At 38.6% G+C, this 142,957-nt stretch overlaps 4 protein-coding genes across 4 annotated transcripts; 2 read left to right on the forward strand and 2 right to left on the reverse strand.

The window, feature by feature from the left end:
• Window positions 1-26,591: 26,591 nt before the first annotated feature.
• On the forward strand, window positions 26,592-64,799 carry LOC139739633 (cleavage stimulation factor subunit 3-like). The gene is made up of 19 exons (XM_071650243.1): window positions 26,592-26,731; window positions 38,265-38,366; window positions 40,163-40,258; window positions 44,804-44,836; window positions 45,731-45,930; window positions 47,032-47,158; window positions 47,861-47,938; window positions 48,404-48,566; window positions 48,989-49,098; window positions 53,764-53,880; window positions 55,792-55,866; window positions 56,327-56,470; window positions 57,142-57,244; window positions 58,034-58,103; window positions 59,233-59,329; window positions 60,599-60,697; window positions 61,290-61,458; window positions 62,001-62,156; window positions 64,079-64,799. Exons 1-19 carry the CDS (start codon window positions 26,699-26,701, stop codon window positions 64,273-64,275), a joined length of 2,169 nt encoding a protein of 722 aa, XP_071506344.1. The 5' UTR covers window positions 26,592-26,698; the 3' UTR covers window positions 64,276-64,799.
• A 9,690-nt stretch (window positions 64,800-74,489) lies between these two features.
• LOC139739609 (uncharacterized) lies at window positions 74,490-84,339 on the reverse strand. The gene is made up of 11 exons (XM_071650211.1): window positions 84,072-84,339; window positions 83,279-83,491; window positions 82,602-82,771; window positions 81,723-81,989; window positions 80,516-80,772; window positions 78,920-79,793; window positions 78,404-78,581; window positions 77,605-77,742; window positions 76,880-77,105; window positions 75,840-76,321; window positions 74,490-74,933 (listed from the first exon to the last, which is right to left on the reverse strand). The coding sequence occupies exons 1-11, from the start codon at window positions 84,324-84,326 to the stop codon at window positions 74,490-74,492; spliced, it is 3,504 nt and encodes a 1,167-aa protein (XP_071506312.1). The 5' UTR covers window positions 84,327-84,339.
• Window positions 84,340-88,039: 3,700 nt separating this feature from the next.
• Window positions 88,040-91,620, forward strand: LOC139739610 (uncharacterized). Its single transcript, XM_071650212.1, has 2 exons — window positions 88,040-89,045; window positions 90,250-91,620. Exons 1-2 carry the CDS (start codon window positions 88,040-88,042, stop codon window positions 91,509-91,511), a joined length of 2,268 nt encoding a protein of 755 aa, XP_071506313.1. The 3' UTR covers window positions 91,512-91,620.
• Window positions 91,621-101,135: 9,515 nt separating this feature from the next.
• LOC139739634 (sulfotransferase 4A1-like) lies at window positions 101,136-109,458 on the reverse strand. Its single transcript, XM_071650244.1, has 6 exons — window positions 109,281-109,458; window positions 104,813-105,027; window positions 103,986-104,112; window positions 103,233-103,327; window positions 102,076-102,190; window positions 101,136-101,310 (listed from the first exon to the last, which is right to left on the reverse strand). Exons 1-6 carry the CDS (start codon window positions 109,456-109,458, stop codon window positions 101,195-101,197), a joined length of 846 nt encoding a protein of 281 aa, XP_071506345.1. The 3' UTR covers window positions 101,136-101,194.
• Window positions 109,459-142,957: the final 33,499 nt, after the last annotated feature.

Genomic DNA, 142,957 nt, shown 5'->3' on the forward strand with positions numbered 1-142,957 from the left:
TGATTGCTTTATCGTATACCTGTATTTGTCTTGCTTTGCTTCTTTCTCCAGTTTCTCCTTTTCTTTTCCAAGTACTAGTATATCACCTTTGACTTTTCGTGGACTTTGGAAAACATTTTTCTGCATCGTTCACGTAAATTCAGCCCCTTGCTGGTAACATCGCGCGTTCGTATTTGCGTGGTATTTTTTTTCCCTTCGTTCTTTGTTTCTTTACCGCATAATTGCTTCCGCATTAAGAAACTGGAAAGCAAAGCGTTGAATTTGTATTTAATTTTTTTTCTCTTAATTTCTTGCAACCAGTTTGGATTTAGCGTGCCTAACCTGACTTTTCCGGATCACGTATTACATCCACGTGGTCAGTCCGGCGCCTTTCTAATAAGAGGCTGCCAGACATCGGGATAGCGGGTAAATGTGCTGCCGAACTGATGCATTTTTTGTTAGTGTTTGTTCGCTATTAGGCGGATGTGTATATTTGGTCACTGGATCAAAATACGTAATTGCGTTTCAAACATAATTATATAATACGTTTATTATTATTACTTTGTCGTAATATATTGTGATTTTCCGCGATTTGTGGTGCGTCCTCGCAGTTTTATAGGCGGCCAATTGGGCAAGCAGATAGGAACTGCAGCCCTAAGTGAACTGTTTGATTTTGTTGTTGTTGTTGTTGTTTACTATTTGGCGCATAGGTGATCGGTATATACTAGGGTCACTTGACCTATATATATATTACCGGCCTCTTATTTTGGTGGCAAATAGATATATTTGCTGTCAGAATATTCGATACCGTGCATAGATTTTTTTTCCTTTTTCCTTATGTTAGTAATTGTTGGTAATTAAGGTGGTATACCGGGCGATTATTGCCGTTATTCTACCGCTCTGATCAAGAGTATACGGCATAGTTGCGCTTCATTTGACCGGTATTCACTGAGTATTATACTCAGTTGTTATTTATTGGGTACTGTCGACTGTTTGGATATCGGGATATTGCATTTTTTCTCTTTTTTTATTTTCTGCACTATAGGATAAGTACACAGTGTAATAATGTCGAAGATTCGCATTAATTTTTGCACGGAAGATGAATTGACGCTGGTGCCAGGGATTGGAAATGCTTTGGCCCAGCGTATTTTGGACTTGAGAGAGGCACAGGGGGACCTTTCCCCCACTTTGCTCTCCTCTATGTCCTATTTGAGGAATATTCCAAATTTGATGGATTATTTTGATTTCTCTCCATCCAGTCCCAGCAAGCGGGACCTTAGGTCACCAAAGCATGCTGCGGCCGATGGGTGCGATCAGAATAATCCAATGCCCTATCCCTTTGATTATTTTCCACCACGTACAACCCAAAGTGAGACCCAACTCAGAGCCCCTGCAGAGAGGCGATCTCCCACTAGGGAGAACCCTGAGTCGGTAAGCCGGGGATGCGGCACCTCTCCGCCCAGATCGTTAGGGAGGGATGGGTGTGCGGCACCTCCCGGCGTGGCAGGGAAGCAAGGTGAGTACCATGCAGCTCAAATGTATGGGAAAGGAAGCCATGGTACTCAAACCATGGATTACAATTTTGATCATAGGGTGCAAGATGATCACAGACGTGACCGGTACCCGTCCCCTGGACTAACCCAGAGGACGCGTTACCGGGATTGGGAGGCTATGGAAAGGCGCGAGCCTCAGTCTGTGAACCCCAGGGAGGAATATGGGAGGGCAGCTCCTCCTTATGAACCTCCCTCGTACAGAGATAGGTATGCCCCCAGACACTACTACCATGAGCGAGAGCCGAGAAGTACCGAATTTGTGGCACCTCCACCGGTTGCCAGGGTTCGGTCTTCTCCTGCCTTTCCATCCCGAGACTATCGGGAGTATGAGAGGTCACCAAGAGCAAGATATCCAGATGACTTTGGTAGGTCCACAGCTCCTACGCGGCCGTTGATTCCGAAGTCCATCACATTCGACGGCAAGGGAAGTTGGCAAGCTTTTATGGCAAAGTTCAATACCTTCGCCGATGACTGTGGATGGAATAGCTGGCAGAGGCAGCGTCAACTATGCTGGTCCTTGGAGGGAGGGGCTAGTGAATTCTATGCCCTCCTCATCGAAAGGGAACCGGACATAAGCTACTGGGACCTGACCAAACGTCTGGAAAAGAGGTTTGCCCGTAGAGATCTGCCAGAAGTGTCACAAATGCACTTCACTTACGCCAGACAAAACCCAGAGGAAACTTCTGTGGAATGGGCTGATCGCTTGATGACTCTCGCGACTTATGCCTTCCCAGACTTGCCTGAAAGCCACATTCAGAAGCAAGTAGTCCTCAGATTTTGTCAGGGCTCGCTGGACCGGGAGGCCGGTCAGTACGCAATGAACTCCAGGCCTAGGTCTTTGGATGAGGCACTTGACTTTGTGAGGTGGTACAAGCACACTCACTGTGCAATATATGGTAGGCCGTCTAAGGAAGTAAAGCAGCTTTCAATGACGGAAGGGCCTGGCCGGGACTTTGAAATCCGGCAGGTTTCACCAGCAACCACCAGTCAGCGTCCTCAACCTTCAGACCATGTGGAAAGGCTGGAGAAACGGGTAAGTACCCTGGAAGGAAAGGTAGACTCCATCTATGAGGCAGTCAACCTAATCCAAGGTGCCGTCCAGGGAATTCAATTATCCCTCAAAGATCTCACGAGGGCAACTTCAGCCTATCCTCGTCAGTCCCCTAACCGACTCGCTTCGCCCGGTAGGACCATTCAGTGCTACAACTGTGGCAAAACTGGGCACTTCAAGCGAGACTGTCTAGAAAAAAAGACAGAAAAGTCAGTTTCGTTTGTGGACGAGGATCAGGGAAACGGTCGCGGATCGGTGGATCAGACCCAGACCCGGTCCGAGTAAATCTGGGTCAAGGGTTGCCGGAAGTCGAATCCGGCACCAATGTCAAACCTCTGGAGGAACCTTCGAGTTTGCAGACACAACTTGAAGAGTCCAGAGAAGATGAGACAGCCTTCACTCCTTCATTTCTGGCGTCTGTGGTGAGTGAAAGATCAGCTGGGGAGAGTGGTGGCGCCATGAAGGACACGGTAGGCGAGGACACACCCCTGCCTCCGTCGAAAGCATGGCTGCTACCACCATGGCCATCAGCTGGGGACAGTGGTGGCGCCACGAAGGACACGGCAGGCGCGGACGCACCCCAGCCTCCGTCGAAACCATGGCTGCTACCACCATGGCCATCAGCTGGGGGGAGTGGTGGCGCCACGAAGGGCACGGCAGGCGAGGATGCACCTCTGCCTCCGTCAAAACCATGGCTGCAACCACCATGGCCATCAGCTGGAGGGAGTGGTGGCGCCACAAAGGACACGGTAGGCGAGGACGCACCTCTGCCTTCGTCAAAACCGTGGCTGCAACCACCATGGCCATCAGCTGGAGGGAGTGGTGGCGCCACGAAGGACACGGTAGGCGAGGACGCACCTCTGCCTTCGTCGAAATCATGGCGGCTACCACCGTGGCCCCCTCCTACTGACAAGGTAGAGCTAGACCCAGACTGCCAGAAGAGGGACATGTCACCCGCTGACGAGGTAATTGTCTGCCGACTGAAATCCAACTCAATGCTGGGCGTGGATGTGAAGGTCGGTGACAGAGCACTGAGAGCAGTTGTGGACACAGCTGCAGAGGTAACTATCATGTCAGATAGGGTGTACGACACATTGTCCCCCAAACCAGCAGTGCTGAGGTATGTAACCCTCAGCACTGCGGGAAGGAACATGAAAATGACGGGTATGATAGTCGGACCGGTAGAGTTGTCATTGGGCAATGTCAATTTCAGTGAAGTTGTATACATTGCACCAATTGACGACGATATGTTACTGGGGGTAGACATCCTCAGAAAACATAAAGCTAACATCAACATACCGGAATCCATACTGTCTATCCAAGGCGAAGACATCCCTATAGACTCGGGGCAACCCACAGTATCAACGACCACGGTTCTTGTATCAGAAACTGTGGTAATCCCCCCAAGATCCATTAAGAGGGTGAAGTGCCGAATGAGTCACCCCCTCAATCAGTTCCTGGTACAGCCAAGCAGGGATTTAGTTGGGTTCATCCCCCGATCACTCCACGAAACTGAGGCAGACATGGAAATCTTTGCCCTAAACCCGACAGGTAATAATATCCGCTGGAAACGGGACAAGATCATAGGGGAGGCAATGGAAGTCTCCATTGTCCATCCTGTGGAAGCGGATACCTCTCGGGAGGGCAAGAAAGTACAATTAGTTGATTTCCCCACTAGTAATCAACTGCCTGCCCAGTTAATGGACCTATGGGCAGAGTCAAGCGAACATCTAAACCCAGAACAGCAAGAAATGCTGCGGGAGTTGCTCATAGAATTTGAGGGAGTCTTCGCAAAGGACGAATTCGATCTAGGCGATTTCAAAGAAATAACGCATCAGATCGATACTGGGGAGGGGAAGCCAATCAAACAAAAGATGAGGCGAACCCCCCAGAACTTTGTGCAGGAAGAAAAAGCACATTTGAACAAAATGCTCTCAGCCGGGGTGATTCAACCTTCGATGTCAGAGTGGGCTTCAGCTCCGGTGCTGGTGAGGAAGAGAGACGGGGGTGTTCGGTGGTGTATTGACTACCGTCGTCTTAACACTGTGACAAAGAAAGATGTCTACCCTCTGCCATGCATCGAAGAGTGCCTTGATACGCTTGCGGGCAACACATGGTTCTCGAAGCTGGATGCCAACTCGGCATACTACCAGGTCAAGATCAAGAAAGAAGACCGGGAAAAAACAGCTTTTACCACAAGGTATGGTCTGTTTGAGTTTGTTCGCATGGGCTTTGGTCTGTGCAACGCCCCGGCAACTTTCTCGAGGGTGATGAACCTCGTTCTCAGAGGACTAAATTGGGACATCGCCCTCGCCTTCCTTGATGACGTGGTAGTGCTGGGAACTTCGTTCAATGACCACATGAGCAACCTGAGGAAAGTGCTTGAACGCTTCCGGGATTACAAACTAAAGCTGAAACCCAAGAAGTGTGCACTATTCCAAAAACGAGTGGAATTCCTTGGCAGGGAAGTAGACAGCTCAGGTCTACACTTGAAAGAAGACCACACTCAAGCAGTGGTAAACTGGCCAGTACCGACCAACACAAAAGAAATTGAACAATTTCTCGGTCTGGTCAACTACCACAGAGTCTTCCTCAAGGACTATGCTAAGACGGTGGGTCCCCTGTATGAATTGACAGGTAAGCACGATTTCCACTGGGAGGCGAAGCACCAAGCAGCGTTTGACAATGTTAAACAGCTGATGACTTCTGCCCCAGTCTTAGCACTACCCAATGACAAGGACCACTTTGTGCTCGATACTGATGCGTCTGCCACAGCAATCGGGGCTGAACTACTGCAGCTCCAAGAGGGACAAGAGAGGGTTATCGCATATGCCAGCCTGTCTCTGTCACCAGAGCAGCGTAGATACTGCGTCACTCGACGCGAGCTTCTAGCAGTGGTCAGGTTTACACGCCAGTATCGACACTATCTTCTCGGCAAGCCATTCACGGTGAGAACCGACCATGGAAGCCTGATATGGTTGCTCAATTTCAAAGACCCACAAGGCCAGTTGGCAAGATGGCTGGAGGAGTTGGCCCAGTACGACATGAAAATCCAGCATCGGCCGGGGAAAAAACACCAGAATGCAGACGCACTCTCGCGAATCCCAACAAGTGAGAGTATGTGCGAAGAATACCACCTCTGTATGCATCCTGATGACCTCCCGTGCCGAGGCTGCTCTTATTGTCGTAAGGCCCATCAAAACTGGTCAAGCATTGCCAACGAAGTGGATGATGTAATTCCACTAGCCTACAAATCAAAACAGGTCTCAGATGTCACGGTCTCCAGTGTAGCACCTGCCAAACTCCATGTAACACACATGGATATCACTGCCAACAGTGGGGACATTGCTACCCCCATAAATGGCGTGACACAAGGATGCAAGCCTGTGAGTACCGAGCCTGCACCGGTTCCTGAAGACACTCTTGCCTTGAGTGGGGTAACCTCCTCCGGCAGGGTGATGAACAGGAGACCGATGCAGAACTAAAGAGAAATCCAAGTAACAGCCAGCCGGGAAGCGTAGCATGAGAGGGTTTCCCTGCCATTCCCTAGCTCGCCATGGCTGATGTATCCCATTTCTGCAGATCCCGGCTGCAGATTCCGTATGAATGTCTGTCCTGGCTCTCTGTTTCCCTCCATTGGATTCCCGTCCGGCCGCAAAGTCTATGTGTCTGTTTAAAGAGTGATGTAGTTTTGCTGGAATGGCCGATAATCGGTATTCTGCCAGGATTGCCGCTAATCGGCATTCCGGCAAATTGCAGCTCCACAGGCAGACAATATTGAGGAAAATTGTTTTTCTATCAAGATTGTCACCATGCAGGTGACAATCTATAGGACCGGGGGGAGTGTAGTAAGACAGGTTGAACTCCGTGCTTGGCGCTCGGTTTGGTTGTATGGATGGCGATTATATCTGCCACCGGAAGTATATGATATATAAGGTTGGCGATAATATATCTGCCACCAGGAATATATGTTGTATACGGTCGGCGATAATATATCTGCCACCGGGAATATACAAGCCAATACCGGTGCCGCGGTACATGTTTACTGGTGCGTAGCCCCGTCCGTCGCCGCGCATACACTGTAGTAATGCATGGCCATACTGCCGCGTACTCCGGTAATCGGCGTATGTGCCAACACAGGCTGACGGACAGCACAACCCCCAACAAACGTGCACGCACGCACCAGCCGCACGCACGGAAAGTTCACCTGGAGGGCAAAATAAAGACCAACAGACAGACGGACCCAGGACAGGACAGAGAACGGCTCAGGACCTCCCTTGACCTCAACTGTCCCTCGTCCCCGTCCACTGACATTACTGCAAGTATTGACTACCTTGTACCTGCGCTTGGCAATTGGAGCAGCTGCTCAGAAACGGTAAGTTATAGACGCTGAGCATATTTGCCATTATTGTAGCATTAATTAGGGCGTAATAGTACTTATTCTGATAGCGTTTGTTCCCTAACACCCTCGCCACCATCAAATAGGGAAAAACGCTACACTTGGGACTCGTCCTCAAACTGAGTGATGAATCTAACACGTAACATTCTATAACTTGATTTTGTACCAACGTCGAACGAATGTCATCTAAAAATGAGATAAAACCACATTAAAACTAAAAATCTTACCTCTTCTCCTAAATTGTGATGACTGCTGTGGCGAAAATGGAATTGACAGTGACACGTTTCCAGTCCACTTTGTCAAAAGTAATGTCTAACGTTACCGGGTGCCGTTCGTTATGGGTGTGATGTGTCTCACTGTACTGTTACAGCCGTCTGCCGCTGCATATTGCATTGGCACTCTGCCGCTATGTGGTGGTAGGTTTGCATAGGCGCGCGCAGGCAGGCAGCACAGGGCTACATATAGCCGCGGCGCGTGCTGCCGCGGTTACATAGTCCTACAGTGCAGTACTACTAGTAGTATGTGTACGTTTACGCGTACGCATATTTGATCGAGCGCTAAAATTGGATGGTGGCAGCTGTCAGTTGGCACCACTAAAGTTCTGTGGTTGGCACGCAGCCAAGAGAAGTCATTAGTCTACGATAAAAACAATACGTACTTTTTATTATCACAGCAGTAAAAACACATACAATATTTTTGTACCAATACCACAGTTTTGGTGATTCTTACATCTGACATTCGAATATACAGCAAGGGGAAAAATGAAAGTGGACCCAAAGATATTGTTTGACCTGCAGGAGTACCACAAATAACACTCGGGGACTGGGTCGCATACTAGCAAATGGTGACGAACGGAACCATTTCGATTGGGAACCATTTATAGGTGCTCATCGGAACCATTTTGCGAGAACCATCTGATGAGAACCATTTTGGAGCCGACGAGAACCATTTGAGAACCTTTTTTTTCTTAGAGTGTAGAGTATGGGTTGCTCTATACCCATGTGCCATTCATGATGGTGATTGCATCATAATAAATATTGTAATAAAGAAGTTATAGAAGGGCATAATGTGCCCCCCCCCTCCCCTTGGGCCTGGAAGGGGTCAAAATAGCTTGGACTTTATTAAATCACTATAACTTGTCTGTGCAGTTATAATATCTAGTGCGATTATTTTCACCAACTAACTTGATGGCATGGAGATAACCGAATGTCTTAGTGTGTAACGTAATGGATTTTCATGAACGTTTACACAAGTAGGCCTATAGTGTACACAGGAACAACCTTTTACAAACTTGTACCATCAGGCTATGAAACGAGGTTGACAATTTGTTATTCCGAAGGTTCGTTGTATAATCCGAAAACGAAATAAGGTTCTCTATCTCGAAGTTTCACTGATCTGAAATTGAAAGAATCGTTATTCTGAGAAGGTTCGGTAAGTCGAAAGTGAAAACAAAAATGTTCGTTAATCACAGAAGGATATTTACTCCAAAAACGAAATATAAGGTTCGTGATTTCAAAAGTGTCCTATTTTTCAGAGCTAAGCACCTTCTTTTAATTTCTGGATTATAACAAACCATTTTTAATTTTTGGATAAACGTTCGGAAGAACGAACCTTATTTAATTTTAGATAATAGGCCTTACTTCTTTCTCCTTCGGGATAACACCACAGTTGGTTGTATTAACGAGCCCTATTTCAACCCTCCAACCTAACGAACCTTGTTTTATTTTCGGATTAACGAACCTTCGAAATAATGAACATCACCCCTCAGAAACTTATAGGAGACATAATTATAGTCTATGCACACAGACAAACATCAGAGGTAGGCGTGTAGTCAGGCGGACGGGCTTCAGACAGACAGACACATAGGCCTACATACACAAACACACACACACACACACACAAATAAAGACATATAGGCTATTGGGGTTAAAGAAATTATACAGAAAACCATGACCTTAGCATATTATTTCCTATGTATTTCTTTATATTTTGGTAAAGAGCGCCCTCAGTAGGAGACCTTGAAAAATTCCAGTATTGGGTCATGTGTTGCTCTACCCTTGTACCAAGATGACGGTAATACATCAAATAATAAAGAAGTAGGGGCAAAATGTAAATCCCCCCCCCCCCCCACCTTGGGCCTGTGAAGGGGTCAAACTATAGCTTGGGCTTTGTAGGGTTAAATGTGTCGTTCAGTTGCGACTCCCTACTGGGACAGAATAGATAGACAATCAGGCTAAAATCACTGTGAATGCATTATCATAGATTCTAGTGTTAATATGGATTGATGATGTCTTTTACAAGGGTGATTTTCAGACACTGTGGCAACAAACTCAAATTGTCTGTTTATTATGCGTTCAATATTATTTATTGAAAACTCGAGATGAATAAAGATAAGCGGCTCGATCTTCAATACAACATGAAATCCCTTTTTCATACACTAGAACCGTGTATAAGCAGTTCATATGAATAAATAATAATCTCTACCTTTGTTTGCTCGGTTTGATGCGTCGTGTGTGATGTCTTGACAAAGATTGAACAGTAACTGCATAAGTTTATTGATCATCAGTGATATGCAATATCGGGCATGAATACATTAGTAGTTTTAAGAGTCATTGATTGCTTTTCCTATTGTATACTAAGAATTTGCACCCAATGGGTGTTGTATACAGTTAAGATAGCACCCAATCATTGCATTTCGATGATTAAAGGGATCGTATAATTTTGGTTGAGACAAAACTTCACGTTTCCAACATTATTTGGTGAGATAATGAGAAACATGTTATGAAATATGAAAAAGCATGTAATTCCAAAAGGAATTCATTGTTTATTTCACGACAATTGGTTTTGAAATGGCTAAGATATCCAAAACAGAACAATCCTAATAAAAGGTGGGACCCATCTTTTATTACGATCACTTTGTGTTACTTTGTTTTTGGATGTCTCAGCCATTCCAAAACTGATTTTCATGAAATAAACTATGATATGTGTACTATTTCATAAGTTGTCTCTTGGTATCTTGCAAAAAGTTAAAAGCCAAATTCTCATCTCCACCAATACTTTACCATCCCTTTAACAAAAATAATAAATTGTACAACAGACCATATCAAGTCAAATGCATGTATGCAAAAAAAAAAATGCTCAAATTTGTGTTCCCTCATCCGCTTCATATGAAATGCATTTATTATTCTTGCATACCATCGAACATTTTCGAGGTCACGAAAAGAACTGATCTCTTATTCATGTTATTACGTTAGGGTGAATACCTGTAATCTTATATCTGCACATTTCAGTCTTAAACTAACTCAAATGTAGCTAAAAAACAAGAATATTGAAGGAAGTTCGCAGGCTTTTGATTTTGTAGTTATGAGTTACATGTATTGCCGCGATGATGAGGCCTAAATAGTTTTTACTGTAACAGAATTTCGAAGAAATTAAAGATTAAAATTCTCAACTTAAATGGTAGTATAGATATCATTATTCTTCTCTGAAACTGAAATCAATCCATAATGATCCATACATTATGCCACTTAAAATGTTAGCACACTTGACTGTTAAAAAGATACAAAAACATCATACGTTGTATAAATATTAATTCTTATGTAATACAGCCCGTCTAACGATGTCATGAAACAATTTTCCCCTTTCTCTCTTCCGGTCACCAAAGTTGTTGGTATAAATGCAGCTGATTTTAATACTAAAAAATCATGACGTAAGAGGTAATAAAGATCAGAAGGCAAGACTATTGCAGTATTTTAATACGTATGCTAGCAAATGACATGCATATTTGCGGCGAGAGCTGATGTTGAACAAAATGATCACGTTAATCTTCTTTTATCATCACCTGCAAATAACACATCCTGACGATGTTCCTGAAGCGTCGACAATAAAGACAATCTCCATGGATAAAGTGCATAACGGGTCTGGTTCTTTTTCATACTGCGTGATCACGGTTAACGTACTTTTTTCCCCTTTAATCATACTCTACTTTCAATACCTTAGCATAAACCATGCACCATTCCACCCGGATTCATTCTCGATCCTGGCTCTCGAGATTTTAATGGTTGGTATCACCAATTTTGCTTAAACTCTTTTATCGCCTTCATTGCCTTCATGAGCTTGCATCCCTTTACCGCCATCTGTCGCATCACTATGGCTACCAATCTCAGATGATGAACCATCACTACAGTCATCTCTGTAATCATTCTTATTTTTGTCCAGACAATTACTGTCGTGAACTTCGCGAGACTTCGCGATGTCGACATCGCGATTGTCTTCCTTGTCGCTGAGGGCGTTTGACTCATCGCTAGCGTTCGAAGGAAGGAACACGTCGATTTGAGTCCTTCGAATGACGCGCCCGCCGAAGTCTAACACTTTCGAGGCGTCGACAGTTCTTGTGATGACCGTTTGGCCGTCGTGGTCTGGAGAAGATATTCGCGTTATTCGAGAGTAGGAGGAATCGTTCCAGTTTTCCTTCACCCCGCTTGCGTCGAAGCCGTCGTCACTGTCTTCGTCAGAATTTGGCGGCGCGTGAGGAGTGGAGAGGTACCGTGACCGCACGTTCCTGACTTTAGGAGGGAGATCTACGAGAAAGAAGGCGTTCTTGCGCGCATCGCGATATTCTCGGAGCGCATCAGATGCCTCACCGTTTCCTTCCTCGATGGTAACCCCACGACAGAGATCGCTCGCCATATCGTTGATCTCACTTTCCCTGTTTGGCTCACGCGGTGTCTTCTTATTGTTTTCTGCCTTCTTAGATTTCAACTTCTTGTCAATGGGAGGAAGAACTTTGCGCCGTTTCTGCATTTCCCCTACATGTACTTTGCCAGTCACAAATGTATTAGTTACACTTTGTTGGGAAGTCGATAGTCTCTGTCCAGGGTAGCCAGTAGCTAATCCCGTTATGTACTCCTTTGGTTTGTAGGGACGGCGTGGCGGTCTGGCATGGAGACCTAACTCTTTTCTCCATATTTGTCTAATTTGGCTTTCGGGTTCGAGTTCATTCCCACTGTGATCTTCATTTTTATATTGGGAAGATCTGGAGGGGCCGAGTCTGTTCTCTGAATGCGGACGTGAAGGAGATCGGCTACTTTCCCTTCTTTGGTTGCTCCCTGCAGTCATCTGTTTCTGTGCATCGGGTGCTGATACACACCGGTAGTTGTTTAAAGAATCAGGTGCAGTTGTATCAAATCTTATTGCGTTGCCTGCTGTTTCTCTGCGAGGACTAGAGGGAGTGGCACGGTGCATTTTAACACTCCTGGCTGTCATCACCCCTCTAATGTCACCAGCTTTAGCTTCCCGTTTCTTTGAAGAGCGTGCCCCTAGAGCGCTGGCTGGCCAGAGGGTCTGCTGGAGAGCCATCCAGTCAGCTGCTGCCTCGTCACCTCTCATAGTACCAGTGATCCCTGTCTTACCTAGGTCTCTCTCTGACGTCACACTTTTCAAACTGTCCTGATCACAAGTCTCTTTGTCAGGTGATGATATCGTGTGATTTGTGTCAGTGGGAATCACACGGTCCTTCGCAGGCTTCGTGTCCACTTTGTACACTTTGAATATTTGACAAATTTCTGGCTCTCGCCTCATTGTGATCAGCATTTGTAGTGACTTAAGTGTTCAAAATAAATACATATCAACGAAGAAAAACTTATATCACACACGATTGCAAATGATCCTGAGTCGCGTATGCTTTGTTCCACGTTATAAAGTTTTCAGTTGAGAAATTCATTAAACAACACTTTTCTCTCTATTGTGTTCTCATATAAAACAAAGTGCGACACAGATCAGGGAGGTGATTCGTCTTACCTCCCTGCACAGATCCTTGTTCACAGAGCATCAGGTATTTATATCTTTCTCGAGTCAGGCACAATTTCAAAAAGATCAGCGGATCGCTATGTATCAAGACACTGCGATGGGTGTCGCGTTGTCAAGTATACCGCCCAGTACAGAGGGGATTAATTACATTGAACAGTCGACGATCCTCGATCACGGGTCAATATCTGGGGCTGTTAGTTAATACAAAGTAGCATTCGTAGGCTCGATATGATGTAAATTGATTAACAGTCACATCTCGCCGTTAAACCACGTCATAATGAAAGAATCCAACCTGTACACATTTCTTTGACTAGAATCGAATTAAAGCGGCAGCCTCTGTTTACTTTTGTCATCCGATTAACGAAGATAAGCAACCTTCGAGTAAGTTTACAGCCTGACAATTAATGATCAAGAACACACAAAGTGCCATACCTGCGCTGCTGTGGCAACGAAAACACGAAGAATGAAGTCCGTCGCCTACATGGCGATGTTCAACAGCTTGCTGGGGTGTGAATATTTTTGTCAGAACGCAACCTGATCATATCAAATCTTATCAAATCCCTCATCAGTTGTCACAAAATATGCACGTTTGTGACACAATGCCACAGTGAATACATCATTCGTACTTGTGCGTAGGCCTATGATGAAGAAACACGGTATTTAATGAGACGGAGAAATTATTGACCGCGTTCGTCACCCTTTGACAAGAACTGTATAACGGGAAAAACGCTAACAATTGGCATATATCGTTGATATCAATCAAACTTTCCATACGATGATCTAACGTTAGGCGACAACAGCATAAACGCGGTTAGTACAGGCCCAGTTGATGCATGCTGATGTTCATTGTTTCTATTCTAGTGTGAATATAATATTCTCATGACTGTTGCGATGAATGAATTCCATGGTGGAGTGGTGAGAGAAAGGGAGCAATGATTGATAGGACTGATTATTTAGTTTTCTTTTCTCATTGTTCACTTCTGTATATGCGCTGAGACAAAAGGGCAAAAACAGATGGCTTCCAGCACGGAAAAGTTTGCCCCAGAGAAAGCGCTATATAATAAATTATCACACAACAAGCAATCCCATGATTGTTTCAGGGATTGTGTTGTTCAAAATACCATCTGAATGAAATATGGAGAAAAATTGAGTCATCGAGAGCTCAACGTCAGCAGTGGTGTATATGCTCCGGGAAAAAGCAAAGATTATCCCTACATTTTGCTTTTCGATCGCAGCATGATATCATACTCCCAATGATTTCTCACGGACGGGGTTGTATGATGAATAGTCCATTGAAAGAGGTGAGTTGAATCACATAGTCTAGCAGTTTGGCAACTTTCCCCAAAGAATGCGGCTAACTTAAAATGATTGTCATGATGGATCGACTTCAGATTTCTCCTGAAACAGAATGATCGATCATTGAATATTTTGATTCTGAGCAGCATATAGTTAGTCCAGTTAGAATGCCCGATGTCATCCAGCTTGCGCCTTCCTGGTCACGGAGCTTCAGCCTGCTAGTTCAGTTCATGAAAGGAACCTTCCCCAGCATCCTCCATTAATTTTGATTTGTTGAGACCATGTATAGCGAGACGCTCTTCAAGGCACGACATCTGGAAAGATATGAATAAAGATAACATACTGTTATTACAATCAAATGACCTTGCACTCAGGGTAGTATTAGCTGTCATTTCCTCAAGTTATGCAGAATATGGTATGCTTATAACACCACCCCACCCCTGCAAATGGGCAAATGGGGTCATCCCACTAGACCGACACTTACGAGTCATACAGCCCACGAGTTCGACATTGAAAACAGGTCCATGAGTCATACAGCTCACGAGTCATATAGGCCTACAGCCCATGAGTTCGACACTAGGCAAATAAAGCCCATGAGTTCGACACTAGGCAAAAACAGCCCACGAGTTCGACAGATACAACACGGCGCTTAAATGTGTCGGTCTCGTGGGCCTTGTTGGCTTAGTGTCGAACTCATGGGCTGTATATGACTCGTGAGCTGTATAACTGATGGGCTGTATGACTTGTGAGCTGTATGACTCGTGGGCTGTATGATTCGTGGGTGTCGGTCTCGTGACGTGCACCCCTGCATTTTGGTGATTTCATTTACGGTTCTATTGTATAGTGTGTGACATCGCATAATGGCCCGTAAATAGTCACAAGTCATGAATTCAAACACATTTTTCAAATTGACAAGTCATGAACAACATTACTGATTGACTCCAACAATATGATCATCGAAAACGATTTGCATACTCTGAACATATAAAAAGAATAACGATTGAAAATCAGTAGACACGGTTTTGACTCATACAGGTATCCTCATTGTGGTTGTCAAGGCCATCACCATGACGAACTCGCATCGGAATATGAGTTATTCAACAGAGTAATTCGGCATAATGTGACACACGTCGCACCGTCATTCGAATAGTAAACTGTGTAAAAGTCAGGTGACAACATTCCCAAATTATCAGGAGGGAAATGATAATTATGATGAAATGGGTTCGTTACGAAAGCTATTTGTCAGAAATATCATAAAATTCAGCTTGTGATTCAGTTATTACCCTATTGTCTGCGGCTAGTCGAAATATCAGCCAACGACTGGATGGTCATGATCTCGTTGATGAATGGAACATTTTCTTATGCTCACCAACATGGCAGAATAATTAAATAGGAGAACACGACAAATTGGCAAACGGCAGGAATGGAACCATGGTATTTTAGGGCAATCAATGAATATAATTTTCGTGTTGTCGATGCACCGCATGAAAAACACTCACACACACACAGAACGTTTGCTGACGGTTTGCAACGCATGCAGAATGTGATTCAAGGAATGCATCCTCAAAATACCTTGACTAACATACTGGTATAATTGCGATAGACTGATGATTCAAGTTGTCGGATATCTTTACAGAATATGCTTCTGGTTAAAATGTTATTTCTGGGAAGTTCTAAGTCATTCAACTTCGTCTCGGACTTAAAATTCTCCCTGTGGCAGCGCAAATTATACAGGACTGGTGTAAGGAGTATTCTGTAATACTCCTTCCTCCGCCTACATCGAGCACTCCGAGAATATACTAAAACGAGAAGTTAGGGACCGCCTTTTATTCTTCCTTCCCAATAAAATGGTATACCTTGATGTAAAGTTCAGACAAGAGCATTTATACATAGAATGACGAAATGACGGAGATACGAACCATTATCATATTCTCTCTTTCTCTCTTGTGTGTCTTTTACTCAGGATATACTCACGAAAAAGTCTCCTTTTGACAACTTCAAGCGCAGCAGATTCCAAAGGTGCATCAAGATTACGCCATTACGCTTTATAGGATGTACATGTTTACTATAGTATGATATGCACAGCATGTCAAGTTGCACATTCGTGTCCGTGTATTACTGCCAACTCCGTTAGCTCCAATAATGTTTGCAGTTGAAGGTGTTTCACTTTATGGAAGAACGGATAGCTATCCATCTGTTACAATGTATATTGACAAAGTGAATGAACGAGCACTGGAGCAAGGCGATTTATTCGTTGCTAAGCAAAGTCAGTCACTCTTTGTCTTATGGGAATGTATCAGGCAGTTTATTGCAGGTTTGATAGGGCGTAAAGAGGCGTCTTGTTTGTCTTAAAGGGGTCGATTTGTTCTTCCTTGGCCCGCTGTCTCGATTATACACCGTGCACTATTTAAGGGAAATGAAAGCCAACTCTAAATGTGCATGGATTGAGTGAATGCACACATCAGTAAATTTCGAGGAAATCGGAAAATCTGCCTCAATGGCTATATGAATTCTTAAAGTCTCTGTACAGCCATATAGCTGGATAAGACTACAGCAATTCGTGATGTCACAAATGGACAGCCATATCTTTACAAAGAATATTCAAAGAAAATTCCAGACATTTCAATATTTCAGCATAATGAAAGAACACTTGGCTTACCTCTTTCATGTAGGTCAGGGGAGTAATGTTATCCTCACCATTATAAGTATACAAGTGGAAAAAATGGGTGCGTTAATTCTCTAAAACATGTAAAATACGAAATTCATTTACTCTTTTTTTTAATGTAAATATAAAGTAGTTACCCTGCAGTGACATAATCAAGTGATTACGGTTCGGAAACTTTACAACCTCATAACTTTTGAACGGATAGTCGGATTTTCCTCGTACTTCACTGATGTGTTAATTCTACTAATTTTGCTGAAATCACTCAATCCACATATTGGGTTTCACCCCTTTTAAGAAACAACGGTTTATGGCTTTATTTCGAACGCTAAAGTTCTGTTCACTGATTATGTTTCCTTGATCACTCATTATGTGTTCCAACATAGACTTCAAGTGGTTACAGGACTCTCTCTGATCATGATAAAAGTGAGATCCTATCATGCATTAATTGTGTCACGGATACAAACGTTAGATAAAATACTGGCTATGTACAGCTATGCAGCATGGAGTTCATACTTCTCGTCAATTTCCAGAATCAATTTTGAAGAAGTTGGAGAAAAGAATAAACAAAAATCAAACCTTTGAAAATATAGCTTGTATAATAAAGAGTTGATCTCATTAAAACAATATGGTTAATGATATAATCGCAGGACTATAGAGATAATATTCTTCTTGAGCCCTTGTACCTTCTTTACCTGTGACTCTGATAACCAAGCACATTCAGATCTTCCGTGATTGTGGTTAGTTTTGTCCGTTTATTTTGGCCAATGTTTTGGTATTCCATATACGAATATATATATATATATATATATATATATGTACATATATATATTCGCAAGACATGGAGTAATTCATTAATTATGGACACTAAGTAATTTTCATTCGGTAATGAAATTGCATTGACTGATTTATTCACATTCTTTTTGGGCACTGGAGTAGTTTGTGCCAAAGTACCAACAATGCGTCGCTGATGCAGAAAAAATAGTGGATTCTTCTTCTTGTTATTATCTATCATTATCATAATTTATCATTACAGTTCTGTATTATCATATCATCACCATGATCATTCTTTGATCACCAGAACAGCTCGTCATCACCCAGATCGGTTTACGTTTTTGTTTGTTTTTTGTAACATGCATTCTCAGCAAAATGTTTAATAACATCCATAAAAATAGGTTATACGCCTTATATTATTGTACCCTGACCATTTTCTAATGACTTATAGAAAACGCTCGTCCGGTGGCTTAAAAGTTGTGATGCGCCGTTGAATGGTGAATGGAGACATGCATGATGGGCATTCACTTCAATTACGACTGACTGAATAACAGGGGTATAAGCAGCCATCCATCATTCACAACAAATTTTAATAAGCTTGTCACGGTATGAGAGACCATGACTCTAATCTAATTGCATTTCTCTCGTTCTACCCCCCCCCCCCATCTCTCTCCCCTTCTATCATTATCACTTTTCACCTCTTTTTTTTTCTTGTTCGGAGCAAGTGTTTTGATGATGAATGTTTTATGCAGTTTCTCGTATGTCATTTCCTAGCTAAAGAGGACTCGTTCGTTTGTTTTCCAAGTTCTAGGATCTTTAAGCATGTCAAGCTCATTCTCAAGTTAGCTTCAGCCTTTCTTCGTCTGTACTGTATTATCAGTTATAAGCGAAACTTTTGTATTGATGTACATTTTTTTAATGCAAACTGCGATGATGTTCTAAATCTTAGCGATTTAAAATATTATGACGCCCCCACCCCCCTCTCCCCAAAAGAGAGGAACAAATCAAATTTACCAAATGACTCAAGTCATTATAAAGACCTGATTATACAGACAACGAGCACATCGTGTGTGCCTTGAACTTCACATGTTTCAATACGCCGTCTGTTTGATAGCCAAGGAAAAATACAGGGGCCGTATTCTGAGAGCTTATTAAGTGTCTGATTAGCACTTAATTACTGAATTGGTATTCTGAGAGCATGATTAAGTAGGGGGTATATTAACTACCATAGCAACAAGCGTTTTGGCGGGAAGGACCTACGCGTTTGCGCGCATCAATGCGCGTGCACCTCTGAGAGGACTTAATCACAGAGGCCCGTATTCTGCTAAAAACTTAGACCCGAGTTTAAACCCACGCCTGGGTCTAAAGTGGGTTTTGGGGGTTTAAACCTGAGTTTAAACCACCAGTTTAGACCCAGGTTTAAACCCAGGTTTAATTTGTATTCTACTAAGTCCAGCTGTGGTCTAAATTGGGTTTAAATTAAACCTACCCTGGAGGAGGTTTATTTCGAGTTTAAATCGAGTCTAACGATGACTGGTAAGGGTACCAGCACACAGATCAATGCCAATGGCACAAAACGAGTGGCTGGCTGGATACAGCAGCTAGCTTGCCGGCCACACGCGAGTACACACGAGATACGCCTACGTACTAGATCTATAGTAGGCCCTACTTGTAGCAAATTGTACACTTAGAGGAGACTCGAGATCTAAATGGTAGCAATACTACTACCTAGTACTACCTGTACTAATACGTTAGTCTAGATAAGCTTTACGATGAAAATAACCTGAAGACTAGACCAAGAACTCAATGTAGGACTAATAGAGGGTAGAGCCCGAGGTCGATTTGGCATAGGCCTAGATAGACTAACTGTTAGATCGAGAACCTAGATCGATCGTAGGACTAACGTTAGGACTAGTTAGTAGGAGTAGGGTCCTACTAACGTTAGTAGAACCTATTCGAATATCGAGTAGCTAGAGTACATTATTGTAACGTTAGGACTAACGTTAGATCTATTAAAAGTTAGGTTAGTGTGGTACGGTAGGTAAAATCTAACGTTACTTCTAATATCGAGACAGGGTTGATAGTAGATCTAGATCTATTTCTAAATTTTAGAATGGTTTCCATTTTTATTAACTGACAATAAAAGAAAGTGGTTTAAGTGTACAGCCCCTTAAGAGAAAAGCTTTTATGCAATTTCCTACCTCAAAGTCCTGGTTTGATCAATTGCCAGTCCATTCCGAATTCACGATTCAATCGACATAAAAAGCCATGTCCCATCCAGCGCACACAGCAACCGTGCCGCCGGCCGGCGCGGCGCGATGGATCTGCTGTACTGAGCATTCAAAGCTAGCTAGCCAAGAATATAATAGCGCTACGCTATACGCTTACCATGTATCCTGTGATGTGCGTCGCACACGTACACAAACTGTACAGTATATGCACAGTGCTTCACGAGTCGTCGCAAGCAAAAATACAGCATGCCCTTATTCGACATAAATACCCGTAAAAACTATTCAAAATCCAAGAAAGTCACGCTCATGTGGCAGATACACTGCCAATAATAAATTTAAGTGGATTTGTGGAGAGAAAAGTACTCAGAGAGGGAGAATTTCTTCTTCCATAGAGGGCACCATGGTGGCTTGACCCAAGACTATTTCGGGTTTAATTTAAACCCGAAATAGACTTGGGTTTAACTAAACCTCGCTAGCAGAATACAAAATTAAACCTCGGGTCTAGCTAAACCATAGGTGAGTCTAAAATGGGTTTAAACCTTGGTCTACAGTAGAATACGGGCCAGAGTTAATTACGAATCGGTATTCTGAGGGTGTAATTAAGTATGAAAGTTAATGGAAAACTTAATGATACCAAAGAGTGTCATTAACTACTCCGATATCACGCAATACATCGTGTTTTCTCTGCCACAACGATGCTTACCGTCTTCGGTAACCGAGGAGCGGTTACCGAATACGAATATTACGGATACCATTATCATGGTATCCGTAGAATTCAGAGAAAAAAAGAAATATAGCCGATCTTCGAGGAATTTTGTCATTTTATGTGAGCAAAGAGGTTGACATCTTCGCGTGCGTAGGTGAGGGGTTGTAATCAAATACCGGAGTGTGCGCACGGAGCTCTTGGGTTGTAATTAGGGGGCGTGGAGGAGCGCGCATTGAGGGCATATTTGCGCGTGTAATCATCATTTTGGCTTCTAACAACGCGTCTGATTGGATGGAATAACAATTAGATGGGAGGGACCTAAGATAATTACAGGGGACTTAATCATGCCTTAATTACGTCCTCAGAATACCGATTTTGCCCATGATTAAGGGCCTATTAACTTCACGACTTAATTACGAAGTTAATTACAGACTTAATTACGACCTCAGAATACCACCCCAGTATTTTTCACTTGGATTGCAACCTATAATGCAAATGATATTGTCAGTTTGGAGCAGATAAAGAATTAGTCAAACTGTTTGTAATGCGGAGCTCATCAATAATTCTTTATTTCCAGAACACTAACTTGTGATATCTAATGCCGCGATGTGCCCCCAGTGCTCGGTTATAGCCATAGAGCTGCAATTAGCTCCATGGTCCTTGTGTGTTATGCATCGATAGCTCGCGTGTAATTCATTCCCGAAAGTCCACCGGCGTAACGATTTGGCGTCCGTTACCATAGATACGCCCTTTTTTTTAGCCATGGTCTTTTCTGTAGGCACTGTGCAATAATGGAAAGCGATATGGTTATTGATATTGGAATGAACTTCATTCTCGAGGTGTACGTGACTTTATGGCCATTAGAGAAAGTGAAAAAAAGAAAGAAAAAGATACTGCTTCCAATCGCGCTCCCCGTATTATGCTTTGTCTCAATCCAATGAGTAATTAGAAATGACTAGACAATAATAAACATGATCTTGAATTCTATTCACTACACATAGGTATATCAGTCCCTCGATTGAAGACAAATGTCCCTGATTTGATCTTCACGATGGGTTTTATTTTTCAGCGTGGAAGTACGTTCCTCATCCATACTTATTATAGTATTGTGCAAACCTTTATTATTTTACAATTTCACATATAATTATTTCAGGCGACGAAAACAATAAGGCATAAGCCAAACAATGTCTGGCAAGAAACATGTGCAACAGTAAGGAGAATTTTGTGCAATAATGCACGCATTGCGTTCTTGCATTATTTAAAAATTCTCTTCCATTCGTATGAATGATTATGCCAAATTTATGTTCTAATTTTTGAAAAGAAAATCACGTAACTAGCTTCATGGTAGCTATTGGACTTGTGAATATCATGAGACAATAAAATCCGCTCTTGTCAGAAAAGTAAGAGTCTCAGAAAAGAAATAAAACACTCTTCACAGTGCATCATTCATTCATTCCTCTCACGTAGGAGATTTAGGAGCATGTGAGTTGCACACTTTGATAGAATTTGGAGCCACGAAGCTCTTAAGTGTTTGTTTTTATTATCATTATTTTCGTTAGAGATGTGTAGAATACAATAGGCAAGGGGCTGACGTCAGTAAGAATCCATACATAGAGTTATGGACGTGTTGCCTACCTGGTACTTATATTTATTTCCTCTGCCCCGTGTTCTGAATGTATTGCGGGTTTAATGAGTCTAGATATTCGTTTGAATCTCAGCATGTATACAGTATCATGTGGTATATAGGAAAATTTGACTGGAAGGTAACAGTATAGCTATAGAGGACCATTAATGCACTGTTTCACAAGTTGTATTCTCTGTACTTATACTTGCACAAGAACTCTGGAATAAAGAGTGCTCAGATATTACGTTTGAACATTTTCAATAAGGCTCTAAATGATACTTGCACAATAAGAATGCTATTCGTCACTTTAGGATTGGAAAAGCAATGTCCCTCACTTTCTGCGTATCTTATGTTTGAGAGAAACGAATAAACGTTTAGAAAGACTTCACATCAGTTCCAACAAAATAATGGTTCTTCTCTCCGGCGTCTTGATGGTTATGGTTATCGTCTTTACTCCTGTTAATGCATGCATGTTGTTTTCATATTTCAAACACACATCAATGATTGGAGAGAAACGAAGAAACAACCCAAATGTTGTATCATAATAGCATACACTTCTTCGTACTCTGAGGAGGCTGTAATGTTGTTGACAATGGCATGTTTCATACTAAACTACCATAAATCAATCTATCGATGCATCATTGAAATCAAGCAGTATCTGCCGATGGATGCTTTGGACGGTGAATTGCCAATGTTTCACCGCATTGCCGTGATCTAAAGCCTATAATGCGATATATTGGTATTTGAGATTATAATTGTAAGAACACGGTACACAAATCTATTTTTATATTGACATTTGTTTTCCGCTGGCACAATAACAAAATTCCTGCATATTGAATAATAACTCTTACCAGAGACATCGTAAACATCTAAATTACATCTGCATCCTCGTTGCGTCCATTTTGCACCGCTCCGATCAAATTCCAGCGTCCCTTCCACAGTCAATGTTGCCATCGGCGTCGATGTTATAACCCAATTAAATTGCTTTGCAGTTCATGGGGATAAGATGACTGGCTCGGCATGTTACAGGTCACGTCCACATACTGGGGACGTAATGTTGTAACACAGGTTTGATATACGGTCTTCAGCATGTCCTATAGAAATGTGCTTAGTCGACTTTCCATTGAGATTTGTCAAAACAAATCGCCCCCGGTCATGACATCGAGAGAGAAAGGTATCTCAATGTGACACTTCGACTTGTAAAATTCAGACACACATTCTATCGATCGCTTCATTATTCCTGCGATCGAGCGACGGACTGGGTTTTGTCCTGAAGCGCGAAGCGAGAAAAGAAAATAAGAGCAAACGTGTTAGTAGGAGGGAGCCTAGAATTATTGCACAAGGGCAGTTCCAAATCTCCAGATGGTTTTCAGTCAAGAATATGGCTGGTGTCTTCATGAGATTTATACGAAATGAGCATGAGGTATTTACTCTGAGAGCTATACGAGTTCCTTCTAATGTTTGGTGTTAAATAACTCGAGTGACACTCGACAGATATTTTTTTTATACAATAAAACAGATCAATACCGGTGCATTTGCCAGGTGTAATTATGTGAAATATCCATATTCACACATTATGCGTACGTCGTTATTGTACATGTTTATAGCAGGGCTCCACACTAACTTTTATTTTTGGTGGCCCAAAGGCAAACATCCGACCTTTTTAGTGGCCCGATCAGACCACCAACTTCTTCATTTCTGAAATTTTGGTGGCCCGACGGGCGTTTTTGGTGGCCCCGGGCCACCGGGCCACCGTTAGTGTCGAGCAGCCCAGAGCCCTGTATATAGTCTTATAGGGTTGATGATGACACCGAACATTTAGAAATTCGTAACTTTTGAAATGATTGTCCAATTTTCCTCAAACTTTCACTGTTTTGTTCTACACTGTAATATTGCTGCTTTCACTAAATCCACATTAAATTTCATACTTGGGTCTGGGTTTCCTTTAGCCCCTAGAAGCACTTACGTCATCAGGTGTTTATTGTGATAATCCAACACATATTGATGAGAATACAAGATAGTTTTTCTCATGGACGGCATGTGCTAGTCCGTCTTGATATCAGGCCTATAGTTTGAGTTCTGGTGGGAGAACTTGAGCCTCTTTTCCTGTTCCTCTTCATTATGTGGTCTGAGTAAATCACCAGTCCTGTGATTTACTTCGTGATAGCCTATTATGGTAGATTTACACGCATGAGCAGAAAATGCTTTGTTTAGTATAAGCGATTTCGTCAAAGGTAATAGTGACTTGAAAGGCTTGTGAATTACCTAACACACGTATCTGTTTAGACCCTTCTATCGCACACTAAGATGTTTACAAGTCTCTGCTTTTATCATCATCAGTGACGTATGAGTTGGCGCTATACTCTTGCATGCATGATGACTCTGTATCAAATAAACCAGGAACACAGCCCTTATAATTCGTGATCCCACGCATTAATGAACCGGTCAAGGAAAGGACAAAGATGAAAAGTATATAGGTTGCTTCCCTTTGGTTGATACCTGATAATATTCATGAGGCACATTGATTATGATTTGTATTATTATATTTTAACACAGATTTTAGGTTACGCAGGCAGTGAAAGAATTTTGCAGCTACAGAGGAAAAAGAATTAATAAGGGGGGGGGGTCGGGTAAAGGTCATAAATGCATCACTTCTGACAAATTTTCCATGCCACTATCAGTATGTTATGGTAAATATAAGAAAACGATGTCATAAATGCATTTACGAAAAAAAGATAAAAATGAGAGAATGAAGAAAAATCACAGTTCTTAGAGGTTTCTTTCAATAGATTATGTATCGATAAATCAAAATCAAAATCGGTGGTAAATAAATTAAACTTTATTATCTCAACACTTTTTATTCGTTGTTTATGGCTTGTGGTTTGTTGTGTATATTTAACCACATAGGTGTGTGTATTTGTCAAAACATAAAGATCTTGTAACTACCCTTGATGCGATCGATGAATAAATTATGTTATAGAATATATATATATAGCAATATTACAATCTTCAAGGAGAGCAGGATGAAGAAACTTCTAAGAGAACGAAGGTACATTTCGTGCACACTGATACACTACGTCTGCTTAGAAAATTACCTGTAATGCATGGAAATCAAAACGATAATTGATGCTATCTTTTATTTTGAGATAGATGGATAGATAGATCGATTGATAGACAGAGAGGGATAGCGAGGGAGCCCGGGAGAGAAAAAGAAAATAAAAAACATAATGTGCACTTCGAAAAGGTATTTACAGAGAGAGTAGATAGTACACTAAAGATAATCTAAAATATTATATTATCATCATCATCATTATCATCATTATTTTTGCCATCACTAAAATGATAAATATTACCATAACTATACACGTATTATCATTATCATCATCATGAGCTCGTTATTTCTTGAAACGTCATGATGAGGCGAGAAGTTGCAAGGGATGCCTCGAAGTGCAGAAATTGTCACTACCGCTGAACTTTTTTTCGGGGGGGGGGAGGCTGCGAGACGGGGGTGTCAAGGGCAATGCTCCCCCCCCCCCCCCCCCCCCCCCCGCCGCTTAGACATGGAAGACTCCAGGGATGGAACCTTTGGAAATCCATTGGTGTTGTGATTTATTTTCCGATCTATTTACTTTTTTTACCGTTGAGCCCCCCCCCCCCAAAAAAAAAAAAAAAAAAAAAAAAACTAAACAAAAAAAAAAACAAAAACAAAAAAAAAAAAACCGTCCCCCTTACCCCGCCCCGGTTTCGTGGCCCCTGTTACTGGTTAGTTAGCAAGAAATTCTGATAGGCAGATGGGGGTGAAGATATGGAATGTAAGTTTTCTTAAAGTTGTCTCCCGCTGTCATGGCTGTAGGCTAAATTGAAGAAAAAAAAATGTTGCGATACACATTTCATTTGTACAGAGGGAGAAAACTGTGAACTTAAACTACCTCCCCATATAACATTATTCCTGTTTCTTGTAATATCAATGAAACTACTCTTTTTCTATTTTATTATATTTCTTTAACATTTTGAAAACTACAATCCTGGAGAGACTTGGAACTAGAAAAAGCACTGATATCAAACACGAGAAATAGTTTTGCCTCTGGTAAACACAAAGAGAGCTTATTTAAACACATACTCTAAATCTCTTTGTGCGGATATTATGAGTGTCAGATCAAGGCGGTTCTAGGCTCGCCATCTTGGCTAGATCATGGAGCTATTGTAGCTCCACGAGTCCCTGGTGAGATCTTGGACCTAAAAAAGCTTTTGTGGCTAGATGCTCAGATCGACAGGGCCCGAGGTGAGATCTGCCCCTCTCTCACTGGTCACCTCGTCCCTGGACACGGTGGACCTTCGCGATCGCCAGGATCAGTGTACAGTTGCCCTCCCTGGATGGCCATGCTTGAAATCGCGCGCGCGCAAGCATCATCCGGGGAATGTAGTTTCCAAGTGCAGTATAACAATACACTTACATGCGGCGCGTGTGTGCGTGGTTTCAATCTTTATGCCAGGGTCGCGCTGTCGGGGGAGAGAAACACCGCCATTTTGCCTCATCTTTATTCGACCGATAAGCAGCGATAACAATAGAAATACACATCATATTCTCGACTGAACCGTCACTAAAGTAACTAGGATGTCAAGTGATTCTAGATCGGAGCTTTTCACGGTATGTTTTTGTGACTGACCTTTATTGTTTTTCAGGGAGTGGTAGAGACCACACGTAGACGTGGACATCAGCCACACAAGAAAGCGAATGAATGGGACTGCGGAAACAGTGCCAAAGTAGAATAGCAACTTGCCCAATTGACAATGATTTCGTCATTTTCTGTCCACTTGTGATGTCATTTAAATAGACATTAATATGTATAGATCTTCTATAATACTTTGCAGATGTTATGTGTTTGGCTTGTAGCGGTGCGGTGTGTCCACAGTGTTCTGACACTTGTATTCTTTCACCGGTTTAATTTTTCTGCTTCTGACGTGCTGTGTATGTGTGCATCCTGTAAATTTACATCATACTGTAAAAGTGGAAATCTTTGCGGTGTCGAAATTCATTTCGCACAACCAGAAACTAGCGCGAAAATAAAAGCGCGCGAATGTTATTGCTTGCCATATGTTCCTGTGCGTGGTGTCTTGATTCCGCGGAATTAAAAACACGCGAAACTCTTCTTACCCGGCCAAGCGCAAAAAATTAGTCGCGCAAAAATATCCACTTTTACAGTACACGTGAAACTGTGCAGATCCAGACACCAGACAGTAGAACATTGTGAAACTGAAAGTATAATCTAGGAGTGGTGAGGACACAAAGTCACATCATCACATGTTGATAGGATATGTGGAGCGTCTAGACATGGTCATCATGTGATTTTTAGTTACCCCCTGCTTGTTCATGAAATACGGGCTATAAACTTATTCGGTGGTTGATTGACCAATGAGATTACAGAATTCACGATCACTAAAAAGATAATATTTATTATAGAATTATATAAAAAGTTGAAATGCTAGTATTTCAGTATGTGCAAATGTTGACTACTACCTAAGTTCTAACATAGTTATCAAATTTGGACATGCTACACAGTATATGCTGCTGTGTACACTTTGTAATTATTATTCACATGTTTTAATACTTTTAATATGACTTCACAAGCTTCAATGTATTTATAAAAGTTACAACTTGTACAACTTGCACTATTAACTACCCTGTACTTGCTGTAGAAATAAACAATGTAAGGCTAAATATTCTACATTTAATGAGTTTATGAAATTAAATGTCTTCACATGCTCCAGCTTCTCATAATGACATTAGGATTGATTCTTCTCTGGCTATGTAAGAATATATCAAAATGAATATTTTGTCATGAACATTGGTTTGGCTGCTGAAAGAGAATGCGTACTGAACATCAACACTGTCTGTACATGTAAATATTCATGTTACTTTTCATAGAATCAACTGATGGGAGCATGCATTGCTGAATTTAGTGACTGTGTTCTTTGCAATTTTAGTGCTTTCAAACAATGGATTAAAGCAGGAGTTTCTCCTCCCCCTCCAGCTCCCTTTGCTCTGTCATGGTCTAAAAAAGAAACATAGGTCTAGAAGCAATCTATGTTAATTGAAAGTGTAATGTCTTCTTATTGCAACAAAAATGAAAAATGTTGAGTACATGCTTATGGGGGCTTGTGCCGTATGAATGAATCTGTTGAAAAGAAAATAATAATAGTATAGACCTGTTATCTGTAAGTTCCAAAGTAGGAGGATCATAATGACATTATACAGAGGTCTGAAGCATGTGAGAATGCCATTCTCTGATTGAATGTCAATGTATCGTTTTAAGGTCATACAGTAAGTTTACCTGGTCTCAAACACTAGCATTGCTATGCCAGGCTGAGGGAAAGTGTGTCTAGACAAAAACTCAAGCATACAATATAGGATTGAGTGTATACAATGTACAGTATAGAAAATGTTATAAGCTTTTGAGATTTTGAAGTAAAAAGACCTTAACTCTCGGACTTTATACAATGCACTTGTTTGCTTCTGCTTTGAGCCAAAATTTTAGAAATGGACTGTTATGGCATCATGCAAACAAAAAGAACTCTGCTTTCCACCTGTATCATCTCTTTTTCCTTCCCATAAGATATACTGCACTGTATGTGCTAGATACATATTCACAAGTGGGTAATGCACCCTTAAAAATGTCACATTGTCATAAATTGTAGTTGTGCTCATACAAATGTGGTTTCAGTGTGCTCGTGTTTACACACGGCATTGTAAAATACTGTGGACTCCCTGTTAAAAAAAAAAAAAAAAAAAATCTTTGGGACCAGCAGTTTTCTTTCGTTTTATATCGAAATTTCATTATCAACCAAACAAATGAAAAAAAAAAGAAAAGAAAACAGAGCGGATAATGTTGCACCCTGAATTTTTACTTCATTGTAACCAGAATATTGTTATGAATACGATGTTTGTTATAATGGGAGTGCACTGTACAATTTTTATTGTTCTACCATCACATTCTATTCCTAATTTTTCATTGTGTGCATTATTGTTTATTTAAGGGTAAAACATAGTTCTGGTATGCCTGCAGAACTGTCAAATTTCGCTCCAAAACACATTTGCCTAAGAAATGTGTGGAATAACGCTGTAATAACAAGATATTTGTTGGGTAACAACAAAAATGCAAAATGTTAACCAAAAAGGATCGCCAGAGTCTTGATCTCAGAACTTATCCGATCTGGGTCAATAAAAGTCAGTATACCGACTTTTATTCCAGAAGGATCCAGGCTAACTCGGACTCGGGGACTACTCAGTCTCGCTTTGATGACAGGGAGCAAGTTGTCCCTCATTGTACAGTGTTGTACTACAACTTGTATGGGAGCACTTTACGTTCTGGCTGGTTGCAGTAATGGGCTGAGTTGATACAACGTGCGCATCAAAGAACCTATTTGGCAATGAATGGCATGCATACAAATTGAATGTGCACCTACGCTACTGTACGTGTGTATGTGTACAATACAGTGAAACCCCGTTATAACGAGTTCGGTTATAACGAGGAACCGCTTATAACGAGGTGATGGCGTCGGTCCTGTTTTCCTTTACATGTAAACCTATGGCGGAACGAGTCAGTTATAACGAGTTCGGTTATAACGAGGACAATGTTGGTGCATCATGATAAAGAAAAACATAAGCAATTTGATCGGATATAACGAGGTTACATTTTCTTGACTTGCCGCTTTCAAACACGCGACAAACGAAACATTGAAAACCAAATTCACGCTATCCAAGTCTCCTTCCCGTTTTGCAGAGTACCGTTCCTTCATGTTTTCTTCTGAACCATGCGATAAGACACAGGAATACCTTCCGATGTTCCTACTAAGTTATTGAATAAAATCATTCGATTCTCTTTTTCGCGAGATACACGTGCGTGATATTACGTCAGACCACACCGCAACGAGAAAAAAAATAAAGCATTCAAAAACTTTTCATGTAGCTACACTCGTGGCCAAAAATGGACTTTTACAATGCGTGAAAACGCATCATTATATCCTTTCCATTTTTAGTTCCGACTTCCAGTTGTTTTGCTGGCTAGTAAATATGAGTGTATATGATTAAAGTCGAAATAATTAATGAATTCATAGCGATCCCGCCGGGTGACAGTAGCGTAAAAATTGTTGAATAACGCATGTCAATCTACTTCATCGGGTCGGTGTTAAGAAAAAGAAACAAGCGCATTTAACAGTTTGAATACATCTGAGTTTGTTCATCATCATGTAACAAATGATAATGTAAATATGTGTGTATGATTAAAGCCGAAATGATTAATGAAATCATCGCGATCCAGTCCGATAGCGTAAAAATAGTTGAATAACGCATGTTAATCTACTTTCATTTGCATTGGTGTTCAGAAAAAGAAAAAAAAACTCATTTAACAGTCTGAATAGCTCGGGTTTGTTCATTATCAAGTACTCTCGTAACACTGCAATTCACTATGAAGATTTTTCTTTCTTTCAGAATGGTCTATGAGGTACAGATATTTCACAGATATGAAAAGGATCACAACCTTCCAAATTCAATCCTGTCGCATATTTTTGAAGAACGGATGTACAAAACGTGAAGAGATATTCGGAAGAAAATAAAGAACGCATCTTAAATCCCTACCGGCGCAACGATCATTATTGTATAAGATTACAGCCATGACAGTGGAAATGATTCATAAAATCATCGCATTTCCGCTGGGCACCAACAGGTACAGATTTGCGTACAAAGGATCACAACCTTTCAAATTCAATCCTGTCGCACATTTTTCAAGAATGGAAGTACAAAACGCGAAGAGATTTTCGGAAGAAAACAAAGAACGCATTTTTAATCCCTTCGGGCGCAACAATCATATAATTACAGCCAAAATAATTCATGAAATCATCACATTCCCGCTGGGCACCAACAGGTACAGCTTTGCGTAAAAAGGATCAATTCCAAATTCTATCCTGCCACATAATTTTTAAGAACGGAAGTACAAAACGCGAAAAGATTGTCGGAAGAAAATAAAGAACGCATTTTTCATCCCTTCGGGTGCAACGATCATACATTGTATAGGATTACAGCTGAAATGATTCATGAAATCATTGCATTCCTGTTGGGCACCAACAGCGTAAAATACTTCGCCAGTTACAGTAAACAACGTATGTGTGTTACTACTCTTATTTTCTTTGCGCTGGTGTTTAGAAAAAATATGCATTTTATACAATCTGATTTTTTGTTCATTGTCATTTTACACTGCATTTCACAAACGAAAAAACATTCTTTCAGAATAGTTCAATACAAGAGGAAGAGATAGGTGTAGAGAGAATCACGAATATGATCCTGCCAAGTAGGCCTACTTCTCAAGAACGTATGAACATATATTATGCGAAGAGATATTTGGAAGAAAAATAAAGAATTAACGCATTTCAATCCCTACTTTGTTCGTCTTTTTTTGTATCAATTCACAAATAATTTCCCTTAGATTCTCTCAATAACAATGATCCATAATTGTGTAATAACACCGCAAAGGATGTTCCTAAGCTTGATTGATGGGCATATGACGTCATGCTTATGTTTTTCTTTGTTTTTGATGCGTACGGTTATAACGAGGTACCGGTTATAACGAGGTAATATCGCCGGTCCCACGGACCTCGTTATAACGGGGTTTCACTGTATACTGATCGCGAACTGCGTGTAAATTGTCTGAAATAGGACCGAGTTGTCCCTGAGACCAAGTTAGCCTGGATCCTTCTGGAATAAAGTCGGTATACTGACTTTAGATCTCAAAATACTCCAAAAGGACTCATCATTCCGGCAAATCGCACCATCCAGGTAAGTTTCTTGGTAGACTATTTGGATATACAGTGTACGTGTACTGCAAGCAATTAGATGAAATGGTGCAAGACGGGTTCTTGAACCCGTACCAGAACTATGTTTTCACTTCAAATGGTCAAAATGATACATACATGCAAGGTATTTTGCAGGTTCAGAATAGCATGTGTATTACATTTGTAAATGTTACGGTGTAACCCTGTGGTGACTTGATCACTCAGACGTAATACACTGTAGGTTACAGTACAACCTAGGAACGATAATCAGAAAGGGGTGTTGTCATTGTGCACACAGAGCACTATGTACTGTATGTGCACATGATCTTGAATAATAGCTTGTATGCTGTAACCATAACATGTACACTACATTGTACAGTTATACTCACAAGAACTGCTGAATTAAAGAGAATAAATTACAATAGTTCCAATTGAAAATGAAATTCAAGAAACTTGAAATTAATAGGATGTATTGCAGGCTTATGGCAGCTTTTAAATGCTATTGAGCCAAACTCTGGTAAATTTTTGTGTTAAGTTGTACATGTACATTGTACATTGTACTTTTGTCTTTCTACTAGAAAGCAGATTTGCTTTTCAATGTCAGCTGCCTGTACAGTACAAACATAATATCTTAGAGATGCTGATTTCATAATTACAGTAGATTCATTTTACAGATGCCATACAACTGAAGTAGTCACTGATGTGACGTGTTAATCCAACTCACAAGGTATATGTGTACGTGTATATCGTCATTGACCTTCAAAATACAGTGAATTCCCCCAGTTTATATGATGTACATGTAATTGATTGGTGTCTTGTTTAAAGTCAACTGTTAATTGATTGTAACATTCCATGAGATGCATTCTCATTCAAATCCCAGTCTTGGACTGTAGTATTCAAAGACTTGGAACATAAACAATTCCAATTGATTGATACATCAGCAAACCAGTTTTGAATGCTACACTTTATTTGAATTGTCTTTTTTGTTGACTTTTCATTCATTTGTGTGTATCTAATGAAAGCAAATGTTACGAACACTTCTCCAACTGTAAATTATTTTTCTAATGCAAAATAAATGTTAATATCCTTGGACATCACTGCTTCTAAGGAATTTTTTGTACGGTGTCCTGCAAACCAAAGATCCTTTTCAAGGCCTCAACGAAGTGAGTCATCCAGCTGTGTTGTAGCAATGAAGACTTTCATCAAAAGTTACCAAACCATATGGATACACTTTTTAATTTTCTAGCATTTCTGCTGTATGTGCCATTATCTTTGCAATATTCTTGAATACGATCAGTACATGGACATGTAGGTTTCGTTTGTTCTGTACACCATTTGAGTTATTTTTTATGTTTGTATTTTTGGTGTATATAGAACATCATTGATTGAATCAAGTAAGATTTATAAAAATGCCCATGTCCTCTTTGAGACGACATTTTTGGTGCCACAGAGACCATAAGGCCTGAAGTAAAATTGGCATATTGAATACCTTTCAGTTTTTCGCGTCCGAAACTGTTGTGTTGCAAAGTAAATAGTTCATGCACAGAAATGCTTCAGCTTTGTTCATGAGCACATTCTTACAGTACTGCTCCTGTCCAAATGCTGGTAATGTACAATGGAACCTCGTTATGTAGAGGTCTGATATTTAAAAAAAAACAAAAAAAAAAACCAGCTCTTAAAACAAGGTGATTTTGCAGTTCCCAACTCTCATATTTCTTTGTTTTTGTATCCTGAGATAGTGACAAAACCTTGTATCGCGAAAAATCAGATATACAGTGTATAACAAGGTAATTGTCACATGGTTTTCAGGTCCTCATTATAACGAGGTTCCCCTGTACTAAACACATTCTGATCTATTTTCCTTCAGGAGCAGGAACGATTCCCATGACAACTTGTGGTCCATTTGCAGAGTTGCATTAGCAACCATATTAGAAACGGCTGACATGAAATAATATGTGGAGTATGTCTGTGTGTGTGTGTGTGTGTGTGTGTGTGTGTGTGTTTGTTAGTAGTGTGAGAATTGTCTTACGTGTGTGTGTGCTGTACTTTGTGTTTACCGAGTGCTGTAAGACATTGCACATTGTCACACTATGCCAACCTGTAATGGAAGATGGCATCCTTTGGAAAACAAAAAACAAAAAACAAAAACAAAAAACTGGCAAAGGTTCTGACAGCAAAACCATGAGACAACTTGAAGAGGAAATTGCATTGATTGAAGTTGTGAATCGATGAAAGTACCACATCAAATGAGACCAGAGAGAGAGAGAGAGAGAGAGAGAGAGAGAGAAAATGGGAAGAAACTCATTGAGCAGTGACAGAATATGGTCTTCATTCTTTCAAATGTACAGTAACTTGTATGTTCCATGCCAAGGACAGAGTGTTTCGTATGTGAGGAATGACCAACGTATAAACAATATGTAGATGGAGAGTAAGAGATTTGAAGCTGTGTCAGGAATGTGAAGTGAGACTACATGTACAATGAGTGTAATTTTGCATCTAGTATGTACAATGTATTATATGTTTGTTTCGTAATTTTTGTTTTCTTGATGAAATAATGCGCATTATGTTACTGTCTAATGATCCATTGCACTACGTATGTGTGGGACACCAAGACAATGTAGGTAATTACATATTTTTCTGTGTGATTACACTTCTATTGTCTGAAAGTCTTGTTTACTGGTTGAAAGAAATATGCATCCTCTAATTGTTTCCTTTAGAATTAAAACAGAATATACACAATCAGTGTCATTTGCTGACATTGCAAAGCCATTTTTGACAGAGTTCATGTTAATCTTGTGAGTATAAATACCTTGTAATATTGAAAAATAAGCAAAAGTATTAAGCATTAGCAAGGAAATGATGATCAGGATGACTACTAGTATTTTAAATGTATAAAGATGACAGCAAGATTCACTCAGAATGGCTTGCAATGACACATCCTTAAAACCAATAGTTTACTTTCGCAAATTGCGAGGCAATATCAAACAGTAATATGGGTATGTTAATACAGTAGTTATTATGGCTGTTCCATGCTCTGCATTGGGTAGAGAGAGAGAAAGAAAAAAAAAGTGTTTCATGCTGAAAATAAGATGTCAAAGGGTCATTCATATTCACAAGATTTCATTTAATTTCTTGTTCATATGAGTTCTTCTCAATTATACATACCTGGTATATGACATTTAATATGAGTATTTGCTTAATGCTTGGAGAATATTGACGTGCTCAAGGCTGTTGTAAGCAAAATCTTATTTTGGGGATGTTGAACAGCCAATGAATACTTACCGTACATTGTCAGCTGAAAAGAGCATAGGGGATAAAGCTGCAGATCGTTACTGTGTGCAGTACGTCCTTTTTAGGCAGTAATGTAATTGCAAGTTGTTGGTTATTCATTATGTTTTCTAAGATGTTGAAATCAGTCTCGTAATAATGGAATGTATTTTATCATTTTGATCTTGTACGATGCACATTTATGAATGTAGGTATGCAGCATAATAATGAAATATTTTAACATTGTAATCATGTATGGTGCACATTATGAATATGATACAGCAGACTAACAAATTGAGAATAAGTTTTGCTTTGCATTTATCTGTAATACATTGTTCCCTTGCAGTGAAAAACATACAATTTCATTGCTTCATATCCATGTACTTGCAATGAGTAGGAAAAAAGATACACTGTAGCTATTCTAATCAAATAATGTATCATGTTTTGATTCATTATTTTATCAGTAATTGTGATCAAAGAGTCTGATGAAAAAAAAAATAAGGTGATGTTGGTGTAATTTATTCAAATTAGAAGTGCATGTCAAGTGTGTAGACATGCATATTGTTGTTAAGTAGTCTGTATGAAATATTGATGCTGACTATTGTAACAAAATAGTTTTATAGATAAAGTCTTGGAAACAATACATTTTAAGTATAAGACTTTACAAATAGACTTGTAGAAAAAAAAAATACCAACATAAATGTTGATTAAAATTATATTTAATGCTAGTTGAAACTGACTTCCTTAAACCAGCTTATCATCAAAAGAGCATTAAAAGAACACAGACTTTACCATCTTTGTATGCATATTGCACTTTAAAATACATTTTTTGGTAGTATAATCCTACAGTATAGATTATAAAGGGAATTACAGCTTCATGTAATGTGATGATATGAAGTACACGCTGCTTTATCTACAGTTGTACTCGGCTCTATTTATTGATTATCTGTTATGTCATGTACATATAATTGTACATATTTGAATGATGTTTTCAAGATGATTAACTTAGCTGCCCATTTCATATTCCAGAATTTTTCTTCCTTTTTTTTATTTTGTTGTATGTTGACTTCCTCAAGTCCATATTATTTACAACTTGGTAATTTCATTATTTATATCAAAATAAATCATGTTTAAATTCTGTGCTCTTTCAAGATCTTATCACTGTGTCAATTATTGCTCGTTGTGTTTCTTATGTCCATACTTTACGTTTATGACACAAGAGCTTGGGTTTGCATGTGACTGCTATAATTTGAAAATGCTATTCATGATTTACCCAATAAGCAGTTTATTGAAGAGAAGATGAAATGACAGTACAGTCATTTGTTTCACAAGATTGATAATAGTGTTTCTCTGTCTCTGTTCATTCTTAACTACAAAACCAGATTAATTAAATTTTATCAGAGTCAGCCGTTGAAGTACTGTAACATTGTCTTCCATTTTGCTTGGCTTGGTTGAGCACCATGCTGATAGCATATAACTATACATGTAATTCAAATTCAGTGTTACTTTTTTTATATGTCAGAATTGTGCACACAAGCATAGCCCTGTAGATATTATTATTATTATTATTATTATTATTATTATTATTATTATTATTATTATTATTATTGTTGTTGTTGTTGATAGGTGTACTTTACTCATCTCAGTTGGTTCATTTGTGAAATGAATTCATTTAGTTAAAAACAGTTTTGGATACCATCCAAAGGCAAATTGCAAATGTCTAGCATCAATTAATCAAAACAATTTTCCAACAGTATCTCTCAAAATAAATGTGTGTTTGTGTTTGTGTGTGTGTGTGTGTCCCATTTGTGTACTTTGGCTTTAAATCTGTGTTAATTGATGGGTAATTTGATCAATACAACACTTTCAGTTGTATATACTTGTGCAGAATGTGATGTAGGTTTTGCAGACCAAATCATAAAGACTTTTACAGACGTGTCCTCGGTACCAGAATTGATATCCATTGGTCTTCAATTCGTTTACAGCCAAGGCTTCCATGTTAGTATGCCAAGCATTAGGTTTTGTATTTAACAGTGTTTTGTTATGATCCTTCATTATGCTTTCCACAAAAGCTTAAAGAATAACTTCCCAAAGGTGATTGGTACACAAGAAAAAAAAGTTTTACAAACTGCATTTTCTCTGGCAGACATTTGAAGAAACTGAATGCAACAGGGTGTGCCAATTGTCAAGCCAATACAGTGTTTTACCTTGTATGTAGAATACTTGAGGAATACCTTAGGAAAAGTTCATTGCAGGTAAACACATTTCCAAGTCCAGCAATGCCTTTTACTTAAGATAGGGTTGCTAAATGATGACACTCTTTGTCAAAAAATAAATAGATAAAAAGTAGGAAAAAAAAGAGAGATCAAGATACAAGTGTTATAAAGCAGAACCAATATGAGTGTCTTTCAAAAGGGGATGCTGCAAACTCACATTGTATAATTAAATGATGCTACCAAAACTTTGTTGTTTGCAAGTAGATGTTAATGGATGTGTACATTATGCTCAACGTGTTGCACACAACCCTGTATGCAAATTTCAAATGTGAAGAAATAGTTCAAAATCATATTGAACTTTATGGATTCATCAATATGGAAGCACTGCAGAAATGGGCTTTGGACACTCCACAGACAATTGTGTGTGTGAAGATCATGTGTGTAGTGCATATTCATGTAGTCCTACAAGGTACTGTATACGCCAAATATTTCGTGAGGTTTTTATTCTCGCGAATTTCGCGAGTCAGGTGCTATTCGCGAAATTAAAAACGCGAAAATATTGACTCTGATCCCGATGTGGATGTGACGTATGCGTGTACATTTCTTCATTCGGTACAGGACTCCACGATCGCGAATTCAACCACTTACGAAATCATCGGGAATTCCCGATTTGCGAAAATTTAGACTCCCAAAATATATGGCGTATACAGTAGATTCTTAACCTTTAGTCTCATATATGAAGTGTGATTCCTTGTGGAATGTGAGGATGGTGTGTGTGTTCCCCAAGCTCTTGTGCTATTTTTGAAATGCCAAACAATAGTGACAATGCTAACATAATATTTTCCCTTTCTTTTTCCATTTCCAACGTGATAGGGATGGGGCTATGTGCCTGAGAAAGTCAAGAAAGCCCAAAGGAAAATTGAAGTGTATTCTTTTGATACGGACGCATGGAATATTCTATTACGAGAAGCCCAGGTAAGAATTTATAGTAACGGAACCACACAAAGGCGCACACACAAACAGTGAAGGAACAATTAAAAAGAAAGGAAATAAAAGAATATGTATTTATCCTGAATAAAACACATTGAAACATATGTTTTCTGTGTTGTGTTTCTTTGCATTTGTGTGTCTCTTACTGCCTAATATACAAGGTTTTAAATTGAGCTACTGGTTTTATCACTATCAGTGGGTGTACATTGAGGTGAAGATGCAGCAATGTGACAGAAATAAGAAAGAAATAAATTTGTCATAAAAGAATATTACTTCTGTGTCGTTATTTGTGTTCTCTCATGTTGATATCAAGGTATAGTTGTATTAACACCTCTTTTTTTTTTTTGTAAATGACAAGTGACAATATATTTTCCTTTATAATGAAAATGTAAATATACATGTATGTAAGAGAAATGAAGTGGTACATATAATTTGAGACGTCATTGCCAATGTTTTAAATTTGTGTCCCTCTGTTCCTTCATTTTATTTGGTTTTGACTCCCTTACGTTTAATGTTACGTAAATTTGATTGTTAATTTTTGACGAAAATAATCTCTCACATGCTCTGTTTTGGTAATAATAAATTTGCTTATTTGAATGAAATACTAGGAATTTGTTTGTATAAACCCTGAAAAGTTATATGAAAAAAAAATCCATGAAAATCAGATGATAAGGGTATGTAAAAATAATTCTAATTTGCACAGCAATTACTTTAAGTTATTATTTAGTGGAGGTTTTTATTAGAAATTCAAACCACCCCAGATACGATGCAGGTCACACGAAGAGGAGAAATTGAAGATGGAAGAAATCTACACTGGATGTTTTATGATGATGCCCAAGAAATATCTCTAAAGATGATAAGCAAGCAAATATGTTATACAAATGTATCTGAGGAATTAGGTACATATACGAGTAAAAATATCCAGTAAATATTTTTTTTTTACATGTTTGATTTGCCACATTGTTTGCCTTGCAAGACAATATTTTCTTTTTACCTTCAAATAAGTGATGAATACAATGGGTAAATATCAATATTCTTGAATGGTATTAAAAGGAATAATTATTGATGACTCTATGACTTTGTTGTGCTTTTTAGAATGTGCTCACCTCTACATGTCTGTATTCAGTGTCAGTTGTTTAAGTGTGTGTTACACACTACTGAATGCTTTGACAGTGTCAAATGTATCTTGATACCAAGAGATTACACCTGCAATCACCCACTAAACATTGTTTCATGAATACAATGAATGTAGGATGCTATCTTACAGCCTCGTACATGAATGCATTCAAATACAAAGTGTAGTTACAATGAATCACCTGCATTGACACACGTGTTACACTTTGTGACAGATGAACACTTTACAGTTGCATGATATGCATTGCACATCCAAATAAAACCCTGACAACAAGCTTTAATCTTCCTTTGTTCAGATTCTTGTGCCTGTACCCTTTACCTTCCTTTCGTTATCTTTCATTATCTCTTTGATGTCTAGATGAGATATCCTTCCTGCTATTTCTGCTTTTTCTACTCTTCAACCGTCTTTGTCAACAAGCATTTCATTTCCATGGTGTAGATACATAGATAGAGACTGAAATAACTACACTTTATACTTGCACATTCAAACACAGCATGTTCAACACACAGTCAGCTACTTTAAAATTCTCTACTTGGCACATCTGACATGTGACAAGAAATTGAGCCACTCTTCAAAGGAGTACAACTATTCTTAAACCATTGCTCCTTTCCCCTCGATTCTGTTTTCCCTCGATGTCTGATTCTAGAACCAACCGGTGGAGAAGGCACGGACGCTGTATGAGCTTCTGGTGGCAACTTTCACAAACTCTGGGCGCTACTGGAAGACTTATGTGGAGCAAGAGGTTATTTTTGGTTCTCATTTGCTAAGTATTCTATTCATTAGTCATTATGGAGACTTGATTTGCAACTTTGAAAAATGTCCAACACATGGACTACTCTGAATTTCAGAGTTGTATTTTATAGCATTACATAAAATTCAGGAGTTTTGCTCATAATTGTAATTTCCTGCAGTCGGTGTCAGAGCATGGAAATGACCCAAATAAATAACTGGAGGAATTACTGCATTTCTTATTCTCAAGATACAATAAGCCACAAATACCTAGTGAGATGAGGAGCGGTAACAACAACAACAACAACATGGTACAGTGGACTCTCTGTGACGAAGTCCTTGGGATTGGCAGTTTTCTTTGTTATATCAAAATTTCGGTATAACCAAACAAACAATAAAAAAACAGCGGATAATGTTGCGGCCTGAAATTTTACTTCCTTGTAACGGGAATTTCGTTATGACCGTGTTCGTTATAACGTGAGCACGCTGTACATGAATAAGGTCAGACGACACTCAGACACTAGAATCCACAGTAATGGAGGAAAGCCGTACCAGTTCAAAGTTTGTCTAAAAAGAAAGAGTAAGATTTTACTATTACAACAGTGAAAATTTGATCAAAATCTGATAAGATATTTATTCTGCAACAAAATGGGGGAAGTAATGAACTTGCTAATTCTCACAAAATGGTTATATTATGCCCAAGTCACAAATCCAAATAAAAAATATATATCTGACTGGTTATTATTGTGAAGTTATTCAGTCAGGAACAACATTATACATGTATTTTACACCTCTATTGCAGAAAATCTTTTATTAGTCTCTTTTTTTTGGGGGGGGGGAACAGGGCAAGGGGAAGGGACACAATTTTCAATAGAAAAATTGTGGGGTGATGACACAGGTCACTCACATATTCAAATAAATTGTTTGAGAACTGTTTTGCAAAAATGAGCATGTCTCAAAATTTCTTAACATTACCTATAGCTGGACTTTAATTAAATTTCACTGTTGTGCTTTTACAATCAGAGTCTTTCTTTTCAGAGTAGCTTTTTGCTGTTGTAGAATTTCCCTCTCACAAAAAGTTTGGTTAGCATTGTGGCACTAGATTTTATTTTAATTTATTTTGCTCTGCTTTGTAAAACTGTCTGTCTTGGGCTTGCTGTGGTAATACAGTGGAAACTCGATATAACGAGATGGTCGGGACCGAGTCATTTTCCTCGTTATAGCCGATATCTCGTTATATCAGTATAGGCATAAAAGAAGGCATAAAATAACGACATTAATTTGCACATGTGGGACTACCCATCATATTTCAATCAATACTGATAACTTGATATTGTGTGTGAGGGAATTACTCACCTTTATGGGTAAGAAGATGTTTTTCGCCAAGGAAATCCAATATCAAGAATGTGTTAATCTTATTAATTGTAGATGTTTGAATTTGTAAATTTATATAGCTTGCGATTGTATCAAGATCGTCTGTGGATTGGTATGTGGTTATCGTATGGGTGTGTGTTGTGTGGAAAGCTTATGGTCTGCACAATGCTGTGTGTGTATGTGATACATTCTGTATGTACATTATGACTGTGTGTAATTGTGTGTGAAGACGGGGAATTCCCTAAGTAGAAGGCCAATCACAGCATCAGATTGCCTCACACCTGCTAAACGTCATGATGATGTCATGTATACATATGGCCGTCCCACCACATTTTCTGCATGTATCAGTGTGCGTGCACACACACACTTCACACGTACAACATGCAGTGCTAGCTGGAGTGCACTGAAGAAAATGATTATGTGTGTACAAGACAGTTTTTGGCGCATCAAGCTTTACAATCTCGGAAGATGATAGCACAGGCGAAGTAAAGCTTTACCGAAGGCATTTTGCTTTACCTCGCTATAGCAGGTTTGATTTACTATGTTTTTCTTTGTTTGGAAGTCACAAAATTTATCTCGTTATAGCAGTTATTTCGTTATAGCCGATCTCGCTATAAGAGTAGCATTTTACATAGACTTGTGTGGAAGGAAATTTGGGACCGAGAAAATTTCCTCGTTATAACCGATATCTCGTTATAGCAGTGTTCGTTATACCGAGTTTCCCCTGTACTATGGGTCGGTCAAATATTACTTGGAGGTTAGATGAAGATCATGTGACAGTGGACTATGATGTTATATTATTATGGTCTACAGAAATACTGGTTGGTGATTGGTAAGAATGCAATCATATAAATAATGCAGCGAAGGTCTGGTAATATAATAATTCCAGAATTTGACTCACTGTCAATGGGAATAGAGTGGGTATTTATGTAGACCTTATGATATAACAAACATTACTTTGTCTATTATTGTAATACAACATTTGACAGTTCCTAGGGAGTTATATTTTTTGCTAAAGACAATATTTTCCCTTAAGTAGCACTGCACGCCTCAGGGAAATATAATCTCTTGGGCAAAATATAACTCCATCCGGGATGTCAAATGTTATATGACACCTGTAAAGGGCAATATCTTTGTAATATCTTCTCATGAGTCAGACATAATTCTCCCATGGGGAAACAATTTTGTTCAAACAAATGTCACATTATCCAACAAAGGAAGATGGGTTTAGGTTTGACAAAGAGAAAGTGAAGATCTACCAAGTCTCATGTCTATGTCGTGAGTCTCACTCCCAAGCGACCCATCTCATGCTCACCCACCCAGCAATCATTTTCTCATGCCTCCCAGAAAAACAGCAAAACAAACATAAATCAATAAATAAACATAGGTCATGCCCACTAATGCTAAACTGAGTGTAAAGTAACTTTTTCCTTTTTCTGTTTTGATGGCTAGAAGATGTTACATATGTGGCTGTGTCTTATTACGATTGTTTATTATTCGAAATAAATAATCCAAAGAGGTCTCCAAAGTATTGTGTCATCTAGGGACCCTACTAAGTCACACCAGTCATACATTCTAAACTCATTCACCATTGACCAAAATTTACTCAAAATAAGTAGCCAATGTGATGTCTTTCATGATAGTCTTTCATTCATTTTAGATTCAAACAGATTAAAGATATATGCAAGCATAATTTTGTTACAGGTATGTGCCAAATTGCACAATTTCTCATCCCAAAGCAAGAAAACTCCCTACTGGTGGGGGGGGGGGGGGGGGAAGGGACGCCCCTCCCACATCCTGTTCTCTGTCCTCAGTCTTCAGTTGTAAAGGAATACATATTTTAATGTGTTTGCACACTTGTACAAATAGAAAGAAAGAGAAAAAATAGAAGGAAAAGAACAACAACACATCAAGTCTGGGACCACTGCCCATTCTTATAACTCATCACTTGTTTTCAAAGTCGAAAACTAAATACACCTAGTAAGAGCTATCTTAGAAACACAGTACAGGGTGCTACATAACTATTGTTTTATCACTTGCCTGATCGGGCAAGCAGATATTCAAATTGTTGCAGAACACTTGCCGAAACATGAATTGTACTTGCCTGAAAAGAAAGTCCAAAATCTAAGAAAATTATGTAAGTCCAGGGCTTATCATTTGAATATACAGCACACATTGATTCACGCACTTTGACACAATAAAGTAACAAACTTGGTTCTATCGAGTATCGGTGTTGCTTTGCTTTGGGGCTTCTTCATATAAGTGTTGGAAAGTTTTGAAATAAAATTAAAGTGTGTTGCATTACTTACTGTCATTATCTTTGGGTCTCTGTGTGGTTGACTTTGTGAATTTGTAGTGAGGAATATACATAAAAAAAGGTGGCTTCACAACTTTTTGCTTGCCCAGTTCAGGCAAGCATTTTTTTTTAATGTCAATGTTCCAAAACACTTGCCCGACTTTGATTTTAACTTGCCTCGGGCAATCAGGCAAATGCTTATCTAGCACCTTGAAGTATACATTAGGAGCCCTGGAATGTTTTTCAGGGTGGGCAGGCTGTGGGATTAGGGGGGGGGGGGGGGGGAGATCAAGGTCAATGCCCCCATCCATTTTGGGAAATTCATGGGTGTGGTGTTTTTTCCCTATTTTTTTTTCTGCAGAGCCAAAAAAGTAGTGCCCCCCCCCCCATTCTGCGGCCACAGTACAGCACAAGTGTAGCTGTGAGGCTAAACCATGGGGAATTTTTGCGAAATATGTTTGCTATGCTTTTATATAACGTATTGAGAGCATGCTCTGAAGAAAATCTCAATCTCAATCAAAAAGACAAAAAATATTTGTATTTTAATATGCAAATATGCTGTATTAAAATAACTGAATGTATTTGTTTAATGATTCATGGATTTGTTGGATTTTGATATTCACTTTCAATTGTTCATTAATATATCAATGAATTATTATTCATTTATTTTCTCTACAAACTTATTTGTTTATTAAGCTCAATTGTCTATTGATGTTAATGTTTCATTTATTCATGTGTCATCAGAACATACATGCAAAAATGTTAATTTCATCATAGCAATGTCGTCCAGCGGCTATTCCCGGAAAAAAATATTAAAGTGTCTCTCTAAATTGCTGTCGAGTTTTACTGAGGATCAAATTTGTGGTACTTCCACCTTTTCACCTGCAGATGAAGAGTAAGAACTATGAGAGAGTGGAAAAGGTTAGTAAAATTCTTTTTCATTTCATACTTGTGTCCTTTGCTCACTCTGAATGCTTCACATGAACATTTTTATTTGGAGTGTTAGGTACATTGGAAAGTAATCCAGTCCAACACTTGTTGCAATGATGTGAAGTTAAGAGTTTAATTGAGCTTTGAGTTGCATCTACTTGTGCTTGATACCACACACTAAGAACCACTACATCTATATGGTTATTATGTTCAAAAAATAACATGACAAAGGTCAAATATTTCACTCTTAAGTCTTTTAGTCTGAGGCAGAGTGATGATTGCGGTAATAAGAGCCAGGCTATGTACTGAGCATGTCACAACCTCTGGAAAATATGCAATGTAATTATGACGTTGTTTAATGTGAAGGTGTCGGGTAAATAAGCTTAGGATAGAAATTAGCAGTGATATAAAGGCCAAAGTACATTGTATGTTGATGGTAAGAATATAAAATGAACAGATTTTAGTGGCATGAATGTAGGGCTAGACTTATCCTCATATGTTCACAAAACAAAAGGTGTCATGAATGGAAATCTTTTAATATTTATAAAAGATTATACATTTATCTTGATATAAGCTTAAGACTGACAGTTGTGTTTTATTCACAAGAAAAAAAAAGCAGCAAGGATGTTTCAGAATTTTAAAACTTTGATCTCTAGAGGTGACTTTGATATGATTGTATATTGTAAAATGAATGATGTCCATGTAGCTGGAGTTTATGTTCTTGGACTGCAAGGAAAGACTCAATGGTAATTTTATGCCTAGTTGGAAATATAGAAATCAAGCACTATATGGAACTGGCTGCATGAAACTCCTTCAAATATAACAACCTATAAATCTTGTAAGTCTCGGTCTCAATTGCTGGTTGTGATTGGTCTTGCTTCCCAGCTGTTTCAACGATGCCTGATGAAGGTGATGAACATCGACCTGTGGAAGTGCTACCTGTCCTACGTCAAAGAGACCAAAGGGAGTCTATCATCCTACAGGGAGAAGATGGCACAGGCATACGACTTTGCCCTGGACAAGATGGGGATGGACATCTTCTCTTACCCCATCTGGAATGACTACATTCAGTTCCTGAAGGGGGTGTAAGTATGCCAGTTGGCTGGTATCACTGATGCTCAATTACTTTTAGTCAGTTAATTATGACTTTGTCAAGGTTTGAATGCTCCATGTTTATGAGTGTGCGGTTTGTGTACTGTAAAAGTGGTTTCTTTCGCGGTGGTTTTATTTTCGCGCTTTGAGGTTAGACCGCGAATTTAACATCATGCGAAAATGTTTTGAACTCGCCGCTTGTTACAACGCTATTGCGCACATGCACACACGAAGATTCCGCGCATTGAGTGTATTGATAGTCAACATACACACAGCGATACCGCGCAATGTAGGTACAAGCATGTCATAAAGTACTCGAGAGAGATGGAATTTCAGATAAGCCCGCATTTAGTTTTGATTTCTATTGAATAAATAAAGAATAATTTGATTTTAGTTTGAGTTTTCATGTGCAAAATAAAGCAGTTTTTGCCGACTGTGAATTCACAGATTTTGCCGACCGCGAATTTAAACACACGCGAAAAAGTTGGCACCGATGGAAACCGCGAAAGAAACCACTTTTACAGTAGTTGGTTTTGTGTTTGTTTGTTTGTTTGTTTGTTTGTTTGTTTGTTTGCATGTGTGTGGATGTGTGTGCAGAGTGTGCGACTAGCTTTGTATGGGTCACAGAAGTCCATGTTAACTAGAGGCATAGACAATGAAGAAGTGTGTGAGACAAATAAAGCAGAAAGAATTCACTCCAGAAATGGGGGGGGGGGGGGGGGTATCAGAGTGACATATTGTATTGTCTTTGCAGAGGAACCTGCTAGTTTATTATATTTCTTTTTTTTGATTCATTTTGTATAGAATTCAAAGTATTTAGCTATTACTTTTATTTATCTATTTTATATTATTATTATTATTTTTTTTTTTTTTTTGGGGGGGGGGGGGGGGGAGGAGATGTATGAAAAGACTTTGCATTTGTGGTGTGCTCTGAATCAAGTGGCATGAACCACAACTGCTATGTACTGTATGCCAAACTGGAGCACGAAATAATTTGGTATACATTGATAGTGGTAACTAAACACAAACTGATGAGTCTTTAAGGTATAAACATATAATCAAAAGTGATATGGACCTGTACTTGTGTGTTCCAGTGAAGCCGTGGGTTCCTACGCAGAGAATCAGAGGATCACAGCAGTGAGAAGAGTTTTTCAGAGAGGCATCGTCAACCCCATGTCAAACATTGAAGCTCTCTGGAAGGACTACAACAACTATGAGAATGTAAGTGATATGTATCACATACACTATTCAGCTGGCTGTATGCTGTATAACCTCACAGGATCACAGCTTTCCCAGTGTTTAACCCGTTGAGGACGAGTCCCGAGTATACTTGGGCAGGTGTCTATGGGAAATGTGCGTTGTAGCAAAATCAGTCCATCCTCAACAGGTTAATTGCATTTATGTGATTCATTCATCCCCCTGGTAAACTTGTATTATTTTGGACACATTCAAATTCAACTCTCATTGTTGTTGTTTTTTTTAACCAGTGCATACAAAATTTCTGTTACCTGTTTGTATAATGTACATATTATATGTATCATAGGTAATTTGTCTAGTTTACTAGTGAGACTGCCTAGCTGTCAACACCCTCCCCCCCCCCAAAAAAAAAAGAAGAGAAAATGAGAGAAAGAAAACAAACTAAGGTCGAATTGATTAATGCAGATTAGATGAAACAACAAATGAAAAAAAAAAAATTTTTTTCTTGTTTTTGTACTCTTTGCAAATAACCACAGGTAAGCATACATTTGTATTGCTAATGTTACAGTGTGCAAAAAAACCAAACCAACAGTGTAGTCCAGTGGAACTGTTTCAAACATCAGTACAGTGGTGAAATACTTTCACCCATAATTACCGATATGCTATTTTGTATTTTTCTTTTGATCTTATCATCATCTTGTCATCCTCTTTTATCTCCTCACTCAGGGCATCAATCCAATGATTGCCAAGAAGATGGTGGAAGACAGGAGCAGAGATTACATGAATGCCAGGAGGGTGGCCAAGGTAATATAATGGTGAAAAGAGCATCTCATGAGGTCATAATTGATTCTAAGAATCAAAACACCAGAACAGGTCACTTTGAGGAAAAAAAAAACCATGGATCCAGATGGGAAAATAGACATAAGTGATATGCCTCAGAGTTAATGCAAAATTGCAACTGATTGACAAATTGCCCTACATCACCCTAGATAAAAAACAACAACAACAACACCGCTCAATTCAGTGCTTATTTACGTCGATGTAGGGCAATTTGTCAATCAGTTGCAATGAAAACATCTCAACGGAAGAATTTCATGAATTTGATTAATGCAAAATATTGGCATGAAAGAAATCAGGGTACCTGGTAGGCCTATGTGTGTCTGTTGCACTGTGCTCACATAAATTGACCTTAATCCCAAGTACACACTTTGACGATGAGTCTCCTTGTGACCATTGTGTGTACTCTGGTCCTACCTCCACACCACTCAGGAGTACGAAGCCATCACCAAAGGTCTCAACCGCAACACCCCGTCCGTCCCACCGACTGGCACCGCCGAGGAGGCACGGCAGATTGAGCTATGGAAGAAGTATGTCAACTGGGAGAAGCAGAACCCACTGAGGACAGAGGACCAGATGCTCATTACTAAGAGAGGTAACATTTTTTAGATCTGGATGATGACACTTTTTATGATGTTGACTTGAAGGGTGGATTAGTCAGTGACAATACTCAATGCCTGGAAGTGAGGCTATAGGGACCCCTCTCCCTTCCTCCACAAAACACACATGCACAGCTACTCTATCCTTATCAGTAATTTTCCAACTCTTGTGTGAATAGATTTAGAAGCATATAAAACAGAACCTTTATGTTTTCAACAAAGCATACTTGTAACATTACCAATACAGTATATGTAACATAATGTTACCTTCTCACCATTTGAGGACATAAATCAATCTTTCAAATAGTGGATTCCTGTCAATCCTATTGATATGTTTCTGTGTGTATGTAAAATAAAGTGTAGCTTCTTCTTACATAATATATTGCCCATCTTCAACTCTCTTTCTGTCACCCTCCAGTGATGTTTGCCTATGAGCAGTGTCTGCTCTGCTTGGGGCATCACCCTGATGTATGGTACGAGTTTGCCCTCTACCTGGAGAACGCCAGCAGGATATTCACAGAGAAGGGGGTAAGTAACTCATGGAATGGGGAAAAATATTGGTGTATAGTCTTATATATAGCCTTTAGCCTCTACGGTTTTCTCAAGACTGAACTCTATATTCTTTTGGTTACAGGGTACACTGTAAGCACACACGTTGAGTACACCACTGTGGCTGTCCAAAGAATGCTCTAATGGGCTTTGTATTCCTTGATGTAAAGGCTGGGTGTGTTCATGGATTATATGCATTAGGCGAAGAATTTGACAGATGTTTGTCTTATCACAAATGTTTGCTGTATTTGCCAATTAATGTCCAGTGTGTGATGAGGCAGCTTCCGTTTAGCCCTTTGTGTCAGGGACTTATGGACAATGTGTACTACTATGTGGTTTTCTGTGCCAATCACCTAGCAGTATTCAGAGCCCAAATAGGGTTAAAGACCTAATAAAATGCTTGCAAAATGTTTTAATATGCAAAAGAAATGTAAAATATATGTCATGATTATCAAAGTAAATATGTTGTCAGTGTCGTTCCGGTTTTTATTGCTTCTAGAAACTCCCCCAAATATCACATTTTTGGAGGACCCCGTTGCAGCTTTTGCGAAAAAGATAGTCACGTGACCAACACCCCTGAACCGATTGATGACGTATAAGCACGGAGTTGTGCTCAGTTAGCAGACGCCGCTCAGCACAAGCACTCAGATTACTAGCTTGGTACACGCGCGTACACGATAGCTAGCCCGGCCAGGCCCGGGCCCCGCGGGATGTGCGCTCCCGGTCGACCCACTGACTGTCGACATGTACGCACCACGTACATTATCACTAAGTTAGCTTGCACAGATACCTGGTACTTCGAGCATAATGTCTTCCCTTATATGGGTAAACTTCGACATTGATGATGATGATGATGAAGACTGCAGCTCTGACGATAGCGGAGAAGAAGAGGAGGCACATGAAGTTGAAGGGGAAGATAGGGAGGGAGAGGCAGCCGATGAACCAGAACGTTATCGTGGGGCTGCACCTTACCGATATTGAACCAGCTGCATCTCCCCCGCTGCCAGTGCAAGAGCGTATGAACATGGCACCAAGCCCGAGAATAGACCTCACGGAAACGATCGCCTGGGAAATACAGTGGTATGTCTGGTATGCCCCCATATAGTTTAACGTTAGAAAGGATATACTGTATTCTACATGATTGACATTGTAAGTTGTAACTGTTTGTCTAGTAAGTAGATTAGAAGAACAGGCCCAGCTCGCTCACAAAGTGAGCGGCTACTCCGGCCGCAGCAAGCAAGCGGGAGCGTCCCGGCCGTGGCCTGGCCCGTCGGCCGGCGCTTACAAGTTAAACTACCAGTAGTAGTCTAGCAGTAGATCTAGTAGCAATCTACTAGTAGTTATAGTAGTCTACTATTAGTAGAAGTCTACTAGTACTAGGCCTACTACTAGTAGTAGTACTATTACCACTACGGCACTAGGTCTAGCAGACTAGTAAGTAGTAATAGCACAATCTTTGGTAGTACTACAGAGGCTTCACTCTAACGCCTAACGGTTAGGGGGATATGTTGTTACGGGGTGGGTCGTGGCTCAAAAAAAAAAAGAAAAAAAAAAGGCCTAACCAGTTTTCCATAGTCAGTTTCTGCAACATTTGTTATCAGTAATTAAGATGCGCCATTTTCTAAGAAAAACGATACCAAGAATTATCGTCAATTTTGGTCGAGTAGTTTTTGTTTTATGCTAAAAATCATACTGTGGAAGGAAGCCCAAACGCCGTGCTTATCTACCGATGAATGCTACGGTGGGGCTGGATTCACGAGTAGGTCTAGGCCTATAAAGCAGGCGAGTCGCCGTAGTATACTATTAGTACAGACACGCAGTGGTGGTGGGGCTATCGTGAAATAGGCCCCACCGCAGTGCGCGTGCACCGTACCCGTGCGTTTATAGCAAGCAAGGGTAGGTCCTCCTAGGGTTTAGGGTTAGGTACATGTAGGGTTGTATTTATGGTTAAATTGGCCGTTAAATTAGTCGAGGGCCATATTATGAAGTCATTTTCGCCGCATTCACGAGTATTCACTGTGGAAGGCAGCCCCACCGCCGTGCTTACCTACACCGAGATGAACGCCACACGGTGGGGCTGAAACAGGCGAGTCGCCGTATAGTATTGCTATTACAGACACGCAGTGATGGGGCCTATTTCACGAGTTTGCCGAAAATAATGGATATCCAAGCGTACCACAGTTGCAATCTGTATTATTGGCAGTATTAAATCCGATACAGTTCATTAAATATTCTTTTGTCTAAAGGCTTAGCCAATGACAATAGTGCAGCGCAGCACCTGCTATGCGCTCGCTAGCTCGCTACCCCGCCAGCGCTAGCCAGCCAGTGCAGCCGCCGGCGCGGCCGGCTGTCGCTGCGCTGCGCTAGCATAGCCTTGCGCAGCTCGCTGGCTACGGCTAGACTGGTCGTGAACGACTCCGTTCTTAGACGTCATCACAATTTAGAAGTGATAGTGCGCCGCATGCGGCGAAAGTATAGCAAGTTTTCCAAAACCGAGGAAATTACATCCATTATGTTAACAAATATAGAACAAAATTCAGAACAGTAAAAAAACCCGCACAACCATAGAATTACTTAGAATTTAACATTTAATAGTATTACATCATTGAGAAAAAAATGCCTAAACCATTTTATTAGGTCTTTAAGAACCATGTGCTCTTTAGTATGGTGGCCCTTAGCCCCGGAGGCCGCGCCGCCAGGCGCGGTCCTGGCGGCTTCCCCGCAGTTTCGCTTATGTTATAGTTCAAGTATTCTGTGCGCTTGTGCAAGTGATTGTGAATTCTGTGAACATCGGTGAGCTGCTTATAAGACATCATTTTGTGCATCACAAGCAATGAAATGCATCAAACAGTCGCCGATGATAGTCATTTAGGTTTCATCGACCCATGTAAGTATTCCTAGTAGTTTCTGTCGAAAAATTAAGGAAATATAGCGCCGCAAAGGCACCCGTTTGTTCAACATGAAGATCTTTTATGGGAGCACGGCGCAGCCGCCACACGCGTGTGGCGGCTGTCGCAGTTAGGTGGCCCTGTGAACTCCGAATGTTTTCCTTTTTATACCCCCGCCAAACGAAGTTTGAAGGGGGTATATAGGAATCAGCGGACGGTCGGGCGGTCGGGCGGTCGGGCGGTCGGGCGGTCGGTCGGGCGGGCGGTCGGGCGGTCGGTCGGGCGGTCGGTCCGTTGCAAATCTTGCGTCGCGAACTACTTCCTCAGTTTTCAACCGATTCCCATAAAACTTGGCACAGATGTGTGCCTTGGGTTGTAGATGTGCAAGACATATTTTTTGACAGTACCCAAAAGTACGTTGCCATGGTAACGGCATATTATGGGCAAAAATGGGTACAAATCTTGCGTCGCGAACTCCTCCCACAGTTTTTGATCAATTTTTATGAAATTAGGTACAGATGTTTATCTGAATATGTTAATGTGCAAGACACATATTTCCGCAGTGGCAAAAAGTGCGTTGCCATGGTAACGGCATGTTATTGGTAAAATATAGGGCAAAATGCTTCATGGCAAAACTGCTTCATCAGTGTTCTTCCAATTCTCATGGAATTCATATTGAATGTTTGTCTTAGGATATAGGTCAGCATGACACATTTCTTGACAGTGACAAAAAGTATGTTGCCATGGTAACAGCTCACATATTATGAGCCAAAATGATGGAAAATTTTGTGTTGCAAACTACTTCCTCAGTTTTTGCCCAATTTCCATGAAACTTGGTACAGATGTGTGCCTTTGGTTGTAGATGTGCAAGACGCATTTTTTGACAGTACCCGAAAGTATGTTGCCATGGTAACGGCATATTAATGGCAGAAGATCAAGGAAAGATCTTGCGGATTTAACTACTTCCTCAGTTTTTTGACCAAAGCTTATGAAATGTGGCACACACCTTGATCTTGGTGGGAAGATGTGGAAGACATATTTTTCGGACGTGTCGGAAGCTGCGTTGCCATGGTAAGGGCATATAAATGGCAGAAGATCAAGGAAAGATCTTGCGGATTGAACTACTTTCTCTGTATTCGACTGAAGCTCATGAAATGTGGCACACACATTGGTCTTGGTGGGAAGATGTGCAAGACATATTTTTTGGACGTGTCGGAAGCTGCGTTACCATGGTAACGGCATATTAATGGCGGAAGATCAAGGAAAGATCTTGTGGATTGAACTACTTCCTCAGTTTTTGACAAAAGCTTATGAAATGTGGCACACACAATAGTCTTGGTGGGAAGATGTGCAAGACATATTTTTCGGACGTGTCGGAAGCTGCGTTGCCATGGTAACGGCATTTAAATGGCAGAAGATCAAGGAAAGATCATTCCTTGGGTAAGACTGTCGTCACGGGGCGGGGGTATTAATCACCTTCAGTGATATTTCTAGTTTAAACATATAGAAGATTGCTTGATGGTTATTTCATCCTGTGTACAATGCATGCTCTGTGTTCATCACAAGCAGTATAGTGACATGTGTATGATTTGAATACTCACAAAATGGCATGTCCGTGACATCACACTTTGCCTTCATGCTGTGATTGATTGATTGATTGATTGATTGATTGATTGATTGATTGATTGATTGATTGATTGATTGATTGATTGATTGATTGATTGATTGATGGATTGATTGATTGATTGATTGACAGGACATGAACAGTGGCAAGGTGTACAGTGACGAGGCAGCAGCTGTGTACGAGAGAGGCATCTCAACCCTCATGAAGAAAAACTTTCTCATCTACTTCGCTTATGCTGACTTTGAGGAGGTAGGTTTCACTGAGAATTCAACTTTTAAAGTATTTAAATTTTGTCCGTACCTTTCTTTGAAAATGTTTTTACAGACAACCAGAGAGCTTGCCTAAAATACTGAAAAGGTGGATATTTTTGCACAACTAATTTTTCATGCATGGTTGGGTAAGAAGAGTTTCGCAGGTTTTTAATTCTGCGAAATCAAGACATCAACTACTGAAACATATGGCAAGCAAAAATATTCATGTGCTTTTATTTTTGCGCTAGTTTCTAGTTGCGCAAAATGCGCGAATTACAATACCACGAAATTTCCACTTTTACAGTAGCCATGAGTGATGACGGTATGCTAGAATCCAAGTCCTAGAACTGTAATTTATTCTAGAAGAAAGATGACTTTAGTTTAACACATAGTTTGTTCATCCATAGTAAAATTGTATCTGTGTACTTGATTGTGTTATTAAGCTGGCCAAATACATTGTAGTGTGTAATGATTTTTGTGAATGAAAATATATTTTGCCCAGTAAATATAAACATGTATATGTTGCTGGCGTCATAATTTCTTGCGATTGTGTAACAGGACCGGTGCTTGAGATTATTTTCTTGTTCAGACTGTATTTGAATGGTTTGTGTTGAGGTGGATTTTAGATATTATTCTCTTAAACATAACATTATATATGTATTGGACTATCTGTGTCTTGTTTGAGTGTTGGCGATTGTATGGTTTTCAAGCTCTCCCAAATCGACCATACACAAGTCAAAAAATTTGCCAATTTAAAGAAAAATTTTACCATGTGGGAATGTAGACATGTGTTAAGTCTGTCGTGTAAGTTGAAATTCACACAAGTCGAAGGATTTTCTCTGGTCCGTATGGACTCAACGTAGGCAAGGTCGACTGTATGTGATCCTGCACCGGCTGATATGATATGACTGTGCCTGTGTGATGAATTTGCGTAGGTAAATGACATGCTGGTCTCTCTCATCTGTGTCTGACTTGACATGCCTACTTGAAACTTTTAGGAGAGTGTCAATAATCACTGTGGATGTGTTTAACCCTAACCAGGCTGGGCTTTTTTTGGTGTTCTGTAGCCGGGGAGGGGTTGACCCCCCCGAGATCTTGGCCGTCGATCGCGCAATCGCCATGAAATTTGGCACGTGCATTACCTGTGGCGTATTCTACCAAGCTATACGAAAAGAAATGGAAATTTTCGTTATAATAATTAATTATGCTAATATATGCATAAAATCATGCATTTTGCTCTAAATCAGAAATTAAAGCTCCTAGAATCCTAATTTTTGGTGAAAACATTCTTTGTAGCATTCCTAAAAATGTACTTGAAAAAAAAAATTTGGTATCAAAATCAATTTCGTATGTATTTTATTGTTTTATGAATTTCTTATGTATTTCCCTGTTTTTTCGACCTTTTGTTTCATCGGTTTTTTTCCGCAAAATTTATGACAGAACCTATTTCAAGCATAATTATGCTAAGATTAATAAGTTTCAGTCTATAAAAGTGTAAATAATAATATCTTTATGAATAAGAAGAGAAAACTGCACTTGCATAGACTTTATACATAAAATCACGTTTTTGAGCCATTTTCGGTCTGACAGGCATGTATAAAATGTCATGCAGCGTCGTAACGGTATGCGCGATTTTTTGCGAAAATGGTGTCAAAAGATGCGCGAGACTTCAACGTAAAAAGTCAGCGAACGGCGCGGTCAAAGAATTTCACGCGGCAGAGTATTCGCGAAAAATGTCGAGGGGGGGGTTGATTCAACCCCCCCCCCCCCCCCCCCCCCCGGCCTTTTTAGGGTTAGAGAGCTCAGTGCCATACATCATTTCACAGTATGGATGTTTGTACTGATTTGCTGACTTCTGCTGAGCTAACTTCTTGAATTCATTTCATTCCTCTGTTTCTGGGTACTGCAGGGAAGGATGAAATACGAGAAAGTCCACAACATCTACACCAGGCTCCTTGGACACGAGGACATCAACCCTACACTGGTAAGGGAGATTTTCTCCTCCCTCTCCCTCCTCATTGTATACACAGTGTTTACACAGTGTTTACACCGTGTCTGTGAGACCCATACCAATAGCACTTTACACACAGTATTGATAAAATAACACTGATTGACCACATATGCATGATGACATCAATAACGTTTTAGTACCCGATACCATGAGGGTCATCACAGTGTAGTACATTTTTCTTAATTAATTAACAGTTTGTTTTTAACATCATCAACACTATAGCAATGTTATGTTTGGTCACATGATGTTATGTAGTCCAATCACCTAAGAGGATTTCATTAATGAGGAATATAATGTTGGTTATAATTTATCCATGCAGTTCTGTAGTGTTAGATATAAGATTATTACAGATCGATTCAATGAACATATTTAATCAGTGGTAAATGGATTAAAGAATACTTCATGAAAATCTCACCCCCCATGCTCCGTGAAGGTGTATGTCCAGTACATGAAGTTTGCCCGAAGAGCAGAAGGCATCAAGGCAGCGAGGGCAGTGTTCAAAAAGGCCAGAGAAGATTCAAGATCCAAGTACCACGTCTTTGTGGCAGCAGCTCTCATGGAGTACTACTGTAGCAAGGTGAGTCTCGCAAATCATTTCACACTCTTACATGTCTACGATTTGTCTTTGTGCTTTATTAGATAATAATGTACTTCTATGACATGAGACTAGGTAAAGTTACCAAAGACTTTTTTTTTCTCTGTATCTTTCTGTATTTATTGAAACATACATGTATATACATTGTAAACGTACCTTAAATTACAGTACAAAATCATGGGGCATACATGTACATGTACAACCATACATTTTGTGATTTCGAACACGTAGGCCTATACACCTACCAAGACTTGGTGATAGCACTTCATCAATAAGAATTATCTTATTTGTTAATTTCTCTCTCTCTAAAAATAAAGTGATCCTGGAGGTAGATGCAGAAATCACTGAGGATTAAAACTGAACTCGATTAAGTCATGTGGTACAACTTTCATGCATTTTAACTTGATGTACTGTCTATTGATGAATGATTTTTTTTTTAAATGATGTCAAAAGTGTGAACATATCTCTAGTTACTACAAGCTGTGTTTCAGTGGCATGTTCCTTTTCATGATAGGGGTCAACACAATGTGTTACTTCTGAGTATATCAGTCAGTCTCCTATTTTTATTTTTTTTTTATGTGTAGCACTCTATATGTAGTCAGTAAGAGGTCGGAACTTTGGGCATTTATCAATTTTTTGTGGTTATCAAATAGGACTCTCAAGTAGCCTTCAAGATCTTTGAGCTTGGGCTGAAGAAGTACGGAGATGTACCCGAGTACATCCTGGCTTACGTAGACTATCTCTCTCATCTCAATGGTGAGTTGTTCCAGCCTTCATGGTTTCTTTGATTTCAGAGTTCTTCCATGATACATGTAATTCACCGTTATATATTTTTCTTTTTCTTCCTCTTCTCAGTAGAACAAAGATGCATGAAAGGTCTCGCTTCTCATGCTTGTTACCATTTCTCCTTCTGTTGTAAACATCAAAGTATGCAGTACAGCAACATCTGTAAATTATGTTTTGTGTTTGCAACGTTTTTAGTAAGCAGTTTACATTTTTCATATGTTTTAATCAGTAAACGTTATTGAAATGCATGTTGGTGACATAGATTCACAAAATTCATTAGTTGAAACATGAAAACACAGGAGACCTTTTCATTAGAATTTAAAATACTCATATCTCTCTGACTACTGATTTTCTTCTTTCAAGTTAGACAAGTTTTACTTTCTTGGCTGTGCTTTTGCCTGTTTAACATTGAATTAACTGTCAGGGAATTTCAGTTGTGCATTGTCTGGTTGAAGCTGATTGTGAGTTTATTTGGACATTAAATGAAAAACACAATTAGTGAAATGCATCATTGATATTTCCTTCTCTCTCTTTCTGTGTCCCTCTCTATTGTGTTGTTAATGTTTAAAGAAATATGTTCCCTATTCAGTATAAAAGCTGCAGTGATTTATTAGAATTTTCAGCTTTGTTCTTTTTCAAAACAAATCAATCGTGAGACATTTTATGATTTCTAGTTCCCCATGTGTTTGGCAACACAATTGCTCATTGTGTTTTAATGTTCTGTCTCTTTTTGGATATATTTTTTCTCTCTTTTTTCAGAGGACAACAACACGAGAGTGTTGTTTGAGAGAGTGCTGACATCAGGCAGTCTACCACCGGAACAGTCAGGGTGAGTTACCAAGCAGACATAGATCCTCTATAGAGGTACGCACTGCATTCTTTACGGTATTAGTCTCTGCAGTTTGATGGTTCACCTTGTGGCCAGAAAAAACAAACAAACAAACAAACAAACAAAATCTCACTGAGATAAGCCTAATAAGCCTAATGTTGTAGTCAACTCGGAAGTAAGAATTGTACAATTAAATGAAGACTCAAAAAGTAAGAAACTGAGAAGACAGAAAGTTAGCAGGTACAAATGTAACTCGTCATGTCCTTTGTCGAGATGGGTGTGAGTACATTGGATGTCATCTGTTGGAGATCCGGTTAATAGGGATCGTACAGTTATGGTTGAGACCTAATTTCAGGTTTCTAACATTTTTTGGTGAGATAATGAGAAACCTCTTATAAAATATGAAAGAGCATGTAATTCTATGAGGAATTCAACATTTATTTGATGAAAATTGGTTTTGAAATGGCTGGGATATCAAAAAAGAGCGATTGTAATAAAGTGTGGGACCCACACTTTATTAAGATTGCTTTATTTTTCTTTGTTTTTGGATGTTTCAGTCATTCCAAACCCAAATTTCGTCAAATAAACTTTGAATTCCTCTTAAAATGGTATGTTCTGTACTATATCATAAGTGTTTACTTGGTATCTCAAAAAAAAATTAAAAGCCCAATTCTCATCTTCACCAAAACTGTACCATCCCTTTAATGATGTGTAAGTAATTCTGTAAATTTCTCTCTAGTGACTGATATTATGCAAGTCTCATCCAAGATGATATATCTCACTGTCTAGAAATACAGTTTAGCTTTTATGGGAAAAATCAAACAGTAGATGACCAGCAACCCATACTATCAATACAAGAGAAAATTGGTGATATACCTCGATAGTAAGCACTCACCTTCAGATAGGGGAAATGGAGTCAGACCTTATGGTTGTTTGGTGATAGATATTGTGTTGACTTCTTTCTGTCCAAATCTGTACGTGAAGTGCATTTTGTCTCGCACTGCTTGCAGTTGTAGACGAATGTACGCAGTGCATAATTGACCTTGTGCATTGTTACAAAGTCTGCTGCCTCTTTTAAATCTTGGAGCTGTCATTTTGAGACTATGGTTTCACTTTTTGCATCTTTCAGAGAAATCTGGCTGAGGTTTGAGGATTTTGAATCGACGTGCGGAGATCTTGCCAGCATTGTGAAAGTAGAAAAGAGGAGACAGACAATATTCAAGACAGTGAGTCGGATTGCCTACATTATTTGAGAAGGCTGGTAGGGGAAAGGAAACATTTCCTACATTCTAGAACTGCCAATTCATGTGGGTGTTTTTGGTATGATTAATATTTAGTATGTTTTGTTGAAATAAAGAAAAAAGTGTTTTTCAAAGTTCAGATTTTTTTTCTCTACTCTTGATTTGTAGTATGCACACTTTTTGTCAGTTGTTGAACCAAAATATAACCTCTTGCCTAAAATAAAAATATCAGTGCTGCCAAGTCATGTCAAGGCTGTAGAACACAAAACCTCTTTGGAATCTGTGAAATCTCCCTAATTTTAATGTATGAATGTTAGCAGCCCTGTGTATACATGATGTCTGCAATGGGGTCCTGTTATGGTTTTGTTTTCTCACATCATTGGAAGTTTACTAGTCTTTCACATTATCATGTAATATGGCAAAGATAAGTGTTACTACTTGAAAAGTTTGCTTTAGACAAACCATTTTAGTGGCATGACAGCACTAGCCAGTCACGTATGTGAAGGACAGGGTGTGGTTGATTTCAGGACCATGTTGAAAAGTCATGTGTGTCACTGTAAGACTTCCTTGTGCATCCCTTCACCCACATACTCCTAGTGCAAAGTAAGTGTCCCTAATGTACCCTCCATTCCACCACCACGAATGGATGATGATTTGGTTCAATTGGCAGCGTGTCTGCCTCCCAGTCCAAATAACCTTGCTTCAATTCTCGCGTCTAGCTGAGCAATGCTATATGTAATGATACTGTCCCCTCTAGTAAAAGCCAAAGCACTCTGATCCCACCCTATTCAATCATTGCAAAGACCAGGGTGCTAATGCTGTAAAGTGATCCAACTACCTGCCCACACGATGTGCAAATGATGCTGACCGCTCATGGTTCATCCCAGGTGACTAGCAATAGTCAGTAAATGATATCAAGCAGGGACATTGTGCCGTATGAAGAAGAAGAAGAAGACCACCACTAACATCCCCCCCCCCAAAAAAAAAAAAAAAGTCGTGCAAAACAATAACAGCAGCTGCAGTTAGAGACTGTACTGACAACAAGGAATTATGTGCAATGCAGACATTTCTTCATAGAAATGATGGTTATGGTTAATGTTATGGATTTTGTTGTAGAACTTCTACTTGACACAGTATATCAGAGGTTGCCAAGTGAAGTCTTGTCTAGAGACATACTGATGATAGCATGAAGACAGATGAGACTTATGTTGATAGAGTGTTTGACGTGGCCGTTTTTACCCTCCCTTTGTTCAGGACTACAAGGACAAAGAGACCAGTCTCTTAGTGGACAGATATCGCTACCTCGACCTCTTCCCATGCACGGGACCTGAACTCAAAGCACTGGGATACAAGGTGGGTGTCCGTTGCTTCTTGAATTTTTGTTTGTTTGTTGTGTAATTATCTCTGAAAGTGTACTGTAAGCAGAAAGACAGAATTTCAATGATTTCAGTATGTTTTGTTAAACAAAAAGCAAAGGTAAAATTCAAGCTCAAAATCATTGTTGGTGTAGTAGTTTGTTAATGTTACAAAAGCGGTATGTGAAGTCGTCATTGCAAGAGATTGTGAAATAAGTATTGATCGTCATTTAAAAATTTGAATGGAATGGAGCTTGTAGTAATGAAGGTAGATGTGTTTGAAAGCAGTCATCTCATTTTGAATGTCTGTGTGTGATATCAATGCAACATGCAGGGGTTTTTTTCGCTCATTTCTGGATCATAAAGTTTGATTTTTAAGTATGGTCACAATAAAGTCATAAATATCGTAGCTCAGTAGATGAAATGGATGAAATCGTCCATGATGTTTGGTCATAAAGCTAGAAAGTTCCCCCCCCAAAAAAATGGATCTGATATGCTTCCGTGAGCAAGCGGTTTTTATATTAGTAGAACTGTGTTTACCCCTCATTTACCCGCTGATTTCGTTGTATCTGTGATGTGTGTCTTGGTAGGACTTGAGGCAGTACCAGACAGTCCTACCCGTGGCTCTGAACCCAGCCAACCCAGACATGAGCCAGGGAGCCGAGGAGAGGAAGGAAGCATCAGGGGAGACCAGCAAAGAGGAGATCTGTAGACCTGCCCTGGACCAGATGCTACCATTCAGACCAAGGGTGTCGCCTAGTGAGTTATTTGGACATTCTCCCTAGCCAAACCAGCTGCACGTCCCTGGTGTAGCTTACTGCGAAAATACTGAGGTTTATTTTATGAGACTGCTACTCTCCCAGTAATCTTTGTTTTTTTCAAGGTGTCAAAGGTCATACCATGAAATACCTGGCATACACACACATTTGCTCATTACTTTTACAAGGAAGCTTTTCATAAAGTTGATTGAATGCTAATGAACATTCAGGTGTATGTTCACAGTTTGTGTATTTTTGTGTACATGATAAGGTGCATGATGTGCTAGCATGCATTGCTGTTTTTGGTTATATAGAATTGAAATGAATAGATAGAGATGCAGATAATTTTTTGTAATTCTCTGATGAACCAACAAAACCAGGGAGCTGACATCTAATAGACTTCTTATGAGAATTTTAAAGAGAACTAGATGATGCCTCCATAAGAACAGTTTGTAAGCATCATTTTTTTTTTCTGTGCCAGTCAACCATCTGACAAAACAAGAGAGGGTATCTCATATTTGTTTCTTTCCTAATCCACCCCAGTGCCTGGAGCCCACCCAGTACCTGGTGGAGACTTCCCCCTCCCCCTGGCTGCCTCCATGGTCCTCACTAGGCTACCCCCACCTGACAGCTTCCAGGGACCCTTTGTCAGGGTCGATGATCTTATGAGACTGATTGCTGAGTGTAAAATTCCAGATCGTAAGTTGAACACAATTTCCTTTCTTTTTTTAAAACTTTTTATATTAACATATACAATATTGAAGGACAAGAGTGAGGGTTCAATGATAACATAAAAATGCTTTATTGTCTCGCCCACCGGAGGTGAAGGCGAGACTAAGGGATCCAAATGGCGTCCGTCCGTCGTCCGTCCGTCGTCCGTCCGTAGTCCGTCCGTCGTCCGTCCGTCTGTCGTCCGTCCGTCGTCCGTCGTCCGTCCGTCGTCCGTCACAAATGTTAAAGTTTACCTGCAAGACTCTCTTATGATGCATAACTTGGCATCTGTTACAGCAATGGCAGCCACACTTGGGATCTGTTACAGCAATGGCAGCCACACTTGGGTGATAGAAGCACTAGGGGTATCTTCATGTTATGGTGTTGTCAGAGGTCATGTGATGATGTCAAAGGTCATTTGAGGTCATATATTAAAGAGTATGTGCAAGACTCTCTTTTCTATGTTAAAGTTTACCTGCAAGACTCTCTTTTGACAAATAACTTCACAGAAGTTGCTTGGATTACAACCTAACTTGGGTCATAGATGCACTGGGGGTACCTTCATGTTATGGTGCCGTTGGAGGTCACAGGATAAGGTCAAAGGTCATTTGAGGTCAAACGTTAAAGTTTACTTGCAAGACTCTCTTATCACATGTAACTCGACACATGTTGCTACAATGGCAATCAAACTTGGGGGATGGATGCACTGGGGGTACCTTCATGTTATGGTGCCGTAAGAGGTCACATGATAAGGTCAAAGGTCATTTGAGGTCATACGTTAAAGTTTACTTGCAAGACTCTCTTATCACACGTAACTCAGCACATGTTGCTACAATGGCAATCAAACTTGGGTGATGGTAGATGTCTCTTGGAAAGTTGAAGGTAACCACAAGGTCAAAGGTTACAGACAGGGGTCAACGAACTTTTAGGGCCCAATGTAAAGTTTTTAGGGCGCATTTCGTTTAGGGCTCGTAACTTTTGATCCCTTTGTCCGTTTGTCCGTTTGTGACCAGACTTGGATGGAAGATGTCCCTTGGGGAGGTGAAGGTCGTCACAAGGTCAAAGGTCACAGACAGGGGTCAACAAACTTTTAGGGCCCAATGTTATGTTTTTAGGGCGCGTTTTGATTGTGGCTCATAACTTTTGATCCCTATGTCTGTTTGTGACCAAACTTGGACGGTAGATGTCCCCTGGGAAGTTAAAGGTCATCACAAGGTCAAAGGTCACAGAAAGGGGTCAACAAATTTTTAGGGCCCAATGTTAAGTTTTTATGGCGCGTTTCGATTATGGCTCATTACTTTTGATCCTTTGTCCGTTTGTGACCAAACTTGGATGGTGAATGTCCCTTAGGGTTTTGAAGGTCACCACAAGGTCAAAGGTCATAAGCAGGTCAATCAACTTGTGGGAGTTATAAAAAATATTAATTCCTTGTACGCGAATGGGCGAGACACAATTCGGCGATTGCCTTGTGTTGCTCTACCATTCTTTACATTTCTTTACTTATAATGTAGATAATAATTTGAATTGTGGAGAGATATGGAAATATAATTTTTTGCTGGGTATTAAAGGAAACCAAAGCCTAAAATTTCACTTTTCTAGCATAATGAAAGAGCACTTGACTAACCGCTCTCAGAAAGCAGGGGGAATAATAGCTACCCTTAACATATGTCAGTATCAAGTTGATGGAATGTGTAATTTTCATGAAAAATGAATTTTGTATTTGGTGATATCAGTGCCTTACATTATTTTATATTTGAAATCATGTAAAGCCACGTTTGTCAGCTTTGCGACTCTACACAATTCTTCTGTTGATAACAATGTTGTTAGTGTTTTAAAGGGGAATGATGGAGAGAGAGATGTTTGAATGAGAAGTAATAGACATGTTTGCAATGCACTGCCTTTGATTACAGCGTCACAGGAGCCAGCTAAGGTGCCCAACGGACTAGAACAGGATGAGTCTCAGGGAGAAGGGGATGGCTCTGGGAAGCGCAAGCGTGCCGCCACGGCCAAGGCGGGCGATAACGAAGACTCCGACGATGAGGATTCTTCCCAGCATGCACCCCGGCACGACATCTATCGCAGCCGACAGCAGAAGCGAGTGAGATAGGCGGGACTTGTGCTCATGCTGGACAGCAATCTTTGGACATGGTGAACTGAATTCCAGTTGAAAAATGCTAGTCATCATCTGCTATGCCTTGGATGTGTTGCTTCTAATGACAGCACCCAGCATACGACAAACAGGATTCATCACTATATTTGATTTTCCTTGTGAGGAGTGGCTGTCCAAACATATACCAAGGAAAATTGGCCAAAGTTCAAAGCAATTTTGGATACATTATCTACTAGATTCCCATGAGCTTCAGCTATATATTGTCTTTTATGTGGCAAGGTAGAAATGATACCTGATAATGCTACATTGGAATTTTTGCATTGCTGAAAAGGGCAGAATTTGATATTAGATGTGACATTTACCATTGCAAGTTTTGTCAATGAATTTTAATTTTACACACTGTACATGTAGGGAGACATCAAATTTGTCATACCATTTCCAAGTCAAGTTGTTCCATACTTGTCCTCTTCTTTGATGGCCAGGAGTGGCTCACAAATTTCAATCTGTGATTAGATATATTTTCCCTGCTGCAAGCACACCTAGAAAGATATGTATCATTGCTCCAATTCCTCTTGGTTTCCACCTTCCCTTGGGGGAGAATGGCAAGAGAGAGTGCTTTTCATCCACCTGAAAACAAAGTGACTAAAATTCAGAGTCGTTTAAGTCAATATCACTGTCTGGAAGGAGAACGTTTCATTAAGCAATCGTCGTGTCAAGGATAGAAGAATACAATGTCAAATGTTGTGTGAGTTGTTGAGAGAGATACTGCTTTACTTGAACAAGAAATCAGTCAAGAAACAGAAAGTCACTTCCAAGAGGATTCAGTTTTTAGTGATTTCTCAATGATGTCAAATTCCAGATATTTTCATGATGTGTGCACAAAAATATGGAGTCACATGAAATTGGGCACCTTAATGTTGTCAAGATGTGGGCATATCCTGCAAAGCAGGTAACTTATGCTGATATTCCTTTGTGTATTGGAAGAGAACTAAAAGCATGTATTCTTTACATAGTGAGTAAAGTATACATCCATTTAGTGAGTCTACTTGGGGTATTTATGGTGGTACAATCAGAGGCATGCATGCTAGGGTCAGAGGCCCATTTAGTAAGGATGTTGTCAGTTATTGCAAGTTGCAATAATCATGGTTGCTACCGGAACGATTGGTATTCTCAAGGCATTTTTTGGGGGGTGGGGGGGAGGGGGGTGAATGATGTTTTGTTTTGTTTTGTTTTCATCTTACCGTTTTAACTGCAGACCAATAGCAGCTTATGATGATTGCACATCAGCTTTTGGATTACGCCCCAAGAGAGTTGGATTTTTTTTGCCATAAGGCAGAAGTAACGATGCACGGTATACTGCCCTCTGTTGACAAAGGGATTAAGTTGGTGCAGTCGGAATCAACTCCTTCCACACTCCACATTCCTTATCACACTGACAATGAATTGAAGATTGAAAGTTACTTAGTCACCTCACTTGTTACAAATGGATCCAGTTGAGTAAAACTGTAACAGTATTTTCAAATTCACTGTTTATGTCACAGGGAGGATAAAGGAAGGGTAAAAGTTATTTTTTTCTCTTTCTGTAAACAGTGCTATATGGTATGCACATTAAAGTCATGATGTTGTTGTTTTATACAATCTACTCAATTTAATGTTGATTAGCAATTGATGAAATTGTCTGTTCATGCAATCTGTGCACTGTCCTCCTAATGATAACAAGGGGAAGAGAGGTCACTCGAATTTCCATCTTTGATTACGAATTTCATTTCAGCGGAACAGTAGAATCCTTGTTGAAGAGCAATTATGTATCTTCGAATGCATCGCTGAAATATTCATGATAGAGAAATCAAAATTGATATTGGACCATAGACGCTTCTTGATGTGAGATCAGTGATGATATCGTGCTAATTGCCAAGGCTAGAGGGCGCCATTTACTACCAGTCTGTCAGGAAGGTAGAGACGTGTAAAGACACAATCAACTGGTGATTTGTTTCTGTGTGTTCCTGTGTACATAAAACAACTATGTATGTTTTTTACATAATAAAAGGAGAAAAAAAAAGAAGAGAGACATCTTTCTCTGCTTTTCATTGTTTTGTCATTGATTTTCACATTTCTTTTTCTTTTTCTAATCATGAATGCCAACTGCAGTACATAATATATTCTTGAATTTAGCTATCAAAAGTACAATTGCACACCATGCAAGTCAACTTTACTGGGCAGAAATGTCAGATTCGTTACTTTTATCAAAATTTCACATAAGACAAGAAAAAAAGTGGAATTTAGATAACGTTTGTGTTTTTGACAAACAAACTGTACATGTATTAATCTTGTATTTGCCACAACCATCATCAAAATGAGCAAAGGTGAAGGTGTCATGGATTCAAAACTCTCCCTGTGATTATTGCACTAAACTACATCATGAGAAACTTGCTTGAGTGATAATTAGGTGATCCGAGTATCCTCTCGGATCACCTTCTGTATCTGTACGGATTCTTTCTTCTTCTTCTTCTTTCTTTATTTCTCCCCAAAAGTTGTGCAGAGGTTAGCTCAGAAAGTGTTATGCCTATCAAGTTCAAACTTATACCATGTATGTATCGTGTCACAAAGACGGCAATCGAACTAAAATCAAAGTGATCAGTCGACCGTGACGTCACTATGACGTCATTATATGAAAACACATTCTCAATTATATCTCATTAATGGAATGGAGTTTTTCAATGAAATTTACGTCACATATATTTCAAGTCAAACGCATTCTACTCATATTCTAAAAAATTCATCTATATCTTAAAACGTGCGCGTACGCGCGCGTTGAAATATTTGTATGCTCAAATCGAGCTCAAAATTTTTTTGCACACGTTTCAGAACATTTGGAGCATTTTTTGAAAAATTGAAAAAATCGGACGGACGCGTACGCGCGCGCGCATATACGCACGCACAGCTCATATGCAATAAAAATTTTCAATTTCTTCACACGGATCAGATGTCTGAAATGTCAAGGTATATTTCTACCAAGTTTCAAGTCAATCTGACTCAATATGACGTCATACAGGCCAATCAAAGTTGAAATTCCGCGCGTGCGTCAATGGCGATATACAGTGCAACTATGCCAAAAAACCGATGATTTTAAATCTGATTTTACTCGTCAGGATGAACGGTGACCCCCCATTTTCTTTACATATTTTGAAAGCTGATGAGTTGTACATGTCATTTCATGGGCTGGCTATGCTGACAAAATGATTAAAAGATATCAAATTTCTTAATAAAGTAAAAAAAGTAAATTTTCAAAATGACGTCATCAAATTTCAAATTCACTCGAGCGTATCTCACTTAAATTTCGCCAATTTGCACCCAGATTTCAGTATGTTGTAGCTTATGAAATGTTCTTTCATTAATGTAAAAACAACATTTTGATTGGATAACGTCATCACCTCGTAAAAATGTATTGAAAGTATCCTTGTAAAATTTGACCAGTTTACGTGTTATCTCTATGGGAGAGCAGTTTTTCTGGCAGTGAAAATTGACATGACTATTTTTTTCGAGCACTAGCTCACTTATGCTTCGGTGAATTTTTCCAAGATTTTAGCATGTTGTAGTTGAGACTTTGGGCTATCGTAAGTGTGCCCTCCATTTTTTCGTACGACGTCGGCATCACGTCGAAAAACTTGGTTGAAAAATGGCACGTGGCTTCGATGCAACGTCATTTTGCTTAATACACAGGGCCTATGGAGCATGAAATAGGTCATTGCATAGCGCATCCGACTAGTAATCCTAAGGTCCCTGGTTCGAGGCTCACCCCTGCCAATATTTTTTGAAATTTTTTAAACACTTTTTTCTTCTTTTTCTTTAATTAGTCTTAATCTCCTTTCCTAACTTTACCTTTTTCTGATTTTTTCATGCTTCTCCTTCAAATTTCTATAAGATTAACATAATTTTCCTTTATTTTTCTTTCTTTCTACTACTTTCTGTGCAATAGATGAACAACAACAATGGCTATTAATCCCATATTTTGCACATGTTTTGTTCATGTCACGTACATTATTTCATAAGATAACAATTACTTGATCGGACACCATCTAGGGTATGTAAATTAGGGTCAAAGGTCATAAATGTTTCATCCTGTATCTTGGTGAATACATGTCCTATCTCTCCCATATTTTGCACACGCAAAGACCATGTTACAAGAATCATTTCACAAAATAACCACTTTTTGCTCAGATGCCATTTTGTCTGTGCAAATTGGGGTCAAAGGTCATATGTACTTCTTTCTTTATCTTCGTTATGACGTGTTATCTCTATGGGAGGGAATTTTTTTAAATGTGACAATTAACATGATTGTCTTTATCGAGCACTAGCTCACTTACCCATCAGTGAATTTCTCCCAGATTTTATTATGTTGTAGCTGAGACGTTACGCTATCGAGAGTGTGCCTTCGTTTTTTCATACAATGTCGGAATCATGTTAAAAACTTGGTTGAAATTAAAGCTTATCTTCGATGTATTGAGATATTTCTTTCTTTGTGCAACTTTCTTTGCAATAACTCAAGAAAAACAGCCCCTACCACCTCCATGTTTTGCACCTGTTTAGTTCATGTCACGTACCTTATTTCATAATATTACAACTACTTGATCGGACACCATCTTGGGTATGTAAAATAGGGTCAAAGGTCATAAATGTTTCATCTTGTGTCTTGGGGAATACATGTCCTATCTTTCCCATATTTTGCACACGCAAAGACCATATTGTGAGAATCATTTCACAAAATAACCACTTTTTCCTCAGATGCCATCTTGGGAGTGTAAAGGTGGGTCAAAGGTCATATGTATTTGTTGCTGTATCTTCGTTATCTAGTGTATACAGAATTAGTACCAAAGATGGCAGACATGACTCCCTTTTCTAAATGAGAATCCAAACATGACACGGCCAATGTCTCTAAACACAGATGAAACCTGTATGGTCTTGCCTATTGCGATCATGATTCGAATCATTGATTAAAAAAAATCGGATCACCTTAATTTGTCAGTAATGACAAATTACAATCTCTAGTTCATTGATTGCAACCCTTTTCCTTCATGCATTGTCACGTTACACCTTAAGACTAAAAGCACCATGAGCATCTTTTGATGGACTGTAGCGCTATAAAAGTATACACTATTATTATTATTATTATTACAGCAATGCAAAAACAAACGATACAAGGAATATTTGTCCTTGGCTGACAAGATCTCGTACATGTACATTTATATAAATTGGTGGCATATATCAAAAAAAGAAAAAAAAAAACTTCTAACCTGATGTTGAGTCTTGGAAATACTGGTTTGATTTTAAAAACATATCAATTATAAATACACATATGTCAAAACAAAGTTTCTACATTTTTTTTTTTTTATGTGGACGATGATATTTTGTGAAAATGTTGCAAAATGAAGTTTTTAGCTGTCTTAAAATTCATGATTTTGAGATGCATGTACAAGGTTTTGTCACCTCAGAGATTTTTTTCCAAATGGATTTTATTTCAAAAATAAATTTCAATGAAGACTTACTGTAGGTGTAGGCTGGTGTGGAAACTTTTTAGTCCATGACATAAGTCTCTAAAACACAACTGTTTCATATGGGTCCAATTTTGATAAATACTTTTCACTATTCTGTTTGTTTGATTTTGAATAATGTCCAATTTTTCTCACTAGACCATTAAATGCAGAAGCTCTTTCAATAAAAAACTGCAAATAGATGTTACTGTCACACAATATCATATGATATAGACTGCAGGTTGAAAAAAAAAATGCTGCTTAAATCTACTTATCCATTAAAAGTGAGGCTGTGGAGTATAATACCAGAAGAGGAACCTGAGCTCAAATCCTAGCAGAGTCTTTGTCCAAGGCAAAATAACTAGCAAAAGTACAATGTAAAAGGGTATGTAAAAAATGTATATAATTATAGTGTACAATGTATATGAAGAGTTTTATCGTAAAACGAGTTAACTCCATTCTCGTTAAGTTGAGATATTTGTGATTAACGCTGCTAAAAAACAGAGAAAATGATAAGAAAATGCAGGAAAATTTTAATCATAACTTCTAGAATATGCCTTGTTATGACACAAGTGAGGCATTACTGGAAAGTTTAATTTTGCTCGATCCGATGATGGACTTACTTTGAAATGTTTAAAAATGGTGCTTAGCTCATTTTGCAATGAAACTCTTCATATATACATGTATCTCTTTTTATCTATCTAACTACAGATAGATAAATGGATGGACGGATGGATGGATGGATGGATGGATGGATGGATAGATGGGTGAATGGATGGAGATGTATATATATATATATATATATATATATATATATATACAGTCAACCTCGCCTAAGTCGAATCTATTGGGACCGGCGAAAACACTTCGACTTACGCGAAATTCGACTTCCGCGGAAGTCGAATTTTTCTTCGACTTGTATTTCCAGACGAATTTTCATAATGCAGTGTCTTATCATGTTTTTAGTGGCCGTGAAATTACAGTAGACGGTAGTATTATGTTGTAATTAGTATTTTTGTTTTGTTTACGTTTTAAAAAAGAATCCTGGAGCTCAATTTTTGGACTGTGATAATCGAAATGCGTTGCACGTAATTTCTGCAAAAGATCGCGAAACGAACGCGGGAGTACGGGGCGCCGTTATTTGTTCGGGGATGTTTTTACTTCGGTAAGAATTTGAATTAGATATATGTATTTTTTTTTCAATGAACTTTTCCGCACAATGCGTCATGATCTGGTCGTGATTTGCTTTTGAAAATGTCTTTACTGTCTCGACATAGCGCTTGACCTTCGCCAGACGTGCGCGATGTTCGCAAAATCTTCGTGAAACATCGAACAGACCCCGAAGCTTCTTCGGAGAATGTCTCGTGCATGTTTCCCGATATTCTCCGATAAATCTTTATAATGCAGTGCCTTTTTATGTCTTTATTGGCAGTTGAAATACAGAAGACGGTATAGCAGTACGTATAGTATTTAGTGTTTTTTGTTTTGTTTTGAGTTTTAAAAAATCGAGAAACTTAAGTTATTGGACTGTAATAATCGAAATGCGTTTCATGTACGTCAAAGGGATCATTCGACATTTATTTTAGCATCTTCCGTAGCTGAATGTTATTGCTATTTATTTTCGAACGTAAAAGCAAACATCCGGCATTTATTTTATCATCGTACGGAGTTGAATACTATTGTTATTCATTTCCGAACGTCAAAGCAAACATCAAACGCTAATTTCCGCTGAACCATCGAACGCATCAATTCGAAATTTAAAAGCAAACTTCCGACAGTTATTTTAGCATCGTATGGAGCAGAATATTACTGTTATTCACTTCCGGACGTAAAATCAATCATCTGACATTTATTTCAGCATCTTCCGGAGCCGAATGTAATTGCTATTTACTTTCGAAAGTAAAAACAAGCATCTGACATCTATTCTATTTAATCATGGTACAAATACGGTGTTGAATATCATTGTTATTCATCTCCGGACGTGTAAGTGACCATTCGACATTCATTTTAGCATCTTCCGGAGCTGAATGTTATTGCTATATATTTTCGAACGTAAAAGCAAACATCCGGCATTAATTTCATCATCGTACGGAGTTGAATACTATTGTTATTCATTTCCGAACGTCAAAGCAAACATTAAACGTTAATTTCTCAATCGAACGCATCTAAATGTTACTGTTATTCATTTCAAAATTTGAAAGCAAACATCCGACAGTTATTTTAGCATCGTATGGAGCAGAATATTACTGCTATTCATTTCCGAACGTAAAAGCAATCATCTGACATTTATTTCAGCGTCTTCCGGAGCCGAATGTAATTGCTATAATCCTTACTTTCGAATTCAAAAACAAGCATCCGACATTTATATAAATCATGGTACAAATACGGAGTTGAATATCATTGTTATTCATCTCCGAACGTCAAAGTGACCATTCGACATTTACTTTTATGGAATAGCATCTTCCTGAGCTGAATGTTATTGTTATTTTTTTTTCGAACGTAAAAGCAAACATCCGGCAGTAATTTTATCATCGTACGGACTTGAATATTATTATTATTCATTTCCGATCGTCAAAGCAAACATTCGACATTCATTTCAGCATCTTCCGGAGCCGATTGTTATCCTTATTTATTTCCAAACGCAAAATCAAATACCTGACATTAATTTCAGCACCGTACGGAGCTTAATCTTACCGTTATTCATTTCTTAAAGTATAAGCAAAGATCCGACATTCATTTTAGTATCATACGGAGTCGAATATTACCGTTATTCATTTCCAAAATTAAAAGCAAACATCTGACATTTATTTAAGCTTCTTACGGAGCCGATTGTTACCGCTGTTCATTTCCAAAAGTAATGGCAAACATCCGACTTTTTTCGCGGGCCACCAAAATCTTCATTTCTGAAATTTTGGTTTTTATGTTCTTCTCAGCTGGACATCAAGGATACAAGGGATATTAGGGTTAACTTGTATTCGACCCTCGGGAGTATTTTATTACAAAAGTAGGGTTTGTTTGTCCTTCGCTTATTTATCGAAGAATGAAAGAATGCTTCACTCAATGTTTGAATGACGTGCGGGGAAAAAAAACTTCGACTTGTGCGATGAAAATTACATGTATTTACACAAATCTGGACTCGAAATTATCTTCGACATAGGCAAAATTCGACTTGTAAAACTTCGACTTGTGCAAGATTATTTTAAAGAAATAAGTAAAGAGAAAATCGGGACTTTTCTGGAGCTTCGACTTGGCCGAGTTTTCGACTTACGTGAGGTCGACTTAGGCGAGGTTGACTGTATATATATATATATATATATAAATTGAAACAGTTCTTTGCTCAGTTTTCACTATATATAATATATATATATATATATATATATATATATATATATATATATATAATATATTATACATATATACATAATATATAATATATACATTATATACATTGTATTGTACAGCACACAACACACACATCCACTCAACATACCTGCCAATAATGACATCAAAACACATTGACTTGCCTTCCTCTTTCACGTTATATTTCACTTGATAAACATATTCACAGTTTTGATACCCATTTAAAACACTTTCAATCAAATAAACTTTCTTTAAAATAGGTACCTGATGTAATCTGTGACTTTGTAGGAACTCTCAGTTGCCACTTCATGTACCTGTTTAGTTTTTTTTTTTATAATGGGTTTTATAATCAACATTGCTGACAATGCTGCTAATGTTTTGTGAGAAGGAAATATGAAGCAACTCTGCATGCAATCTGAATACAATTGTAACTAGAAATGTCGCTATGGCGACTGGTATGCCTCCGCCATAATGCATGGTTCTCCAAATAGGTCTATAGCACAATGCCTTGACAATGTGTGATGACAGTTTCACATAACTGGCAAAATATGAAAGTGACAGGTTTGTCACACATGCATTGAATGTTCACTTTCTTCGAACTAGGTTTATTTGGATGAATGGCTATACTGTCTAATAAGAGTGCAGGTATTTGGGGATTTGTACCCAACTTTTGACCCTTTTATAAGTTTAAAGATGTGAAATTTAACACTTTCACTTGACCTTTGACCTTTTGGCCTTTGACGTTTTGGCAAGAAACTTCTTAGAGTATCTGTATTGGGTAATACATGCATACACAAAGAAACGAGAAAGAAAACAGAGCAATGTTGACATTGGTTCACTTCCATCACATACATTGCTCTGAGGGATTGATTTCAAAACTTTGGGACAACCCATTTTATTGTGCACACCTTAGTGTGGGGTTAGGGTTACAGAAACCTCTTCATTAATTTATGTCAGATTACATTCAATATGCAGAATGAATGATGATAAATTGTTGTTGATCAAGTCATTTTTAACTCATTGTTTTCACTCAAAAGAACTTTATCGTTGGGGGTAATATTTTCTCTGCTTTTTCTGAACTTATCTCTCATCCTCTATCCAATCTCGTGTTGAAATAAATTAAAATACATAGAATGAGGATGAAGTGCATTGGTAGGGGCACAACCACTGCAGCCAGGGGACTTTTATCCATGGACTTTGTGATTGTCAGCCCCTACTAGTTGACTGACAAAAGGTCACACGACCAAGATTGCATATCTAGACTTTGAATGATTGGCACCATGTTGTGTTAAGAGTCTGTTCCTGTAGGATACCAAGCCTGTGTCATGACTTTCCTTTCTTTCCTTTCTTTGGCACTCCCTTCTTCACTCCAGCTGAGTCCTTCGGCATGAGGAATCCAACCTGCTGGTCTGTGATTGGTCGATTGATCACCAGGACACGCCCCAGGTCAGCCATCGTAGCAGCCGATCCCTTCAGCAGCATACCGCCTTTCTCTGACACCAGCAGAACTAAGTTCTTCTCCTTAGCATTGGACGCAGCCAGTTGTTTCATCTGCCTGCTGGCTTCTTGAAGGGCCGTGGACTTTGTCGCAGGACCATCAGGCGAGGACTGTTTTGCTTTTCTTTTGGATGACGCCTCCTTCTTCTTGTTTGACTCTATGTTGGTTAGCATGCGGGACACGCCACGAGTTACAGCTCTACCTGGAGTCATTATTGGCTTCCGCTCAGTTCTGCCTGGCAGGACTCCTTTGTGTTTCACCGTGTCATGCTGTGAGATTTAGGATAAAATCAGTTTTGAGTCACAACAAAGGAGTCGTTGGTCACAAAATAACAATTTTTTTTTCTTCAAATACTTTCTTTAAGAAAACTGTTCAGCATTTTGAATTCATTATAGGAAAGTATAACACAGGAAATGTATTGTTGCACTGTCCCATATGCACACTATTCACATGGGAATCATAAACCGTATAGAGCCCATATCAGGTGTTCAATATGATGCATTGATGTATGCCAGAGTTTACATAAATGATTTCTCATCATGGCTGTGTAAGTTTGCATGGGCAGTAAGCAAGAAAACTGTGAGTAATTTCCTGAATATAGCCTTTTAATGTAAAATTTTTTGGTGTGCTTAACATAAATACTAACAGAAAGCTTGCACTCAACCCAAAATCTTGTATTAGATTATGGACAAGTACACAATTTTCTCAATGTGCAATAAACTGGACGCTGTGATAACCCAACAACATTGTGATGAAAGTATTATTGTTCTATCCAACCAATTTTACTGCAGATGAGTACTTTCTATTACAAATTAACTGTAGACTGTTTTCACAACTACTAGACCTACAATCACTTTGAGTTTAAGCTGTGTGTTGTTTCTAATGCTTACATTTATCGCATACTGTAAAACGAGGAATGCTCGTATGCATTTCAATTTTTCAAAATTTTTGCGAGAGCCAAGATTCACAAAATTAAAATGCATGTGAACATTCTTGTCTACACTATATGCATTGAATGCCAGTGACAATCTGCAAAAATTTCATGCCACAAGAATATCTTGTTTTACAGTATACTGCGGTTTTTGATGTCTGGAAAAACAAGCCAAAAATAACCCTCAACACTCTAATCTCAAGTTGAGTGCATGTAAGGTTAGAGCTAAACATGTACAGTGTACCTTAGGGCTGCTTGCTTGAGGTGCTGTGACTACAAGGACAGTGTCTTGTGAAAGGAGCCAGGAGACATCTTTTCTCCCATCCTTGTTGGCTGTCAACCTCAGCTGCTCTATCTCCGCCTCCCTGGTCCTCCTCTCCTCTTCCTGTCTCTGCTGCTCTGCTTCTGCTTCTCGCTGTCTCAGCTCTTCAGCCTTTCTCTTCTCTACCTCCTCCTCCTCCCTTCTCCTCCTCTCCTCCTCCTCCTCCTTCTCTCTCTCCAGACGTTCCCTCTCCTCTCTCGCTCGCTCCTCCTCCTCCTCCTTCTCCTGCTTTGTGAGGACAGTGAAGTTCTGCAGGGCCTTGCCGAGGTTGGCTGTGGAGTCAGCTCGTTGGATCTGCTGGATGAAGTGGCGGATGGGATCGGTGAGGGAAGACAGGTTGGCCTCCACCACTTGAGACAACTGCTGCATCGTTTCCGTCAGCTGTTCATGGATTATCTTCTCTCCTGCAAGATGAAAATGGCAACATTAGTGTGGTATTCTCAGGCACAGAACAATCCCACAGTTCGTTCTACTTTTATAAACTGCTGAAACATCAGCTGGAGATAAATATATACAATATACTGACAACAGATAACACTGCTGTAATGTAAAAGCCTTTTAAAGCCTTGTATACACACCACATACACACAAGCCGAGCCGCTTTTTAGCGAATCTGACGAATGGCTGAGGCCTGAAAGTTTACCAAAGGGGCTCATGCATTTTAAGAGCGGTGTCATTTCAATTCTGTTGTAACTTTAAGTCACTATCCCCACCATGATTATGAATTTGAGCTCCCTGCCGCAATTATATATCTCTCTACATATGATTTCTTAAATGTTACTGCATAGTGGTAGAAATCTCGAAAATGGTGACTTAAGAGTGATCATCTGCTTCAAAATCTGAACTCACACAAGTGTGCACAAGCTTTCATATTCTTCCTGTACAGATACACATTTTGGGTTGGTAACTTCCTCTGGTTCTCAAATACAATTTTCCGCGCAAACCGAGTAATAGGCACTCACCAGTAGCCACCTTGTAGATCTGGTACTTCTCCTGCCCACAGTGGAAAGGCAGCTTGCAATTACTGGGCAGGTTGTAGTACTTGAAGACAGCAGCCATGTGAGCACAGAAGTAGCCCATCTTGCCAGAAACACAGGAGCACACACCCAGAGTGGTATTCACTGACAGCAGACCGAGGGCGCTCTTCGTCTTACTCTTAGGATTCACCAGAAAGTCTGTATCACTCAGCTATGGCAGGAAAGAGGGCGATATATTGCAAAAAATAAATGTGACATGTCAAATTCATGAAATTCTTGCATCAAGTGTTTTTATTGCAACTAACAGACAAATTGCCCTACAAATTTACGTCAATGTAGGCCAATTTGACGATCAGTTGCAAAGACACATCAACTGCTCATGAAAGCACAGGTATAACACAACCCTTGTTGAGTGAAACTGACTCACAGAAATAATGATTGAGAGCAGTATGTTCTTCTATGACATTCAAGACAGGCATGCAAAAGAAAAAACCTGAAAACGTGAAAACGAAGGTGAAGAGATTGAAGAAAATAAGGAGAGATAGAGAGTGACAGAAAGGAAATGTAATGTATAACAATGTACATGAGGGTAATAGGGATGTAACGAAACCCAAATTATCATATTCTTGTTGCAGAGGAGTGCATGATACCAGGTACATATATGCCCCAGAAGACATTTGAGACCAATAAAAGCCTGAGAATAGACTCACCTGTTTAATGCCATCTCTAGGGATGGTGGTGTCAAAGAAGACGGGAGTGAAGGAGACATTGGAGGGAACATTCTGGCATCCACTCACCAAGTTCTTCTCATACACAGCATCCACACCATAGAGGAGAAAGTGAGTCATCTAGGGGTAGGTCGAGAGCGAGTCAATAAAATTAACTCAAAGAAATTCCCCACTTCGTGATCAACTACTGTCTAATTAACAAAATAAATTTGGAGGGGCAGAATGATTAACTTGGAGGCAGTCTGAATAATGCCGAGCTTGAAAGAAGGTGATAAGAGCTGTCAGGGTATGAAACTTAAAGTGAATACGAGGCATGATAAATTCAGTGACTAAAAAGAACCTTGACTGCTGCCTACTGTCAAAGTTGAGAAGATGTTTGTTAAATATAAGACTTGATACAATCGATAAAACCAAGAAATGGAAAAATCTAAGTTTAACTTCATTCTTAACTTGTTGTATTCTAAAAACATGTGTACCTGAGTAATATAGGACATACTTCTTTAATGCAGCATGGATGCTTGACAATTTCAGTTTGAACACTCACTATAACAGCACAACACTAACTTACCTCATTCTAATCATCCTGCTTTTCTTTATCTGTTTCTTCTTTCTCTCCACTCAAGCAGAAACACAAAACATCATTAGCAATGATTGCAACTTCTAAATTATCATCAGCATCACAAAAAAATCACAATCCCCAATGTGCCATCATCAATCATTCACCATTTCTTTCTCATCATCATTTCTCATCTGTCACCATGACATCATCATACCAACTCACCTGCAGGATGTTGAAGTGCCTGCCTTTCATGAGCACACGATCCCGGAGGCAATTCATGACCTTCTCCCAGGGTTGGACACCTACCCCCATCCTGTGGATTGGGTGATCGGCTGGCAAGGACCACTCGCTCCACCGGTTCACGATGGCATCTATGACATAAGGAGCAAACTCACGGTGCCTGGATGTGGGGTAAGAGAGAGGGTCAAATGATAATGCTTCATGCCACCATCTCTTACATCTGAAAACTATTTACTGCCATGTTCCATGGAAATATCGTAAACAATGAGTAAATCTGATATTGCATCATAACATCACCAAAAGTCATTTTTATAAGATTTTTTTTTTTAAAGTTAGTGTGTCCAATCTTAAAACCAGATATTCTCAGCTTAAAAACAGCAGAGGAGTTAAGAAAGTGGCATTAGCTGCCATGCAAAATAAAAACTTAAATTTGGGGGGGATGATTTCACTGGCATTGTAAATGAACCCCAGAGAAAGGAGAGTACTGCTGACACTTACTTGTCATTGATTTCACTGCCAAGAATTTTGAGGTGCACAGTGTGTATTTCCTCTGCCGACTGGCATCCCACCAGCTCTCTAATGAGATTCAGTTTAGCAGACATGTCCCCAGGTTCCATGCGTCTCTTGGGGTCCACCAACCACCTCCATGCCATAAGGATCAGATGGTAGGGGCTGATATGAACGATACTATTGGGAAACGTGGCCTGGACAATGTCACCTTTGAAATGTTCCTCGTCTGTGAGGAAGTAGGTGGGGCCGTCACGCCCACGCCCACCAAATGCCTCTTCTGGAATCAGCATCTTGAAGAGTTCCAAGCCCTGGGTGATGAAGACTTGGTCCATGGAAGAGAGGACCAGGAACCCCAGGGGCACACCACCAGCACTGCTTGGAACCATGAAGGAAATCACATAGCACATACCCTGGCCGAAGCTCTGGAACGTCCCATCCAAAATACAGACCTCACCACTCATGGTGCTCTCGGCATGTGCCCTCCGCATCAGCGGCGTACAGATGGCTATGATCATGTCATCCCGATCACCAGTGATTCTTGCAAGATGAGCTTGTGCAGGATGGGTCTCCATAACATGCTTGGATACCAGCTTCTCCAAGTCTTCATACAACTCCTTCAGGTTCACTGTACTTTCCCTCTTCTTGTTGTTCCCAGGAATTCGCTTTTTGCGACCGTGTGCAAAGAAGTCCCTGTGAGTCTCCTCCTCCTCCCCACCGTTTGTCATCTCAGACAAGACTGCACTGTTGTCCAGCTGAGAGCTCTCATTGGGCATTTCTGAATCGGTCACTGCTGGAGATTCATCCACAGGCAGCATGGAGGAGTTTGGTCTGGCCGAATCACTGTTGACTTCCTCACTGACCGCTGGAAGTAGTACAAATTGAATGCATTCTTCAGTTACACTTTGACTCTTTGTGTTTTTTGTACATAATATCTTGTTTACAGTTACAAAAACAATTCCGTAAATCAATGTGTCACAAATAACTCTGCACACCAACATTGTGGATCTATCAGACCCTTTACATGCAATTACAAAGGAGTTACATATTACTTGCATTAACAACAACCGCAGCATTATTTACACCTCCAACAACTCCTTACATCATTACAATCTCACATTATCCCTACAGAAAATATAGTCTACATGTCTCTGTCGTTTCATGAGCATGACATCGCTCATGTTGCTGTACCTTTATCATCCATGTCAAGATAAAGCGTCCTCAGCACTGCAATGAAATCTTTGATAATACAAGGTACTGACTCACTGGCAATGCACTTTAACTTAAACGCAACTTTTCAGCAGCACAAGACAAATACTGAAGAAATATGAAATTATACAAATTCATTTCCAAAGCTATACATGATGAGGTAAAACCTGTTTCACAGACATTAAAGAATAGGACCATTCCCAACATCATCATTGTCAACACTATTGATACCATTATCAGTAGCATCATCATACTTATAATCATTACCATTATAACCCTCATTAATGATGAAGATTTTGATCATCATGAAGATCATCAACAGTATCCTATCATCACCATCATCATTGTGAGCATCACATCACCAGCATTATCATCAACCCCTCTCACCGTCAGAGTCTAGCCTCGGCTTCTTCACAGGAGACACTTCCCCTTCGTCTTCTTCCATGATCACATCAGTGCCCAGTCTGTCATTGATGGTTGCCGGGGACGATGAGGATGTGTCTATGTGGGGCGGGGTGGTGGTGTCGACAGAGGCCAGCACAGGGCCGTTAGACATGACGCCATTCTGCATTTTCTTAACTTTGAGTGGCTTCAGCATGTGAGGCTTTCGTTCCCTCAGCATCCTGTAGAAAAGTCTGCACAAAGATGGCGACAATTTGGATATAAATGAATTATTTTGAATATCAAACATTGTCCCATGAATAAAAAATGCCATGCAGCACATATCAACCACTTGTCCATATTATCTCAACAATCATACAATCTATTTCAATGATATAATTCCATATCTCTTCAATGGAATACAATACACTTCAAAGAGTGCAAACACTGTAGACACACAAAGGCAATTTACACAAAATGACATTCTTGAGGCCAGACCACTATTTTTTTTTTCACCCAATAAACATATCACTTACTATTTGTATCCATTGAATACATAACATCAATACTTTTGAGAAAGAAATAAGGCATAAAAACACAACAGAACTTGCTTCATGTTCCACAATCAGTACACAATCTTAACTTCATTTCTCTTTATTTGAAGTGTATTTTATTTACAGTGGTTCACCACCTATGACTACCAGTGGTCAACAAGTGGTATCAATCTACCATACCATGCCATTTAAAGAAATGACATTTACTGTGTTCACCAAATTTCAGTAAAACTGCATCCACAAGTGCAGTATGATTATGAATCTATGATATCAAACTCTACAACAGATTTAGATTAGCACACCTGAATGTTAGGATATATTGGACAAGTGTACAGTCTTCCCCTTTTCTTGCATTCTCCTCATTTCTCCTGAAGTTTACTTGTTACCATCTGGAGGACACCGTTTCTACTTCAACAGTTTCTAGTTTCACTGTTCTACTGATTCACTGTTCGACTGTCACCTCTCCCCTCACTGATTCAATAATCTATTGAATTGAAATGACCTTGCCCTATCAGAGACGATACTAGTAGTTTTTGCTTTGTTTTCAAGATGCAAGGGTGAAAAGCAAAAAGTTGCATTTTTTAAAACTCATACACATAAGTGATGTTCCTACAGAAGAAAGTGTAATGAAGTTTTACAAAGGGTCATACCTGTAGATGAATCCAATGTCAGGGGTATATGCTCTGTCAAGAATCATCTTTTCAAAGTCAGCCCCATACTCTGCCCAACGCTTCCACGTGACGAAGCTGTGGGCGGTGAGCGCAGAGTGTCCCGCTTTGAACAGGTCGATGTAGAAGCTCTCCACCTCCTTGTCCACAGAGCGAAAGCGGAGTGCATACTCACTCTGAGTTTCATGGTTGTGGGTGTGGCTGATTGAAACCATAGCAGGGTAATCAGGCATGTGCACATCTCTTGCCCTGGGAATACAATGGAAATTCTCATGTAAGGGATACTACATCTACAAAAAGAGCAGGAAATTTACAGAAAAGTGCAAATATCATTGATGCAGACAATAGACGTAATGGTACATCACGCCTTAGTCAGCCTTGCACAAGTAAAAAAAAAAGACTCAGATGAAGGATGGATATAAACATGTGTCAATTCTATTGTGTAAGTCAAAATTCTTAAAGTCAAAGGATTTTCTTCAGTCTCTTTGGATTCAACATGGGTGGGGTTAACTGTATTATCTTCCTCATATTGTGTTATGACTGAAAAATGATCTTGCAGAAAATCTTGCACAGACATCTTTCGGTACATCCAGAAGGGTATTCATAGTTGCATAGAATTCTACATATTGGTATGACCTTACTGTAATGTGTAAACTCTGATTGGCTTTTCCCTTCAATGCAATGTAAACCCCAAGTTCTCTATTTACGGTAGTTCTTTTTACTCAGAGTCATGTACATCCTTACGGGGGAGAACCAAGCCAGAATATTCATCTTTCTTGAAAGATAGATGTTGCGGAATATACAACACTTTGACAACTTGCACCAAACACTAATTACAGTCAACTACAAAGAGTCCCAAACCTGCTGGCTCTGCGCTTAGATATCCCTTTGACGTGAACTCTGATGGCGACGTTCATCTTTGCCGGGCAGCCAGTGTGCTGGCTCCCTCTCCAGGTCAAGCTGTGCTCAATTTGCCTTTTTGTTGCCTGGCTCTTCCTAAAGAAGATGTTGTGCTTGCACTTGAAGTGTTTCTACAACGAAGAGGCAAAAGAAATATGAGTGGATGGAGGAAAGACACAGACTGTGGCCAATCACTGCATTCTCTTCACTACAAACAGCTCATTGGATACTCACTGTAGCCTCTGGCAGTCATTTACCTACCCATTCTACTAGCATTTGAATGATTTCTCTCTTCACTTGGCTGCAGTATAAGACTCACTTGTCTGGAACAGTGCCACAGTCTCTATGCAAAGGCCATTGCAGTACAACAGGACTGCAAGATAATACAGTCCCTAATACTCAAATTAGTTTCTGGACATACATGTACATGTACAGTCAAACCTGTCTATAGCAGCCACCCAAGGTAGACAGAAAAAGGAGCCGTTACAGACAGGTGGCCACTATAGACAAGTGGTCACACAGTCAGGTTTGACTATACCAATCGACAAAGAGATCAAGCAAGCAGAATAACATTTTAGCACAGAAAGCACAGCATGGGCCATGGATAGCTAACTGCTGAACACTCAGTGAAAGCATACCTGGTACAATATCCGTACTGCTTTTGACTTGCGATTGCCATGACCAATGCGCCAACCAGTAAAGCTCTCTCGCTGGTATTCCTCAATCCAATCGTTCATGGCCTGCTCGGTGTCAATGCGCAGACGTATCCCAATCTTGTAGTGCTCTGGGTGGCAGGGGTCAGGAATCTCGATGGCACATATGTGGTAATCATAGCCCTTTGGCAGCAATGCCTAGAGTAAGAGCAATTAAATTAAAGATGGAATAAAATTCCAAACTATGTGCGGATTGAGAAAATGCAAAAACATGTTACAAAACGCATCAGTAAATTTTGAATAAAAGCTGATGATCCACTCAAAAGTTACAAAATCTGATGATCCATTCAAAAGTTACAAATCGTTTTAGTTTTGGTTCAGCCACAGCTGGTTATCAAGACAACAATTAATGATGTCACAGGAGGACAATGATGGATAAAAGGGAATTCCGCAAAGGATTTGCTCATTAGGATTTGCTCAGATTTTCACTACTCTAGCTCATACCACTGAGCTTTGCTTCAAAGTACGTTTATCACTGTAAAACGAGGAATGTTCGCGTGCATGTCAATTTCGCAAATTTCGCGAGAGCCAAGATTTGTGAAATGAAAATGCACAAGAAAATTCTTGTCTACACTATTTGCATTGAATGTTAGAGGCAACTCACTAAAATTTCATGAGGCAAAAAAGGCCGTCAGCCCCAATTCGCAAAAATTTCATGTCGCGAAAATATTGTGTTTTACAGTATGGATGGAGGTACATTCAGTCAGCCACTACTCACCCAAATATGTGGATGCGTTTTGTCAACATTTTGCAGGCCTCCTTTGCACACAGCAGACATGCGCATAGCAATGTGGCTGTCACCATGGTAAGTTCCCATCTCTCCATCAACAGAGAAGATCTCTGGTGTCATGTTTGTGGTATCCTGCTGTTTCTCCCCACCCGTGGTCCAGACTGAACTATTGATGTTTTCTGACTCAGCTGCCACGGTGTTTCCCTCCTCAAGGGAAGTTGGGTCTTCTTCTGGAGATGTCATTGTTTTGGTTGTTGTTGTTGCACATGCAGACATACAGATACAGCACAACCACTCAGTTGACCATCCTAAATTTGACCAGGAAGCAAATACAACAATAGCTCAAATTACATCATCATGAATCAAAGCCAATAATACAAACTAGTTTGCTAGCCATGTGCACGTGAAGTACACATACAACATAGTTTCAAATACAGCTTATGGTATATCACCAATGTGGACAGTGACAGTATGTAGGCATACAGACAGGTGTAGACTCTCCAGAGCATCTACTCAGTATCGCATGATGGAAGTTATTATTTGATATCGAAAATGCAGCCAGTAAAAACTGATTCACAGCTCTTGACCAATGAGACTGCAGAATTTTCTTGACCCATTTTAAAGACTCTCTGATCAAGAGTCTGGCTCTTTCTCCTCTGAAAAACAGACTTGCAACATAATGGTATTCTGGGCTCTACCCCTCCATTCTAGTTACAAAAGTCTGGATCAAATCAGGATCACATGACATCGTATTAATTTAATAGATCTAACAGTTTGTTAGTTTAGAGTAGGCCTATAGCTAACTGCGACCAGCCCCAACGTGCAGCGCAGCGTGTTGGGGCTGCGCCGTTTTCGCATTCAGATCTTAATGTTGTACAAAACGGGTGCCGTTCCGGCGCTCTATTTCCTTAATTTTTCAACAAAAACTACTAGGAATACTTACATGGGTCGATTAAACCTAAATGATTCAAATCGGCGACTGTTTGATGCATTTTGTTACTCATGATGCAGAAAATGTTGTCTTATAAGGCGAATTATCTTCAGCTCACCGATGCTCACTAACGTTGCATGCTAGCCTTTTGTCAAGGCCCTCTTGCTGTAACGGACGAGCGAAGGGACGAGCGAAGCGAGTCGCGCTACCTTACTCGGTTGGGCTCTCTACACCATACAGCGAGAGGGCCTTGACAAAAGGCTACGTATTACTCTCTACATGCGCAGATGCTTACTAATGGATATACACATTCAAAATGGTAGCACGGCTCTCCCACTAGGGCAGGCCGCTTACTCCTAAAAAATGTGGAAAATTTTGCAGTTTCCAGATAAATTGGTGAAAAGAACCAAGGCAATGGGGTAATGTATATTTCATTTTTTATTGTCACTGTGTTTATGATAGAAATTTACCCATGATTTATTCGTGAAGTCGCCGTATGTGGCAATAGGGAGTTGTTCGTGATTCTCACTTTAGCGAAACTGCGAGGTAGCCGCCAGGACCCCGCCGCATCATAGCGGCGCGGTCTCCGGGGCTAGCCTATAGCCAGAGATTTAACACATCTAGAGAAGATGGTCTAATTTAAATTTACATTGTATATAAATTAGAGCATGTATGTAGACGGACCCGGATGTCATAATCATGAAAATATGTCACAATCATGAAAACTCTTACCAAATCTACACAGCCCTAAAACATGGTCAAAAGAAATTACTGTAGACTGCACTTCGCTGTTTGAGGGTCAAATTCAAAGTTCAGTGTTTGGATGACCTGGCCTTAACAGGAAAATTAACATGTGGGACTACAGCTTGCTACTTTCTACAGAGCCACACACATGCACAGAATAGTCAATATTTATGACCTGACAAAAAGCACAAATGCATATCCATTAGAAGTATGTTTGTTTCTTGTACCTTCTACGAGATGCTTTTTCACTCCAGCTAGTCTTAAATTACGTTGATTGGGCGAAACCACGGGCCGCAACTGCTTGCTTCAAACTTCTCTGGCGTTTGTGAGTATTTTGTAGACTACCTTCACTAAACTCGCTGCAATGTGCCGCCGCCTGGCCGCTGCTGCTAGGCGCACATTACCATCAATGTACCGGTATCTGACGGGCCAGAGCCAGCAGACCGAGCTTGAGCTAGCAGCGGATCAGAGGCATGCATATCGAATCGGGATTCGTGTACGCGGTCGGTACGCGTGCATTTACTATGCGAGATGATGATTGTGTACCTTGAGTAGGCAGTGCAGTGGGATGAGAGGATTGCCTAGAAGGACGGGATCATCCGACGATTTGCATCACCCAATCTTCTTCATCAAGCAGGTAATGCAGGTCTCAAGAGAGTTTTTTTTTTTCAAAATAAAAATAATTACACCCAATTTTAATCGTTTATGGTCAAATATTTCTTGGAGACTCGGTTGCGCCTCCGACCCGAGCTGAGATAGTGCCGTGGTCCCAGACACTGACATACATGTTTGACAACATCCTTCATCCTCAAGAGCAATCCCATGGGCCCGTACCGTAATTGACTTAATTAACTCCTTGACTACATAATTACTTTGATCATTTATCCCAGAAAGATCTGTATTTATGTAAAAGTACTGTTTCTATTACATATCACCAATATCTAATTGTTATAGATATAGTGTTTTACCATTATTCCATTAACAATAATTTGGTATTTTTCATAATTAACATAAACTAAAAATAATTGAATTAAAACAAAAATGGGATGCATCACTATCACTTCAGTTTCGTTTGTTTACTAATACTGATTGATATTTGTAAAGCAAATTGGACAATATAAGAAATGGTAAACCGGCCTATATTTGGCAGAGAAAGACATGAAATGATTGATGTACATACAAACATGTATCTGTACTACCACTGTAAGGTCTACTATTGGTAAGTCTATTACCGGTATATATTCTGTTTCGATGTAGGCCCTAGTCTAGGCATACATGCCAGTAAGTTTGTGTATTAGGACACCAAACTGTAAAAGGTAAACCGGGCTGGACTACAATTTGTACAGTATGAACGTTTGAATGTTGGTTTAACATAATACAAAATCTTCATCTATAGGCATAATTTTGATTCAATTTAATGCCAGTTGCAGTGATATTCATTTTCAAGTGTCAAAGGTCACGACTCGAATGAACATCGTCGGTAGTTCCCCCCCCCCCTTCAATTTCATTGATGGGAAAAAAAAAAACCTAGTGAAGGAGTATGAAATGGAAGAAAGAGAGAGATGGGAGAACTCTAAAATCTTGATCCATAGAGGTAGTGAGGAAGCAGAGACTAAATGCAATGTTTTGACTAGATTTCTCATTGAAAGTGTTTAGATTGTGTATAAGAAGAGGGAGAGAGAGTGCTGGAATGTACAGGCAAAATGATTAATTTGATGAAAGAAAAGAAAACATAAGAGAGATTAATTCTGATTCACAGAGAAAGAGGGAAAAATATGAAGGTAGATACATTGTAGTATAAGTAGTCTGATCGAGGAAATTTAGGAATTTGACCTTTAACATATATATATATATATTTATATATAATGAATGATGACTGTACATGTATACATTTGAATTCCATGTGTTGCTCCTGTGCAGCTGTGCTGAGATCAAAGGTCACAAACAATGAGATGTGTCAGTTTTTGTAATTACCTTCTTTTTTATTTTCCCTATTTGCTCAGTGTGTACCATGTTAGAGTGACAGAATATGATTCTCATCTGAACACATTGCATGAGTAAAGTTATTAGCAACGTAAGAAGGAATAGGAAACTAAAAAAGGCAAAACAAAGAAAATTAGTTTCATTTGGTGTTGTTTGGCTCTGATTCTAGGCGATGGAAAACTCTAATTCCATTCAGACTCTCAAGTTGTGATATTTTGGTTGACCATTTTCATTCTGTTTCAGAAAGAAGTCCTCAATGAAGTCTGTGACAGAATGACTACACGAAAGGACTGATAGGATGGCTTCAGATTTGTCAGAGGGTCAGGGGAGTACCCTGCCTGCAGGGACCACCCCCTTCTCATCGGTCCAAGATCCCAACAACACATACCCATCGCTGCAGCTCCTGACATCTCAGCAGGGTCTCATTGACCCCATGGCCAGCGTGAGTTCCACTCAGCTCATCCCGTTCACAGCTGTGTCTCAGGTTGCTACCTCACAGATGGGGTCGTCTCCCTCCATAGCATCGTCGAGCATCGCAGGGCAGTCGTTGAGTGCGCACCCTGAACTGACATTCAATGAGGAAGCTCTCTTCTATGTGTCCCAAACATTGCAAGGGTTGCCCTCTCCGCTGCAACCTTCAGCCGCCTCCCTGGTAATGTCAGCTCAAGAACCGCCCATGTCATCTTCTAATTCAGAAGTACTGGCATCATTGCAGTCACCCATAAATTCATCTTCTCTACTCACACCTTTGACATCATCACAGCTCATGCTGGTATCCTCTGCGCAGTATCTGCCTTTATCATTGCCTCAGGTGCCCCCCAAATCCTCCAACCTAACAATGACTTCAGCAAGTTTGGCTACAGAAAGTCAGTCATTGATCCAGACTCCTCAGCTGTCCAATATAATGTGTCACCAACCAGCTACCATTGGTGAGCATAGACTCTCAGTATCATCTGTGTCAGACCCCAAGGTAGCCACCCCCTCTCTGGATGAAACCCCCCATCAGGAACCTAGTGGTATATTGCAGTCAGACCTGGATGCTCCTCTGGAAGACTTGATGCAGTCTGCAGCCAGCGACAGAAACATCTTGGAACAAGTGACTGGTGACATGCGTGCTGATGTCCTCTGCCTTGATCTCAAGCAGGGTAGTGAGAAGAATTTCCAGACAGACTTAGACAGGACTGCAGGCAGTCTTGTGCCAGGAAATGACTTAGGGACAGCATCAGTCTGCGATGCTGATTATCCTGATGCACTAACGGAGGAGTGGTCTCAGTTATTCAAGGAAAAGATAACTCCATACTTTGGTGAGTTATAGTTTTCTCTCAGATGCCCTATTTGATGTAATATTTAATTTCCCCTCCCTCATGTTGGCTGTTTGAGCATGATGTTGTGTATCTGTTATGGTGTTGTTCATATGGCAGATGGCTGGTTGTTGACATTTTCCCGTAGCTTTCTCTGAGTTATTAAACTTGACAACCAGATAATGAGTAAGGAGAATCAAGTATATTCACAATATGAATGAATAGTTGATGAGATGGCAGATGTCATTATTTGGGTTTGAATGATATGCATACTTAATTTTGTATGCCTTATATATAGATTATAAGTAGTTGACACATGCATGTTTGTAGGTAACACATAGTTTAATCATCATAGACTCTCGTAAGGCAATTTAATTTCCTTTCAAAAGATTTGTGTTTGATTTCCCTGTGATTTCTTTTGACATCATATGTTGGTATGGAAATTTGCAATGTCAGTGCAGATTAGTAACAGTAGTTTTATGTTGTAATTTCTTTGTCACTTATGAATGATAAGCAATTCAATAAATTTGAAATAAAAAATTAGTAATCATGGATTCGTAAAAATTTAGATTCAAGTTATAAATTATGTGCTAATAAGACTGAAACGTAAATAAGGGCTAAACTGTCAAGCTTCCAGGTCATTGGATAGATTGGCAGAATAAACAAGTGTTCTAAATTTTACAAGCTAAATCAAATCTAATTTTGTTTTCAATAACCATAAAGCATTAAATCCATTCACTGCTTTCAGTCTCTGCAAGTAGGTGAAACACTAGAGTGTTTTCAAAGTGAAGTTCTTTTTTTCTATCTTTGAATGTCCATGTAAATGTAAGCTCAGTCTTCATGGATCACTATATGAGAGAGTAAATTTCAAAAAAAGTATTGTATTTGTAAACAGCAGTGATACAAAGACAGCAGATCATTGAAAATTTGTGCCCATTAAGACTGCCAAAAACAACAACCTGACAACAATGTCTACATATATGTGTCAATGTAAATCAACTTCATGGATGTACACAATGAAGCAATTTGATAACTTTGAGATGAATGTTTTGTCAGGTGAAATACAGAAATAGAAAAAGAGAATTTTGAATTTGTTTGGACGGAAACTGTGCTATGATAGTAAATAGTCATCTATTATCATCTTTATGACAGCAAAACAATAGCATATATTGGTATGATAAGTTTTGCTTCTTTTCCCTCTGCCCAGGTTATGTAGACACACTGGAGGAGGCTGAGCAGTTGCTGAAGGTGTATGAACTGTGCACGGATTCTAAATTCCTTGGTGTGAAGAGGTGTGACAAAACAAACTTTGAAGTCAACGTGTCGAGAGGGCGCCCTTTTCGCTACACCGCTCTAGTGATCTGTGGTCATAAGCTCCCATTTGATGGTGTGCCTTACTATCATGGAGGAAAGGGACTGTACTACTGCCATCTTGGCAGCAAGCGAAAAGAACCACCCAAGGATCGTCCCCTCAAGCACCCCAAGAAGCGACTGCAGAGTAAAAAGGTGGGCTGTATGGCTCGGGTCGCCTTCCGTGTGGTAGCACGGTTTCCCGAGTACAAACTGAAAGACAATACTGAATACAACCGACTTGTTGCCTCCCAAACACTGTCCAAGCACCTGAAAGAAGGGCTGAAGGACGTGGCGGTGGAGTGGCGGGTCTATGTCATGCTTCCCAGGATAGCCCACCACACCAACCATGAAATCATCCCCACCCTTAGATTGAGGGGGGCGCCACTTGACCGCAGGGTCATTGGCCGCATCTGTCAGCTGGTGAAAATGGGCCTGAGGGACACCGCCACCATCCAGAGGCAGGTGGTGCACTTTGCAGAGAATGTCCTCAAGAAAGACGGGATGGAGTGGAAGCAGTCCAAGGACGTCTGTGGCAGTCGTCAGGTCTGGTGGTACCGCAAGCAGATCCTGGACCTCATGCAGGACAACAAGCTGGAGGGGTCCAAATTTATGGAGATGATTTGCGAGGTGGAGGAGATTGCAGAGAAACATGGCTACATCGGATATGTGGAGGAGAGTGAGGAGGAGGAGGATAATGGTTGTGAGAACAGTGTAAAAAGGACAGGGAGCAAGTGGAGGAAGCGCACCCAGCTGAAGAACAAGAAGAACTATGAGAAGCAGCTGAACAAACTCAAGATGGAATCATTTACGGAGCTAGAGACCATCACAAAGCATTTGCAGTCATGCACACAGGTTGAGGTATTAGCCAGGCTCCGTCTAAGTCTGCAGTCGGCTCGAGAGACCTTCGAAAAGGGGTTGAAAATAGCCACAGAGCCTCAATCAAGTGGATGCTTTGACATATCGTCGGGGCAGCTGCAGTTCATACCCAATGTGAGTCACATTGTAGAGGTACATCAAAGTGCAGAGACGGATGATGGGGGCGATGACAATGTACTGCCGCAATCAGTACAGCAGATTTTTGTCACTGATAAAACACAATTCTTTGCACATGTTTGACACCGTGTAAACTGCCAACGCCTCAACCGTAATCAAGTGCTTTACTGAGGAAATCAGATTGATCACTAGGCTTTATGAAGCAAGTATATTTTTGCACAGGACACTTACATAAGAGCCCACAAAAAGTGGAAAAGGGTGCTTTTCTGTTAAACTTCTGTAGTGAGTTTGTATGATTTATGGTACATTTTCAGTTCATTTTATTTTTGTATTTTTCAGAACGTTTACTCCTTCCATCTTAGTCTGAAGTTTGGGAACAAAGAATCAAGTTCTTCATCTTTTTCACAATCAAATTAAACCCGTTTTCAGGACTCACATTATTTTCTCTGTTTTCTACTTACATTTGGCACTATGATGAGCGTGAAAAGCTAACAAAGCCATTTAAAACAGTGAGCAATATTCCTATTACTAAAGAACGATCATGAATAGAACATGTAAATAGTTCTTTAATCCTACATAGCTGCTGACATTGAGTTTCAAGTTTACAATATTGTTATTGGTTGTTTTTTTTTTGCACTCAGTGAAAAGTGAATCGATGTGCAATAAGCTGTTGACATATTCTAAAACCCATTTTTTCCAAAGTGAAAGTAACATTCCCAAAGTGTGGTTTAATTTGTCACTTGTTTCAGTTGGTTAAGAACATCAAATTTTGATAAGTTTATCATTTTATTGCAAAGAATCACTTCTTGCATATTTGTAATATTATGTAGACTACTGAAAAATGCACGCACATTCTTTAATCATAAAGTTCAAATAGTTTTCATATTTTTGTTACCACTGGACCTGCAAGAAACGGCTTCGTACCTTCTATGTTTAAAGATATTCTGTATCATAACAGACTATGTAACATCATTTTATTTGTGCTAATATTTTGTCAACATTTTGCCAGACACTTACTAACCCTTGGCTGCAAGGACCAAAAAGCAATTGAGTGTTAAATAGTTTACTTGAATTGCTAAGATTTTCTATTCATCTATTCAGATTAAAATATACATGTATGTAAGAATATATAGATATTGGAAATATTAATATATTTAAATCATTAGATTGACATATTGAGTAGTGCTCATCTTTTTTTCCAAGTCATTTCTGAAATAAGAAAAGTGCTCTGGTAGAAATAAAACGATATAGGAAATGCACTTATGTGACTCTTAATACACGTAGTTTTCTACCATCATTAGAAGGGCACGATCAGATTTGCAAATTAGACATTTCAGTCTCTGAGAGATGTTTCCCTGACATAGCCCATGAATGTCAAATTCCTTCTGAAATTCACTTGAACAAAAAGTCACGTAAACACAAGGTCAGAGAGAATGAATTGAATGAAAGCAAATAAGAATGCTATGGCAATGATTGTAAATCATCCAACTTTGGGTTGCTACTTTTTTGTAACCGTAGAAAATTGTTTTATTCATGTTTTTGCAATTGCTATTGTGAAAGCAAAGAAAGCAATTTAGATGCATGTAAGTCAACAGACGGCAACTTTCAAGTCAATATTAAGCTTCAAAAATTTGGTGTGAAATCAGAGAACCTTTGCAGTCATTGTTGCTCAAGTTATGTCTCTCAGGGCTCAACAACCAGGTATACACTTCTCATGATGAGGACATGTCAGTAAGTGGAATATTGTTTCAGGTAGTGTTAATTCTGTGTCGACATGCTCGTCTACCCAAGATTTTGATTTGCAATATGCAAGGTTTAGCGTCATCTGCATATGTATACCGGTATTGAGCAATAAGTCATCTGACATATTTATTGATATATTGATATACGTATATTTATCAGTGCTTTTCAGTTGGTCATTATATGGTGGATTTGATTACGGTAGTCATGACTGCCATGACTGCCATGATTATGGCCTGTGATTTCCCATTTAGTTCAATTTACCATTGAGTAATTTGCATTTAATCAGTTTATAGACAGAAGTTATGGATTTGACAAAAAAAAAATGGTATGTATTTAGTATTTATGACCTGCTTTTCCATATGAAGTAAAGACCGATTTCTTACCCTCCAGCTGAATGTGTCAATATACTTTTGCTTCCTGTGGTACAAATGAATGTGCCCATATACCACACCTACATTTGTATTTTGTCCAAAATGTAGTCGTTTTATTGAAACTGAATGGTTGAAATGATAGGCCTTCAATGACAAATTCCTTGCAGGATGTGTAGAAATCCCTAGACTCAAGACTGATGCAGAAGGCGGGTTCGTATCACTATAATTCCAAGTTTGCATTAACTTTGTGCTTTTTGGCACTTTTCAGCAGATGGTGGGCATTGCTATCAATCATGGTAACAAACTCCATGCACCTGTCAATGTGTATGTGACACCAAAAACATGATATGTTTTATTACTATCGGTACTTTTCAAGAGAGGACAGAGTCATTTTCAAGAAATCATGGGAGGATGCAGATGGCAGTACATGTAATATCATTGCAGCTGGACCATGAAATTCCAAATTTGTTCCTATTTTAAGTTGTAAACACACAAAAGATAGCGGGTGTCAAAGAAGTAGATGAAAATATCTTTTGAATGTCACAAGTCATTCCTTACAATACATTCTTTTGGTGCAGTGCATATACAGCGTGTCCCAGAAAAAACGAAACCGAGTTTCACTGCAATTCTTTGCGATCATAATCATAAATTTGCTTTACGAGATATGCATGAATGGAAAGATATACATCTCTTCTTTCATTTGATGCACAACTCATGGTTCATAATTCATGCATGACTGAGTTAGAACAATAGAAAGTAATACTACTAAATTTTCATTTGCACGAGCAAATGGCAACTTTGATTGAGTTTTTCAGACTTTTTCAGCAATCCTTTGCAGAATGTAAAATCATAGCCTTAATACCCATTCTTTTTCCTTTCATATGACATCTCATGCGTTAAAAATGATCTACGCCTGCTCGAGAAAACTTAATTTGAAAATATGCTTCCATTTTACCCAGAAAGATGGATAGTAAAATAAGGAGCCAGAAAGCTCTCCCGACGCCTGCCCGACTTGGCAGATAACAATGGCCTTCATGCTTCAATGAATTTACACAAACATGAAGGGAGGTGGGAAGGGAATGTTACGGATGATTCGTAATAGGGTCTTAAAGTAGCACATGATCGTGAGCTTGCCTGACCATGCAGCAAACCACAGAGCAAAGGGTGTTCATCAGGGGAATGTTGAAAGGGGGGGGGGGGGGAGTTAACCAACCGAAAAAGCCTCCCGAGGCCCCCCCCCCCACAAAAAAAAGGAAAGAAGACGACTTTCAGCCCTGCATTTCTACCTTTGAAATGTTAGAAGCGCAAGTTCAGTGATTAAAAAGTGATGTGCCCCCTCTTTCTGCTTCGCCTTCCCCTTCAAAAACTTCGAAACCCTGTCAGTAAAAGGATGACCCACTCGTGAGGGAAATGTAGAGAGGAATGAAAACAGTGAGATAAGTTGTAGGTATACAAAATTTCCCATAGCCATTGGACTGCATGCAACCTGAGAATACACACGATATGAGTCTTCAATTATTGGTTAAGTTTCACAGCTTATTCTAAATAAATGACAACAAAGGGCTTTCCGTCTCATTCAGCATACTTTGTAAATACCCCCCCCCCCCCCCCCCGAACAACATTCACTGTAGCACTGCCATTGTTTTGTGTGAATTTAATGGCGCAGGTGAGCCCATTGTCTAATGCTTAAAGTCGTGACAGCTGAATGCTTGTTTTTCGACTATCGGTAGAATCGGTAGAAATGAAGCATGTTTTCATGCATATTTTTCTCAAGCATGCATTATTCATATTTGATGCATAAGGTATCATACGAAAGAAGGAAATATGGATGTTTAGGTTATGAACTTTGTTTTTCTAAAACGTAACGTTAAAAGTCTGAAAAATTCACTTAAAGTCACCATTTGCGCGTGCAAATGAAAATTTGATAGCACCACTGTTTGTTGTTCTAACTCAGTCATGCATGAACAATGAACATTAAGATGTACATCAAATGAAAGAAGAAAAGTTTATCTTTAAATTGATGTATATCTCAAAAAGAAAATTTATGATTTTGTTAGTAAAAAGTTGCAAGGAAACTCGGTTTCGTTTTTTTCTGGGACACGCTGTATGACACAAAACTTAATAGTCTATACATGGAGGTAATACACAGAGATAAATTTCCTACTTTGCACTCTCATCCACATTGAATTCTCAATAAATAAAGAATACAGAAAAACATCGGTCTCACTTCGCCAATCACAATTTTATATATTTCCACAATAGATTACTGCATGACATTATTAGCCAACAAAAAAAATAGATAAATAAAATTGTACATAAATGATGGACATTGGCACTGGAATTACACTGAATTTATCAACATAACTTTCTGACAAGCACAAGTTAGAGCTCTAAAGGAACCATCTTGAATATGTTCTGAATGGAAGTTTAGGCAGCAAATACAAGATACCTGCTGAAGTCTGCTGGAGAAATTTTTCTTGGGTGTAGGTATGTAAAATAGTCTACTGGATGTGGCATAATGTTTTTATGTTCCAGTGATATAATCTAACTCATTTGGTTTCTGATATTTAATCTAAAAGTTTGAGGGTTGTCTTTCTCTTTATGTGTGTGCCAAAAGTAAACCTTTAAACATGTGTCACATGTCATCTTTAAGATGACTGTGAATGAAAAATGTGAAGAAAAATATTTAAATTCATATAGACCACAGGCTTTTACTTTAAAGGAAGTATCATTTCACATTGATGTACTTGGGGGAAACTTGAATACTGTGATATGGCAATACATTGCACCACAGAAATGTCCTACCACAGAATCTAGCCCAGAGTTCCTGAACTGCTCAGAACTTGTCCCTCTTTATTACCAAAGGAACCTCTAGCTTTCTCAGCTTGAAGTAATTTCAGCTGGCGCATACAATATACAATTATGAATCTTGATTGTTTTTACTCATCGCACGTTGTTACTCTTTCCGAGTACTGTATACACCATATACTATTTCTGTGGTACTTTTATTTTTGGAGAATTTTGCAAGTCCGGTGCTATTCGCAAATTCAATAATGTGCATAAACATTAACTTTGATCCCAACATGTATGCAATGTGCATGCGTGCATTTCCCCATCCACTGCTATAGGCCTACTCCACAATTGTGAATTTAACCACTCCTAAAACATCAGGAAATCCGGATTCCTGAAAAATTAGACTCGAATATATGGTGTATACAGTATCATTCTATATATTTATTGTAATAGCTAAGATTGGTATTCAGTCTGTGTGAGGTATTATAAATTCCACTTTAAAAGACATTGCCTTGATTCTTATCTTGAATTTTCCATCACACTTTGAATGTTCTTTTTTGTTTGTGTGCATGTGTGAGTGTCTGTATGTATGTGTTCTCTTTCATGACATAAACATATTAAAAGCTCTGTGTGTAAACCTAATTCATTCACTATCCTTCGGGCCAAGTATACAAACACTGTTAAGTTATATGGTATAACAAAGTTATGCAGAGGCTTAATGCGTTACAACAGAGAAAGACATGAATCAGGAATATTCTTAAGATCACGATGGCAAATCCCAATACATAACAGTGTTTGCTTTGGTCAATGACCATACCCTTCTACTCAAAGTATAATGATCAGGTATTCCTTCAGATGAATGACACTCCCGAGTTTGTAGCCAGAATCAGTGACATGTACAACTTGTATTTGCTATGAGCTGCAGTATCTCGTCTGTGCACATATTGGGAAGACATTCCATCAAATTCAGGATTTTACTTCCAGTAACCCATATCTGGTATAAGTGTTATATGTCTTTATCAGACAACAGGAACCTCTTTCAAAAGTGATGTTCTCACCTAAAGACAGCTTCTAAAACATCCTGTTTTCCTCTTTTTTTCTTTTTCTATTTGCACAAGTTACCAATATAATGAACTTCCCCCAGGATCAAATCCTGCAAAGTAGCACTCGAGCAGAGTAATGTTTATGGCAAAAAAAGTTACTGAACTGCACTATGGATATAATGTGACCACTATAAGAACAATGCTTATTGACCGAGTTTGTGACGATGTTGTAAAGCAAGGTGAAATGGTATTCTGTGTTCAAGCGGAATTCAGTTCATGGACAGCTTTGGTGTGCCCCGTCCATCCGTACTCAGTGCATCTATTCCACGAAATCAATGCTTTGTTTGATTCTAGTGCAAAGTCAACAGAAATATTTGATATTCACAATTTTATGCTCAAAATTATATTTTGAAGGAAACTTTAATTAAGATATACATAAATTACACTGTATATCATTTATGCCATCATTGGCATAGAGTTCTATGCCTTTCTTGCTCTAAGTATGAAGAGTTATACTCTAGTTTCTTTGATTAAAAATTAATTGACATAGATCTCCTCGCATTAGCATGGAAGCGCAACTGGACTTTTGTTTGCCCTCTTTCCATTGATGAGATACATAATTTGCATTGTTCTGACTCTGACCCTTTCTTATAGAATTAATCAGCTGAATCTGTAGGTTACTAGTACAAAATGTAAAAAAATGATATAGTTCAGAATAAATCAAGCTGATAAAAAGGAAAACATGGGAGTGGCAGGAATGCAGCACATGATTAAAGCTTGGCAAGTCTTCAGTCTTCAGCGGAATGACAATTTTGAAAAATCTCTCATAAGGCATGCTCCTTATGCAATCTTTCCTCAAAATTCAACCGATTGTAAATATACATGGTCTGTTCAAAATTTAAATCATAACTAAGTAGTTCATAAACAAAGAAACCAATGAACAGAAAGCAAAGATTAGAAAGATCACCATGAATTTAGATGTATCTGCTGGTTCAGTAGTGAGCTTGCTATAGCAGGGCCCTGTCTTATAAAGACTTGTGACTGATTCAAATCAATCACAACTTTGCGATTGAATGTAAATCCATCTTATAAAAAAGTTATGATTGAAATTGACGGAGAACTGCAATCAATCAATTACAGTTGCGATTGATTGCAGCTTTCAAGAGATTTGTGATTGAATGATTTCTATCACAATTTTTATCAGACAGGGCCCTTATGTTCATTTAAGCCTTGTAATTACAATACATGACTGTATAACATGACAGAGCATTGACAATTTGTGCACTATATTAGATGAAACATCTCTCGGCAAGGTCTGTCCTTGTACAAATACTATAGATGTATTTTAGATCTTTCCACTAATATCAAAATTTCATATACCATCAATGCTCTACATACTATGATGTCACAGTTTCCAAATATGAATATACAGTGTACTTCTAAAGGTGATCAAGTAATGCCAACTTAAATGTAATCTACACATGCAAGAATAATGGTTTTGAATACAGCTGTGATGCCCATGAAAGCAAAGATAGGTGTAAATTGACTACAATTCATATCAACAAATATTAGCAATGCATTTATGATGAAAGGTGAAATATCATGAGCTCATGTTGCTCTGCAAGATGTTTCCTCTTTATGTAATCAGTGTAATGCCTAAATTTCCCCATGAATTTATCTTGTACCTAAATACACACAATCAAGATAGAGCATCAGCACAGAATTGCGATCTGAGATGGCATGACAACAGCAGAATGTTAGCATCACGTATATCTATTGACACAGACTCCTAAAAATCTTCAGAGTATGACAATTATGTGCATGTGTAATTTCGAATTTACAATATCTTTTACTGCCTCTTGATACAATACTTCAAGAGCTTTACCATCAAGGTTAGAAGAGCTGATTTCGTCTGGACATTTCACTATTAAAGACAAATGGACTGAAAAGGAAGAATGCAAACAATGAGATATTAAAAGATCATGGCAACTAGTTCCACCCAGATGACATATTTGGAGACAAGCATTTTGGTTTCTGGATGCAGTAATGGGAAGCTTTTATGTGCAACAAGACAGACTTGTGGCATACATAATATTCAGAAAGATAAAGAAAGAGACGAGACAATGAGAGCACAAAGCCGGCATAGAAGTTGATCAACCCTTGTTAATTCCATAATATGAGAGGGATTGAGGCTCACTTCCCAGTATGCTTACACCGATGTACATTTGCTAGAGGAGCTTACACAAGACTCTCTTGTCAACTGCCTAGCCATGCATGCAGGTACACCTAGGGATATATTACATTAATAATTCATGCATGACTTGTGGGGAAACTGAAACTACATGAATATTCCTTTTCAACATATTTCACATAGAATTTCTTAATATACAATTTATCACATGGTAACAATATTTATGCTACAATGGTGACATGATTCTCCAATCAGCTACAGGTGTTCTGTGTAAAAATACTCTCTTGATGCCTTACACTCTCACTCTTCTGCAAAACATTACTATTTTGTGCTTTCCACAGTCATGTACATAATTAATATCAATACCCCACACGCAGGGCCAAGTGTGTAATTTCATGCCAAATGTGGCAACATCACTCACTCTTTCCTCACAGCAAAGAGCATTAGTGATCTCACATTTCACAATGAATTACATTTCTCGTGACTAGTACAAGATGAAAATGAGGTACCGAGAGTACAGAATATTTGTCACAACAAAATCAAATATGATTTCATGACAGCGATCACAACAGAACAAACTTAAAAATCATCAACACAAATAGCACATCGATTAGAACGACAATGTTTTTCACCAAGTTAGCACTTGAATGCTGATCAATGATACGTGATAAAATGTTTTGAAAGCACAACTTAACTGTGGGAATACAGTTAGAATACATAGGGTTGAATGCATGAAATGATTACAAACTACTGATGCATAGTTATATTTACATGCATAAGTATTTTGCTTTTGTTTTTTGTCATACACTTATTGCACAAAGTAACAGAAATATATTCAATAATATATAAATACTCTTTTTATACAGATATACTTTCAATGCATTGCACAAGGCTGGAATGAATATGGTGGACAAATATGTACACATACTGATTTCACAATGACCCACAATATAAAATAGCAGCTTACTGGTGTTCATGCTCACAATGACACATACCGATAGATACTTCTTGAGAGTTAACACTGCATTTAAAAGAGCAATTACCCACCTTGGAGGCCATGTGTAATTCAGGTATCAAGTCGGTTTATGGATTGCATACGGACTGCCATGTCCGTAAAGTAATGTAAATATATCAGTGGACAGACTGCTTCAAGATTTGACACATTTCGCAGAAGTTATTGATGATGGGGAAACAAAATACAGAGTACTGGTACATCAATATTTGTATTCCACTTTCACCAAGTATGACACTTTCCAAAGATCTTCTTAAATGGAAATGATCAATGAAAAGTTGGCGTTTCATCGTCCTCATTGTTTCTGCACCGAGGTCAGCATACGGCCAACATGTTATTTCTGTAAGAAATTATTCTTCACACAATGGACTACTGTACATGCTGGCATGCATAAATATGTGATACACCTTTCACCAGCCACAAATGTAGGTTTACGACAATATGTCACTATTTCAACACCACAAACCTATAGTCAATTCTAAACAGCAGTTTCACATTGCCCTACACTGCAAATAGCTTAGACACCTGACTACTGGCGGTGTGGTTGGTTTATTAAAGTGGCAACACATATCTCTTTAACTGTTTCAGCCTCAATGTTCCACAGTTGTTTTGATCCACAAATGAAGAAGAGAAAAGCAAATGCCATGTCCCAATCAGATGGTATAGTCAAACATCAAATCAGCATCTTTGAACTTGTCTGGTAGGATTTTGTTCATCTTTTCATTCATGTGAACCGTGAAGTAGTACTTCCAGAAGCCCACCCGATCCTCTGTAGGTGGCAAAAAAAAGGGGGTAGGGGTGATGTGGGAAGAAAAGGATGAAAAACACAAAGAGAGGTGCAAGAAATAATTTCCATGAAACAACAAAATACAGATAACAGAAATAAACTCTCTAAGAGGAAAGATAACCAAATGAATATATTCACCAAATTTTACTACCAAAAAGAAACAAAGTACATCAATGCATTCTTTTTTTTTTTTGCAGAAAAATTAATGTAAACTTGTCTTCCTTGTACCTTCTGCATTCTTGTAAAAGGGCTTTAATGTTTCTAAATGCCACTGGATAAACGTTCTCATGAATTATGCAAATCTGGCCAATTGTAACAAGAATATTGACTTACCTAATTGTATGGAATAGAATGTCTTCAATTTAATACAATGCAAATAGAATTTTTCTCACATATTTAGGCACAAACTGAACTTTGGCTGAGGACTCTCAATTACATATTGCTCTTATTAATAGCACACCTAAAACAACTCTGAAGAAAAAATTTCTCAGGAGAGAAGTTAAAATCGATGAATTTTTGTGTCAAAACTGAAAGGGAGAGTGCTCAACACCTATGTCATATAGACTTTAGCTAAACTCGCCTTATTCTCTGAGCTTTTACAGTTCAATTTTGTGTGTGTCTGAATGTTCACTGTTTTACCTGGCACTCTAATTTTGCTGTTTTTTCATTCAAGGCAACATAACACCAGGATAGAATATCCCTTTTAATCTTAACTCGCTATTTGCCAATGTTTCCCATCCCACAGACCTTTGCGATTATAGAGAGGCTCATCATCCCAGTAGTTGTTGATACCACGAATCACTCTCGCTGACAGGGGCTTGTCAAGGAAGTTGGTTACCTGGTGGACAGCTGCAGGGAAATCCTATCAAAGGAGCAGACATGGAACAGGGTCTTTTAGTCACATTATCTCTGCTTTTGCCTCAGGATAATACAAACATACATACAGCACACACACATACACACACACACATGCAAACACACACTTGCACTCACAATCGCAATTAGTGTGCAAGGGTCAGAAGCAACTGTTTTGCATTTATTAAAAGGAGATTAATAGAAAATATGTGTGCCTGTCTGTATGTGTGAGAGTCTCTCTCTCACTTTTCCTTTCTCTTTCTTTAGATCTCATTCTCTTATATACCAGCAGGCAGATATCTTACCATGTACTACATGGTTTCTTACTATTAATACTGCAATGGGCGATCTGATTTATAAGGGGTACAGCAGTCTGTCTGCATGTATGTGTGTGTCTCTCTTATCTGTCTGCTGGCACACACATACACACACACACACACACACACACACATACAAACACGCATATTTATAATGCGTGTCATATTTGACTGAATATACCACTGAAAGTGACAAGGAAAACTTGCCTTTGAGATACTATGTATTGTTCCTTCTAGTACAAAGTATACATTGCGCCCACCTTATACCCTGCCATTTGAGTCAAAGCAGTATGACAGCATTTCTCTCATAATTCCTAACAAATTCATGAATTTACAGATAAAGATATTTGTACACAGTAATAATGGTACACACATTTACTACGAAAGGTACATGAATCTATGGAACATGGTAAGTTGTAAATTTCTTTGTACTTACGTATTGCTATTTCCTATATGCACAAGAACTTTGTATACCATGGTAGTACAGAGAAACTATGAATGTGATTATGAATCATAGTCGGGGTAAACTTATTATTTTTTTAAAGTTACAACTGTATTTTCCACAATCAAGATGAGGAAGAACTGTACAAGCAATGAAGAAATCGCATGACTCGGTCACAATAAAGGCATTCTAGCAGAAAGAACATACAATCATACGGTTACTATGGACTGTATTTCTTGAATCATTCTCAAAATCATTAATTCTCTCCGAGATCAGTCTCAAATCATCACCTTCTTCACATCTTCGTACTTGAGGAAGAGAACATTCTTGTGATGCCGTTGCTGCCAGAATGTCAGAACATGGTCAAAGTAGGAACCGTACCCCACTGTAGTGAAGAATGAGCAGGAAGAAGTCTTTAACAACACCCTATGGGCATAAAATTGAGCATTAAACGCCATGAAATAACTACTGACAATGTTCCATATTCATGTACTAAGGAGTACGAAGGGATGTCTTCGGAGGGTGCATTGTTATAAAAACCTCACCACTGGAGATTTTCAATTTGTCTCTGCCTCTCTCTATTTAATCTTAAAGCTAGCTGAAAGCACCTTACTAATTAAGGTAACAGCGTTTGGCAATCTTAGGAATATAAGGAGCAAGATTTGTAAAAAATTTTGCTAAGAAGAATGCAGCATAACTGCAAGTAAATAGCAACAGAACTCCCTACTGTTTGTGATGGGCTGTCAATTCATCCTGTTCCAAGACACACTACACATGAAAGGCCTTTCCCTATCTCTAGTCATGTGCTTTGTACCAGGCACCCTGTAACTACAATGTACAACTGGGTCAAATGATTGTAAACTATCGATAAAGACCAAAAAATGCTGAGAGTTTGTTCCTCCCATAAATATCCTGAATGAGAAGGTCAACATTGACCTTTTTGATTAGTTTGTGGTGAGTTGGAATCTGTTATTACATGGAGAGGCACAATAATACCATCCTGGCCGGAGATCACCAGTAAATCTTCACATACTTGTACTCACACTTGTTATTGATGAACCTATAGAAGAATTGGTTGAAGGTTCCCTTGTAGTGAACCATGCGGACTGTTCGATGGAAGTCATAAAAGGAGCACATGACATCCTTGGGGTTCCTGGCCACATAGATGATCTGTGTAAGAAGTTGACATATAATTCAAGCCATTTTCCTTCATAATACAAAACCCACTGAGGACGGACTGATTTTGATACAACAAGCATTTCCCATAGACCCCTGCCCGAGTATACTCGGGACTCGTCCTCATTGGATTAAAGCCTTGAGTCAATCCACTGGTGCTTTTCTTTTTTCAATAGGCCTGGGATGACCAATTACTACCTTGTTGCAAAATTCATTTCCGTGAAATGAATCCACACCAAATTGCCACTGCGACTAAATCACACCAGCCTTAGTGTTGCCAAACACAGAATCTGTTCAAACAATTTTCATTTTATACATTATGAAAGGGGTTTATTCTAACAGTGGGAAAGTAAGTGCTTTTAGAAATACCTCCATGCCTGCCAACCACAAGACGTAAAAAAAAAATTAACAAAAATAATAATAATACTGATGCATGGTAAAAAACATAACATATTTAAAGGCAAAAACAATGTCACTTTGAAAGAAACCAACAAACTGAACATATAAAGCATGCTTTGAAATCAAATTTCAAGAAAAACATATTTTTTTTTTGACAAAACATGGTTCATGCAGTCATTTATCGAAAGACGACATATGAGTGACAACGAAAAGGGCCACGAACAGTCACTGAAAATAGAATTGCAACGACTGGAAAAAGGCTGCGCACGCACCATTAGTGCAGTGACTGACTGACCTTACACTCTTTGTCCTGGACCCCCTTTGGCAAGAGCTGGAAGGGCAGGTGAGACTTGATGTATCGAGGAGATGGAAGGTTCTTGATTGTCTCTAACCCAGGACTGGGACCTTCCAGGAAAGGGATGGCATCTTCCACCGTCTCCAGGCTGATGCTTGTCTCCTGGAGGTTGCCTCCCTGCAGGAGGAGGAAGATCAAGTCCTGCACCCAGACAGCTGGGAAAGATTGGTTGGAGGGTCGAGTAAGGGATGCAGGAAAGAAATAAACAAAGAGTAACAAATTGATGTGCATCAAATAAATCCATATTTGCAGGTTACAATTACACCATGTTTTGCTTGTGCATAGTGACATTACTTTTAGCACTTGCTGACTGTACTTGTGGCACTTTAACCAATTTCTCACTTAATTTTTGTCCTATGTAGTTCTTCCACTATCATGCATAAAGTTAATAATGGGGGCAAGTCTAAGTGGATTTATCCTCACAAGTGTAGTTAATTTAGCAACTGATTTCTACAAGTAAAGCAAAATTTGTTTGACATGGGGAAAGCACAGAAATAAGAAATCTCCTCTCTTGAAAAAAAAACCCACCAATCTTTTAAATCTAAAGAACAACCAAGTACTCAGCCCACACCATACCTCCAGCTTAAACCAATAAGAGATTATTGCAAGTATAAGCAAATTTCTCATTATGTTAGCAGAAGAATCCCCTATTGTTAGAAAAACTCATTTTTTAATGCTTTTCCCATGCATAACTTCTCATGTAAAGATGGGCTACAATTTATAATTCATGTTGATGTATAATAATGGCATACTTTGCATTATCAATGTACCACAGAGAACATAAGGGAGAAAAATGCTAGTTTTGCCAGAATTTATAACTATTTCTGTGCATATCAAATATTTCATCCTGGCTTACTGTGGAGATAAATTCTGATCATTCCAATACAAAGAAAAGGCTTGAATATCATATCAATAAAGAAGCCATTACAACAGATATTGTGCTACTAGTGTAGTAAAAGGGAATTTCTTTGCTGCCACAACAGCTTAGGTCAAGTAAAAAAACAGAAAGTAGTTTCTCGTACAGATTTTCGGAGAGCGATGATGCGGGAGGTCCTCACTAATTTACTACTGTATATGCCATATATTTCGCGAGTCTAAATTTTCACGAATCGGGAATACCCGACAATTTCGCAAGTGGTTAAATTTGTGATCGTTGAGTCCTGTAGTGAACTGAGAAGTGTACACGCGTACGTCACATTCACATCGGGATCAGAGTCAATATTTTTGCGTGTCTTTAATTTTACAAATAGCACCCGACTTGGGGAAATTTGCGAAAATAAAAGCCTCGCCAAATATTTGGCATATACAGTATCTGATATCTTACTATTTTTCATCTAAAGCCACAGCATACAGAACATGGGCAATTGCAACTTCGTATAAGGCGCTAGCATGGTTTTGCACTGCTTCATAGGTCTATAATAATGTTTAAACATGCACGAACTAAAACCTAAACATTTCACAACCTAAAACACTTCCATCCAAACCTCCAAACTCAGGATAAAATTCATTATTACCCCTATCAGGCATCTGAGCTGTGGTTCTTTTAAAATTGTATTCCCCTCGTCTTATGCGGGCACCAGCGTGAGCAGGGAGAAGAGGAGCAAATTTTCCATATTCCCCGCTTTTGGCAAACCCCTATGAGATTTGAGTGTTAAAAACAAGGGGAATATAGCATCCGGGCACTTGAGCTCCCTGTGAGGAAAATTTGCTGTTGATGACAGTTTCTCGCGGAGCAATTTCGTGACGAAGGGCAAACTCCCATAGGTTAACACGTAAAACTAAACGACAATCGCTGTTACTAGTACTGTGCGAGCCTTGCTTTTTCTACGCGCGCCGCAGACCCGGGTTTCGCGACAGAGGCAAATTCCCATAGGTTAACACGTAAAAATAGGGGACAATCCCTGCGCCTGTGTGAGTTAGCTGTTATACGCGCGCCGCATACCTGAGCTGTATATAAGGATGCAGCACGCAGTGTGGATAGAGCTAGAGCTGGCGCCGAGTGAAAAGTTGTTAAAATCTACATTATAATGATTTATTTTGCTGCTCAAGATGCCTGAAATGGGTAATAATAAGGATATGGGCTGTCTACTTTCGGGGGATACGACATTAATTGCCCTCACTAGAATTGTATTGCCCTCATCTTCGACTCGGGCAATGCAATTCTAATTCAGGCAATAAATGTTGTATCCCCCTCAAGGCCTGTTCATTATTATATTAATATATATTGTTAATTTTTATGCTTTCTACATGATTCAGACTGATATTTACAGTGCTGCCGTGTGTATGTACTTATCGTACCAACTGCCGGAATACTGTGTATGTGTAGATATCGTATCAACCAACTACTGACTGCTTGAGTACAGCGCAGAGCTTCAATTTAAAGGTGCATAGTTCCGGTAGTGTAGAGGGCGCTGTTGATGATACTGCCGATCACCGTCAGCAATGATACGAAGATTACCGAAGTTGAGCTGTCATCAAGAGTAAAGTGCGTAGGTGTTGCTAAGTAACGTTGCCTTCGTTGTCTTCTCTGCGCTTCGCGCAGTCTGTAGTAATGCCAGGGTGCGTGCATATGTGCTTGTTATTATGACATCACAAAAGAAGTTTGCTAAAGCCGTCATCCCACTCAGCCGAATCATGAGCTTAACTGTGATCCGATCACTGACTGAAGTGAATTGGACTTCTTCGGACTCGGGGAAGTGGGCCACAGCGTAAGCGCTAAAGAGGAGTCGATAGTGTAGGTCTCTATAGGAAACTTGCGCCATGCGCCCGTGTATGCATTTGACTAAAACACCGGGACTATGCACCTTTAAGCTACCGAGTTATTCCACAATGTGTAACAGTGTCTTAAAATATCTTCTAACGGACTTTGGAGACTCATAGCCATTGAGTGTTTAGGTTGTAAAAAAATTCAGGTGAGTTTATGTACTTGGTTGAATATCATTCCCAGTGGGAAATGGCACAAGCATCCTAGCGCGATAGAAGTGCATGAGCACTGGTGGCACTGGTGCTTAGTAATAAATCTTTGCAACAAAAGCCAGGATCATGATGCACACACAAGTATGAGTGTGTGCAGAGACTTGTTCATTCCCGACTTGCATTCTGATGATCTCAACAGCATGCCTTTCAAGCCCACAGTATCACATAGGGGCTGCTTTGTAGGATTCTTGGTTGGCTGGCAGTATGACAGCTACAGACAGGGAAAAAATAACTCTACTCACTATGAGAGATTCTAATGCAATGCGTGCATGACATCATGATTGGTAGGTGAATTTTTGTAATATTATATCTCATGTTTTTTTGGCCACTCAAAAATGGTAGATTATCTAGTCTATCAAAAAGTCAATGTGGCGACTCAAAAACAGATGTGAACAGGAATGTAATGATTCAAGGCACAGGATGCATTCTCTGTCCATAAATGCTTAAAGATCAAGATCTGATTTAAACGACAAACCAGTAATGCCAGTGATCCAATTTTACACTTTTTGCTTTCAGCATGGCTTTGTGTCTGTGTGTGTGTGTGTGTGTGTGTGTGTGTTTTGTGAACATACCTAAACCATTTATCATACTCACCACAGCAACAGCTTGGTTATGTTTGGCATAGCCTCATAAAAAGAAAAAAGAAAAAGAAAAGATGCCTTTCCCTCTTCTGAATTATATGCCAAAGTGAAGGATAACATTTACAATCATGCAAAAACACACCATGACTAGCTAGACCCTCCTAGAGTCTAACATCGTTGGATAGTCGGACTACTGACTAGAATCTGTCATCTACTGAAGATGTGAACAGAACTCTCAAGGGAAGAGGCCCCTCAAATCCTCTTTCTTAATCACGAGTAGGGCATCATATATGTCCTAAGGAGTAATTTACTGGTAGAAGTACTAGAAGAGTAGATAACTGTTAGAGTCTATTGTCAGAGGCAGAGCTATCTATGCCTCATAGATCTATAAGTTATGATCCAACCTTAACCACCTTAACGTTAGTGATACTGATAGTCCTTGTCGACCATGACGATTTCTCTAAATTCTAATGGAATGCCTACTCGTACGGTAGGACATGATGTCATGGAAGAGTGGAACACGACTTTGCCACAAAGTCAAGGCTTTCCAATCCATGGCCATCCAGTTACCAACGTACACGAAAGCGATTTCGCCCTTCGAACTCTGCTGAGAAGACAGCCATCTCAACTGATGCACATCGACATGTTACACTTGCACCAGGTGATAAGCTGGGCAGCAATATCGCTGCATATGAACCCCATTCCGCATACGGGAGAGGACGGCACGGCGGCAGCCAGACGCTAATCATCCGCCTAACAATCAATCAATGCATGCGCAATACATTACGGGTACTACCGTCTCGCGGACTGAAGGCGTTGACAGTGCAACAGATTTCATAGTTAAGGTTTACCTGCACGAGGATATGTCAAAATCCAAACGTCGTCCGACCTCACTGGAAATTCTGCAATATCTTGGATTTTCCCTCTGCAAAACGGCGGCAAACGAACGCCATCGACAACATAATAGTGCATGAAATCCTCCTCTAGTTCGAGCTTGCTGGGCGACTCGGGAGAGGATGCCTGCGCCATGTTTATCGTTATGCATATAGTAGATGCTCACCCAGCCGTTTTCATTCGCATTGTGTCGATTTATTCATGAGCTAGAAATGAAAGATTTTGTACCCTTTGCAATGCGGATGAAGTTGGTGATGAATTTCATTACCTTTTCTATTGCAGCCTCTTTGATGAACAGTGAAAGAAATACTTGAAAAGATATTACTGGTCGATCCCAATTTAACCAAGTTATGTAGTTATTATAATGACACCATGTTTAGATTACTATTTTGTCCTTTTCTTAGGTACCGGTACCGTACTAGGCCTATACATAAACCTTAATATACAGGCTTTAATACCTTCTTTACAATTAGTTTGTAACTTGTTTTCTCACTCTCCCCTCTTTCTATTTCTCCTCCTCTCACTCTCGTCTCCATATTTCCTTCATTCTTGGTTCAATTATCCTATGAATATATTTCTGAATGTCTTTGCTTTTTTTCTCCTTTTTATTTATTTTTTTCTCAATGTCATTTGTAAGCACTTTGTCACCAGTTTTGTGTCCTCATTCTTCCCTCTTCACCTTTATTTATTTTTTGAAGGATTCTTTATCATTGGGTAATATGGCCATTTTCAGCATTGTGTACAGCAGGCCACCTGTCTAGAGCGGCCAGCGGCCACAAATTTTGTTTCCCACGGTAGATTTTAACCTGTCTATAGCGGCCACAGACCCAATGGAGCCGTAGCCGAGCCAGAAATTCAGTGCGTTTTTCTGCTTTGTAGCCGTGCCAGTCATTCTTGGACAATGTGCAGTGATCGCCACTGCTGCAGTCATCACTCATTCAGTCACAATACTGCTCTAGTGTTAAGCTTTCTTCACGACTGTACACATGCTACTGTGCAACAATTTCATACACACCGGCACTGTTCAATGCATGAAACACAGGCCCGTAGGTACTAGCCAGGGGGGGGGGGGGGGGGGGGGGGGGTGCGTCGGGTGCGTACGCACCCCCCCCAAATTCTGAAAGGTCCACTTTTTCATAATAACGGTTTTTAGCAATTCTCAAGATAACAATCCAAATATTATAAAGACACATTATATGCTACGTAAATGTGGAAGAGTACGTTTAACAATGTTAAAAATTGTACGAAACCCTTTTGTTGTATGAACCATCGGATCGTCCCCATGCACACAAACACAAATGTTATGTATCAATTTGTGCGAGCTATTATTATATTGGCACTGCATGCCATGGCCCTTGGCGCGTGTGACCGGTGGTTTTTTTTTTCCACTGGCCGCCCGAGTACGTGCGATTCGTGGATGACATTGAGGTTGACACTTGCATTTTTTCACAGGAACAGAGGTAAGTGGATGAAAATCTAATAGCCTCAAGTTTACATATATGATAAAAATTAAAGAAATTTCCTCGAAATTACTATAATCGAAAACCTCAGACATTTTATATCTACGTCTCACAAAGATATAGTACATGTATAAGTACATGTTGGCATGATAATGCCTGGGGATAGATTATTATATTAAATGGGTTAGTCAATACCGGTTAGTGATTGGCTAAACAGAGTCACGTGATGGAGGTACATTCGTTATGTTCGCCCATGGGCGAACATTCTGGTAATATTCTCCCATGGGAGAACATTTTCAAATGCAAATGACGAAGGCCTAGGACCGGCCACCCACGCGCGCACAGTGAATTTGGCTCTGCGCGAGCGAGCGAGCGAGTGCGTTGTGCTAGCTCTGCATGCATGCTGGTGGTTGCAAAGATCGTACGCTGTATTATTCTCACTTATAATTTCCAAAGAGTATTATGCAGGCACGCAAACTCATTTTAGTTGTATTTCATTTAAATGTAATGGGTAAGAGGGTATGAGAGAGAATGGAAAGTGCTGAGCTATGAAGTAAAATGGTAAAGTAAAAAGTTTGTCAGATAGTATTACAAAAGCCTGAATATTGCAAGAGCTCCGGAGTAAAAACAGTCAGTGAAAAACCCTATGTATGATAGCATTGTGAGAGCGTTAGACTGCATTGTGACGCATCGTTATTTAATTTACATTCTTTATTGATATATTTTCATAAATATCTCAGGTAATGAGTCGGATTGGATTACAATTCTCACTTACAGCTTTGTAGAAGTCTGAGTCAACAGTATCACACAGTACTTCAAGACGTATTATAGTACAAACGATTTCTTGAGCCTGCACCGTTTCAGGCTCTGTTCTGGATACGGCGGTAGAAACTCATTCTTTTTTGTTGTTTATTTTATCATTATTTACTAATCTCTTTTCTAACTTACAGGTAGCGGATTTCTTTGCAGGCCAAATTCGGAAATGTAGTGTTGATTATTACTTATACATTTTCTCATGTTGTGACAGTTCTATTGGTTCTCATTTTAAAGTGAGCCAAAACCTAAGAACATTTTCACTTATAATTTCCAAAGAGTATTATGCAGGCACGCAAACTCATTTTAGTTGTATTTCATTTAAATGTAATGGGTAAGAGGGTATGAGAGAGAATGGAAAGTGCTGAGCTATGAAGTAAAATGGTAAAGTAAAAAGTTTGTCAGATAGTATTACAAAAAAAAACTCATTCTTTTTTGTTTGTTTATTTTATCATTATTTACTTATCTCTCTTCTAACTTAAAGGTAGTGGATCTCTTTGCAGCCCAAATTCGAAAATGCCTAGAGACAGCTAGTAACCAAATATGCTACTATAATTTAATAAATAAGAAATAACCATTCCAGTATGTATCTTAGTGTGCACAGTAAGACAGATCAAATCAAATAGGAAAACATCTGAGCACTAAGCCTGAGGTCTGAATTTGCACTCAACTTCTTCCAATGGCTAACGGATGTTTAATTTTTGAATTTCACTGACCTCCAAATTTCACAAAGAAAACCTTCTTAGCATGATGGTTAATATGACATTTGACTGATATTGGAGATGTTTGCGAATCGGATCTACTACCTTTAATATTATTAAATCTAAAATGATTATTTGAAAGTTCGGAAATGCTGGAAATATCCTACCACAAGGAGGCAAAATATAAATGGTTCACATTTACAATTCATTTTGTTTTAAATTTTCTTATTTATTTTCGTTTTTGACAAACTCGCATACCAACGGCTGATATACTGTATAGTAAAGTGAATGTTTCATCTTCCAAACAGCATCCAATGGGATGGAAAACTCCAACTGAAAGGTGGACACCGTGACCATACTCGCTAAAGAAAACGCGTTAATAGGGGTCATTTTTTCTCATGGATTAGATGGAAAGTGTGATGTACGAGCGTATATAATCAAAGGGTATCAAAAAGGCCGAAATTTGGGAAAATGGTATATTGTTCAATCATGATGAAGTACTTCTTTAGGGTGCAGGAAACATTTAAGGAATACTTGTTTTTAAGGCCCGAAAAAATCATATGATCATTACTCGTTTAGGGGCCATTTTGAAAGTCCATGTATGAGCATGGTGTCCACCTTTTAATTGTCGCTACCCCTCCCGGGACAGTATCAAAGGACCGTTTTGTTAATTAACGCAATCCCCCCTTCCTTTAAAAATCCTGGCTTCAGGCCTGCTAACGCGGGTATACAATAGAAAAAATAAAAGTTAAAACAACACCAGGAAAATCACTATTCTCAATTTTGCGGGGCGCTACGCGCGCAGAGTCTCGAACACAATTAAACTTTGCAACTTCCTGGCAAAATGAGTTTTTACTATTTCCTAGATGAAATACCGTAACGCGATTGTATGCAACAGACAAAAATACAAATTTCCTCGAGACTTTAAAACGTCATTAAAACAGTCAAAATTCACAATTTGCGGCGCGCTTCGCGCGCAAATTCTTATACAACTTTTGTAGTTCGGTCGTCCAAAGAATATCAACTTTTGTAGTTCGGTCGTCCAAAGAATATCAACTTTTGTAGTTCGGTCGTCCAAAGAATATATATATATATATATATATATATATATATATATATATAATTACTATAATTGTGTGTGTGTGTGTGTGTGTGTGTGTGTGTGTCATCATTGGTATTGGTACCGAAGGTCCGTTTTTTTAGTGACCGCACCCCCCCTTGAAAAATCCTGGCTACGGGCCTGAAACACATGTGTGCATACGTGCACACATAGGCCTACATGTACATTAAGTACCGGTACTTATAGATGTATAAAACGATGAAACATGTACATGAAGGCAATGCACACAAAGTTGGATGACCTGTCTATAGCAGGCACCCGTCTATAATAGCCACTTTTTCGTCTCCCCTAGATGGCCGCTATAGACAGGTTTGACTGTAGTTAGTATATAATTTCATAACAAATAGCCAGATCAAACTAACAATGATATCAATGTAATTCCTAATGCTAATTGTATGTTTGAAGGTCAAGGAATCTATTTATGCAGATGATATAAATGTAGTTCCATTATCAGGGTGGAAAAATCACTATATGGGTGGAAATGAGCTGTTTTGAGATCTGCGCTCTCCAAGTGTTTTTCTAAATGTAATTGTATCAATTCTAGTGTTCTCAACATAGAGGTTGACAATGTTAAAAACTTTGATTTAGTTATGAAATTAGTATTTTAACACTTTTTATGACATAGAAACAAATCAAAACGAGAAATTACTGACATTTATCCATGAGACATGCATGGTGATCAAATTATTTAATGCACACACAAACATATCATTTTGAGAAGAAATATCAACACCTCAGAAATCAATCCACACAATATTGTGCATCTCAAATTTCCCAGCTAACACTAAATGAATAACGGGTGTTTCTAGATAGCATACATATTTCCCTAATTCTCTCATAGAGATCAAGTATGTGTATGTGTCTGTATTGAGAGAAAGGGACATAAAAGGACCATAATGTATGTGAGACTGTATATTATAACAATGAATTTGTTGCGCAGGGAGCCCAAAGTATTCCTTCACAGTAGTACTACAGTTGAAGGACAAGAAATTAATCTGTTCTGGTAGTGAATCCATGCACTGTAGATATGTCCTGCATGGTAAAAGCCAGTTGAATACCAACATAAGATAAATACAGTCATTTTTTTTTCAGTCACTGATATCAGGAGAAAAGAAGTTATTTCACAGGCATGGCAGTTTTCCAATTACATGTACCCCCTCCCAAAATAAAGTTTTATTCTTTTTTCAAATTCAAGTATTTTCACTATTTCTCCCTTTTTCTTGTCCTTGAATTGCTCCTTTCAAATAATTTTCATCTGTTTCATTGCCTATTTACAGTATTCCCATCTCATTTATCATGTTGTTTTATCGTGTTGTACATATTTGTTTTAGAAAATGAAATGACAAGTGAATTAATGTGCATAAACCTACACTCACTAAATAGTATGTCTTGCTGCTAATATAACCTACTAAAAACCCTGCTTAAATGAAAAAATAGATTTGATAAACATGACTGCTGTTTTACAACATTTATTTGAGAACAAACAATTGTAATTAAGTACAGAGGTTTCAACAAATGGCAAAGTATATGAAGCAGAAAAACATGATATATATTAACTTTCCAGTATATACAATTACATATGTGCATCTCATAAACTATGGTATTCATTTAAATGCAAAGCTTACATCTGGCATGAATGTCACATCTGACCTACCATGAGCTTAACATTTGAGAACTTTCAGATAAGGATGTAAGATATATTAATTGTATCTCATTTCCAGTTGTGAGTAGATGACAGCAGAACCTCCAGACTGAATTTTGTTGCACTGCTCTTCACCCCTTCCCCCCCCCCCCCACCCGCTCACACACACACACACACACATATAATTCACATTGGTCTCTTTATTATTTATCTGAATATCATGCAATCTTTGAAAAGGATTCTCAAAACAGAAACCTACCAGCACTCACTGACGATGTCATTTCTTTGTTAAATTTTGGGTTAGTGTGTATCATCATCTATGGACTACTGACGAACTAAACGGTTTTACCACAAGGTATCTGGAAAATGATTTGAACATTTATACACAGTGAAATTAGATTTGGTAAATGCTGCCAATCGATGCTGTTAAATGATATTCACATTTTAAATAGTTTTATGAGGCAAGCTATATATTTATCAGGCATCTGCAGATAAAGTATGAAAATAGAAGAGCAGGCAAAATAGAGCTAATGAGTGTACCAGGTACCTTTTTAAAATTCATTACTCTAACAAAGAAATGCAGATAACCACTTTGTGGTTGTCATAAGTGACAAGAACATCACAAATATATATCAAAAAAATCTTGGAGAGGCTACTTCATCACCATGTATTTGCAATGCTTGGCAAGTAATCTTAAACACTCACAGAAAACCAGCATAATATGCTATGTCTGTAATGCATGAAAACATAGATTTAAATCATTACTAAGTCAAAGCTGCACTGAAGTCTACAAATGGAAATCAAAATGATGCCAAGCTACTTGTTCATTTTTCCTCTGGCTCATAACACTTTCAGGATGAAATTTACTGAGCAACTGCCAAGAATCTATCACTGCTGTGCTTCAAAACAAAGACAAACAAAAACCACTTTCAGTCAAATTTCTGCATAGCTCAAGACCAGTTTGTTCAACTTGAAGAACATATCTTATTTGTCCATCCATATTCATTAAGACAAAATGACAAAAATTCATGTAAATATTAATCACATGTACTTGAATCAAAAGAAATCAAATATGCAAGGGTTTGTTTCCAAACCTACGAAGTAACTTTCACATAACATTTTTTTTTTTGTCTGTCAATACCTCTCTTTTTCAAACATACAATTAGGTAACATCTAGCAATGAATAACATTAGATAACAGCCTTTGTCAAACAGTGCACTTTTGTTTTAAATAAAATATACGTGCTGATGAAATCATGCATATTAGAGAATATAACCTCAAGAATAAATGTGTAACTATTGAGTGACAATATCAATATCTACAGAAAGTTCAGAAAAATTAATGGCTATTCCATAAAGCATTGCCTTTAAAGCTTGAATAAGTATATAAAATCAATGTGCCTATGTTGATTGATGTTTAAAATACTTCATTAAACATAAAAGATAAGATGCAGATGATCAATGCGTGAGAGCTTTTAAATTCTATGCTACAAAGAGCAATTTACATTTTCTTAAGGTCAATGCCCAAGTAAGGTATTTGAAAGAATTTTCAAACAGGAGAAAAAAAAAACAAAACATGGCATAAAGCACAGTTACGACACAACATGTGTTAGACCAGCATGTTTTATGAATTATAAGCTGAAACCTTGCATACTTAGTAGGCGAATTTCTGAAATGTGATCTTGTATAGCCTACATGTGCTGAGGTGTAAGAATTTTGTGTACAATTAACAATGCTGGACTAAATTACAGCATTTCTCAGAATACTGTTTGATTTGCAGAACTACTGGTATACTTCTGCTTCAAAGTGTATAGGATGTCATGCATATATTCCAGGCAATATGAATAATATTTAATGGCATATGAGGGAGTCATTGGGGAGAGAAATTCTAATCAAAGAAGCCATATACAGCATCACTTTCAAACCATGAGAGATTATTCTCCTTGGCATCCTTCTGGGGATTATTTTTCTTCTTCTTCCTGCCACGAGGAGAGTCTCCCCACCCCTTGATCTTGTAGGCTCTCTTTGGGGTCTTCCGTGCATTTTTTGTTGAAGGTGTAGCCTGTAATCAAGAGACACATTTCAACAATAGTCAAGGAGTAGAACATTGACTTTCGCAACATTTTATATGCTGAACATCAGGGGGTGTTTCATAAAGCTGTTTGTAAAGTTAGAACAACTTACGAGCAACTGGCGATCAGGGGGGCGTTTCATCAACGAGTTCGTCGGAGGTTTTCACCGACAAATTTGCTATCAGCCAATCAGATGCAAGGATTTCAGTAGCTTTTAACAGTTGTCAGTGTAAATCACTGACAAAAGGTTTCATGAAACAGTCCCCAGTTCTTGTGCTGAATTATTGAAATTCTGGTAAGTATAGGACATCAGAACTGATCACCAGTCGCTCGTAAGTTGCTTGTAACTTTACGAACAGCTTTATGAAACACCCCCCTCAGATGCCTTTCAAATACAAACACCTTTAATTTGATAAAATTAAGTTGTTAAAAGTATCAGCCTGTATAACATAGGCCGAGAACTTGTAATCTCGCAAATCAAGATTCAGCTAATTGAATGCATAGAAAAAATTGACTTTTTCCACCAACATACAAATCTATGAATACACCTAGTCCACAGTCAAGTGTAAATGAAATCACTTCTTTAAACACAATGGAGATCAACATGTTGTTTGAGACTCCTTCATTAAGTGAGGGTTATGACTGAATGTTATAGATAGCCAATAGTATACAAACAATGGGATTATGTTGAATTGCAAGAAATTTAATATAACCACTATGGTTGTAGACATTTGCATGGAAGGTCATTTCAACTTGATGGATATCATTAGACATTTAAGTGCATCATTTACAACAACCTACTTGCAATGACATTGACTTGGCATATTGGGCCACTGCATTGTGTTTAACCAGGATCAAATACTATAATGCTGTGCTAATACTGCAAAACATCTCTTGTTATTATACCTTAGGCAAAGAAACCAGTATACATTTCTTTGTAAGAAGTATTTCATTACCTTTTGCCTTCTACCAGGATTGTTTTCCACTGGATTATCATTTGCAGGAAGACCCACTTCCATGAGTTGCTGTTGCTCATCATAGATCATCTGGACATTTGAATAATCAATAATGCTATCATTTATAGGAATTAGGAAACATTGAACTTCCCTTTCTTTCATCTGACATTACAATGCACTGTCCAGCATTATCTGCACACCAAATCAGCATCATAAATGTAGCATTGTTCAGGAACCTTTTTATCGAGAGGGGATCCTACCATAAAGACCACACTGGTCCAAAGAATAATAACGATAGCTACAGTGTATGCTTAAAGTTTAATAAGATGAATAGAAATAAAGATAGGATAGATAGCATATAAGAATTTGATAGTACTATAGCTTGGTTTTGTTTGTTTGTTTTTCTGAAACAATGACCGCCACAATAAATTTCTTCCAAATTGGAACTGATGCTCTCTTTTATGTTATGAATCTGTGCATATATACAATTCCATGCTTCTCTCTCTCTCTCCCTCACACACATTTCTGCAATACATGACACTTACTAAAGTTAAAACTCCCCCAGTTTTCATAAATTTAGTAACTTGTTTTTTCTTTACACACCTTGACTTTAACTCCAGTGAGAGACCTCTGCACAGAGTTTGGCGATTTTCCATGGCTGACAACCCCACGCTGATTCACCTGGGGGGAGGGTCTGACGCGTAGCGGAGTTACTGCACGACTGGGAACTTGCCTGTCACCTGGAGATTGTCGAAGTCTCTGTGCTATGTCATCAACCTGCAAATTGATCAATGCATGCCTTGCAGTATTACTTTACAACCATTACTCTAATTTTTTTTTGTCACCTTAATGAGAAAAAAGAAAAGAAAAGTGAAACAGTGTAAAAGTAAAACAGAAAAATGCCTGTTTTTGATGCATGACAAGTTATCAAAGAAATTTTTGCTTCAGATTTGATGTAAATCAGGGCCTATGACAGTTACAATACATAGATTAATACAGAGCATATAAGCATGCATTTTATATGAATCAAAACATATATGGTGTCCTCTGCAGGGTTTCTGGCACATACACTATTTAGGAATATGGCCCTGATAGATATCCAATATGTGAATTAATAAAAAGAGATTAATCCTCCAGACACCACTGCCAATCAATATCAATCTGATGACTATCAATATGCATGTTTTAAAGTTAACTGTGTTGCCTAGCAGTTTCCACTTTAAAAGCAAGCACGCATAAGAACCTCAAACTCCATGAGCTGTGATGTTGAAGAGTCCGAGCTTGCACCGTCGTCTTCCATGTCATTATTCTGGGCAAATGCAACATTTCGTTTCATACGAGCAGATCCCTTCTGTTTAAGGATGCCTCGCTGTGGTGTGGTGGCAGGTGTGCCACGTGCAACTACTGTACATCAACACAAAGAAATCATCAATTTTTAATTAACTCTTGCATGCATCATTTACAAGTTTCCTTTCTAAAAAAACAAAACTGACAAAACTGACAAGATGAAGTATATTGCACTTGAACAGAAAATTCATGATAAGACAGCAACAGGGAAGATGTTATTCTTGACGGAAAATAGAACTTGAGAAGAAGTGACTACATTACAGAAGAAAATTACTTCGCAGTAATGATGACCTGACTTTCCCAAACCATTTTTGTGCTCCAAGGAGAGGTAGTTTCTCATATAAAAGCCCCTTCCCCCACAAAAAACAAAACCAAAAACAAACAACCAACAAACAAATTTTCCCCCAAAAAAGTCTTGCTATAGTAAGACAGTTTGTGTATAAGTAAATGAAAAGATGTTCGCATTACAGGCAAACATAATCATCTCTACAGGACCAATGCATTCATTTTGATCTTTTTCATGATCATAAGGAATGGATACATGTCACAATTTCACAGCACAGGGAATGTCTTCAGCCAAACATCAAGTAATTTGAAATTTGTGTCAATTTCCAGACTGTAAGACTGTTCAAGCATTCATCCTGTTAATACTTTGATTGGAGTGCACAATATACATACATGATGGATATGCACGACATTGCTAAAACACAAGTTGATGTCTATACTACTATCTGCATTATGACGCATCAGTTGCTGCTTTTTTTCTTTTTTTTTTGCAAAATGTTTCATTTGTGACAATGAATAAACTAGAGAAGCACTCTGAGAGCGCAGACCTCCGCCAAGCATGCAAATCATTTTTACCACTGATCTTGTTCTTCCGTAGAGATATCAGTGATTTCCACCCATACGTACTGCATTGTGTGCTGAAAGTTGCCAGATTTCCCAATATAGAAGCCTTTGTTACGTCATAAACCCTCAGCTGCACGGCGCGCCTCACCCCAGCAGAAACTAGAGCATGCACTTTAGTGCGCGCAGGCAAACCTCAAATACGTGCAGCCTGAACTCCCAAGTTCATTGACCCTACCTGCCAAAATGTCAAAAATCCTTCATAAATTCCCAAAAAATTCTTGGATCACTGCCAAAAGTTAATCGTTTGGTACTTGTGTCATTCTCAAGCTTTCCTGCAAGTTTCATTTCAATCCGTTCACTATTTTTTGAGTTATTTTGCACACAGACAAACTAACTAACTAACGAACGAACTAACTAACGAACAAACCAATGGTAACGAAAACATAACCTCCTCCCTTGGCGGAGGTAATAAAAACCAGTACACTAACATGCAAGCAGCTTCAAATCTACAGTGCAGAGCAATGCCTTTAAAAAAGTCCAAATAACAATACGTAACATCTTACCTGCCAGTGGTGTTCGCATAGAATTCAAGGCTTTCTGACTTTGAAGGTCCTGCCCCATGACTGGAGTTCTGGGCACTCTAGCCAAGAGCTGGTGTGGACTCTCACTAGGGTACGTGTGACCTTTTGGATTCATCTGACCATTCACAGTCTTGATCCCTGCTTCAGTCTTCTTATCAGAACTTTGCTTGCTGGCCTTCTCTTCTTCAGCATGCTTGGCTAAATCTTCTTTAAGTTGGGCAATTTCTTGTGACTGTCAAAATATGTTTTATTATTACATTACATGTGCAGCTTATTAAAAAAAAAATAGGAAAACCAATGCTTTTAATGTCAGCAGCTTGCTTGTAATTGCAAAGCAGGGGCGGATCCAGGGAGGACCGCAACCGGCGCATGCCCCCCCCCCCTTTATTTTTTGTTGAAACAAAAGAAATAAAAAGAAAAAATTGGGGGGAGGGGTGCGTGCGCCTCCCCTTTAATTTTGTAAACGCGCCCCCTCTTTACGGAATTCCTGGATCCGCCCTTGCCAAGTAACATTTTGATATAACAACAGCATGCACAGATTGTAACATTTTAATCAATACCCTATCAATGTCCTTTTCAAAATCAAAATAATAATAATAATAGTCAGTTCTTAGAAACGCATAATACCATACAAATAGTCTCTATGCGTGTACAAAATAATGAAACAAAATCTATCACATATTTCTCTAATTCAAACATGTAATCAACAATTGTCAAAAAGGTGAGTTTTTAACACAGATTTGAATTTATCAAAATCTGTAATGCATCTAACACTGAGAGGGAGATTATTCCATAATGAGGGTGCCACACATTTGACAAGTCAGCTGAGAAAAACAATGACCTTTCATCTTGATTTACCTTTGATGAAAGCTTAATTCACATTGGCAAAAAGAAACCATTGTAGCAGAGAGTGAGAAACCAGATTCTATTCACCTTGAATGACTGTACACTACTTTTCACAGGATACAGAATAGAAGCTATTTATCTCTGCCACACTTCATTACTGTAAACATGGTAAAACATCTACATGCAGTACGTCTACAGTACATCAATTGACGTGCTAACCTTTTCTTTGACTTGACCTTCCAGATGTCCAATCTCAGTCATTCTACTTGCAATGTCTTCTTTCAATGTTGCTGAGCTGGATTCAAGGTCTGCTAGACTCTTTTTAAGAAGAAGAATTTTTTCTTCAAGGGCCTTACATTTCCCTTCCTGTGAAAGTAGGATGTTTAGTCCATGTGTACATTAAAATGATGTGTATAAACATTTGTATTATGCACATAATATGTGCAATGTGCAGAAATAATGGAGGTGCTGTATGCAAGAACCACCATAAATCATTTATCAAACTGACAACGTCCAGTGACAGGCTTCACCTGCATATCATGCACTCAGTTCCCCTTTTGCTCTTACATTTTGCCCAAAAAAATGTATTATACTCAAATGCCACATATTTGATAGGTCATTGCCCTGCCATACACTTGCTACAAGACTTCAATGTTATCAACATGAAAAGTATTGTCAATATACAGTGATTTTTACCCATGACTTTTCCCCATTGCCCTGATACAATTCACCATTAAACATATTATAGGGGTATAATACTATCTCATAGATAAAAATCTTGATAGACAAATGGACAAAGGGAAAGACAAATTGTTTAACTTCATATCTCATGCACCCTTGGTGTAAATACCTCCCCCCCCCCAAAAAAAAAAAAAGGGGGGGGAGGAAATAAAATATTTCAGAGGGCATCAGCTCACACAGTGTTTAAGCACGCTAATGGAACAAAAAATTGAATCACTGTTTGAGACACACTTGTTTTTTCTTTTCGCTGGTTGCTCTTCTTCTTTCTTTTTTTTCTTTTTTCTTTTTTTTTTTTTGGAGGGGTGAGGGACTATCAATTACAGAATTGTGACAGATGAATATCTTTATTCTCTTTTCCTTTATCCTTCCAAGGTGGCTGCAAATCTTTCCAATCATAAACAATGCCATGTATGGTAAGCATGGGCAGGATTGTTTTTATTGGCCAAATGTCAAATCTGGCACTAATCTGATCGCAAATCATCATTGCATCCATTCAAGCAAAGCATGCCCAGCATATCAAGCAATGAAAGCAAGAGATTATTAAAGCAGAGGGGTGAATTATGTGCCATGGAAGATCAGCAGTTGCAACCTACAAATATATTTGTACAGAGGGAGACAACTGATCCAATCTTTCATAGCATACATCAAGCAATGTTATCATTATCACATTATCACACACCATTTGCATACTAACCTCTTCATGCTTGGCTGCCACTTCTTCAAGCAACTTCTTTCTTAGTTCGTCAATCGTCTTGTCTTTCTCCAACACAATTTTGTCATACTCAGCCTGAAAAAAAAAAAATGAAACAAAATCCACATTATTTGGAGCTGTTCAAGATCAGGAACGATTGATGAACTTATATATGGGTTAAACATATTATCCAATCATCTGACATCGGCCTTTATGCATGTCTGTTGCCAAAGTAGCATTAGACATCACACTTTTTTTGTTGTTGTTGCAATAATGACTTGAAATTCAGTGTATTAGTATCTTGAGAAATGTATAAACCAAAGGCTCCCCAACACAAACCTTGTAGTTGTCCATGACACCATCAATTTCTTTTATCTTTTCTTCATAAGCAGCTGTGACATGGCTCTGCTTTCTCCAAGCTTCTTCTTTCTCTTCACAAAGTTTTGCAAGCTCATCTCTGACAGATCCTGCATCTGCCTTGGCCAGCTCAACCTCCTTTTCAAGGCTGCATACCTACAGTGTGATGATAGAATAAGTTTTATGTCTGATTGTATCAGAACACAAGAATACATACACAGGGCAGCAAGCCTCTGCACATTAAAAGAAAATAAAAACTGCTGATGTGAAGGAAAATGTACAATTTGAAGGTGAGATTTTATCATGGTTCAAAAGCGGTTAAATATGTTGCACATATGGAGCATTCTAAGCATGATTTCAGGAAAGAGCTCTATGTGATTTCAAAACCATATTTCCCTTTGCTTTAATGAAGGAGCACATACTACATAGGAAGAAAGGCATATTAGTTGGCATCTCTGAATGTAGAAGCAAGAATGACAGGAATGGTTTGATACAAATGATGCTGGAAGGAACAATGGCATGAAAGAGATTATTACCTCAAAAATTCAACTGGAGATGAATACATTTCTATGCCCGCAAGCAATACATACACATACACAACAAACACAGCACACACACTATTTTGTAAGTCACATATCAACATGGAGGCAGCATATTTAAGGATATACCTTGCAAGCAAGTATCTCAAGTTCTGCATCTCTTTAATTTTGAGTTAAGTCCAATGTTTATTAATTTTTAAAACAAAAATTTAGCTTTCAAACACAAAAATTTACTCATGAAGAATATAAAAGCCAACCTGCTCCTCCAGTCGTGACTTTTGGTTTGATTGGCAGGTTACTTGGCTCTTGAGGGATTTCATTTCATGCTGTAAGTCCTTAATCTGTTTGGTTTTCTGTCCAAGCTGCCCTTGCAGCGACTTGTTTTTCTCTTCGAGAGTACACTTCTTTGATTTGGCTTCAAGGAGATGATCTTCCAGCCCTTTGTTCTGTTTGAGTAAGGGAAAGCAATATGATTCAAATTAAGGTATCCAACTCTGCAGTACAGCATGTACACTTATTATGATAAAAAGCAGTACAGCAGTGTTTGAAAGCATCACTAATTTGCACAAAATACGACAAAACTAACATACATACATTTTTTTTTCATACAGCAATGATGCTTGATACTTTAATTCCAAAATGTTCAGAAACCTGGATATGGAACACATGGTACACAAGTATATTGGTTGGATCCCTTTTTGTCCTAGATTGCTTTCAGCAAATTGTTTTGGGTTTTGGGTTTTTTTATTTTCCTTTTGGAGGGGGATGCTCATGTTCAATTTCAGACAGACAATACACATCAAATGTGGAAAGGTGCACTATTCCTGGTGTCAATGCATTCTCAGTAATAATCAGCAACACTTTTATGCTTGTTGAAAGTAAACTTTAAAGCAAACCTAAGATGCCTCATTTCCATACCATCCTCTTACAAAAGGTCTACCTTAACGTTCTACTTTTCATGTGATGTACTATCTTTGTTCTGAGCATTATTCATGATATGCAAAGCAGTATTCACACTTGAGATTATTGCACCAAACACACACACACAATACATAGATTTAAATACCTTGTCTCGTTCTTCTTGCAAAAGCTGGTCAGTGTCAGCACGAAGGCTCTGATGGGTATTCTGCAACTCTTCATTAGTCTTCTCTAAATTTGCTTTGATGTCCAGGACAGTCTGCAACTTAGCTTCCCCTATTTGTAATTCTTGACCTTGTTCCTTTAACACACAACAGACAAAAAAACAAACCCCAAAGTCTACCCTGTAATGCTCTTAAACTTTTGTTTCACATGCAGAATAACAAAGCTACATTAGTGAATCCTAAACTTTGCCAGGAATACTTCAGTCCCTTCTAGACAAAATACCATTTCTTGCGAGCCAATTTGTAACTTTAAGCAAAAAAATTGATGCAGACTTCCCCCACAAATCATGGGGGTGGGGGAGGGAGGAGCAGATATCCCTGCATATACAGTGTAATTGAAACTACACGGATGATGCATACATACACGCACAGATACATCTTTAAATTGTGCTTCTGAAGTTCTCCTTCCACTTGTTTTGTCACATTTACTTCAGAAATGTTAATGATTATACTGTCTGTTTGTTTTGTTTGTTTTCAATTAAGTCATTTCTGAAGTTTGGTCCAAGAGATGAGAAAACTGAATATGGTTCTTGCAATCTGCCCATTTTCAACTTGCCTTTTACATTCATCAAGTGGTCTAGCCCAAATTAACAAACTTATAAAGTAGTTTAAACAAAATCTATGGTTTAAATCTATGGCACCCTCATTGGAAGTCCATGGGTGGATTATGTGTCCCACACATTTATGCAGTCGAGATGTTCATAATCCATGGACTAGATTTATATTTCTTTTCTGAAATCCACTCATAATAGACAGAATGTGCTGATGAGAAACCTTCACACCGTGATGTCTGCCAAAGTATTTCTGTGCATGCTTGTGCCAAAGAGTCATGTATGTTATTAAACATTAAAATCAGAAGAATTTGTTAGGTGTTTTTTTTTTTCTTTTTTTCATTTGTAAGCAAAAGTGTGTCTGGTTGCTGTACATGTCTTTCAATGGAGCTGTGATGTCTCCTCTCCACACGCCATTGTCAAGAAACTTTAATGATTTAGCAAGACTTACTGCAATCTGAGTACTCAGTTTCTCACAGTCCTCCTTGTATTTCTGTAGGTCTTGTTCCACAGTATGCTTCTCTTTTCTTGTGTGCTCTATCAGCTCCATCAGCTTTTTATTCTCAGAGCTGAACATTAGCATATTACAAAGATATTTAGTTTCCAAAGACACAAATCATTTAACAATGAATATGAGAGAATATAGTGCACATATAAGAAACAAAATGTTGAGTAGAAGACAAGCACAACAAATATAAGACAGCATACTATGAGGCAAACTGAATTATTTCTCAGAAATGATTACATCAGTGCACTGAATATACCTAGCTATATGATTCCTCTGAATATTAGTGATTTTTTTTTTCTCAAACAATGTCCGGAAAACTTCAATTATCTGATAAAATAATGAAACAGCAAGCAGCCTCTGATTCTTTTCAGTTATCCTGCTTTGTGAGCAGCAACTGTAACAGGGACTGTCACTCAAGAATTGGGTTGCAGTCACACCAGCTGCTGTTCACAACCCTAGGAGAAATCTCACCAGACTCATCAAGCATTATCCTCCAGAGCTGCACTGCCAACCGACCAATGAAACGTAACTCCCAGCCATTAAGAAATATAGTGCATTTCCATCATAATGAAAATCTCATTACAACAAAACAGGGTTCCTGCACCTTTTACAAGACTAAATTCCATGATTTTCCATGTTAACTTTTAATAATCCACTACCCTTTTTTGGACAGTAACTTCATAAGAACCTTAGTGGTTGGTGTAAATACATGGAAATTACTATTAGATACATAGTGTCCATGTAAAACGTTCATTTGTATACGACAACACTGTGTGTGGCAGTGGAGTTGGTCTGATTTTATTCCATGAAATGTTTTCCTTTAAAACAATATCATATCGCAAAACAGAAGATCACCAAAAGGCATACATTATACAAATCTATAAAATACCATGACTTTTCCATATATTTTTAATTCTGTATTTTCCATGACTTTTCCAGGCCTGGAAAAATATTTTCAAAATTCCATGACTTTAACAGGTTTTCCATGACCGCAGGAATCCTGGTAAAAATTCGGGTCATAAAATCATTATCTGTATAACTTTATATACTTTATTATTTGGCTGTAAAGAAATTTGAATATAACTGAAGAAAACTGCTAGTCTCAAGGACTTTGTTATAACTGGAGTCACCTGTATTGAGAAAATATTACCTCTCAGATTGTAGGTCCTTTCTCAGCGAGTCAAGCTTGTCATATGACACCTTCTCTCTCTCGAGTACCTCCTTCAATTCATCTTTTAAGGCTGCAACATCGGTCTTCAATAAGCAAAGACAAGTAATCAGCATTCATTTCAATTTTTGTATGTATTTAGAACACATGAACGGAGTGTGAGATGTTATTTGTGCTGCAAGGTACTGCACATCTAATCTGCATCAGGCTTTAAAATTTTGGTTTATTCTATGCCAGAGCATGCTGCTTACTGAATGAAGTCTCAATGAATTCTAAGATAAAAAAATGTGCTGTTAACATAATACTGATAATTCTCAGATCACCTCTGTCACAGATCCATCTGATGGTGGAACTGTGAAAGTTGGGGTTGATGAACTAAAGAAAACAAAATGATTACAGTTTCACTATCTTGTATGTGTAGATTTACATAACATTTTGCCTGGCCTGAAAGTGATTTTGATCTTATGTCAAACATCTTGTATTTATTTTGCACTTATAATTGGAAGTGCTATAAGACAATGAAGCAGCAGTGTCAAAAGAAAGTAAGAAGTTGTCATATATATTGACTTACCTCTCTCTTTTGTAGGAGTTTGGTTTGCTCTTCAGCAGAGGCCTCAAGCTTTGACTTTTCTGTGCTCAGCTCCTGAAGCTGTTGCTCCATCAGCTCAGCGTCTTCCTACAAATATCAAGAGAAAAGAGACTGTTTTCTATTGGACAGACTAATTAGAAAGAGTCAACCACACAGGCAACCTTGTTAATGCAATACTGATCCATCATGCATGGACCTATACTATCATAACAACATAGGGGTGTGTGATATTTGTGGAAATTTGACTAAACAAATTGTATATCTCAGATGGATGCCACATATTATGCTGAAACGTGAATTAGGGCACTGTGGATCTGTAACCACAAATAATTTGCACACAGAAGTTAAAGGTACAGGAAATGTGCTTTTTCTAGATGTACCTTAGACAGCAAAACATAAAGCCGTACAAAAAAACAAACAAACAAACAAACAAAAAACAGAATTTTGTATGTTATTGCATTATTTTAATGAAGGGAAAAGTAGAAGTTATCATACCCAATATTATTGTGATAAGGGGTACCAATTCTATACCTGTTTATTTTGTTCGTTTGACTTTTGCAAACTGTGCTGAGTATCATACCTCCATTGTTTTTATTTTGTCTGATAACTGTTGGATTTTTCCGCCGTCCCTTTCATGCTTTTCCTTGGATTCTTCAGCATCTTGCTTGAGCTTGATGATTTCATTTTCCATATCGATCTAGTGTAACAGGGAGAAAAGAGATAACACCTACTCCATTGTCAGGAAAGTTGAAAATGGTATAGAACTGATGCTAGTTCAAATGTACTGTGAACATATTATTGTCAGAAAAAAAGAAGAAGAAGAAGAAGAAGAAGCATGAATTACCTAGATAACTTCAGTATAGGGTCAGAGCAGGGCTTTTGACTTAAATGCATTAAAATCCTGAATATATAAAAAAATTACTTGGAATGTACATGAGAGATCAAAAGTCACTGATGATATAAACCTTAATATAAATCTAAGCATTGAAAGAGTTCTTACACTGTAAACACCCTGAAGATTCCTATGTACATGCCAGTAAAAAGTAATGCTGAGTATTATATGGGCAAACCTGTTTTGTCTGTAACTGATTTTTTCGACTGATTGTTTCCTTCAGCTCTGTTCTAACTTTGGTCAGGAGTTGCTGGTTTGCTTCTACTTCTTCATTAGCTTGGTTCAAAGACTCCTTCAGGACCCCTGCAAAATAGGGAATCACAGTTAATAAGAATGGTGGTCTGATAATCTGAATTAGTTTCAGCATTCAGTTGACTGTCTTTCTCCCTCAGCTGATTTGAGAGTTCATCTATGATATGAATACTGTTACAATTATAAAAGCATCCATTTACTTCAACAAAGCATTCATATAGCCCTAACATTATGACAAAACTGTTATCTGTTATACAATGTTGGCCATAAGTTCGAACATAGTCAGTGTTCACACATTTAGTTTTACTTCAGCATCTTTCTATAAAAGTCAATGAATGCAAGATCTACCTGCCTTTCACCAAGATATACAAGAGGGCAATAGAATTCCAAGTTGTATTATTTGATGCACACCAAAAAACTTTGTCATTAATATTGATAGAACTGTGCCATCACATATCATGCTGCACTTGACTGGGCATATCCAGGTGAACACCAAACTTAACCTTTACCTTTTTTAAATGTTAAGGTGACAAGTCTACTGTCAATGATAACACATCTCTGTTTCTACATTTATATGACTACATCTGCTGCATTTACTACATGAAATTAGTCAACGACTAACTTCTAGCCATCTTCAGATTTTACTTTGTGTCCACACAATGATTGTTGTTCTCCAAACATTTGTCACAACTGGCAAAAAACATTATATACATATTCAGTTGCTGCATAGACAGTGAAGTTTTGAAGTGCTATCTCAGCATTTGACTGAGACTTTCACTGAATAGAGCTCCAATCTAATTTCTAATATCCTCCAAGTTGGATGACAACTACATTGAATATCTTCATTTCAAGCAGAGAGAGAGAGAGAAAAAAAAAAGATGGTTTAGGTTGACACACTGACTGCCAAATAAGATGAAATATCATTCCAGAGGCAACCCTTTTGTAAATTTATGAAAACAGTATTACTAATATTTTCCTATTCTGAATGTGTTGCATGTAAGTGTCATCGACATCACATGTCACTAAATGCAATTCAAGAGACAAGAAGAGATATGTCAGAGAACTACTCTACGAATTGATATTTGTTTCACAATTTGAATTCATAGGATACACAAATTCAATATGTCGTATCTGGATCACCTTTTTCTCTTTGTGATAAGGCCAACTGCTGGGATGTATTTCTTATTTCCTCTTGCAGTGCACGGATATCTTCTTTCTTCTTATCATTACTTTCCTGGAGGTCCCCACACTGTAGAAAACAAACCATAAGATCCATTGTGAGCAAAAAACAAAAACAACAAAACAAACACACACACACAAAACACACATACAGTTAATGTGTTGTGACATACACAAGCCAATAATGGAAAAGGACAAAGCTAGTTCTCAAGTGACAAGTTAGCCTTTCTGTGTACATGTTTGTGATTGAACAATCCCCAATGACCGCATTATAAATTCAGAAAAACACCTGCTCAATTTCCTCTACATTACAGCAGTAAACACAACACACACACACACAAACACCCACACATACACACACACTGTCTGCTCATCAACTTAAAACATAGACTGTGTGCATAAAACAGAATACACCTGCTTCTTTAATCTGCTGCAATATTGCTCAATAGCCTCCCTAAATTCACAGAACCTCATCAAAATCTATGCAGCCTCCTTAAAACAGCAGTTGCTACAAAGGTATGCATGAACCAGAAGACTCCAGGAAAACTACGAAAATGAGCATTTTAGACAAGCGCCCACAGCAGATTACTTAGTGTTTCTTTTTTATTTTGAATACACTTTATTTATATCAACAAAATGTGTAGTATGTGTAATACTACTAAACTATGAAATTGAAAGCATTGTGACATCAGACTATTTTTTTCCTTGCACTTGAATGGATCACCTTTGGGCACACCATGATATCATTCTTTCATATTGATGCACGTGTGTTTGTCATATCATAGATGTGATTCACCTATCTACAATTCTTTAAGTGTAAATATAAGGGTCTTCAAGACATATGACTGCAATGCAGCTGTGAATACACAGGATCAAGATTTTCTCTGTGCATCAGGGAACTGGGAAGTCATCATGGTTCAGTCCGTGAATTACATTATGAAGAAACAAGGTATCATTGAGCATATCATTACTTGAAACCTTAAGTGTCCATACTTAATCCATTATCTCCCGAAGGAATGCATAACTTTCTTATTCTTTGCATTTCTCTACATTACCTCATGTTCCAGCTCAAGCATCTTAGCTGTCATCATCTTTTCTGCTTCAGCAAAAGACGCCTTCTCTTTGTGCACTAGGAGACAGAAACACATACACAGAAATACTATAGATATATCTTTCTTCAATGGATAACATAACTGTGGGGACTAGTTACTCAACAAAGTAAAAAAGAAAAAAGCAACATGAATACTGTAAATATTTCCATGCAATATGTTTAGAATTAAAAAGGAATTACTTTTTTTCACACTATCTGAGCCAGTTTGCCCTTTGTCATAAAATGAAATGCAGCACAGGTATACAAAGTCAATACATGCTCTAACTTAACTGAGCAAAGATAAACCCAGCTGGATATTGCTTTAATTTCCAGTTTTTTTGTTTTTTTTTCTTAGTGTACTTACAGTCAGTTTTCAGCTCATTAAACTTGTTGGAATGGATCAAAGTCAGTTCTTGGAACTTCGCTTCCACAGTCTACAGGAGCATAATGACAAAATACAAATGTCAAAAAAAGATGATTTGTAGGCATGACAGCAATGTACATCAAAATGAATGATATGCCTTTATAACAATGCTGTATTAAACCTAAGAATGTCCTATGGCAACTTGACTCTGCTTGGAATGTCTGTGCTGGTAAGGAATCAACAATATTTACGAAAGTGGAAGTGGCAAGCCTATTTCTGATTATAATTTCTATTACCAGAAAAAAAGAAATGTCATTGCCCTTTCCTCAACTAGATATACCAAGGCACTGTAACCCTACATCTTATCCAATGATCAAGTTATCTAGAATTTATACTAGACTTAGCCTTGATCTTTGAGACCAAAACCTCCAAATTTTAGGTTCATATTGATGAGACCCTCTGTTATAGTGCAAACTCTTACCAAATTTTATAGAATTTGAATAGATTTTGGTCAAGTTACCAAACTAGAATATCATGTCAAATTTGATATTTTCGTGTGAGTAATTTTTCGTGCTCAGCTGGATAAGACGAGTTTCGTATGTTTTTCAAAAATTGTTCAATAATCGATCATACAAAAATATCGGCAATTACAGTGTATGGCAACATTTACATCTTTCAGGTTGATACAGGAATGCATTGCCTTGACCAAAAATATGGTGGTGTGTGTTTGTATTCTATTGCTATTTCATTATACATACAGCTCAAGAAAGATCCATGGTAAGTTATTCATTCATTAATGCAGGCACATGATTTAGGAAAAAGTAATTAATACATCACCTGCATATCCTCAAGTTGCTTCTGGCGGACATCTTGCAGCTCATCCCTTGCTCTCTCACCATCACCAAGCCTGTCCTCTAACTTTCCTGCATAATCCTTCACTAGATTGCACATGTCTCTGGTTGACACAAGTCTGATTTACACAGATATTAGTCATAAAACACACATTAGATACAGTTTTTTTCATGGAGTGTAATGATAGTCACTGTCCAAACTGGATTGCTTTTGCTTGTGTTGTATTGTTTAATGGTTTATATTCATTAGTATGTGTCTGTTACTTTCACATCTTTTTCCAAGTGATATACCAAGATCATCTCTGAATTAAATCTTTGCAGGGAATTTTTCTTAACATAAATGTAACATATGATCAACTTTTATAAAGTAAAACAATAACCAAACAAGCAGCAAATCTGAGTGCAAGCTGTATTGACTATAATGTACAGATAGCTCTTTTATTTGCACATGCACTGGATATATATCTATCTATCTATATATATATATACATATATATATATATATATATATATATATATATATATATATATATATATATATATATATATATATATATATATTATATATATATGACCCAGCACCAAAAACCAACAAAAAGTTGCCACACATGGATTTTTAGTTAAGGACAGATTCTGAAAGAGCAGACTCTAAGCTTTAAAATGATATATAACTCAATTCAAATGGACTCCTCTAACCTACCTAAATACTGGAAAGAAAGCACACACTCTGGAAAAGTGTGAACTGAGAAGAGGCTCTGAAATACAGGGTCTTATTCAAGCGCTTAATCTTTCACTAAGCTGCACTAGTTGTGCGATGAAAGGGACAAAACACAGGATGTCAACCACCTGAGCAACAACAATGAAGAGATTATCAGATTAAGCTGAAATTGAACATGTTCTATTAACACATTCTGTCCATGATTAATGCCAATTTTCAAAGCAGTAGCATTCAAGTTATTAGACTTGAAAGTGAAGAGTGCACAAAGGATTTCAAGAAATAAAAGGGGGCCTCCAATACAAACCTGATCATTCTACTCTCCCCCCAAAAGGGGCTGTACAAAAATTGCTGAAAACACACTTTCCCATTTGTGTTATGATCCCAAACTAAAGAATAATGTAGAAGAAAGATAGCTCTTTCAGAAAATATGAAAAATTCAAGATTAACTTAGTTTATCCATTTCACCTGTTTCGAGTCCTCACGTAAAATCAAGGACTTACTTGTAGGTCCATGGTAAAATCAAGGGGTGCAACTTTTTGTTTGTTTTGTGATGCACGGTCACATATATACATATTATATATATATATATATATATATATATATATATATATATATATGGTATATACATACATATATAATGCTACAATTGATTCAATTTGTTGATTGTTTTGATTGTAACATTGTGCATTTTAATATATGTTTTTGTATCTTTTTATTGTGCAGGACCCCTTGGTAGAGCAGTTTTTTTAAACTGAAAGGGCTACCCTGTTTAAATAAAACAGAAATAAATAAATATAATTAATTCAATTCAAATGAATAATTTCTTTACATATGTTCAGTAACCATAGATATGTATAAAATACATGGGAGATGACAATTCTTAAAAAGTGTCATGAAATCTTATTTATCACAATTAAACATGAATTTTAATAACAAGGCTTACTTCTGGGAAATGTCAATACGGTGATCCATTTCTTCCTGTAGTCGAACACTCAGGTTTTCATTCTGAAGCTGTGAACATAAAAATATGGGTAATGGTTTCCTTGTTTTGTTTTTAGTTTGTGCTTTTATTCCAATCTATCTCCTACCCATAGGCAGTATCACAATGTTAAATAAGCTTAGCTATTGCTCTGACATTGAGTAATCAGTGACAGTTACACATTCGCGATGCTGAAAAATGATAACTAAATGCTTGCATACATTTGGTGAAGGAAAAAAAAAAAGAAAACTGAATGCATTCAAATATCTTATAGGGGGAATTATAGAGCAGGTATTTTTTTATGTCACAAAGCATTATGGAGAATAGGCTCCTTCCTACATCAGGCCCAGGTAGGATCATACAGTATCTTCGCTATACGTTTTAAGCACTGATGGATCTCTTAACTTTGAAATCAATTTAAAAAAAAGAGAGAGAGATCAATCTGTCATAAAGACATATTTGAGATGGTTCTATCATTAGATTTATATTCTTTTTATTAGATAAAATCATCGAAGTGATAAAGGTGTTGCACCTGACCTCGCAGAGTTTGACCTTTCCTTTCATGCATAGGGGAGGAAAAAAGAGCATTCTCTGGTATACAATGCTTATATTTCTAGTGGAGTGCAAGAATAACACCATTATCACCTGCAGCTCAAATAGGGATTTCCTCTGGGACTCAATGGTCTGCTGTGCATCGCTGAGACTCCGCTCCTTCTGTCCGATTTCAATCTCTGTCTGAACCTTCCATCGACGTATTTTGTCTGCCTCGTGATGTAATCTTGAATGCAGGGTATTCATCTTGTCCTGATTCTGTGTGAAAATACGATATATTTACACTACATACTTTAAAACCAAAAGAGGAACTTAACAAGATATTCCAATCATCATAAAGTGAACATTCACGGGTACAAATTTCATTTCCATTTCCATGGATGAAGCAACTGCAAATGTGGACTTACATCGCTAAGCAGTCTTTCTGTATTAATGTCTCAGAAACATACTTGGAATTTCACAATGGAAACTGATCAGATCCTATCAATTATACCAAAGATCATTCAGTCTCATCAGCTTGTTGCTGAGCAAAAATTCTTTCATGTACAAAGTTTATATGACAGTGCATCCCTAACATCTTGGTCATATTATTTGCAACAAGGGGAACATTGTAGAACTGACTCCTTTTTGGAATCTTGTGAAAAGTTCTCCTAATTGTATTATATCCTTATAGGCCTAATGGTACATCGAATGAATTTTCATTAAAATGGATATATACAAATGGAACCCAAATCACTTAAAACAATGTCTCCAAGACACTCAAAACAGAGGCATACAATTCAAATATGTCGATTTTTGTTGTGTTCTTTGCCCTTTTCTTTGTCTTGCAAATGTCCTTGCGCTTCTTGTACAAGCACACCCCCCCCCCCCCCCAAAAAAAAAAGATTGATCACATTTGCCAAAAACTGCAATCAAGCATTACAGTGAATTTAATGAATATATCTGGAGTACACAAATCGGTCAAACTGGACATTCTGATTCTTAGCCAAACTCAGTTGACAGAATATTAGATAAAGATGCATTAATATTCAGAACATACTTTGCCATCTCTGTTTTGTACTTCTCTATTATAAGCTATGATATTCAGTCATTTAGGGAGGAAATTGCCTTGATAAATGCTAATGCTACCAGTGCTGTGCATGTTTCAGTGTTTCAGTAAAATTAATTCGGCAAAGCACTTGATCCTATCTGTTAAAGAATAGAAATGACCCAGTGACCAACCTGTATCTCAAATGTTTCAAGTTCCTGCTGCTCTTGGGTTGACATTGAGCTTGTCTGATTAGCTCTTGCTTCTGAAGTGGTTTGTAGAAATTGGCTCTGTGATGGCATGTCAAGTACAGGAAATGTTGTTGCGGAGGTAAACTGCAGTGCACTAGAGCTGTCTTCTCTTGAGATCAGTGGACTTGTATTCTCCTGTGTCAACAAAATTGTACATTTAACCCCTTGGTCAACCAGTTACGCAAATGCCGAGGATCTTTTAAAAGAGAAGTTCACAGTTTGGGTTCTGTAGTATGGTTCCATAGCTTAACAATATCAAAATGTCTACAATTTCTGCTATTTAGGAAATACATGCTGATATATACCATGATAGATTTTGTTTTGTTCTGGCTGTTCTTGGAAGGAAACAGTACTTTAAGTCTGGTGAATGGATTGTAGGAACAGGGGTCTCTTGCATCCAATGTTCATAACATCATTGAAGGATATCTGTCTGATCCAACTACAAGGGGCTCTTTGAAACAAAGTAGATCTAATAACTATAAGAACAACTCCACATTTCCATGGCATTCATACTTGCCGCCACCAATGGTATTCACTTTCTTATTTCCTTTGCTAAAACCTGCACCACAATTCAGGGTGTGATCTCCTCGTATTCATATGGAGAAAGTACACTACCGGTAAATGTTATTTGAATTTACCTCAGTCTGAAACAACACACTGTATCTACAAACTGGCTCATAGGGATGTACTGATAGATTTGTACAATAGGATGATTTTGAATTTGTCTTCACAACTTCATTTAAAGTAAAACTAAGAGCAACATCTTTACACACAAAACAAAGCATTATGCAATATTAAAGGGAGAACTTTCAATCATAAATTACATGCAGTAGTGAATTCATTCACTTATTTCAAAAGGAGAAAGCGTGTAAAGATACCTTGAAGAGGGAAGCTGCAGATGATGGTGTTGACTGCAGCTCCTTTCCAGGGAGCATGAAAAAGTCCTGCTGATGACTCTGACCTTGGTCACTTGAGGAAGTGGGCTTGAAGAAGATAAGCTCACTGTTAGTGTTACAAAGTTCTTGCTCTTGTCTTTGCTGCATGGCGATGACTGACCATGTGGATTTTAAAATCAGGCTGACAATGAAGGAGGGATGCCACCTGACAGAGCAGAAACATATGAATTTCTCAAGAATTTATGACTTTGAATTTTCTTTTACATTTTACAATAAAACATTTTCAGAGAAACACTACAATTTATAAGATAACATGAGCCAACATTGTAAAACAGAGCTCTACAGATAGCTCAACATCTTAATACTGCATAAAGCCGATGATATCTTCCTAAAATTCTTTCATATATGTACAAATCATGTACAACTTCATTGTACATACATACAACTTTTTCACTGTCACCTCCTCTTCTAACACTGTCACTACTATAGCACACCCATCCCAGTTTAGCTTTATGTACAAGCTGCTATCGGGATTTAATACACATATATCTTAAAGGTTCGAGGTTCAAGGAAAATTTTCAGAATACCTTTCTAGGAAGGATTCTGAAATCCTTCCTAAGTCTTTAAGTCAGGATTACTTTAGTCTATCTATTCAAAATCTTTTTAAAGGTCCTGTTTACCTTTGGGAGCAGTGATTTAAAAAATGTTCAAGTAACACATTTGATGCATTATGTATGTCTGTTGTATCACAACACATCCTACCATATAAAATTTTTGCAATAAATCCTAAAATGTAAGGAGATATCAGTATTTTTCTCAATAAACCATAACTGTAGACGGTTTAGTCTGAAAACATTTTATTACATTTTGTGTATTTAACAATACTTACATTTGTAACATCAATTATAAGGATTCAAATTTTTACAGTGGTTGTGTTTATCCCTAACTCACATTCTAGAACTATTTTAAAGCACTAATGCTTGGTTATTGTTTCATGTGCAAATGGTAAATTATGCCTTTAAGTTTCTTCATAAACGTCTTCCTAGCTTTCTTCCTAAACTCAGAAAGAAACTTAGGAAGATATGCAAATGAGCATGAGATATGCAAATTTCTGACTTCAAAGGAAGAAGTTGGTATTCTAGAAGTAGAATGCACTATATAGTGGGGTGGCTTAGTGAAATTATCGTGACACGGCGGACAAAAGCATGATTTTTTCACCAAAGGTACTTCATGATGTACCTTCTCAAAAAATAGGGTGCTCCAAGAAAATTGATGCTGGGAAGGAGGTCAGAGGTCAAAGGTCAATGACCTTTATTTGTGAAATAGGTTTGTTGGCTATTTCTGAGGTCAGGAATATCCAATCTGGATAAAACTTGGCAGGAAGAATATTGAGAACAAGCAAAATATTTTGATTGAATTTGGGGTGAATTTTCCAAAGGTCAAAGGTCAAAGGTCAATGAACTTTTTCTAAAAATCATGTTTTTGTTTATTTCTCCACGTAGGAAGATTCAATTTTCACAAAATTTGATATGAATGTTGTATAGAAGGTACCAAGAGTATAAACCAGGGGTCAAATATAATTGTTGATTTGTGCGTTGCCATGGCAACCCAAAACTAGGGTTTTTAATTGAAGTTAGTTACAGGAGGCTATTTTCCAGTTTGGAAGAGATTCCATTTGAATAGGTACAACTGACCAACGGGATGTATAGAGGTTTGAAATACTTTTCATTAGTGTTAAGTGGTATGTTGCCATGGCAACTACATATATAGATTTTGGTTAAACTTAAAGGAGACTTCAGAACTTATGAATTTGAAGAGATTTCCATCAGGGTTGGTATAATTGATCAACAAAAAAGTCGCCAGACAAAGATTTGTCACCTATATAGCATGTGGGTTGAGTGAATGCAGCAACAATAGTAGAACACATCAGTGAGAGTTTGAGGAAAATTGGACAATCTGTTCTAAAGTTATGAATTTTTGAAGTTTCTGCTCATGCAGTCGAGGCTGGATGAGAAGACTACTATACCTTGTAATGTCACATGTGTACAACGATATAAAGAATGAATAAAGAAAATTCAACATAAATTATTTTCGCTTACAAAAGGATACTCGACTTCTCTTTCAGAAGGCAGGGGGAATAATATTACCCTTGACATACGTCAGTAGCAAGTCAAAGAAACTATGTGAACTTTATTCAAAAAGTATGGTTTTGTGAAATTCTCATTTCATTTTCCTTAGAATGTGCACATGTGACATCATACACTGTGGTAGTCTTTTCATCCAGCCGCGACTGTGCAGATACCTTAAAAGATCATAACTTTTGAACGGATTGTACAATTTTTTCCAAGCTTTCTGTGATGTGTCCTACTAATATTGTTGTATTCACTGAATCCACATGCGCATGAAGGTGGACTTGTCCTTTAAGGACAGATTCTGAAAGAGCAGACTGTAAGCTTTAAAATGATGTATCACACAATCCAAAGGGATTCCCCTAACCTATCTAAATAATAATACCGGTACTGGAAAGAAAGCACACACTCTGGATAAGTATGAACTGAGAAAAGAGGCTGCATTGTCTATTTTAGCGTTTAATCTTTACCAAGCTGTCTCATGTCATTATTTTCATCTTTTCTTCCCCCCTCCAATTTTCATTTGAGTTTGTCATTATTAATTTTTGATGATAAGAACGATGCCACAAGGCATTGTTTCTTAAAAATGCTTCAACTGCTCCTTCAGGTCCAAAATCTACATTTATATATATTATTTTCCTGATCTCCTCAACATTTTCCAAAAATAAAGCATACACCATTTATGCATTGAGTCCTCCTTTTTGTGGATAATTAAAGGCAAAAACCCAAAATTAGTGCTTGAAAATTATTCTTAAGTGTGAGTTACGGATAGAAAGAACCTCTGTAAAAAATGAATCTGTATAATCAATGTTAAGTATTGTTAATAACACAAAATGTGAACAATATTTCTATGATAACATGTTTCCAGACTAAACCGTCCGCATTTATGCTTTAATGAGAAAAATACTGATATCTCTTTATATGTTTGCTTTGATTGTAAAAACTGTATATGGTAGGATGTCTTGTGATACAACAGGGGGGCATTTCATGAAGCAGTTTGGTCAGATATTTTTCTGACAAACTGTTTCAAACTATAGAAATCCTTGCATCTGATTGGCAGAGAGCAAATTTGTCCGACAACTTGTCGGACAAAATGCTTCATGAAATGCCCCCAGACCTACACATATTATGCATAAAATGTGATATCCTGAACATTTTTTTCAAGTCACTCTCCCAAAAGTGTATATAGATATAGGACCTTTAAGTTTTTCTTGTGTTTGTTCCTGGCAGATTACTAGTACACAAAACGGAAATTAAGGAAATTAAAATGAATATACTGAAAACCAAAACTACAGATACTAATAACTTACTTCATTCTTCTCTCCCCACCCCACCCCACCCCTTCTTTTTGGTTTCGTGATAGACTAGTAGATCTAGCTGACTTTGATAATTGTCATTATGTAACATCATCTTCAATTGACAAGGCGATAAAACTTAACAATCATTTCATTATGCTGCTGGACTAATGGGGTTAGTTGAACTATATTGTTTTTAATGTACATTCCTCCTATCAATCACATGTATTTTGGGTGGAATGTATTTTGACATAAAGCATCATAGAATCAACCGCCTTTGGGTCGGGAATTTTGTCATATTATATTGTGATTTAGATTCTGCTCTATGCCGATTTTGTTTCATTTCTATCAACTTTTTAAACTTCCCCATAGACTTTGTTCACCAGCCAACTACATCCCACCCTCTTTGGATAATGTGAACCAATCAAACATTGCTTTTACTTTTTAATAACATGTCTATACATAGCTATCAGACCAAAAATATTCAAACCGCTTTAAGTCTTTATGAGTGAAATTACAAATATCAATATATTTTTAAAAATATTCAAATTGTCTAAATTCAACTTCATCTATGAAAACAGACTTTTAACCTTTTTAAACATTTGAATACCCCCATAAGAAATAAGAAACATATAAAGAGGGGAGGTGCGGACTATAAAAATTGCTTACGGGAACCAGGTAATCCCTGCGCTAAACCTATGGAATTCACACAATTTTGGAGGAAACGGGTTAAATTTGTTAGGAAATATGTAAGGCAATACCCAAAACCTTAAGTTCTCAATGGAATATGCAGCTCTTCTACTGGTAAACTAGTAGTTCTGAGAGAAAAAATGAACTGTGACATAGTCCTACACCTGGCTCAGTCATTGCCCAAGATTTAAAGTATCTGAGCCAGAGTCACATGTCACTCTTTGCCATTTCTCTACAGGAGGTAGACAGTACTAAAAAAATCCTTTACCAGAAATTATATGAAATTATTCAATGAACAGGTGCTTAAGAAAACTGGACTATTCCAACACACCTCCCTCAGGTCCGCAGCACAGACTAACCACCTGTTACCATAGGAAAACCAGTAAAAATGGTGTATTACTGTAAACATGCACATAATATGTCGTATTATGGGTCTGAATTTTAAGACTAGCAACCATGTACATTGCATTGCATTGTACAGAAACCTGGCGAATGCCCTGTGTGTAGTCTTTGAATTCAGACATTATTGTTATGTACAAATTAAGGGCATTTTCTCATTTTTTCTGTTAGCGGATTTCTTGGAGCACCCCCTAATTTTGATCCTCATATATATACAAATGTCTGAGGAAAAAATGACACTTTTGTCCGGCGTGTCACGATTATCAGTATATTTGTCACTAAGCCACCCCACTAATAGGAAAAAATTTTAAGAAGATATTTAGGAAAGCCCCATCCCTGTCCTGTACATTGTTAAAATAAGAATGTTTTATAATAGCAAGCTGCAAAACATTGTGATAGGCGCTTGTCATTCACTGCACGCATCATACCTAACGTTACTTGATGTGCGATATGGGCATGAGACAGGGGACATGCCGCGCACATGTGTATTGAACCGTATGTCTTATCCCGGGGCGCTCCTTGTAGACATCTACACACTGAGTCTATTCAACGGTAGTTCTCAAGAAGAAATTTCAGAATATTTATAACGATAGTAACGGTACCAATTCTGTCTTTACGAGGCACTTCCTAAGTTTCTGACTTGACAGTTAATTTAGGAAGAAACTTAGGAAAAAAAACTTAGGAAGATTTTCAGAATACAGGGCGGTGAATTGGCTCAGTCGGTAGCGCGTCTGTCTCATGATCACGTGGCCTGGGTTCGAACCTGAGTCTGGACTGAGCAATGTTGTGTGTAAGCATACCGTCCCCTCTAGATAGCAAGAGGCAAAACACTCTGTCCCTTGGATAGGACATAAAATGGAGGTCCCATGTATGAGAGAGTAACAACTCATGCATGTTAAAGATCCCGCTTCATTCATCTGTTAAAGAGCAGGGTGTTTAACCCAGTGAAGTGGTCCCACTTCAAATCCAACTGGACCCCATGGTCATGGAAGACCAGCTTAATGTAGCTGAATATGGGCTATCCAGCCATCTTCTCAGATGGAAAATGAACAAACAAACAGAATAGACGGTTAACGTTAGATATGGTCTACGGGCCACCTACAGTCAGAAACACTTCGCTAAAGTTAAAAACTAACAGTTAGTATTTCTAACGTTAGAAATGTTAATCACAGCCTTAGGCCCTAATGCCTTATTTAACAGTTGAGTTTTAAAAATAGGCCAAGGCCCAAGGGTCTGAACACTGTCTTTACTTTGCACTAACATTATAATGTTAGATTCTAACACTTTAACAGTAACATAGCCCCTGGGGGGTCAGGCTAGATCTAACAATATATTTAGGGTCTAGCTTTATAATGTTAGATCTATTAGAAACTTTGGAATGTTACACTGTGCTATACA

This window comes from Diadema antillarum, unplaced genomic scaffold (assembly GCF_040938485.1).
Source record: "Diadema antillarum isolate AM-2024a unplaced genomic scaffold, OU_Dant_1.0 seq00000809_RagTag, whole genome shotgun sequence".
Classification (NCBI taxonomy): Eukaryota; Metazoa; Echinodermata; class Echinoidea; order Diadematoida; family Diadematidae; genus Diadema; species Diadema antillarum.

What these genes read in the sequence shown, in the direction of transcription:
- LOC139739633 (XM_071650243.1), top strand. Translation starts at nt 26,699, where the DNA reads ATGTCAAGTGATTCTAGATCGGAGCTTTTCACG. An exon ending in CTAGATCGGAGCTTTTCACG is followed by an intron (nt 26,732 to 38,264) that starts GTATGTTTTTGT and finishes CCAACGTGATAG; the next exon opens with GGATGGGGCTATGTGCCTGA. An exon ending in TGGAGTACTACTGTAGCAAG is followed by an intron (nt 56,471 to 57,141) that starts GTGAGTCTCGCA and finishes GTTATCAAATAG; the next exon opens with GACTCTCAAGTAGCCTTCAA.
- LOC139739609 (XM_071650211.1), bottom strand. Translation starts at nt 84,326, where the DNA reads ATGACATCTCCAGAAGAAGACCCAACTTCCCTTGAGGAGGGAAACACC. An exon ending in CAGTACGGATATTGTACCAG is followed by an intron (nt 82,772 to 83,278) that starts GTATGCTTTCAC and finishes TCTTCGTTGTAG; the next exon opens with AAACACTTCAAGTGCAAGCA. An exon ending in GATCTACAAGGTGGCTACTG is followed by an intron (nt 76,322 to 76,879) that starts GTGAGTGCCTAT and finishes TTCATCTTGCAG; the next exon opens with GAGAGAAGATAATCCATGAA.
- LOC139739610 (XM_071650212.1), top strand. Translation starts at nt 88,040, where the DNA reads ATGGCTTCAGATTTGTCAGAGGGTCAGGGGAGTACCCTGCCTGCAGGG. An exon ending in AAAGATAACTCCATACTTTG is followed by an intron (nt 89,046 to 90,249) that starts GTGAGTTATAGT and finishes CCCTCTGCCCAG; the next exon opens with GTTATGTAGACACACTGGAG.
- LOC139739634 (XM_071650244.1), bottom strand. Translation starts at nt 109,458, where the DNA reads ATGGCGCAGGCATCCTCTCCCGAGTCGCCCAGCAAGCTCGAACTAGAG. An exon ending in TCCAGGACAAAGAGTGTAAG is followed by an intron (nt 104,113 to 104,812) that starts GTCAGTCAGTCA and finishes CTTCTTACACAG; the next exon opens with ATCATCTATGTGGCCAGGAA. An exon ending in AGTACGAAGATGTGAAGAAG is followed by an intron (nt 102,191 to 103,232) that starts GTGATGATTTGA and finishes CTCCTTTGATAG; the next exon opens with GATTTCCCTGCAGCTGTCCA.